The 144,179-nt window shown below is 42.9% G+C and overlaps 3 protein-coding genes across 4 annotated transcripts; 2 read left to right on the top strand and 1 right to left on the bottom strand.

The window, feature by feature from the left end:
• Positions 1-34,545: 34,545 nt before the first annotated feature.
• SPDEF (SAM pointed domain containing ETS transcription factor) lies at positions 34,546-41,620 on the top strand. Of its 2 annotated transcripts, XM_063118926.1 has the most exons (5): positions 34,546-35,116; positions 38,483-38,680; positions 39,483-39,530; positions 40,447-40,587; positions 41,429-41,620. In XM_063118926.1, the coding sequence occupies exons 1-5, from the start codon at positions 34,618-34,620 to the stop codon at positions 41,605-41,607; spliced, it is 1,065 nt and encodes a 354-aa protein (XP_062974996.1). In that variant the 5' UTR covers positions 34,546-34,617; the 3' UTR covers positions 41,608-41,620. The 2 variants fall into 2 exon arrangements, with proteins under 2 accessions (XP_062974996.1, XP_062974997.1); XM_063118927.1 differs by lacking the exon at positions 39,483-39,530.
• Positions 41,621-51,183: 9,563 nt separating this feature from the next.
• Positions 51,184-122,735, bottom strand: PACSIN1 (protein kinase C and casein kinase substrate in neurons 1). The gene is made up of 10 exons (XM_063141418.1): positions 122,567-122,735; positions 64,367-64,497; positions 61,734-61,890; positions 59,967-60,202; positions 58,933-59,088; positions 56,784-56,959; positions 54,572-54,692; positions 54,045-54,169; positions 53,659-53,852; positions 51,184-52,248 (listed from the first exon to the last, which is right to left on the bottom strand). The coding sequence occupies exons 2-10, from the start codon at positions 64,427-64,429 to the stop codon at positions 52,139-52,141; spliced, it is 1,338 nt and encodes a 445-aa protein (XP_062997488.1). The 5' UTR covers positions 64,430-64,497; positions 122,567-122,735; the 3' UTR covers positions 51,184-52,138.
• A 9,843-nt stretch (positions 122,736-132,578) lies between these two features.
• On the top strand, positions 132,579-139,625 carry RPS10 (ribosomal protein S10). The gene is made up of 6 exons (XM_063141441.1): positions 132,579-132,636; positions 133,659-133,808; positions 135,053-135,224; positions 137,180-137,257; positions 138,049-138,104; positions 139,530-139,625. The coding sequence occupies exons 2-6, from the start codon at positions 133,659-133,661 to the stop codon at positions 139,569-139,571; spliced, it is 498 nt and encodes a 165-aa protein (XP_062997511.1). The 5' UTR covers positions 132,579-132,636; the 3' UTR covers positions 139,572-139,625.
• The last annotated feature ends 4,554 nt before the right edge of the window (positions 139,626-144,179 follow it).

Here is a 144,179-nt window from a genome sequence, read left to right as displayed (position 1 = left end):
TAGCAAGTGGTTGATTTTGGGACACTTTTCCATGAAAAAGGTAAGTCTCACAGTTATTCAGTACAGCACTGGGAGGCTCACGATGGGGAGACCCCACATTTAAAATTCTGTCCTATATCAGCAAACTGTCAATGAGTTAGAGCCCCCACTCCCCTTTTGGTGCACACAGGTGGGGTAAGGGTACAGCTTAGAAAACCAGCAGCACAGAGGATGCTGGGATTTGGTTTCCAGTTCAAAGGAAGCTTGGATACCATCCTGGCTGGGGAGGAGGGCTGAGGGTGGAGAAAATAAGCTTTGCACAGTAGCTTATTCGTCCAATCATGTGGGGGATAACTGTAGCTTATTTCCAAGATAAGATATTGTGAGTAGCTTATTAACCCATAGTGGATTAAAGTGATGTTCGAAAGCAGCCAGTGTGCGATAGCATCCTCGTTCATTCACAGAAACTTGTGGTTTTTAAAAATCCTGGGGCTTTGAGATGTGCGAACTGGGCTTATAAATGTAAGAAATAAATATGTAACTTTAAAGCAACAGAACAGTGCTCTATGTGCATGAGCAAATGCAGGATGATGTAAATGCATATAGTGTGTGTGTGTGTGTGTGTGAGAGAGAGAGAGATTGGTTCAACCGTTATATGATTATTATTTATTTACCAAATGGTGGGAACGTAGCTATAGGTAGCCACATCTATTTCCGGGTGGCTTTGTCCTCCCCCTTTCCTGTGGCCCCTGCTTTCTCCTTCTTTCTAACCCTTGGGAGCTTTGCTACCTCATCCTTGCTTCAGCTCCCTACCTCCTTCTCTTCTTTCTTTCAGACCTCTTCTACTGTAGGTCATTCCTGTGGTTATATTAGCAAAAGATCCACTAAATGGTAGCAACAACCATGACAATGTGGCTGAGAAATGGCGGAGTCTTCAGATAATGAACAATTTGTTCTTTCCTTTTCCTCTTCTTCTGGACTCCAAAGCCTGGGGTTGTGTCCCTGCTGCCCTAAGAGTTGAACACCATTCACGTGTGTTTCTATACATTAGCTATGCTATTCATCCGTATATGACCATATTTATTCTTTACCCTTTGCTTCCAGGTCTGTTAAGCATTATGGTCTTTGCCGCTTGGTTGCTAGGCCACCCAAACAGTATAAAGTGTTAGTTATTACCTTTAAAGCCCTACATGGATTGGGTCCAAGTTACCTGCGGGATCACCTTCTCCCATACCATCCGCCTCACACACTCAGGTCCTCTGGGAAGGGTTTACTCCAGTCAGCCACAACTAGGCTGGCAACTATCACCCAGAGGACCTTTTCTTCTGCCGCCCCCAGACTGTGGAATGGCCTGTTGGAGGAGATTTGTCAGTTTAGAGTTCTCTCTGAGTTTAAGACAGCTGTAAAGACTAGTCTCTTCCAGCAGGCCTACCCAGATGAATTTTAAACCTAAGGATTTTAAGATGCTGTGATTGTTATTTTAATATTTATTGGTTTTATATGCTCTTTTAACTAATTTTATGTATTATATTTTGTTTGGTGTTGTTCCCCGCCTCGATCCAGAGGGAGAAGCAGGTAATAAATAAATTATTATTATTATTATTATTATTATTATTATTAGCAAAAAAAAAATCACATTTTTTTTTAAAGAGAAGTTAGCATCAGCACTGGTGGACCCACTGGAGCTTATGGGCCCCAGCATTTGCCCCACCATGCCAAGTGCTTTTAGCCCTAATACCTTAAAAAAGACAGATCTCATTCTAAGTACCAAGTTCCCCATTCAATACTGAATTCGCTCTTCAGCTAATGGGTACATGGGCCTGGTGAGCTTCTAATACAAAACTCCTGCATTCTAAAATGTATTTTATATTTACTGTTGTTCCCTGCCTCGATCAAAATGGAGAGGCGGGTTATTATTATTATTATTATTATTATTATTATTATTATTATTAAAATCAGCACATATTTATACTTTTTTGTATAAATTACATCATTTTATCAGCTCATATTATCTACTATTCCACAAACTAGTGCTCACAATCTTAATTATCTCATTGTTATTAAACATTCCTTAAAAATTAGAACATATAAAAAAGGCTTACACAATACACATACACTTTTCAGAATAAAATCAATTTTAAATTATACCTTTGAGAAGATAAGTCCTTATTCAAAATTTGTCAATTAAACTTCAGTGTATATTTTTTTCTAGAGATCTGTATATCAGTCTTTTTGAAGTGTATACCGTATTTACGCAATTACTATTGCTCATTAATTGATAAGCAGAAACTTTCAGTACACTTTCGACTTGGAATAATACACACTCACACCTGTTCATTACTCAAATAACTTTTTGGCCCAAGTGATAAGGCTTTAACTCAGCATTTTCTCTTTGGACACCATCCAGGTTAACTTGAACATTATTTTTTATGCTATGTTTATTGTGAACCTGCATCTTCCCTTTAATACAATTATTACTTATTTACATTTTTTAATTCTTACTCATCTATCATTGAACATTTGGCATTTGGATTTCATAATAAGACATCTCATATTGTTTTAAGACAGGTGGATTAGCAGTTTTTCAATAGTCTTCCCAGCAAGTCCAGTAGAGCAAAATCAGCTATTTCCTAAAATCCAGGACGATACGAGCCCTCCAAACCTCTGTCTCATGTTTGCTCCCTCCCACTCTCATTGATCCTTCCCCCGCTTGTCCTTGTGGCTAGGGTGACCATATGGATAGGCGGACAGGGCTCCTGTATCTTTCACAGTTGCACAGAAAATGGAATTTCAGCAGGAGCTATGGTAGCATGGCCAGATACAAAAGAGGGCAGGGCTCCTGCAGTTTTAAGAACATAAGAACATAAGACGTGCAATGCTGGATCAGACCAAGGGTCCGTCTAGACCAGCACTCTGTTCACACAGTGGCCAACCAGTCATTGGCCAGGGATGAACAAGCAGGACATGGTGCAAAAGCATTCTCCCACCCATGTTCTCTTGCAACTGGTGCACACAGGCTTACTGCCTCAAATACTGGAGATAGCATACAACCATCAGGGATAGTAGCCAACCCATCATAGGTTGTTCCAGAAAATAAATCGTCTTGGGATAGCATGTCATAAGAACATAAGCAGTGCAATGATAGATCAGACCTAGGGTCCATCTAGTCCAGCACTCTGTTCACACCATGACCAACCAGCTTTTGACCAGGGACCAACAAAGCAGGATATGGTGCAACAGCACCCTCCCACCCATGTTCTCTAGCAACTGATGCACATAGGCTTACTGCCTTAGATTCTGGAGGTAGCACATAACCATCAGGGCTAGTAGCCATTGATAGCCTTTGCCTCCAGGAATTTATCCAACCCCCTTTTAAATCCATCCAATTGGTGGCCATCACTACATCTTGTGGTAGTGAGTCCTATAATTTAACTATAGGCTGTGTGAAGAAGTACTTCCTTTGATTTGTCCTGGCTCTCTCTACAATATGCTTCATGGGATGATCCTGGATTCTAGTATTTTGAGAGAGGGAGAAAAATGCCTCCCTACCCACATTCTCCATACCATGCATAATTTTGTACACCTCTATCATGTCTCCCCTTAGCCTCCTTTTTTCCAAGCTAAATAATCCCAGTTGATGTAACCTTCCCTCATAGGGGAGATGCTTCAGCCCCTTAGTCATTTTAATTGCCCTTTTCTGCACTTTTTCCAGCTCTATAATTAATATCCTTTTTTTAGGTGTGGTGACCAGAATTGTACACAGTATTCCAAGTGTGGTCACACACCATAGATTTGTATAAGGGCAGTATGATACTGGCCATTTTATTCTCTTTTCTTATAATGCCTAATATGGAGTTTTAGGCATTATAAGCAGCCGCACATTGGGTGGAAATTTTCATGGAGCTGTCCACCACAATCCCAAGATCTCTTTCTTGTTCGGTCACTGCCAGCTCAGATCCGATTAGGTTATACAAAGTTAGGGTTTTTTGCCCCAACGTGCATCACCTTACACTTGCTTACATTGAACTGCATCTGCCATTTGGATGCCCACCCTCCCAGCTTGGAGAGATCCCTTTGGAGCTCATCCATACTGATCCCTGTGTGACCCCACTATTTACTTCTCTCCATTGGGAGAATTGACCATTTATTCCTACTCTCTGCTTTCTGTTCTTTAACCAGTTACTAATCCATAAGAGTACCTCTCCTCTTATTCCATGTCTATTAAGTTTATTCAGGGGTCTTTGGTGGGGGACTTTATCAAAAGCCTTTTGGAAGTCCAAGTAAACAATGTCCACTGGATCAATCTTGTCTACATGTTTATTGACACTCTCAAAGAATTCTAGTAGATTAGTGAGACAGGACTTCCCTTTGCAGGAGCCATGTTGATTCTTCTTCAGCAGGACCTGCCCTTCTATATGCTTACTAATTTTGTCTTTAATAATGCTTTCAACCAATTTACCTGGAACAGATGTCAAGCTAACCCTGGATCCCTTTTTGAAAAGTGGTGTTACCTTGGCCATCTTCCAGTCCTCTGGTACAGAGGCTGAGCTTAGGGACATGTTGCATATTTTTGTGAGAAGGCCCACAATTTCATATTTGAGTTCTTTGAGAACTCTAGGATGGATGCCATCTGGGCCTGCTTTAACTGTTGTGATGAAGAGGGAATTTCACCAGGTGCTGCATGCATACAAATCACGCCTGCTGAAATCCCCTTTTCTATACAACTATTAAAGACACAGGAGCCCTGTCCTCCTTTCCATATGGTCACCCTACAACTTGTGACTTCCACTCCACTTGTCCATGCCACTGTGTGTTTCCTTATGATGCTGTTCATTCAAATGTATACCTGTATGTGCAGTATTATGGTAACTGCAGTGGAGGCACCCTGGGTGGCAGGTAATGAGGCAGTTGGGCCTGCCCCACAGTTTCAGTAATACAGGACTAACGATTGTACAGGAACTTGTCATTGGTTTGATGTGGTATATATTTATTTTACTGTTATTTATGTATTTATTACATTTCTAACTACATCCTTATCTGGACAGCCCAACAGCTGAAGCTCTCTGGGTGGTTTAAAACCATAAAAACCATAAAAACCATAAAATACATCATCATAAAATACGATATAGTAGTTTAAAATGACAAAATCAAAATAAAACCTAGCAGTAGTGACAGATTTAAAACACTGTAACAGTTTTAAAACAACAGAATCTGAAAGACTAAAATGCCTGAGAAAATAAAAAGGCCTTCGTTAGATTTGTGAATGGATCTTCCACTTGCTTTGGAGGCTGGTTCTGAATCGGCCCCAATCCACCTCAGCCCAAATCTGACCTGCTCTGGATTATTATTATTTATTTATTTATTTATATAGCGCCATCAATGTACATGGTGCTGTACAGAGTAAAACAATAAAATAGCAAAACCCTGCCGCATAGGCTTACATTCTAATAAAATCATAATAAAACAATAAGAAGGGGAAGAGAATGCACCAAACAGGCACAGGGTAGAGTAAAACTAACAGTATAAAAGTCAGAACAAAATCAAGTTTTAAAAGCTTTAGGAAAAAGAAAAGTTTTTAGTTGAGCTTTAAAAGCTGCGATTGAACTTGTAGTTCTCAAATGTTCTGGAAGAGCGTTCCAGGCATAAGGGGCAGCAGAAGAAAATGGACGAAGCCGAGCAAGGGAAGTAGAGACCCTTGGGCAGGTGAGAAACATGACATCAGAGGAACGAAGAGCACGAGCGGGGCAATAGTGTGAGATGAGAGAGGAAAGATAGGAAGGAGCTAGACAGTGAAAAGCTTTGTAGGTCAACAGGAGAAGTTTATATTGGATTCTGAAGTGAATTGGAAGCCAATGAAGAGATATCAGAAGTGGAGTAACATGGTCAGAGCGGCGAGCCAAGAAGATGATCTTAGCGGCAGCATGGTGAACAGAAACCAATGAACTGATGCGAGAAGAAGGAAGGCCAGTGAGAAGAAGGTTGCAGTAGTCCAACCGAGAAATAACCAATGCATGAACAAGAGTCTTGGCATAAGAGACAGACAAAAATGATCGAATCCTGGCAATATTATACAGGAAAAAATGACAGGATTTAGCTACTGCCTCAATATGAGGAATAAAGGAGAGCGAGGAATCAAATATAAAGCCAAGACTACGAGCTTCCTTGGCTGGAGTAAGTGTAACATCATTGACAGTAAGCGAGAATGAGAGATGAGGAGAAGGTTTAGGAGGAAAAACAAGCAATTCAGTCTTTGCCATATTAAGTTTCAAACGACGATGAAGCAACCAAGCTGAGATATCTGAAAGACATGCCGAGATACGATCGTGAACATCTGGAGAAAGATCCGGAGATGAAAGATATAATTGTGTATCATCGGCATACAGATGATATTGGAGGCCATGAGATTGAATAAAATTACCCAAGGGCAACATGTATAAAGAAAACAACAACGGGCCAAGCACCGAGCCTTGCGGAACCCCTACTGAAAGGGGAAAAGAAGAAGACGAGCTGCCATTAGCCAACACGTTGAAAGAGCGACCCGCTAGATAGGAGGCAAACCAGTTACAGACGGAGCCACAAAATCCGAGGTCATGAAGGGAATCCAAAAGAAGATTGTGATCAACCGTGTCAAAGGCTGCAGTTAGATCAAGGAGAATAAGAACGGAATAAAGGCCTTTAGACTTGGCAATAAGAAGATCATTGGTAATCTCAGTAAGGGCTGTTTCAGTGGAATGCAAAGGACGGAATCCAGATTGAAAAGGATCCAGAGCAGAGTTACTAGAAAGAAAATCAAGACAACGAGAGTAGACCACACGCTCCAGGATCTTTGAAACAAAAGGCAACAAAGAGACAGGTCGGTAGTTAGACAGAGAAAGCACATCAAGAGTAGGTTTCTTGAGAATAGGAGAGACTGTAGCATATTTAAAAGCAGAAGGAAATGAACCAGAGGACAAAGAAAAATTAATAATATGAAGCAAGGAAGGGAGGATAGCAGGGATAAGATTAATAAAGACCCGAGAAGGAATCGGATCATGAGAACAAGTGGAAGGCTTCGAAGAGCGCAGTATTGTAGACAGTTCATCAGCTGAGACCGAAGGAAATGCAGAGAAATTTGTAGGAGGAACTGACAGATGAGGAACAGGAACTGGAAGAGGAGCAGAGCTGGCAAGATCAGAGCGAATAGTTTGGATTTTAGCATTGAAAAAAGAGGCAAAGTTATTAGCAGACAGAGAGGCGGGGAGAGATGGTGGATTAGGCTTCAGAAGAGAATTGAAGGACGCAAAGAGCCGCTGAGGATGCCTAGCATTTGACTGGATCAACATTGAGTAATACTTCTGTTTGGCCAATGAAATAGCAGAAGAGAAAGAGGAGAGAACAAATTTGTAATGGACAAAGTCCGCCCAGTCCCTGGTCCTACGCCAAAGGCGTTCAGCTGCCCGGGAACAAGAACGAAGGTAGCGGATGAAAGAGGTGAGCCACGGTTGTGGTTGAGAAGGACGAACTATCCGAGTTGTAGATGGAGCAAGATTATCAAGAGTTGAAGATAAGGAGGAATTAAAGAAGGAGACAGCTGAGTCCAAGGAGACAGCAGAAAAGACAGAAGGAAGAGAGGAGGCTAGAGACTGAGAAAAAGCCTCATAATTGATAGATTGCAAATCACGACAAGAGCGAGAAACAGGATGTGAAGGAGGAGGATTATGAGTAATCATGAAAGAAACTAGATGATGATCTGACAAAGGAAAGTCAGCAGTAGAAAAGTCCAGGACAGAGCAATTCCGAGTGAGAACAAGATCCAGACAGTATCCAAGGGAATGTGTGGGTGCATCAGACCAGAGCCTAAGATCATAAGAGGAAGATAATGAGTGAAATCGTAGAGCTGCAGCGTCTTGAGGGTCATCCACATGAATATTGAAATCACCCAAGATAAGAGTAGGACAGTTATCAGAGTGGAAAAAGGACAGCCATGAATCAAAATCAGAGATAAATTTTGAGGACGAGTCTGGGGGGCGGTACAGAACTGCAATCCGCAGTCGCAATGGAGCGAAAAGCCTCACCACATTTACCTCAAAGGAGGAAAAACAATGTGATGGTGGAATGGAAAGAGGCTGGAACTGGCACAAACTAGATAATAAAAGACCCACACACACACCCCGACCCTCTGGGCAACTAGTGTGAGAGAAAGAGAGTCCTCCAAGAGAGAGGGCAGCAGAGATGGCGGTATCATGGGCAGGAAGCCAGGTTTCAGTAAGAGCAAGGAGGTGGAGAGACCTAGAGATAAACAAGTCCTGAATGACAGGGGCCTTAGAAGCAACAGATCGACAGTTCCATAAGGAACACGAAAAAGGCAGCTGAGAAGAGGGGAGACACCGAATAGGAACTAAGTTAGGAGAAACAAAATTGGAACGAGCCATAAGGAACAGATATGAGGAGAAAAGAATTGAGAGAAGAAAATGAGGAGAGAGAAATAGCAAGAAGCCAGAGAAGTAAAACAAGCGAAGAACAGCATTAACCAGAACAAGCCCGGCCACGACCAGTAGCAAGTGGTCGCAAAACAAGAACAAGAAGGCAGGCACAGAAAAAAGCAAACAAGTAGGATATATAAAAGCAGTCACAGCGCTGAATAATAACCAAAAACTGTAGAAGATCATGTCCTGAATCAGAAAGTAGCAAAGACCGGTCCGAGGCTGGGGTTCTTCCTCCGAAGTAACAGTTCCGCTTGACCGGCTTCGCGCCCATGGCAGAGAGCCTCAGGCCGAGAGCCCTTTGGCTCTCGTCCTTCAGCTCGTGCCGTAGGCTTGCGCCTCCAGCACCAGAAGCCTTCTGTACCTGCAAGGGGGCGGGGCAGACAAACACTCAGCCACCAGGTTGTTTCAAGCAGCCTTTCCCCAGCAGCCCAGCACCCAGAAGCCTTCTGTACCTGCAAGGGGGCGGGGCAGACAAACATCTGGATCTGGGTCCGGAGTGAAATTCGGATATCCTAATTAATCAGACATCTGACAGGATGGATGGTTGATGCCCAGCTTTCCTTGGCATCCACCGAGCCCCTTTCCCCTGCTTCACAAACCACCACCACATGGGGTGAGGGGGTGCGAGCGGGGGCAGCTGCTTGCTGGGGCCTGAGTCATGTGAGCCCACTGGCCCTTATCTGGACTTACTGTGAGTGCCCACAACCGTACTGGCCTCTTTTGAAATGGTGACTCCCTTGAAGAGGCCCATATGGCTGCGGGCACTCATGGTGGGTCCAGGTGCACAGGAGGCTCATGCAGTGGGGGGAGGGGGCACAAGTGGGGGTAGCTGCTTGGGGGGGGCTCTTGTCCGTTACCTAGACTTGCTGTGAGCACCTGCAGCCATCCAGGCATCTTCAAAGGGCTGTCATTTTTAAATGGGTCTTGGTAAGGAGCAGGGCGATTGCGTGGGGCTGGTGGTGTCCAGATCGGTCTGAAAAGCCACAAATATAACACATTGCAGCAATCCAGATGCGAGGTTACCAGAGCTTGACTAACTGTAGCTAGGCTATCTCTGTTCAGATAAGGATGTAGTTAGTATATCAGCCCAAGCTGATAAAAGTTGCTCCATGCCACTGAGTCCACCTGCGCCTGGAGTAACAGTTCTGGATTCAAGAGCATCATCACACTACAAACCTGATCCTTTCCAGGGAGCGCAACTCACCCACCCCCAGGTTGAACACCACTTAGCCAGGCAGATGAATCACCCACTAAGAATATCGCCATCTTGTCTGGATTCTTAGTTTTTTGGCCCTCATCCAGTCCATTCTGTGCTCAGGGACTGATTGAGAACAGCCACTGCCTCATCTGGTTTTGATGAAAAGGAGAGACAGAGCTGGGTGTCTTCCACATATCGATTACCTCAGCCCACACCTCCAGATAACCTCCCCCTGCGGTTTCATGTCTATACAGTGAGGAGATTTCAAAAGCTGTCCTACCCAATCAGTTTATTCTTTGTGCCAGTGCTGGGCACAAAGAGCTGTTAGTCCAGCTGGGGTTCAGCATGAGTAAAAGGGAAAGAGAGAAATAGAGAGAGGGAGAGAGGGAGGGAATGAGAGAATAATTTGCAGGTTCATGAGGGCTTGTTTGAGTTGTATGTGGGATTACCACATACGAAAGGGTTAACTGTAGGCTGGGATATTTAAACACCTCCAACTGAGGTAAGCAGAGCTTGTTTGTTCAGGTAAATAAGGAAGGAATTAGATATAATGGGCCAAGGAGGCTTTTCCTGAGCACACTGCATTCCTAGTGTTCAGCTGCAGGGCTACCCCAGTGCATAACGAGAGTTAGATGCCTGTTAGCTGAATGCCTTTCTTCATATATTCATTCCCCGACACACAGCTCCTCTGAAAGCAGCGTCGTGGCCTGTATGCATTCCACAGCCTGTGGCAGACACGCGGGGTGGCATTTTTCCCTCCCAGGAGGCTCACCGTGTCTTTGAGCACCCTTGCAAACAGCGCTTCTGTTTCAGACGCAGGGATAACAGCCCCCTCACCCTAGTGAACTGACTGCCTTAACCAAATCTTGGCTGCCCCATCCTCTTGCCTTTGACCCTTCCATGCCCAGTGGAGGCGTTTAAGATTGGCAGGAGCATTTTCCTAACCACTTTGCTGGATTGATGCTGCTTCTGATAATCGACACATCTCTGAACACCTAAAGGGTAAGTGTGAATGTTTTTAACTGATACATTTAGGGAGCAGACCTCTCCACTCCTTTAATAACCCAGTGCCATCACTCTGGGAAGTAATGCATAGGTCCAGTGCTAGACGAGCAATGATGTCTAACATTTCCCAGTGATGTTGGCCTTTTTGTACTCTCCTTATATCTTCACCTGGTGCAGGAAAGAGCACCATCACCAGATGCCAGCTGTTTGAGTGCTTATGCTTTTTCCTCTTCTTTGCAATCAGAAAACAACTCACTGAAGTATCCCTGGGATTTTCAGCAACCTATACAAGTGAATAAAGTGAGTAGGTTAACCATAATTAATGCTTGGCTGATGCAGTATAACTATGTATTTTGAAAAGACTTCCCATTGGACTGAATTAGTACTAGCAGAAATCTGCAGGCCACTGGGTTTCTGCCAATGCACTACTGACTAGTGCAATCTGTGCTGTGATACACATATGCACTACATTGATCTAGCAGAATACAATCCTGATGTAGGTGCCTGTATTGTCAAAGAAGTAGTGTTGGTACCAATTCCTCCTGTGCCCCATTATTTCTTTTTAGGCAGGAGGGATCTGTCTTCCAACTCTGCTTTTGCTTCTTCCTATTTTGTACCTACAGGCAATGATGGCAGGGATATGCCCTTAGAGTAGGGAACTGGAACAGAGGGATGTTAGGTTCAATGCCCCATTTCGTAGCGATGTGGCCATTGGTGTAAACTTTTGTGAGCCTCAGTTTACTTATATTTGAAATTGGGTATTGTAATATATATATTGGGGGAAATGGATTAAAATATGAAAACAGTTAAGATTATTGACTTGGGAAGGAAACAGCTTGGTCTTCAAAGCGCTTTACTTCCCACCATCCCCACAAGTAGTGATCAGCTGTGTTCATGGAGTTCTTTGAGGATGAGAAGTCTGATTCTCATATATGTGTTCATCACTTGATATTTTGGGACTCAGAGATGAAAGAGTGACTTGCTTCCATTGAAAAGCATTGTGTTTGAGAAAATATGATGTGATATGAACATTTTGTATGTTGGATCTGGAATGAAAATTTCATCCTTAGAAACCATTGCTTGATGTTCAAGTCATCAAGTGATGCATGTGTGGACTCTCCCACGGAGCTTGCCCACACAGAAATGTCCATGAAGCTAGATGCCATACCTAGGTGGTGGAAATGTTATCTTGTTGTATGGAAGTTTTGCACATTTTCATCCATGAGGACTGTGCTATTGGCACTGATATCAGGATGTCCAGGGTCAAGTGTGTAGATTTCTGGGGATCAGCACAGACACTATGTAACTTGGGACTATATCAACACATGTGAAGCAAAGTTGTGTGGGCCTTGTAAATAATTGTCATGTAACTGTGATAATTAAAAAGGGACTCCTTGGGAGATATATCTAATAAAAGGCCATTCTTCTTTTGCCCCCAGATCAGTAGTTTCTCTAGGCTGGTCCCCATAGCTCCTCTGCTCCTGAGCCAATGGCAAATTGACATTATGCTTGGTGTGTGTGTGTGTGTGTGTGGTTATGCCTGGCTAGTGAAACACAAATAACACCTCTCCTGCCAAATCCCTTGGCGACCATTTCTCATGGGTGCAGGATGCCTTGCGGGGCGAGTGACTTCCCAGGAGAGGGAAGAGGATTTATAAATAGGGGCTTCTCACCAATGGAGGGGAACATCAAGCTCTGCTGCTCAGCTAGGACGTGCACAGGTTTGTGCTTGGCCGACACCTGGACCACTCCCTGCACTGTTCCCATCTCAGTGGGAATCAATAGAGTGCAGGTGGAGAGAGGGCAGTCTGACCCTGGGACATGGAGACTTGGGTGCAGAGGGATATGAACATCAAAGCCAGCCCAGAATAGGGGGCGCCATCCATGCATCTTAGCAGCAGTGATCCAGATAAATCCGTGGATGTTTGTTCTACATATTTCTCTGATCTAAAGGCAGAATTGAAGAACTGAGACAACCTGCAATTTTCTCCAAATTCATAGTGATCTCTTGTTGAAGATGGCTAATTTAAGGGATTTCCTTGGAGGGAAAGTGGGTGTCCAACTGAGGATTCAGGATGAAGTACTGGGGAGAAATGAAGGTGAGAACATGTGAAAGGATGATAACAGAATGGTTTGACTGGAACATCTCTGTGGATACATTTACAACAGAAAAAGAATGCTTGCTTCTTTCCAGATAATAATTTCATATATTTAGTAGGGTTTATATTGTGAACAAATTTGAGACAGTAAAAATGTTTCAGGCATCAAAGGATCCCTCTCTCTCTCTCTCTCATTGCTGATGAATTTGGAAAATCATCGCTTTAATCCCCGCTTGGCCACACTGGATAGCCTTAGGCAAATCACACAGTCTCTCAGGCCATTTCTACACCTGCCCTTTCCCCCAGGATCATCCCTGGATTGTTCCTGTGCATCCAAATGACACACAGGGGAACCTGGGAGCAAGCATTTTCCATTTTCTTGGGATAACCCTTAGGTGTAGAAAGGGCCTCAGTCTCAGTTCTTAATCTGTAAAGTGGGCATATGAATAAGGAGAGTATGAGACATATATTCTCCACATTAAAAGCTCTCTCTATATTGATGATGATGATGATGATGATGATGATGATGATGATGATGATGGTACATTTGGGGGAAGGCAGCTCTGATGAAGGGAACATACAAGTGTATCAGTGAATGACCTAATGTGTTAGCCCATGCAGACTTACTTTTGTAAATATAGCAGGTGGCATCTTCCTTTTATTTGCACAGTATGTAGGTTGTGCAGTATATAATACTGATAAACTGCAGTGAACAGTACAGTTCACACTGTACAGTTACTCAGGTTGAGTAACTGTTTGTTGCTGTCAGTATGAATGTGGCAAGTGTGTCCTAAATAAGTGAAATTTACACAGGGAGGATACTGTGCACAATGAGCAAGTCTCATGCTATGTGATGGTAGCAGCAATGATTCACCACGCATTGGGTCGCAGAGCTGAAGAGACATCAAGCCTGCGTTTTAAAAGCAAACAAAAACATGTGATTCTTTGGGGACTTGTAAAAACAAGAATTTGGAATCCCAGCTGCTCCATTTCTTCCCCTCCACCACCCTGGAAAGTTTGACTCCATCACTCACAGTTACCCATCTACAAAATGGGTGCAATGCTGCCACCTGTCTCAAAAAGGGGGATGTTGAGCTACAATGTTGCTATCAGGATGCCCTTGGTTGGTGAGACGCTGCAAGCATTCAGGGGTTCATTCTTAAAATTATTTTGGAAATTGTGAGCAAATTGAACCTGAATCTGAAGTAACGACAAGAAAGCTAGGTCAGCACAAGTAATTAATCTACTAATTATAACAGGCCCAGTGTTGGACGCTTAGCCACTTGTGCAGAGGATTAATGACAGCCCTGAGGTATAGTGTGCTTGCCATCTGGAAGAGGAAAAACAGGTCAGATGTGGGTGATTTCAAGTTTTTTATGACACCCATGAACATGCTAATTGATTTCTTGGTTCAGCCCAATTTCATAAGCCTAAAACTTGTCTTCCTTCCTCACTGGCATTTTTTTCAAGCAGAGTGGAGAATTATGCACTCTGCTTGATGAGGAGGAATAATGGATAAATGCAACTGATTTGGTTTGTTCTGAAAAGTTGTGGATCAATATCAGGGATAGTTCTCAAAGACTTCTGGGTCTTTGCCCTTGACAAATTGTGGGAGAGATTGGATCAGGCATACACCCACATAATGTTGTTAACCAATTGTTAGAGACTCTGATCTTAAGAGTGGCATATGTCATAAGTCATATGAATTCACAGTTACAATGAACCTTTCTACACAAGGCTTTTACTGTGTGCTCATGATTCCTCACTCACAATAGTTTGTGGGTCTTTTATTTATTTATTTATTTATTTAAGGATTTTTATGCCGCCATTCAGCCAAAAAAGGCTCTCACAGCGGCTTACAAAAGTATTTCTTGACAGTCCCTGCCCACAGGCTTACAATCTAAAAGACATGACACAAAACGAAAGGGGATTGGGAGGGAGGAGGAGGAGGGGGAAAAGGAAAAGGCTAGGACGTGCACAGGTTTGTATGATGTTTTTATATGATGTTGACACCCTCCAGAACCTCTCCTGTGGTTTGCATCCATTATTGTGTTGTTGTTGTTTATAATGAGAAAAGCCTGGTATTTTTCTGAATGGTGATGTAGAATCCTTGTGTGTTTGCACAATTTTGCTATATCACAGTGCCACTCAGTGGTTGTGGAATAGAACATCTAAAACGGCAGAGAAAGAAAGACCCTGAAAAAGATTGTGTACAGGAGCTGATCGTAATCCCGCAAAAAATCCGGAAGCAGATGCTTCTTTAAAGGTACTGCTTAAAAGCCTCATGTAGAAAAGCCCAATGACACAAAGCTTTCTCACAATGCTGTATTTTGATTGTGAGGGAAAGTGTTCAGCTTCTTAAAAGTGCACATCTATTGGCCTAAGCCAGACTTCCCCCAATCGGGTGCCCTCCATATGTTTTGAACTTCAAGTGCCATCACCCCCAGCCAGCATGGTCAATTGTCAAGAATGCTGGGAGGTGTATCCAAAACGTCTGGAGGGCACCAGGTTGGGGAATGCTGGCTGAGATGATCAATAGATCAGTGGGAGTATGTATGGATTTTTTTTTAAAAAAAACACCCTTCTCTCTAGTCTGCCATTGGTGCTCAGTAAGTAGTAAGAATTTTATTTTGGAGATGGTGATAACTTTGTCTTTGAAACTATCTGACAACCAAAATAATGTTCTCTTTTCTGACTTCGAGCCTGAGTTCAACACCATCCTAAAAGCACAGATGTGAGTGCCTTAAATGGTCTGGTGAATTAAGAGGCAAACACAACTTAATGACAATACAAAATACTCACTCTGGAAATCGAGTATCATTAAGATGTCCTCCGGAAACATGCCTTCTCCCCACTGGCAAAGCAAACAGGAGTTATTCTTTACCAAGTTTGCTGGACTTTGATAGGCTCTGTTTCCAAGGGCTTGCATGGGGAGCTGATTTATGTACTTAGCCTTTATTTTTATTTTTTGCTGTGAACAGCTGCTGAGGCAAAAGCATGAGAGGGTGCCTGAAGACAATATCTATCAGCTTCTTTTCCCACATTGGCAAAGGAAGCTAATGGTCACTTTTGACAATAGTAAGTCTAACCATGGACAGCGGAAACAGCCGTACCAGTTTCGTATAGTGTTCAGCTAATAAAACATGACTGCATGTTCTGGTCAAGTAGTGGGTTTTAATTACTGAAGAAAAATAGTCCAATCTAGCATTAGGATGTTAGGCCTCATGTGAGGTAAAATCTGTGACCTGTAGGAAAAGAGAGACTCAGAACTCTGGAAAAAATGTAATACATGTTTAAGGTGAGAGTTTTGCTGATTTGATGATCGACAGGGCTGCTATACTGATCTCAATATATTGTATAGCTGAATACAGTTGTATGCATTTGAGAATTGGTATGTGCTGCATACATATGTATATACCTTTTCATACGTTGAGACTATCACTTTGGGGGTAGGGAAGGAATATTATGTATAAAGAAGTCCTTAGAGTTTTGGAAACTGTGAGATGAGGACTATGGTAGGTACACTGAACCACCATCAACGGAAGTCATAGGAAAGGCCCAAACTATACTGCCACCTCCACCTCTGAATTAGTGGATCCATATTTTCTATCTTTCCTAGCTGTGTATAAAATCAGGACCAAATTCTTGGTTCCACAAGATGGACATTTCACAACCATTGAGAAGTTATTCCTTTACTTCTGTATTCAGGGCTCTCTGTGTTGTACAGCCTATAGTTGAAACCTATAGACAGAAGAAAGCAGAAGTCAAGCGATCACAATGACCCTGTTCAGATGACACGCTGCCATGGTGGTTGAGCTAAACATTATGGCTTAGTGTGTCATGTGAACCATGACTTAGTATGTTGTTTGAAGCATTATTTATTTATTTATTTATTTATTTATTACATTTTTATACCGCCCAATAGCTGAAGCTCTCTGGGCGGTTCCTAAACACTGTGGGTACATAACCACAGTTGAAGCATGCTGCAAAAGGGTTAGCAGCCTAATTATGGCTTAGCATGTTGTCTGAACAGGCCCAATGAAGTGCAAATTGTTATTAGCTGTTTCTGTGGTTTTCATTTATATACTTGGATCTGTATATTGTACTTGGCATTCTTATTCTGCTTTCACGGCTGGCCCTACTATTAGAGAAGTGATTTTCAGTGCCATGGAAGGGCAGCAAATTGTTAGTCATTTAATTTATTGTTACTATATGTTTACTGTCAGGGAGGGGGAAAGACGCTCATGGGACTTTCTGTCTCAGGTGCCAAAATAACTTGACTGACCGTAGGTACTGTACACCATGGCTTGTGGGGATGAGGCACCATTTGCTGCTACACCTTAGGTAGCAAAATGTCTTCATCTGTCCCTATTTGGGCCCGTTCAGAAGACACCTTAAACCACAGCTTTAACCATGGTGGTTAAGCCAGAAAACTGGGCCGTGTTGAGAAGACACCTTGAACCATGGCTTTAACAACAGTGAAAAAGGCTTTTGGCTTTATTCACCATGGTTAAAGCCATGGTTTAAGGTGTCTTCTGAATGGGACAATGTTTTATTCATTTGAAAGCATGGCTGGAGGGTGCTATATACATGTTAAACATTAAATAAACATAAATAGGCATACATTTCTTCAGGCTGGTATCTCCCTCTTGTCTTTGTGTCTTATGTTGTGCCATACAAAATTTGACAATCTGGCTTTGGAACATCACAGATTTCTGGGGTCAGACTGTATTGGCTTTGTACCCAGCATAGATCAAACGAATGTAAGAAATATCCCAGAAGATATTACCAGGTTTGATGTCACCAACAGACTGAGAACATGGGTGTATTCATACAAGCTTCCTTCTCCTTTGCTTTAAACAGTGCTATCTATTTGCATACGTTTACTTACAGAACTCTACCGTGTAATTCAGGCTAAACCAACCTATTTGCCTGTGGAATTAAGTTTAATTAATAGGCTCATTGTTTGGGGCCGGCTGTATTCTCTGCTTGCAACGTCACTGATCTAGGCTCTGCTGGAGACAGAAGGAAAAATGACAGATCACCAAAGACAGGTTTCATTGTGACATGTGAAAATCCTGCCTGGTGACTGGGCCTAAATCAGGCCAGTTACGCAATGTAAAATGGATTCATACTCCAGACAACCTGAATTCAATGAGAAAATGGAGGAGATGCTGATGAAAAATCCCAGCACCCCAGAAGGGTCTTTGTAATAGGTGGAGTAGCTATTTCCCCAGATTAAGCAGGTGGCTTGTGGTGGTGGTTGGTGGCGGCGGCAACAAGGGCTGCCTTTCATCCACAGTCTTTGCCGTGCATTTCTGCCCCTTCCTGGAGAGAAGAGACTTTGCTATGCTGATCCGGGTTTTCTAATCTCTATAAATGACTACTGTCAGGGCTGGCCCAAGATACTTTGCTGCCTGACGCGGAGAATTAAATGGTGCCCTCTCCCATGTCAAGTACAAAAACTGACTGGACAAGAATCCAAATCTTTCTTCAACAATGGTGTTGGGACAGCATCTACACCTGCATCTGAAGGCAACTCTCTAGCTTAGGGGCACAAAGCAGGCTGCTTGGCATACAGCTTTGCCCTCCAACACCTTGCTGCCGTCTCCCAGCATCTGCCGCTTGAGGCGACTGCCTCACTTTGCCTAATGGCTGGGCCAGTCCTGACTACCGTAATGTGCTTTATGTGGTGCTGCCCTTAAAGAAGACATGGAAATCTGAATGCTGCTTCTTGCCTCCCTGATGGATATAAGGAGGCAATAACACATCCATTCTTGCAGCAATTATATTGGCTGCTTCTCAGGTCCAATTTAACACACTGGGACTTAGCCCCAAAGGGGGAGCGGGGGTGAAATCACAGAATTTAAAATATTTCCTAAAAGTGAGCTAGGAGGGAGATGGGTGGAAGGGCAAAGGGAGGGAGTTACAGAGCCCCCAGACTGGAAAGGCCTGGTCTCTTGTTGCTTCTCACCTTTTCTGTTTCCTTCTGCTATGTGCAATGGAGGAAAGAGTGCACATCATACAGGAACCACAAAAAGATCCGTACCAGGCAGTTAGAGACAAAAGTGAAGTGAAATGAGAGAAGAGTACTCATCTGAACTATCATTCTCTTCTATTGCTTTCACTGCCAATTCTCCAGCCAGCTATTGTGAATAGCAAAGCGAGATTTCGTGTTAGCGTGCCAGAAGTTTTTTTTTAAAAAAACACACAATTTAAAATCAATAAAACATTAAAACATTAAAACTACTTAATTTAAAAAGCTAAATTTAAAAGATGTATCTTATTCACCTTCTAAAAGTGAAGAGAAAGTGTGTGTGTGTGTGTGGTGGCAATCATAGTTCCTGATGGAACGCATTCCACAGTTTGGGAGCAATGCAAGAGAAAGCCTTTTCATGCATGCCTGACATACAGGCCTCTGCGGGTAATGGTGCCCTCAAAGGGCCTCTCCTGCAGATTTTAATAACCAGATAGCTTCATAGTAAGACAAGAAATCCCTTTGATAGGCAGAGCCTAAGCTGTTTCGAGCTTTAAAGGTTAAAAATCAACACCTTGGGATGCACCCAGGAAGTAAGTGGCAACCAGAGCAGGTCTTTCAAGGGTGATCTAATAGGGTCCCAATACTCTGCACTGTCAGATTTTTCTTCCATTACTTGAGAAAAACCTAACCATTCTTTCATTTATATTGAGCCTGTTCAGACAACACACTAAACCATGGTTAGGCTGCTGCTAACCCTTTTGCAGCAAATAGTGTGTTTAAACCATGGTTATGTAGCCCCCATGGTTAGGAATGGTTCACACGACACACTACATCATGGTTCACATGACACACATTTAGCTCAAAATGCTTAACCATCCTGGTTTACTGTGTTGTTTGGACAGCGCCATTGAAAAGCATAATTATTTCCTCTTACACAGATAGCCATATCATTTATAAGGTTAAGGTTATGGACTGGAACTCATCTGTCACCTCTCTCAGTTGATAATTAAGTTCACCACTGACTCATTCCTCATGCTATTCCAAATCTCCTTCATGCCTCAAGGTGTGGCTCCAGATCACAAAGATCCAAACTACGCATTATACTTAATGTGCAGTTTGGTTTGAGTGTTTTTTCTTTTAAAAAAAATCAGGGGGAGAGAGGAACGGGGAGCCACAGTGAGGTCAGAGGGAGGAGAGCTGGCTGCCCCATTCCTCCCCCCTCTTCTGTGCTTGGTCCGCAGATGCTGGAAAGGAGCGCCAGTTCAGGAGCCCAGGGCCTCGCGTGCAGACCCATCTCCATCAAGATGAGGGCTTTGATATGGGTGTACTCCTCAGGATTTTTACTACTTCTTTAACAGTTAAGACGCTATCACAGCACACGAACACAAATGCAAACTGCTCCATTTCTTTCTTGGGTGTCCATTTTGCTCATTGCACTGCAACTATACCATACACAATCAAATTATCAGTCTCACAGCAGTGTGAAGAAAGTCAGTGAAAATGTTCTAGCAGTTGCTACCATACCCTAAAGTGTGGAATGAGCATATTGTTTGCTTTTAGGTAATTATAGGTACTCATCCTGTAATCACTTTTATTACTTGGCTGCTTTCACCAGTAGTGAAAAGGCTTTATTCTTCCTTTCTTGCTTCTTTTTTTTGGGGGGGGGGAGAGGGGGCTGAGTTAGGTAGGAGAATGCGTTAAGATGGGATATATTTTGTTCAGGCTTGTAATATTAACAAAACAACTTTCCTGGCCCCTGTCTTGATGGAGGTGCTTTGGCGCCACGAGGTACCTGACTCCCACACTTGCATCCCTTCTGCATGGGAAGGAATGCAAGTGCGAACTTTCCTCACTCTCTACTACTACTAATAAAAAACGGAGGGGGGGGGAGAGAACAGGGCTGTTCCTCACCCCTTTATTTTATTATCTGTATCTGCTCAGTTGCGCAGATATAGATAATTAAAAAAATGTGTGGGGAGGAATGAGGCAGACAGAGGAGGATGCGAGGAGAGGCACGCTGGGTGAACCCCTCTCCTCCTTCTGACCTCCCTCTGGCTGCCCATTCCTCCCCCCTTTTTATTTTTTTTATTATCTGTATCTGCCCAGATGCACAGATGCAGATAAAAATAATTAAAAGGGGGGGAGGAACAGCCCTGTTCCTCTCCTCCCCCCATTTTTCTTTTTTCCCCTTTTTACAGAGGTGCGGGGCCACCCCCTTCCCTGTCCAGCCCATGGTGTCCAATTAGGGGGCGTCATGGGCTATGACAAGCCTCTGCTGCCCAAAAAGTCAGGGTAAGTATCCAGCATTTTTTCAGTGGATTTTCCAGGGTTTGCCACCGGATGGCTTCGCAATGGCGGCTGCGTCATGTAGATGACTTGCTGCTACTGTGAATCCGCCCCGGGGCAAACCCTTCATGTAGACATGCCCCTGGTTGGGTCACTGTGATCTTCACAGAAAGAAGATGTTGGAGCTGGTTGTTAAAAGGCATAATTACAATTGTGTGTGCACGTTCCTGGGCCTTCCGACCAGCATGCTTGCAACTGAGCCTCAGCACCCATTTTATGCCTGGCATTCACAGATTATCCCTTTAAGGAAACAGCCAGGAGTGATTTCACAACATGCTTGCTTCTTCTATTGTGTCTTTTATCACAAATGTCAACAATAAGGTCTAATGTTGATAGTGAAATCCTACTCGCGTCTTTCTTATTAAGGCATGATCCAAAATCATGAATCAGTAAGAAGCTGCCTGTATGAATGAGGTTTTAATAATAATCAATCTTAATCTTGACATTGCATCAAGAATACAGATCAGGTCCTATTCCTAGGTAGCTGTTGGAGGGCTGTAGGTAATAATATACTGTATACTGTAGCGTCAAAATTATTTACTTGTGAGATTCAAGGGAATTTCTTACTGTTCAGTGACTTAGGGCGCAATGATATGCATGTTTAAACAGACAAAGTCCTACAACTCCTAGCATGCTATAGCCAGCCACACTGGAGTTGTAAGATTTTTTCCTGTCTAAACACGTATCACATTGCACCCTTAGGGTTTTTTGGTGTTTTTTTTTTTTAAAGAGAATGACAGTGAGCAGAACTAATAGCTAGGTGTTGTGGTATTAATAATAATTCCACACCAATAAAAGTAAAGTAATATGAGCTGCATAAACTATGGAAACTAAGAAAATGTCTATGCATTCCTTCATTTTTATTCATTTGTTATGCCTCTTCTAGCTGTTGGGAATGGTGAGTTGTTACATGAGGTTCTGAAGCATCATCATAACTTCATCCCTGGAATCTCAGCCAGCTCTTCCCATTATAGCTACTGAGATTTCAGCAGGCATTGCCCACATGCTTCAAGCCTATTTCTGCACTCATAAAGACTAGAAGTCTGCTTTCTCATAAAATGAAAGCTGAGATTTTCAGGATGTTGAATTCTGCATTCGGTACCAAACACCATGTACGCATGGTGCAGCCTTCCCTGACTTGTGCCCCTCCAGATATTTTGAACTACAATGCCCATCAGCCCCAGCCAATGTGTCCAATAGACAGGGATGCTGGGTGTTACGAGCCAAAACATCTGGCGGGCACCAGATTCAGGAAAGCTGGTGTATGGCAACTGTAAAATACACACATCCAAAGTTGAAGACTGGTTGTTGAATCCAATGTTAACCCTACTTAGAGTAGACTCATTGAAATGAATGGAATTTCAGTTAGTCATTATTAATTTAAGTTCCACTTATTTCAATAGGTCTACTCTAAGTGTAGGACTAACATTGGATTCAACCCTGGGTGTCTGCCAGGCAGCGCTCAATTGGTCCAAGACCACCTTAATCTGCACCATTTTTAGTGTGAGATAGTCCACTGCTTCACTGCAGTTGTGTTCCTTTGATTCACAAATCTGGCCAAATCTCTCAAACTGCCATTTGACACAAGAGTAAAGGGTTTGACTTTGGTCTCAAGCTCTCTCCAAGGTGCTGGGGTGGACAATGAGGAAGTAGCAATAAATAAATAAATAAATCCTACACCTGTTCCATGATTAACCGCTGTTTGCTTACGCCCCAAGCAATTAGACTGCCTCTGCAAGCTGCTGGCCTTTGAAACATTAATACGAGCACAGAGAAGAAGAAATAAAATCTCACTGCTCACCTGCAAATATGCATTGGCATTGCAGATTCCAAGCCAGCAAGCCCGTTGTTCCTCCTTAAATCATGAAAATTAACAGGATGTATGTTACCATCATGATTTATGGATCACGACCCCTAAAAGCACGAAAGAGAGAGATGACCAAGGGAAAAAAATATTTGAGGACAGCAGGGAGTATGTATGTATGTATGTATGTATGTATATATATATATATGTATGTGTGTGTGTGTGTGTGTGTATATATATATATATATATATATATATATATATATATGAATAAAAGGAGACCAATGGGATGAGGTCTTAATGGGGTTTGAGAAGAAAATAAAGGAGGGTTTACAAAAGAGAGTAAAGGTTCATAGGAAGAAAGAGGAGAGAAATGTACATAATGTCCCTGATGGACCTGGGGTCATCCATGGCTTATATGTGGGATCTCAGATTCCTACTTAGATGCAGAAGGAGGAATCTGGTGAGTTAATATGTTTACTGGAGTGACACATCAAGAGCTGAGGTTTGATGTCATCAATGCATGATGGGAATGTGGTAAAAAGGAGTTGTGAGAGAAAAGCTAGCTTTTCCTTTCTTTGCTTCAGACAATCACTCTCTCCTTGGCTCACTCTTCCAATGAATCTCCTCCTTGTTTGGAGCAGCTTCTTCAAGTAAACAGTTCTTTGCCTATCCCATAAAGGCAACAAGCAGTCTCAGTGCCAAAGCCAGAGAAAGCCAAACAAAGGTCCCCACCCTTAGAGTACAGCACATTTTGTCAGAAGATTACTCAAGCTTTTCACTCCCACAGCCTAGAGGTTCTCCTCTTGGCCAGGTTCTCTTTCCCAGGCATCTGGTTTCTCAGAATGGCATTAGCATGCATGTGAATGGTACGGAAAAAGAAAGGGCAGGTATGGTGGATTTCTATAACAATATGATCATTCCTTCACACACTTATTCTGGCTTCAAGAGCATGGATACTTACTGAGGTTATAATATGTGATGATATATCCCCCCCCCCTACACACATGGTCAATTTGATAGTGCCACTTTACTGCACACTAAAGAACTCTGCCCTGGGTCCCTTAGGACAGAAGCCAGAAGTACATAGGGAGCTGCCTTATGCTGAGTCACCATTGGTCCATCCTGCCCAGCACTGTCTAGCAGTAGCTCTCCAGGGTTTCAGGCAGGATTTTTTCCTAGCCCCATCTGGACATGTCAGGGATTGAGCCTAGGACTTACTGCATACAAAACATTTGCTCCACCACTGGGCTACAGCCTCTCCCTTGGTGTATTTTGCCTCTGATCGAGCAACCTGGGGAGCTGAGCAGTGAAATTCAAGGCAGGATCTATACTAATGCTTTATAACGGTTTATACAGTTTTGACAACTGTTCAGGTCCAGGGCACATTCCACATACTGTTTTCAAAGCATTTTCAAAGTGTTATATCCTGCTTGGTGTAGATCTGGCCCAGAAGAAGCAGGAAAGAGTGCAGTTGCAATTCCATGCTGCAATCAAGCTAGCAAGTCCTGTCCAGAAATGCCTCAGACTCCCTACTGTCTACTTGTGGTATTCACATGTGCAACACATTGGCTGCCATCACTTTAGAAAGAGGGGCTCACGCCTTTCTCCTGGCAACAGATAGTTTTCCGTCACCTGAAATATAAACATCATCCTTCCCTTTTCCAGTTGTGACTGGGGAAGTATAGCCAAATTCATAGCTAATGTGGTCGGAGCATAGCAAATGCAAACTTTATCTGGTGTATGAATTCAGACACAAAACCCTGCAGATTAGATTAGAATTGGGTTCCAATGCTGCAAAGTCTGCTATATTGTGAAAGTGGTTTGGCTGCCCCCAGTTGAAAGCCTTTGTAACCTTTATGTGTGGAATGTTTTATACGTCTGGTCTGTGTTGGTGTGCCCTGAAATCCTGATGTTGCAGATGGTGTTTTGTCCAGTGTTTTTCTGACCAGGACATAGGGGGGCTGAGCGTGGTGTGTGACAGGGAGAGGGCAACAGGCAGCTGCAGCCCTGTTGACGCCAGGCCCACAAAAACTCTGTCATCCTGTCTTCTTTGTTATCTCCTTTGCTTGTGGCCAAGGCAGGAGTACGATCTAATCCCACTTCCAAGCAACTCCCCACTGTCATAATTTGGCAAAGGGCTTTCTAGGGACTCAGACCTTGCAAGCTGTTACCAGATTCCCTTTTGTCCTCAAAGCCACAAGGGGGCCGGATTCAGGGCTGATTTGTTAAAGCCTTAATTTAATCCAGAGCAAATAAACTAGAGGTTTGGAGCTGGGTAACATCTCTCTGGGAAACCTAGAGACACAAGCACCACTTAGAGATTCCTACTATCTGAAGCATTACCAAAAAGAAAAAGAGAGCAGAGATGTTTTGAGCAGCTGCCACTGTCCCTGGCCCAGTCCCTGGCCTTTGGAGAGTCAATCTTCGCAGGTGTCTCACTGTAAAAGATGCCCAGCCTTTGCAGGACAAATGAATTACATGTTGATACAAACAGGCTTCCAAGTCCAAATCCACATTGCTAAATATGACCATCCCTAAATGGGCCTCTTCCTTGTGCAACCCCTGTGATCAACCCACAGAACGGGGTAGGTGTGAACATGTCAGAATGCTTGATGACTTCTATAGAAATATTTTCCTGGGTTATCCATTTAGTTTAGTACCATTCAGTCTCTGACAGTGGCTGCTTAAGGGGAAATGTTAACTGCCCAGAGCATTAATAGAGACTTCGACCTGGTTCATTATATAACACTAACCCATAGTGTATTTAACCAATGGGTTGTTGAATTCTGGGTTGTTGTAATGTGCGAACCAAGTTGCACTAACAAACCATGGTTTGTTAAACCATAAACAACCCAGAAAGAGAAACCATGGTTTGTTACAGGGGTGTGAACTTGGGGTTATTTAAATCATGGGGTTTTGTTACATGTGGACACAGTTTTGTAAGTTGTTTATGGGCTGTTTCACCAGGCTATAGAGGCAGCAGGCAAAAGTGGTAAAAACAACAACTCAGTTGCTCTGCATATCAGTATTACAGCACTGCAATGGAATTTGGTATACAGGGAGGAAGCCGGTGAAGGAAGAGGGAACAAAACAAGTGACAGAGAAAACAAGCCATGGTTTGTTCAATGGTCTGCCATAGGTTAACTATGGGTTAGCATTATGTGCAAACCCATCCTTGCTGATCACTTTCAACTTCTGACAGTCTGTTTTAAGATAGGGTGACCATATGAAAAGGAGGACAGGGCTCCTGTATCTTTAACTGTTGCATAGAAAAGGGAATTTCAGCAGGTGTCATTTGTATATATGGAGAACCTGGTTAAATTCCCTCTTTACCACAACAGTTAAAGCTGCAGGAGCTATACTAGAGTGACCATTTTAAAAGAGGGCAGGGCACCTGCAGCTTTAACTGTGGTGATGAAGAGGAAATTTCACCAGGTTCTTCATATATACAAATGACTCCTGCTGCAATTCCATTTTCAATACAACTGTTAAAGATACAGGAGCCCTGTCCTCCTTTTCACATAGTCACCCTATTTAAGACAGATGATGGCCTAGCCTTCTGTCTAGTGCTTGTTTGAAATCTATGCTTACTATGTCCCTATTGCATTCTCTGGCCCTGAGTTGCTAAAATATTGTATCTTATTGGGGGTGGGGAGGTTGTTCTCCCCCCAAGTCATTCCTCTTAACCTCGTTGGGTGTTTTCCCATGTGACACAAAAAAGAGTTTCTCTCTTGAGCCTCTCTTGCTATTCGTATCACACCGCAATGCAAAGCAAAACTAAATATTGAAACTAGCCTTTGTTTTGCACTGCTGTTATACACCACATAAACACAAAAGTCCCTTTATCTAGTTGCATGGAAAGCTGGTTTGTTTTTTTTAACTAGGTGAGACTGTTTGTCCACCAAACCCAGCATTTTCTGCCCCAACTGGCATTAGAGTCGATGGCTGATGTTTTACCTGATGTTTTAACTGGTGATGCCAGGTATTGACCGTGGGACCTTCTACAGGGAAAGCATGTGCTCTGTCACTGAACTACGGTTCCTTGCCTAAATTATTTCCAAGTGATTCACCATCAGCAAATGTTTTCCACCTTGACTTCCCTGCCAAAGAATGCCCCTCCCCAAGGTCTACCACAGAACCCCTGAGCATTGCTGAGGATTCTGGGCCATCATTTAGACTAGAACACATATAAAATTCCCTGGCCAGGCCTCGTGTACTTCATTATTGTCCCACATGAACTATGAATGTGCCCACATAAAACATTTCCATGAAGCTGTACCCAGAAAGGACCAATCAGTAGAAATGGGCAAGCCATCTTTCATAGAACTTTGTCCATCCTTACTGGGCTTCTCCTTGAGGAACCCCTCTGGTAAGCTTCTGAGGGATCCCAGCATCCCCTAGAACACAGTTTGGAAACATGCAAAATACAGCCATTCTCTGCTCACTTTCTCTTAAACATGCACAAGTCCATATTACTATCATTAATTTGCCTCTTAAGCTTCTGATTGTAGCCCATCCTTGTAAATAAGCCCACAAAAGTCACTATCCTGTAAAGAAAGAAAGAAAAGATTACTAGCCTGCTGAAGGCAGGCAAGGAGAGACCAAGAGCTCTGTCCCTTCCCCAGCTGATTACTGCATTTCCTCACTGGAGAAGAGGGTTTCCTTCTAAGGGCAGCCTGCTTGGTTTCTATTCTGGGCTCAGAAGGGGGATGGAGCACTCTGCCATTATGCTCACACACCTGCATGGAAGTCCATGTGCTCACCTGCATTCAATTTCTTTTCTCCTATGGTGACCAGACAAGGGCTTAAATACAAGGCTGCTATAGTCCTAATCTAATTTAGCCTCTGCTATTATGTAAGGTAATATGCATGAGCAGTAATGGTTGATGTCCCTTTCTGTACTTTATTCAGTATTTATTCCATTCCCTTTCCTTTCCTTTCCGAGTGAGAAGAACAGCATACTATACTCATGCTACGGGCATGGCATTGACATGCACATCACCATTATGATACAATATATTTATCACTTTCCTGACAAATGTCATCACACATTGCATAGTTAAAACTTCTTCGTCCCCATTCCTGGGCCCTGGTCCTATGACCACATTTTTCTTAGCAATGCATTGGATTGGTTATGAAAACTAACATGTATGCTAGCACTTTTCAGAAGCATTTGGTTGAAAGTATCTTTTTTCTTATAGTCGTGTTTTGATATTGTTCTCTATCTCTGACACGCTAGATCTAATAACTGTTAGAAGTAGAGGGACCTTAGCTCAGTGACAGAGCATATGGTTTGCATATGAAAGGGCCCCAGTTCAATTACTGGCATGTCAAGTGAAAGTAGGTATCATCAGGTAGCAGCTGATGACAAAGACTTCTGCTTGAGAACTGCTTGCAATCAGAGTAGAACTAAATGGATAAATAGTCTGATTTGGCATAGGGCAGCTTCCTATGTTCTCAAATATATATCAGCAGTTTGTATTTTCACTGGGAATTCTCCAAAGGTCACCGCCTTCAGTCCTAATGGAAGCCATAGAGTTGAACAATCCTTTGAGTAGCTATCTGTTCCTGATTTGTGGGTGATGCGTTTGAAATTCCTTGCTTGTCAAAATTACACAGTGTCATCAAGTCTGAGTTGAAGCCGGCTTGTACTGTTTGTGCAAAGAGGGAACGGAGTGCTTGCTTTGCAGAGGTTAAGTTGTTCTTGTAGAGCTTTTTGCAAGAAGAGCCAAACTTCCAAAGATCTATGGCAGTGATTTGAGTTTTAAAGTGACAGCATCTTAAATTGTGTTTTGATTAGTATTGATTTTCAGATTTACAAAACACAATTCCCTATTTTTTTTCTTTTTTTACCTTGAAATCTGTTGAATTTTAATTTGGCTGTAGATTTTAATTACAGCTATAAGGATTCATTCTTAATTAAAAATTTCAAGTTATAAAATGCTGTCATGAAAAAGATGGCATTGCACAGTGGTCAGTCAGAGGACATGACTGAAGTCTGGAACGCCTGCATTTTTAACAGCTCCACTGTTCATGTGTTTAAATCACCTCAGGCAAATCCGTTTACTTGCTCTGTGTCCCACTTTCTAAATCTGTACCATAAGAGAGCCATAACTTGACTTCAGTTCTAGCTGTGCAGATCTACATGAGTTTTTAATTTGTTTTAATTATCCCTCCCAGGGATAACTAGGAAACCTTTGTAAGAGCAAATTAGAGATGTCAGAAGAACACTCTGTGTGATAAGTGGCAGGGATGTGTGTTCCAACTTTGCACTAAGAACAAATCAAACCATAAGGTGCCCTCTTACCCTCTTTCATTGGCCAATCAGAGATAATGGGTCTCTGGCTTGCAGCAGCTAGTGAGGTTTAATTACATTGAGGAGCAAATATGGGTCCAGCCCTTGGGCAGAAACCTGTGGGGAACAGCAGCAAGGAAATGAATTTTTTTGGCACATTGGCGTGAGCGAAGGTATTAACGTACTGTGCAGAGCCCTTCTGCAAATAAAACCCCCTACACAAAAGGTATGTTTATTTGGCAAGAAGGGCTCTAGAAATTCCTTTGTTGCTGCTTTTAAATGAGAGCTACGATTCCCAGGAAACTGAGCAATGGTGCAGATGCTATACTGAAGGAGGCCAGATGCTGTCAGTCCTCATGACATGATTGCAGTGAGCCACGGACACTTCTAGTCACATTCTCAACACCTCTTTGATGATGGTGTGAATTTATCTCTATCTCGCCAAAGTGAAACTGAAGCCTCAAGAGAGTAAAAAGAGAGGTGGTGGTGGGGAGGCTCTTCTCAAGCTCACCATGTCGATTTTTCCTCAAGTGTGTCTACTGAGAGATTTCCAGATGTTTGGGGCTCTAACTCCCATCTTTCCTGGCTTTGGCCACGCTGGCTGGGTCTAATGGGAGCTGCAGTTCAAAGCAGCCAGCGGACACCATGTTGGGGAAGGCCATCTTGCCCTTGATCATCATGATCTGGAGATTATTTTGGGGTTAAGCCCAGATTTATGCTGGATCAATTGTGCTGGCAGAAGTAGACTTCCTCCACTCTCTCCTTCCCATGGCAGCCTCATTAGCCCACTGAAAATACTACACAGAGGCTTCTCAGGGGTTATCTGACCCATGATGAGCGATAGTAGTACATGCCAGGTGACATTTTCAATATGCAACCTCTGATTGGGGCAATTGGGGGTGGGCGGGTTGCTGTGTCATGCCAGATCTACACCAAGCAGTATATGACACTTTGAAAACGGTTTGAAACCTGTATCTGGAGTGTGTCCTGGGCCCCAACAGTTGTCACTAGTGTTATAAACCATTTTAAAGCAGTAGTGTAGATCCTGCCCTAGCTGCTGAGGGTTATTTGAGAGTAAAAGAACGCTAGGGAAAACAAATCCCTGTTGAATCCCAGGTCCTTTGCTATAAGTGGGTCTGTCTGGTGTGTGCTAGCTTTATGCTGGGGGTCGTCTACATGACAATGGAATGAGAAGCACTTCTGGGTCTTATCCAGATTTTCATGAAATCGGTTTTGGTTCATCAGGGGCACACGAAGCAAGAAATGCAGAGTATGCTATTTCTAAAACTCCGCTTTTGATGGGTCACACACAGTGCTTGAAACCCCCATACTTTGGGATTGGGTGGGTGGAGCAGGGCTGAACGTCAGTGAGAGAGGCTTGTTCCCCACTCCTATCCATGCTTTCTTGGTTTGGAAAGTTAATTGGAAGCGGTGAATTAAACCTCCATAATTTAACCCCACACCTCTCCCTTCTCCACCACTGGGATATGAAAGATCAAAGATTAACATTGTGCTTTTATGAATGGAGAAAACAGACTGTATTTCGTGAATGAGTCAAGCCCCTAGTGCAGTATTCTGTCTGATCGGAGTAGCAAAACTGTGCTTTTATGAATGAAGAAAATAGGCTTTATTATATGAATGAGTCAAGTGCCTAGTGCAGTATCCTGCCTGATTGGAGTAGTGGAACTGTGCTTTTATGAATGAAGAAAACAGGCTGCTTTATGTGAATAAGTCAAGCACTTACTGCGGTATCCTGCCTGACCGGAGTAGCGAAATTATGCTTCTTTGAATGGAGAAAATAGGTTGCATTCTGTGAATGAGTCAAACCCCTAGTGCAGTATCCTGCCTGATTGGAGGGAGCTGTTATTCTGTGAATGGGAAAGCAGTCCTTCTGGAGGGAAACAGCGCGGCTCCGATTTTCTCAATGGGAAAATGTCGCTACAGATTCTCAGTGGGTAAATGCTTGTGAATATAAAGTAGTAGTAGTAGTGCTAAGTGGGAAGAAGCTTCTGTCCAAAAAGAGGGAATGGAGGGAGGGGGCAACCCACCCCTTGACGAGGTCACTTCCAGCCAGGTCACAGAAATAGGCATGCCCAGGATTTAATGCAGGGGACGGGACACATGGCAGCAGAACCGCTCAGCAGCTGCTTTAAGCGGGGCGGGGAAATGCACTAAAAGGACTTTTCGAAAATGTGCCTTTTCCTGAGGGAACCTGCAGGATTGCTGCAGGTTGGCCCAACGTAATGTGTCAGAAACAACCCCAAAGTTATCTCCCTCCACATTAAATCTCCATTGTAGATTGTCTCCTGCTTTACTTTCAATGTGATTCTATGCATATCTATCAAGAAATATGTTTCACTGAATTAAACTAGGTTTACTGCAGGTAAATGTGTCTAGGATTGTGCCCTTAGATAGGTTTGTATTTCCCTCTTTCTGCACATTGATATGTGTATGTTGAATCTATTAATTAATTAATTAATTAATATTGCCTAATAGCTGAATGTATCCAGGTGATCTAAATAGCCAGAACCCATATTTTGATTTAAATGATGGAATATTGGAGAGTAGCCCCTGGTTGGTAGATGGTGGTTTGAGATTTCTGGCACATTTATGCTGCTTTTGCTATGGTCACTGCTGTGTGCTGGGTTTGGTTACTGCTGGACTTTGTGATAGCTCTGAATGCCAATTTCTAGAACTCCATATGAAAATTCTTCATTCGTTTGAGAAACAGAGAGAAAGAGAAGTGAATTATTGCTTTATTTGGGGCACAATAACCACAAAAAGAAGAGCGCTTGTGAGCAATAGACTCCAACCCTGCACGTTTTGGGCATCTTGGCCCCAATAGCAGCCTTTAATGGTTCTCTCATTTCAGAAGGATCCCCCCCCCCCACTTTAAAGCCTCAGGGAACAGCCAAGCTTTCTGCTTGGTTAGTGACAGTTCCAAAGGTTGCTATGGAAATCCAGCAGTTTCAATCCCTTCTCCATTGAATCTAGGCCTCTCTGTACCAAAGACAGATGGATGTTGTGTTTTAAAGCAGGGATTAAAAAAACCCACAAGCTGGAAGGTCCCTTCAAATCACGATTTCAGGGTTTTAAATGGTTATGAATGAAGAATCCATCAGAAGACACCTGTCTCCCTGGTTTCAAGCTGAACTTATGTATAGGGCTGTTCTTTGTGAGAACTTGTGCTATACAAAATATGGATCCTGCAACATTCTGGGATTCAAACGCTGTGGGTCCCATTCCCCCAGTTGCCACAGGATCCTGATCCATTTACCTAATCTCAGTTCTGCACTTCTAATATTCGAATCCCATGCCCCCAGAAGGATTGTGAAGGTATCTCCAATATTTGGTGGTATCTCAGATAGGGTACGACATCTTGCCATTTCACAAGAACCTTGGTACTGTAATCCTAACCATGTAGCAAAAGAGGGCAAACTGTGTTGGCAGCCCCTTGAATACACGCATAGCCATGTTCATGACTGCTTGAATCTTTTATGGAGGACTTTTGCTTTTACATCATCTTTACAGTTCAGTTTACATCTATTTTGGATATCTGTGATATGCAAATATGGATGCATAGATTTAAATGCTAGGATGCTATGGAGCAACCATTAAAATTATGCTGAGCAAATGAGCCTCGTGGTAGAAAATCTCCTTCATTTTGGATAATGTAGCCTGTTTTGTAAATGCAACAGTTCCAGGTTTATATTCTTCCCTATCAGTTACAAAAGAAACTGTATCAGGGGAAAGTTAAGGCTATGAAAAAATGACCATGCTGCTGCTGTAGCTTTCGAGCTCTTAAGTAGCTTGACTTGTGAACTCTGAAATAGCTTTCCTGAACTTATGTGCCTTCTTGGCCTAACATCCGCCCATAGAGAAATCCTAGTGGCTTTGATCTGCTAGGCTCAGCATATCTTCATAGCTCTTTCAAGTGAAATAGTTCTAATTAATTCATGCACATAACCACCCAGCACAGATTTTCATTACATGCATGTGGGAACTTACTCCATGGAGATGCACTCCACTCTCTTGCTTGAGTGGGACTACTTGGGTGATATTTTAAAGGGGGGAAATGGGATGGTTTGATATCTCACCAAACATTATGGAGTCAATGAGTCAAGCTTCTGAGATATGGAATTGTTCCACCCACACCCGGTCCCTTTAATTTTAGAAGGCAATGCAACATGCTAATATGAAGCAAGCTGGTTGTTGTCTAAAGCTCATGCTTATTAAAATGGTTTTCTTTTCAAATACAGCCCTAAACGTTGAAAGGGCCCTGTTTTGATATCTTGCCTAATATAGATAAGGGATTTTTTTTTCTGGAAACATTACTTCTACCATATGTGTTTGAAGGCACTTCTGTTATTGACTTCCACTGATATTCTGGGAAACTGGGAAAACCGTAGCTGGCCAGACGAAGGTAGCAAGGGGTGCTGGTCTCTGTAAACCATGTGAGCAGCCAACATTTGCTTGCAGGGTTGTCAACTGTGTGTTCCAACCCACTGACGTTTTAAAATGTTAGTTTAGCCACAGTTCTAGTCACTGGGCAATTTCACATGTGTAAATATTCACATAAGCAGGAGTTGCCCTACATTTGGGTAAGATGAGCAGCACAGCCTGCGAAGAATGCATTTTGAATCCTAAAAAGGAAAAGAAAAATAGGCACTCTCTCTGGCAGTTATATCACAGATGATATCAAAGAGGTACCTATAACATTTAACATAGTCACATTTGCTAAAAAGAAAATAACAGTGAATGATCACAGTGAATGATCACACTGTGGTTTGAGAACATAGAAAATGAACTGGCCCAGCAACAGAGGTGCTGCTGTGAGAGGCGATGTGCAGACTTCTCACAAGGAACAGGAACATTCATGCACATTTATTGCACCTCCCCCAAAATGAAAGCAGTTCCCCCAAATGTATCTGTACAAAGATCTTCAGCACTGGATGTTCAAAATTCAGCCCCAAATATATTTTGAGTCCATTTCTGATTTTCTGTCTACGTTGTGTTAAAGATGCCCTTTCCCCCCACATGGGTGGGAAAGATTAAAGATTTTGGTCCTTCCTTTTTCTTGGGAAACCAGAGAGATTTGCTCTCCCTCTCAGAAAGTTATCATCTGATCCTAACCATGGGCATCTCTCTCTCTCTTTTCTGCATTCGATTGTCCCCTCACGCTTACTGACAGGATTCCTTCCCCTGCCCTCTTATTGCCCAATGACCCAGAAGAGAAGAGTTGCCTGGGCCCATGAAGAGCTATTTAACCTATTTTCATCTCGAGGTCTCTTTGGCCAGAGTGACTCTTTGGTGGTTTCTTTTCCTTTAACAGGCTTAACTTTCCTTCATTGTGCCTGATCACTGGGCAGAAATTACTATCAAACCATCCCTCCTGACTGGTGCATGTGTTTCCACCCCCCTTCCTTCCTTCTCCCTTTCTTTGATGACAGATCTGGAGACAAACCTGTGCAGAGTGATGGGCAGTGCTAGCCAAGGCCTGACTGTTTTGCCGCACAGCCAGGTCGCCCTTCAGGATCCTGGGCTGTTTTCCGGCCTGGAGAAGCTACCCATTGCTCAAGATCCTGACAGCCAGAGCTGGAGGTCCCTTGACAGTCCTAGCCCCCCGGCCACCCCCGAACAAACCCTGCCCACCTTCTGCCTGCAGTACTTTGATATGCTCTATCCAGACGACAGCAACTGGGTCCCCAAAGGTCTGGGCGAAAGTCAACCACCCAACAGCCAAGAGGGCAGGACAGAAGTGCCTAAAGAACCTGAACAGTGCCCTATAATTGACAGCCAAGGGTTGAGCCTCACGCCTGGTATGGACTACCAAGCCAGCCTGCATCTGGAGGAGCACTCCCTGGAGCAGGTGCAGAGTATGGTGGTGGGCGAAGTGCTCAAGGACATTGAAACGGCTTGTAAGCTCCTCAACATTGCCGCAGGTGAGTACCTCCAGTGTGCTTTACTTTGATTCTTGGGGAGGCATATTTGGGAGAGTTTAGCCCACGAAAAGGAAATGTTTACATTGCAGGGTGAGGATATGGCTGCTGAGCTAATTTCTAGGCACTGATGGGAATTCATGGGCAGTAGACAAGTATAAGTCTATCTATCATTGGCTCAGCATTGTGTTGCCTGTGTAAAGTACCATGTCCACTGGCGATGCAGTATAATCCATAGAGTTGTCACAAAGGGCATTAGCCCAAACTGGAGTTAGTGTGAGAATGCATGGAATAAGCTCTTGCCTACCATCTTGCTTAAAGAGGTCTTCAAGTGAGTTGTATGAAGTGAGTTGTATGCTGACACAATGGCCTATGTGGTACCTGCTGTGTTTAATCATACATTTACCATCAACATTTAAAGTCTATTAAAACTGATGAAAGGTCAAGCCACTGTTGACTTCAGTAGTTCCTAGTCTTGACATTTGGCCCAGGGATCAGGGATCATCGGAATGCTGTGGGTGAAGCAAGAGACTGGGCACAATTAATCTAAAGACAATTAATCTAAAGACTAAGAATTGTGGTCTAAAATATTCTGAGACCAGGCTAGATGGACACCACTGCTTTATAGCAGCATTGAAGTGCACTGATAACTGTTGAGGCACAATCCACATTCAATATACTTCTTTCATAGTGTTATATCCTTTTTATTACACATTCATAATGATTTGACACAAGGTGTAGATCTGGCCCAGAAAACCCAAATCCTGCACATGATGCAAAATTTCAGAACTGCACTTGATTGACAGACTTGCACATGGCTGCAGTTTCTGTTTTCCTCACTTTTGCAGAACGGCAGAAGGGATGTTAGGCTTCAGTAAATGGATCTGTTGTGGTATGATATATGGTTGCATAAAACTTGTATGTTGCCTTTCTAAGAAATGCTAAATGTGGTAGAGGCAGGAAGCTAGAGAGGTCAAAATTTTAAGTCCCATTTGAGTGAATGGGAGCTGCACAAAAAGCACAGACAGACTTGATCATTTTGCAATCTCTGTACAGAGCTTTGCCTAGTCCTTGTAATAAGTCACACTACATCTATTAAACATTTATCTGCCATCATGAGCGATTTTTTTTTTTTGCATTTTTATAGCCGAAGCTGAGATTTTAGGATTTAAAGGAAGTTTTCAGCATGGGCTGGAGGAGAGATCCCACAATAAGAGTCAGTAATTGGGCTGCAAGAGCTTTCCAGCCCTGTCTCCCCCCTATAAAATTAATGTTGGAGTAATTTAAGCAAATTTAACCAAATACAGCCATGGCATTTCTTTAATGGGGGAAAAATTGAGAGAGAAAATAAACTTGGATTAGCCAGTGCTAGCATGTTTGTCGAAGAAACACACCCAGCCTTTGATGTTCATGTTTTAAAAAGGGGGAAGTTCCCGATTACATTCGGCAACAATGATTCCATGGCTGCAGAATGGAATGGAGTTTCACATTGTAAATCTCTGTATGCGTGGGCCAAGGGGAAAGACCCTGCTAGGCTGGTCCAGCAATTCTGTGTCTCCTGTGATCTGTGCAGTGTCCACCTCCTGTTGTAAACACATATTGACATGGTTGGGAATCCTGAAAGTTGTAGTTCAGAACATCTGGAGGGTTCCAGATTGTAGAAGGCTGCTCTACAAGACTGACATTATGAGAGCCACCTTGTTGCTAAAACAAGGGGATAGAAAAGTATGAAACTTAGAAAGAGAATTTGCTTTCATTAATAATAGTAGTAATAATAATAATAATAATAATAATAATAATAATAATGTTTATTTATTTATTACCTGCCTCTCCCTCCAGATCGAGACGGGGAACAACATAAAATATAAAACATTATAAAATACATAAAACTGATTAAAACATATAAAAACTAATACATTAGTAAAATAACAGCCGGCCAGACATCTTAAAATTTGACTAGGTAGGCCTGCCGGAAGAGATCAGTCTTTATTGCTTTTTTACATTAACTATTTGGGTAAGCCATCAAAGACTTTAAACCAGGCTTTCCCAAACTGGGGACCTCCAGTTGCTGTTGATCTCTCTCTCTCTCTCTCTCTCTCTCTCTCTCTCTCTCTCTCTCTCTCTCTCTCAGCTATCTTGAAGGGAGGGTGCTTCAGGATGGAAACAGTATTTCCTTCAAGGCTTTAGATAGCTACGATAGGCATACAATCTAAAAAGACACAACACACAAGGAAAAAGGGATGGGGAAGGAAGAGGAAAAGAACGAACTAGTTTTTCTGCAGATTTGCGGAATGAACTAGTTTTCAGTAGGTTTCCCCTTTCATCTCCGTTTGTTACAGCCTGCTGGAATTGCTGGTGGTGGTAACAATGGAAGGAAGAGGAGCCTTCACGAGGCAGGTCTGTCAGCAGGGCTGGTGGAATGATAAGCTAGACATGATGCCAACACAAATCTAAAATCAATATACAAAAGCCCCCATGGAGGAGCTTCATAGTCATTTGAGGAGTACCACAGAGGTTTCGGGGAATAGATCGGAGAATGCTGATCAAGGGCCCACTAACTGTTGCATGCACTATTCTAGTCAGTAGTGAATTGCTTCTGTTCCCAACTCCTTTTGAAACTATTTGTATTCAGCCCACAGAATGCCTAAGCTCAGAACGTCTAAGCAAGCACCTAAGCAATTTGCTTCCTTTTCTTGTGCTATCAAGGCAAGGCAGAACAGTAGCACATTAAGGAAAAAGCATTAAGGGAGGAAAAAAAACATTCCTACCAGGCTTTTTTTCCTTGGGTCTTTCCATATTCACTACAGGCTCCTTTAGATGGTGACAACAGTGCCCATGTGATTTGTAATTAAAAACTTCCCCTCTAGGCAATGCTTCATAAAGTTCAATGTAACAATGCCATCTAGAGGCAGAGGCCCTTGTAGGCCCCTTCCAACTCAGTTATTCTATGATTCTAAGTGCTATATACCAAGAACTTTGGTAACTTGGGTCACAACATAGTATCAAAGATAGTGAGTTGTATCCACCATTAGTCTGACTTAAGTCCCATTAATTTCAATGGGTTTGCTTTAAGTAGGGCTAACATTGGCTACAATTGGCTACAACCCAGTACCTGGTGCTGTAACCAATCAGATATCAAAAGCTATATCAGAAGGAGTTGGGAAAAGAGTTCTCACTAGCAATGTATAATGAATTTGGTTGATAAGGAGAAACCAGAAGATGGGGGAGTTCTCCTCCCCCAGTGCTGATCACTTGGAATGCTCCCTTAAAGTATTTGCTTTGAAGAGGAATGATAATTGAGGCACTGTATCTGGAACATCTGCACTGTACACTGTTTCTGGAATATATCTCCTGGTTTCTTTTTTATAGACCCAGCAGACTGGAGTCCAGGAAATGTCCAGAAGTGGATCTTGTGGACAGAACACCAGTACCGGTTGCCCCAGATTGGGAAATCATTTCAGGATCTGTCTGGAAAGGACCTGTGTGCCATGTCTGAGGAGCAGTTCCGTCAGCGGTCCCCAGCATGTGGTGACGTCTTGCATGCTCACCTGGACATTTGGAAGTCAGGTATCTAGTGGCAGGGCTGGGAAACTGATGGCACGGCCAAAAGACTGGTTTCTGAAGAGCTATCTGCACCCTGGGCAGCAGCCAGCAGAGTCTCCCTGCTGCCATTCTCCTATCCTTCCTGGGCACCTCTAAAATATTCCTGGGAACCAAGAATACAGAGAAAGAGAAACAATTTGTGCTGATGGATTTGCTTGTTCCCTTGGCTTACTGCCAGTGTTTGGTGACATTATGCCAACTTTCAACCTGATGGCATGGCAAGTCTTTGGGTTGAGTCAGTTCTTTTGTAACTCAATCTGTGGTGGAAAGGTTGGAGGGTAGATGGACTTATCATTCAGCAAGGAATTGGGGTTTTGCTTCCTTCCAGTTCTATGAGGGAGATTTCTTGAATGCATTTTATAAGTGGGAAACCTGGGTCTGTCGGAGGCTGCTAGACCATCGTCCATTTTCTTCTGCTGCCCCTTATGCCTGGAACGCTCTTCCAGAACATTTGAGAACTACAAGTTCAACCGCAGCTTTTAAAGCTCAGCTAAAAACTTTTCTTTTTCCTAAAGCTTTTAAAACTTGATTTTGTTCTGACTTTATACTGTTAGTTTTACCCTACCCAGTGCCTGTTTACCCTACCCTGTGCCTGTTTGCTTTCTCTTCCCCTCCTTATTGTTTTATTATGATTTTATTAGAATGTAAGCCTATGCGGCAGGGTCTTGCTATTTACTGTTTTACTCTGTACAGCACCATGTACATTGATGGTGCTATATATAAAAATAAATAAATAATAATAATAATAATTGTGCTTGCCTTCCAGCTGCCTGGATGAAAGAGAAAACTGCCCCTGGAGAGATGCTTTACTGTGGTGAGCTTACTCTTGTCATCAATAACCAAAGCACCCCCACCTCTGCTCTCCCAAAAAGTTGTGGGAAGAATGGAAACTGGAACTTTATTGGAATGTATAGAAAGTGTTTCAATAAATCTGACTTCCCTGACAGGGCGCCCTCCAGTTGTGTTGGACTACAACTCCCATTCCTCTAGCACTGGTAGGTGGGAATGATGTGACTTGTAGTCCAACACATCAAGAGGGTGCCGAGTTGGGGAAGGCTGTCATAAAATAAGTAGTGTTTCCTAGATATTATTCAAATGAATCCTGCTACTACTACCAATACTACTACTATGATAAAAATGGCTACTACTGCAAGGTGGAGTAGTTGTAGCAGGAGTTATGTTCAGCTGCACTTATTATTTTGTCTGATTGCAGTTGGGCAAAGAGAGGAAAATGTGCACTTGCAGTCTTTCAGAGATCAGAAGGATATTTATTAAAATATTTCTACTCCACCTCAAAGAAGCTACCTCAGGCAGTATGAATCACAGGGCTGTCTCTGTCTCAGGCAGCTGATTTGGGATGCCATGGAAGGGCAGCAAATGATTAGTGATTGAATTAATGTTGTTGTATTTTTACTGCCAAACAGAGGTGGTAAAATAACTTGGTTGGCCTTGACCTGGGTGGGTGCTCTTGTGCTCCATCTTGGACAGCAAAATGTCTCACGCCAGTTCTGATAAAACCCCAAGCTACAATATTCTCCCCACCAGCTGAGGTTTCTGGACAATTTTCAAGGTTAACCCTATGCAAAGTGCATTGCAGTAGTCCGATCCATCTTCTCTACCAATGAGTGCAGCTTGTGCATCAGTCTGAGATGGGCTAAAATGCCCCTCTCCTGGCCATGGAAATCTGGGTTATCTGATAATGAACCTGGTCTGGTGCTCTTTTGCTATAGGGAGTGAAGAGAACTGGACAGACAATGAGGTAGATTCATCTTGCTCAGGCCAACCCATTCACCTATGGCAGTTTCTGAAAGAGCTTCTGCTGAAGCCCCATAACTACGGACGCTTCATTCGTTGGCTTAACAAGGAGAAAGGTGAGTGTTGTTGATTCCTTCTTAGAAATGCAAAGTATCTTTCTGGTTTGGAGAATAAGCCTTCATCTCCAGGTTCTGTTTATGCAAGAAGGAGCTTCATTGCTCAAATGTTTGTTGGGAACATTATACTTTTATGCTATATGGTGGAGATTTATTCAACCTACATCACAACTGGACCTACAACAATATATGCCCGCTTCAGCTTTGAACATTTGAACAGTATAACAACAAATGAAGATCATACAGCACACTTATTAATTAGTTTATTTAATTATTATTATTATTATTATTATTATTATTATTATTATTATTATTATTATTTTGTCCTCCCTTTTTCTTCTTTTCTTTTTTTCTTTGTATCATTTCCCCCTAAAATTGTATTAATTAATTTTATATAACAGTTGCTTAGACATCAATTGTTAGGGGACTGATCACTTGTTGGTTACATTAAAATAAAAATTATTTTATTTTATTTTTAAAAAAATTGTTTGTTGGGTAATAGCTCCACTATTCTGGCATATACAAGCAGTGGGATGGGATCTCTGAACTCCTTTGCTGCCTGATGTGGCTCCTGATTCCAATATGTGCTGTTCCTATTGTGCCTGTCACTGCCCTAAGCACCCTTGCAGCATTTGAACCTTTATGGTTCTTTTTAAGCTCCCCCCCCCCCCCGCTTATTTATTTTATTTATTTGTTAAACAAGCGGCCCTTTCAATTAATCACTCTTTTGATTCAAGGTATTGTAATAGTACCTGGAGGAAGATTATGGGTAGATAGTAGGCAGATCTTGATTAAAGCAAATACATATTTGGTCTTGTTATTTCTTGTGTTTACTTTCTAGGTATATTTAAGATTGAAGATTCTGCCCAGGTGGCTCGTTTGTGGGGAATCCGGAAGAACCGGCCTGCCATGAACTACGACAAGCTGAGCCGCTCCATCCGGCAATATTATAAGAAAGGGATCATCAGGAAACCAGACATCTCCCAGCGGCTGGTGTACCAGTTTGTACACCCTGTCTGAAGAGCAGAGTAGATGGAACAAATTCAGAATCATTGACTACTTTGTGGCCTGGAGGATAGCTGAAGCATGGCATCCCTTATCCCCTGCAATATGATAACTTTATTAACAAAGATGAAGTCAAGGGATGGACAAAAAGCTGGGAGCCCATTGGATTTCTCTGATGAACTTCAAAGATTTGTGTGTGCCCTGATTGTGTATGGGGAACAGGGAAACATACAAACTTTTACTGTCAAAGTAAAATGGCAAAGAAGAATTGACTGCTGTGAAATGAAGTACAGGCTTTGTGTATAGGAAAATCTTTCATAAATATAATCTCCAGCTGTATGCTATGGGGAGCCAAGAGAAGGAGGGAAACTCGTAGGAAGGGAGGGAGAATAGTGGTGATGTTGAAGAGACTCAGAGTCTAACCAGGAGGTGTATCTTCATTTCCATTGATGTTATTAGAAGAATACTGTGGTTTAAGAAGCAATCTAAACTGTGGGACAAATCTCTTATAGAGCCAGTAATGGTCTCACATGAGCCAGGTCTTGCAATAAATGTGATTGGGAAGGACTTGGTGGCCAAAACTCCAGTACTGTATTGCTCCATATGTTGCATGGCAGTCTTATAAGCTGGGCCTGTTCAGATGACATACTAAGCCATGGTTAGGCCAAGAACTCTTTTTCAGCAAATGATTAGTGGTTATGTAGCCACCATGGTTAGGAATGGTTCACACAACATGCTAAGTCATGGTTCACATAATGTTTAGCGTGTCATCTGAACAGGCTCACTGTCTAAATGCACCAGCAACCCCTAACCTTCCTTTGCTTTCCACTTAACAAACAGGAAAAAAATTCTTAAATTCATATTATGAGACAAGAGAATAGCTTTGGTAAGTTTGCCATTGACGTGTATGTGTGTGTGCGCAATCTGAGTGACTGTCTAATTCCCCCAGTTTACTTTTCAAGTCTTGGTGCAATGGTTTGGGGCTTGATAGTGGATATATTTGGGGTTTGACATTGGGCATAAACTCGGAGTAATGCTTTGAGTTTGATATTGGGCATAAAGGACTGTAATGGTACAAGCCAGAGGTGCAGAACCCCAGGACTTGTGGCCAACCACTAATCATTTGGCTATTTCCCGACTTTCCTGCAGTTTTTTTCCGCATTCCAAAAGGTTAAGGCTTCGTTACTGGCTGTAGGAACTTTCAACTAAAATATGCTGATTATATATATATATATATTTATCCTGCCCAGTATTGGAATGCTTCTCTGAAATGGAATTTGGCCCTCCGACCTGAAGACGTTCTGCACCCCTAGTGTAAGCAATATTTTGAAATCTAGATGACATTAAGTGGGGTCCATGTTGATTAAGAGCTTGACTGTAGCTTATTTCCAGGGAGCAGCCTAGAAAGTCTATCCAGGCTTGGTGTTAGTGAACCAAACACTTTCTCATCAAGGCAATGAATGAGAGTAGTGACTGTTTCAAGGTATTGTTAGCAGAAGGACGGAGTCACCCCTTCTCAGTGTGTGAATGAGTGTTGCTTGAGAGGAAAGACAATAGGATCATGTACAGCAGCCTCCTGCCAGGGCTCACGTTGACCCAAGGCTAGAACACTGTGGCACCTGCATGCCTGCAGAGGCCAACTGGCTGAGCATCTGGGTACAGCTGAGAAAATCAGAGCCACGACTGGTTTGCAGGAATCATTATGCTGGCAACCATACAGTGATGTGCTTACAGTACCTGGACAGTGGGCTGATGTACTTGTCCCTGAGGGATGACAACCATGAACTACTTTCGCTGGTGGCTTTTTGAAAATGTGCTGCAGATTGTTGTCGTGGTGGTGTAGCTAAAGCTGGGAACCGGAGATCACCTCCCAGCCTGACAGGGTGACTTTACACGAATCTCTTTCTCTCTCTCTCTCTGTCACTCAGATGCTCTCACTGCCCCACCTGCAAAATGGTCTGCGCCAAGTTAAGCCGACTGTGTGTACTTTGTAAGGCAGTAACTCTGAATGATGGGCCAAAGGAAGTTAAACGTGGCTTTTTTCAGGCACACTATGCCTTTTGCACTGTCAATTGGAAGGAGAGGCGGAAAAAATAGCTGAATTGTGTATGGCCCTTCCTCAACCCCATGCAAATAATGTATTAACTTGCACCAGATCTCATTGAAAAATCTGTCAGGGCCACCAAAGGATAGGAGAAAGACTCTGGTTGTTCTCAACAACATGGAGAAAATGTAGTATAGATTCCAGGGAATTCTGAAATAACTAGAAGGGAATGTGTATAAGGGATTATTTACTACATAGCAAATTCATTCTCTCTCTCTCTCTCTCTCTCTCTCTGTGTGTGTGTGTATAGTACAATACAAATGATTAAACCTTGTGTAGACATTCTTTGGATCTGAAGTAAGTGCCTTCTCAAAGTATGAGACCAACTATTTGCCAAACATTATTTGGAATTGCTAGTTCTAACCAAATGGCTGGAGTTGTTAGTTTCTTTCCTGGAAGGGATCTTGTGCATTTTAGAGTTGCATGATAAGCAGAAATGGAAAATGTGAACCCTAACCCTAACCCTAACCCTAACCCTGGTCTAATTTTGTTTTTAGTAAAGCTAGACTCCTTGAATTCACAGATTGCCCAGTCCTTTTAATAACAGAACTGTCTTTGGAGACATCACATCATACGTATGAAACACAGCAAACATGCCTTAATTTCCTATGCTGTTGGGTGGAGGGTACAACCCTTTACTTTAGCAGATACCTCATATAGGCCTTTCAAATGTCTCAGATGTCACGTGTGCACGAGCGCTATTTGTATCTCCCACAATGCAAGAGGGCTGGCTTGTCATGACCCCTGAATGATGCCACCTGGCCTGCCAATTGCCAAGGCAGATGAGGGATATGGTTGAACAATGGGACTTGGCAGTGGGTCGTTTTGGAGTGTGCATAGGACTTCTTTGGTTTACCCAATCCCTCTGCCTTGTCAAAGAAACTCTCCAGCAAAACTAGGGCATTAGCTCATCTAAAGAAAAGCATATACTTAAAAACAAAATTCCAATAGCTGCCTATTTTGGTGACTGCCTTTTTCTTGGGTTGTGGACAAATTTGTATTTTAGAGTGGGTGGGGGGTCTCTTTTGTAGAAAAAAAAAATCAAACATGCTCCTTGGGGTCATTTTATTTCTGTATAATGGAGGTATACAAAATGGATATTGCTCATTTGTAAACTAGAGATGAACAGATCGGAGGATTACTCAGACTTTGCAGTATATAATGGGAGGCAAGCATCTGACAATAAAATAGCTGTTGGCGAGTATAATAAATGTTTAAACGAAACTGAAACTTGTGGCTATTGTGGGCCGTAACAAAAAGCAACTGCTTTTCCTTTTTTTCCTGTTGCAGTAAATAATACTTGCAGTAGAGGAGTCTGGTGATGGTGAGAGATTTGTTATCAGTGGCTAGTTGTCACTTCTTGGGCATGTATGCCTAATCCTATGTGCTCTATGGACTCTGTGGATGCACAGTAAGAGTTGGGAGTATAAATACCTGGTTGTAATACAGCTTTGACGATTGCTGCCTCAAAAGATGCTTGCTCAAAAAATAAAATGCCAAAGGAAACCCAGACAGTCTAATTTGCTCTCCTTCAGATAACACAGCTATGAAACTCTTTGGATGTCTTCCAACACACCATTCAACCTGTCCCAATACCCAGTGAACCACTAGCAGTTATTACTTGATCTTGTTCTTCTACTTTCGATAATATAGGTTTCACTGATGAGAAAAATGACATCTTCTGAAGCATGTGCACACAAAGATAATTGTGAATTGGGACATGCAAGATTCCTGCAATAACTCTGCTAATTTTAAGGGGGGGAAATGGTTGTTGCTTCTTGAAATTTCTAAGGACTTCTGCCTGATGCAGAACACCCTATTTTACCTCAGGTTTAGTTTTAGGTGAAATCTAGAGCCAAACTGTGTCTAAGCCCCTGAGAGGTGACACCAATTTTAATACAATTCCACTGGCTTACCTCAAATGTTTTGCTTTGAAATACTTTTCAGTTGACATTTTGGCAACTACTGTAAATATGAGCTTCTCTCTGTACAACTGGACCTTCTGCCTCAGAGTTAGTGTATGTTAGCCTTCCCCAAACTGCTGCCATCCAGATATGTTGGATTACAAGAGGCACAACACAGCTCTAGATCTTCTGGTAGATCTCTGGAAGATTTGCAGCAGACTGGGAAGGATTTCTGACTACCAATTGTTTCACAATAATAGCAACAACAGCTCTGAATTATGCTACAGAAATGAGGTAGACTTGATATAACCAGGAGTGGATTTTTGTGTGGAAGAACTGTGAGCGCCATTCAATTCTGGAACTCAAAACGAATTCTTGGGCTCATGATTCTGGAATTCGAAGCCCATGTCTTTTGCAACAGTCTCTGGTTGAATATCAGGGTTCTAGTAAAAAAAGAAGTATATCTCACAAGCTGCCCACCCTGTGACTACAGTTCCCACCATCCCCAGCCATCATGGGCTGGCTAATGATGGGAGTTATAGTCCAACACATTTGGAGGGCACCAGGTTGGGGGAGGCTGCTATATGCTCTGCCTGCTCTCTTGGAGCTGTATAACCTAATGCAATAGATCTCCTGTACTTAAAAGATGTGTAAAAGAAGAAATTTTGGCAGATGCAGGTTTTTTTATACCATTATTGCCCTTGAGATATCCAACTGCACCTGCTAAAATTCCCTCTTCTATACAGGTGTTAAAAGTATAGGAGTACTATTCTCTGCTGCATCTTGTCATCCCAAGCTGAGTTTGCATTTCCTGTGCTGTAATGAGAGCAGATCTCTCCCCATAATCTGCACCAACAGTAAGGCGGCTCAACACACTGTGCATGAATAAAATAATCATTTTATTATTGTATTTCTTAAGTATAGTTTTTGCTCTTTATGGAAGAAGAGGCAGACTGGCATGACACAGATACATTACTCTCCATCTGATAGTATGTAGCTTTGCTGACAATAACAACAGTCTTTCGCTTCACCCATTCTTCCCTAGTCCCACAGGGCTCAGAAGAATCAACAAAGGGGCCATAGATTTCCTTCCCCTTTTCTTTGGACCTGGCATTCACTCTCTGGCCCTTGGGTCACATGATGAATGTAGTAGCCCTGTCACGGATTCTCACAAACACTTCCACTATACATACTGCATTTCAGACCACTCATTTCATTCCATGGGGTAGCCATATGAAGGCTGAGGGTTTAACAAAGAATTTGTGGTGACTCTGAGCATCCTCTTGCATCCTCCTATGATCAGCATGCTAAAAGTCAATGCATACAGAGGTCTAAGTGGATCAGACTCTATATAACTGACTCCATGTGCATCGCCGTCAGCCTGGAAAACAGCACAACTACCATTCCAGAGATGGGTGTGAGAATCGACCCTTAGAGTGTCAGTAAGCAATACTTTTAATAAGCACAACTCTGCTTTCTTCTAGCCAAGGACTGTGGGCAGGGGGAGCCCACATTCCTGGGTCATGTTTTCATCTATGATACTTTGGTGGTGGTACATGTGTGGTGGAGGAGGCATATTTCAGTGGGAAATTCTTTCTGCCAGGATTATAGCTTTTTATTTATTTATTTAATTTATTTAAAACATTTATATCCCACCCTATATCATTAAGATCTCAGGGCCTCCTCCTCTATCAGTAACAAAAGCACATGTCATCAACTCCCCTTTTGCATCCTTATTCTTAGTTCTGCACCTTCTATCTTGTCCCCTAGCTACAGGGGAAGTCTGAATGCAGGGCATTCTAAGCAAAGCAAGACACCTGCCTAATGTGAAAACTGTGGTCATGCTACCCAAAGATTTACTTTCCATGTTAAGATCCTGAGTATGGTCCATTCAAAACATTCTGAGCATGGCAAAAAGAAAACAGAGCTTTGCCATACCTTGAGCCATATAATCCAACAGTCAGGTAGGCCAGAGATTGGTTCTTAGTATAAGATTTGGGCCAGAGTTCAAATCGAGTCTTGAGTTGGAACTTTGAGAGAAAGTGAATTTAGATAAGAAGTTCAACATCAGTCACCCCTCCAGAAGTCAGGACTAGCTTCTTGTTCACCCCTCGTTCACCCCAGTGGCCTGATCAATTCCAGCAACAAAGCTTATCTTGTAAACATGACGGCTACATCTACATCAGGAGATGTTAAGAGTACAAGAATCAAACAAGAATTAAAATCCATATAACATTTACATAGATCAGTCATCTTTTTTATACACAGTAATACAGTCAATCTCTTTTAGTTTTAAATTACACGATCAATGTACAAAAAACAGGTGCATTGTTGAGACAACAGCATTCCTCAACTTTTTTTTCTTAACCTAACTAAACAAACAAACAAAAATAGTCGAAGGTCAGAAAAATCTTGTCTACATTATCCAGTATGCAGCATGTTTGATTCATTCAGGAACAACACTTGGTCACTGGGTCCAATAATTCGTAAGATAAACAGTTTGTGGTGGTGGAGGCAGGAGAGCGGATATTTATAAAGGATCTGAGGGACTGTTGTGGAAGAGTCTGACTAGTGGCATCCAAGGAAACACTTTGGGACTCAGATCATGAGAAGAGAAACATCAACTAGATAAAAACTATACTAGCCATAAGCCCCTGTGGGTTCCCAGGAGGATGAATCAGATGTAAAAGAGCACTCTTAACAAAAGGAATGTTATTAAACATGTGCTGCAGCCTGCAACCAGACATCAAAAAGATGTCTGGAAAACAGAAGTGAATGTAGTGAGCTCTCGGAGGTGAGAGAAATGAAAAAAGCAGATTAGTCAAAGGGAGGTAGTTGGATGATGGAGTCATAGGATTCCATCAATTCAAAATATGTCAACCAAAAATAGGACAAGCCCAGCTGATGTGCAGCATTGTTGATATGCGCCATTTATACAAGGAATATTGTGCTATTGTGGAGAAAAGGGAATAGGAAAAGGGCTGCCAAGACTTCACCCTAAACTATTTCTGCATTGGCTGTTTTAGTTTCTCAGACAAGAAAATTCTTCAAGGGAATCATGTCTTTGAGCAAAGAGGAAGATTCCCCCCCCCCCCATAATAAGGAAGACTGAGAAGGTGGAGATGCTTGTGTGACTGGAGCTATTAAAAACAATAACCATATCAAACAATTCCTGAATAAGAAGCTTCAAAGGAATGTCTTTGCATTTGAGGTTTTTCTTGGGACATATTGATTTTCCCAAAGGTTATTTAAATCATTTCCCCCCCCCCCCTTAAGCAGGGGTTGGGAACCTATGGCCCTGCAGATGTTGTTGGACTCCAATTCCCATCAGACCAAGCTGGCATGGTCAATGTTCAGGGATGGATAAAATTGTTGCCAAACATCTGGAGGACCACAAGTGCATCACCCCTGCCTTAAAGTGACTGCATCTGATTCTGTTTCACTGGTAGTGTCACCAGCAACTATTTTACTTCACCTTTGGTCATATGATGTAATTATTTTAGATAGAATGATTCTCTATTTATATTGGGTTGGATCTAACTTAATCGCTTCATGAATGAAAGATGCTTCTGTTCACAGAAGGATCCTTTCAGTGGCTGCAATTCTCCTTTTCATTCATGGAGCATTGGATGCAACCTATTGGTTTCTGCTTCTCCATACTTTATGTGGGAATAGTTGACTCAGACCAGAATTCAGTGCATTACAAATATGAAGGGTATTGTAATTAACAAGAAGAAACTATCTAATGATTATTGTTGTCATTTTCATGTAATATGATAGTTGCTCTGACTGGAGACATTTGCACTGCCCCTGACATTTCTGAACAATGTATTCCTTAACTCTCCATGGATAACTTTGGATTTAAGATTAAATCCACCTCTAGAGAAGTGTTGGTCTTCTCTGGTAGTAGGGACACTTCCAAAGCTACTTATAGCTGGAAAGTGCTGGAACTTCTCATCTCAACAGTTTGGCAAATGCTTGATGCACAACAAGGAGATGAAACTTGCAAATGTCTCTGGGCACAACCCACTGGGAACTTCTCCTGCACAAACCCACTGAAACCAACAGAAGCTGTGTCCAATGAGGTTTGTGTGGCGCATCTCAATGGACTGTACTGTTGGTCAACATCTAGGTAGTAACCTGGTTCCACTTGTTCCTTTGTTCAGAGCTCATGCCTTGCTCTCAGTTAGAACAAGGGCTTTTTGGAAGGTCCAACTTATTAAGCACAGTGTGGGGACTTAAAAGCAGTGAAGGTTCCTCATTTACTAGCAAAAAAGATTTCTGAAGCTTAAAGCTCTTTGACTTCCAGTTTTAAAGTTCAAGGATATCTTTGGCCAAACATGGTGAAGACCAAGAGAAATTGTCATCCTTGCATCTGATTAAGGGGGCTGATTTAAGTCCATAAAAGCTTATGCTGTAATGAATTAGTCTTTAAGGTGCCACAAGACCCTTTGATGGTTTTGTCATCCTATGCTAATTTTTCTATGATAGCTTCTTCTACTGCAGAAAAAAAGTTTCTCTTGAGGCAATTGTCAGGGATCTGGATAGTGAAAGGTGGGAAAATGCAATTTCCATTTGGTCCAGGAACATGCCAACCCCTTACCCATTTCCTGCATCTGTCAAGTACAAGCTATGCCAAAGAACTCATTTCTGGTCTCCAGTATAAACACAGAATGATTCTGGAGACTGGAATAAGCCAAACTGAGTTCTATCTTTGACACGGATCTTTAGGAGTTTGGGTTTCCATTTAACTACCTAACCTCTAGGCATCCATAGATACTGTCATCATTTCAAAGAGTTTAAGTCTGCACTCCAAGGCCAGGAAAGTGCGAACTCAAGCAGAAAATCACTGGCTCTCAAGCTCATTTCTTACACGGCTGCTAGGATACCTGTTCAAATAGGAAGAAACTTCAGCATTGATTTTTTTTTTGCTTTATTCAGGATCCCATGATGAAAATGCCTCTTACCAATCTATTAATTCTATCTGGAAAAGATACCTAACATCTCACTCTATAAGCAGTGGTATCTATAGATTTCTGTTCTCTTTGTCACCTGGCTCTATTCCTGGTTCGAGTACTCTATTCAAAATCACTGCCCAAATTCAGCTGCCCATTTCTGTCCATAGCAAATCTGCACAGAAATGTAACTGGCCTCTTCTTTCCACTGCCTTTAGGATAACCTTTGTCTGGTGCTGGCACTGACATCTATTACAAGCCCATGTCATCTAGCCAATGCCTTCCATTTAATGATACCACATTGGCAACTGCATACTTCTTTTATCATGCAGTTCTCCTGCTCTAGATGATATGGAGATGCACCCTAAACAGCCCAGTTTGGGGCACTTAGCCCTGCTTTCTGCTCCAGTTCACTGTATGGTATTAAAAGTCAAGTTCTGGGAGGTTCATCAAATTCATTCCTTGGCTGGGATTCCATTCAAATACACGCTTCCAGCAGCATACCAACCAACCACAGCAACCTAACAGGCAATCTTGTTTAAGAACATAAAATTGATGCATCATCAAAGAGTTTCAAATAAGCTTTTGGAGACTGTAGTGCAATAGATGTCAAAGCCTGGTGGCCTGTCTGACTGACTGCTTTGCATCTCATCTGTCTCCTGCCTCAACAGACATCTCTCAGGCTTGAAATAGCTGAGACATCTGTGTTATGTTTGTGTATTAAAGAGATGCATCTGCCCCACCACCATCTGATCAAGTCCTGAGTATTGCAGCCCAATTCCTCAAGAGAAGCTGTGAGAAAGGAGCCATTGTGGTACACTTTTATGATTTGTAAGGGTATCCGTCTTGATCTCAGAGCCTCTGTATATCTCAAGTCAGTAGAATGAGAAGCCACAACGTGCTGCAGTCTCATAGGGGAAATGGAATCTCAGGGCTCTGTGGAGTGAATCCTTTAAATCATAGCATACACCTTCAGATGGATCAGCTGGAGGGAAGAATAGTACAGCACAAGAATATGATTGGGGCTTCTTAGAGAAGGCAAAGAGAATGTGCCTTTTGCTTTTCAAAATAGGAAAAGCTAAGAAAGAAAATACAGAAGGAGTAGAGATGAAGAACAAATCAATGAGGGTATATTTCATTTCCTCCTTAATTTTACTTGCTTCATTCTATTCAGAGGGTGAATTGGATTGGTCCCAGTAGCTTAAGTGCCAGAAGTTTCAAATAGTTCAAGCCAATTGGAAATTGGCTCATCAACACATTATCCTTAAAAACCAACCAATCAGAAGCCTCATTGGTTAGGCTTTAAAGGGTTGAGGTATTGGCTTTCATCAACATAACAATCCTTCCATAGACAGTGTCGACCTTTCATATCTCATTATCTCAAAAAAAGATTGAAGCAACCACAAAATACTCTTCAGAGATGGCTATTAAAAAAATAAAAGATTGATTGGAAAATATGTTTAGATCTCTAACTGTGCTGAGTGAGTGACTGGACGGCAAGATGGCTACTTGGCTGGCATAGAGAGACGGGAAATGACAGAGGGTTTGTTTGTTTTTCTGACAGCAGTGAGAACATGACAGAACTAGATAGATTCCACGTAGTTAGCTGGATAAAGACCAAGTTGCCCGTTGTCTAAGCGCCCTTTGCACCACCCTTGCTCATCTTCTTCACCTAATTTGGTTAATTCATCACCTAGAACAGTAACAACAAATTAGAAATTGAGATTTGTTGTTAACCAGCATGTGATACCATCCCTCTATCAACGTAAGGGCCAAATTTCACAAATGAGTGGGTGTATAACCATTTCCATGTTGGCCATTCTATTCAGAATCCCACACTTCAGGGATTTCCCCCCTGTAGAGTTGCAAATGCATATTATCCTTCTGACACATATGCAAACCTATATGGGGAAAAGCAATGGGGAGTATGATTCTGAGCAGGATAATGGTCAGGGAGAAAAGGGTTAATCACTCTCCCCTCTGCCACTCTTCAAATTCACAGATTCTCATGGCTGCTTTTCAATTAAAAAAAATAAAATCTGAGAGCTTTCTTACATGCATTTTTATTTAACATGCAGTTTACCACCAAATGATCCCTTTAAGTAAGGTGCTAAGTTTGGTGTGCTTGGCACAACTGAAATGTAGATGTCCATTTAGGCACAACTGTGACGTAGATGTCCATTTCATATATATATATCTGCACCTGATGTGCGGCCTTGCAGCTTGGCACAATGCTTTAGACAACTAACTTACAGAGGGCCAAACTAATCATTCTGCTAACTGGCTTGCTTACTTTAGTGTAAAAACACATGGGCTCAATTTGTATCAGGACTGTGGTGATCTGAGAGTGGGAGATGGGATTTAAGCTTTCCCCCATTTTGTTTTCAGCCCTCCCATTGGAGGTTAAAAAAAGAAAAGAAAAAAAACATCTCCATTGGAATCTGCTATTATGATTTGCAGAACATTTAGTTTGGCTCTAAGTGTTCACATGTACACTATGTTATTACTGGGCTACCTTCCTAGAGCATTTCTTCTTCACTTTTTTGCTGATCTGATTGGGGTTGCTGGGTAGGGAGGGGAAGGGACTTCAGCACCTCGGTGGAACAGATGCTTTTGCTGGAAGAGTAAGATCTTTTCTGCTGAGGTGACTGTGTGTGGTGTGAGACTGGTTTGAGAATGTGTGAGTGGTCTATGTATGTATGTGCATATGTGTATCCTTGGGGATGAAAAGGCTGTGCACCCCTGCTTTAAAGGGAGGGGCAGCTGAAAGAATAGGATATTGCAAGCATTCTAATTGATGTTAAGAGCTAGTTTGTTTAAGTGGTCTCTAACCAACCCAATATGCAGAAGGGACTTGGGCTTTGTAAACTGGTGTTAGGATTTTTAGAAGGAAAAAAAGGGAAGATTCCTGGATTGTGCTGTAGTCCCAAGTATTTTTAGAACTGGCAGTTGCTAGGACACATGTGAGCTGAAAGGCCAATAGCAATACATCCATTCTAGGAAGAAATCTCTGAAAGAGATTTTTCTGATCCTTGCTCTCCACAGGCACAGATGGCCTCGTTACCTTCTAAGTCCCCATCGCTTACCGTATTTTAAGCCATACCTGCTTTGAAACTCAGTTCATCCTGCTCCTGCCCATCGTAATCATACAGAGCTCGTACGCGCACGCCTTTCCCAGCCGGTTCTTCCTCAAAGGAGTTGGCACCGCCGTTGGCTTCACTGGAGTTGTAAGTGTTGCCGCCCTCATCGTCTGACCACTCTGCCGCGTAGGCTTGGCCACGTTCATAGCTGCTCACGCTGACAATGCAACATGGTACCGTGAGAATGGACACTGCAGCATAAAGTACTCAGACACGTCCAGCACTGGGAGGTGATAGCTTACAATGGCATTCTGCTGCCATTAGACATTGTGCCCAAAGCCTCTTCTTCCTTCTGCTGTAAATATTGCACGTTACAGGGCCCACACTGGAGGATGCCTGGCATACTCACCTGCCACGGTCCCCAGATTGTGCTGTAGCCTCCCCACCACCACTGGCATTGGATGTGTTGCCTCCTTCGTTCTTTTTAGGTTTCTCTCTCCTGGTTATCGTTTGCGCTGCATCTGGATTCCACTCCTGCAGGCCAAGAAACATGCCTCTGATCTTGAAATAGCAGCTCTGCACTGGTTTTCTTTTCATAAGCCCCATTTGCACTATGCTCCAGTTCCAGTCATAATAACTTCAGAGCCCTGCTGAATCAGACCAATGGGCCATATTGTCCAGCAGCATTCTCTTTCCTGCCATGAGCCAGCAGATGCCCCTGGGGAAACCCTAAGCAAGGCCTGAAGGCAAAAACTCTCTCTGGTCACTTTCCCCCAACAACTGGTATTTATTAATGACATACTGCCTCTCTAAACATTGAGGTTCCAGACAGCCATCATGACTAGCAACCGTTGATAGATAATCAGGAGTAGCAGCCTTCGAATCTACATGCTGCAGCCTGATAATGCAGCCATTCCTGCAGGAACTGCTTCTTACCTCTAGTTGTGGCCAGTTCATAGGCATCCCTGGGCCACTGGTGTTGCGGAACCAACGAAGGTCCTCCTGCGCATCGGCTGTGCGGATGGCCTGCTCCAGCTCACGGTAGACTTTAGAATAGCTGCATGTTATAGACAGACATATGAACAAGCACATTTCTCAAAACTAGACATGACAAGAGTGGGAAACCACCCGCCAGGGACGGGGAGGGCCACAGCTCAATGGCACAGCGCCTGCTTTGTATACAAAAGGTGCCAGGTTCAATTCCCAGCATCTCTAAGTAGGTTCAATTCCCAGCATCTCTAGGTAGAGAAAGATTCCTGTGTGGAACCCTGGAGAGTGGCTGCCAGCCAGAGTAGATAATACTGAGCTAGATGGACCAATGATCTGACTTGGTATAAAGCAGCTTCCTATGTTCCTAGAGAATCTGTGACCCTCCAAATGTTGCTTGACTCCAACTCCATTATTCCTGACCATGGGTCATGCGGGTTGGGCTGATGGAATCCAGCAACATCTGGAGGGCCACAGAGTCCCCATCCAAGTTTTTTATAAAACAGGAAAACTGAGCATTCAGACTGCTGTAATCAAACACAAGGGGGCACCAGCAGCACACATACATCTACCCGACAAATGTCACTCCCCTGCTTTTAAAGTACAAGAGCGCTTCAGGATGAGGCTTTTATTGTACAATTGCCTGCTGCCTCATTCACATAATTTTAAGAGAGGTTCCAGGCAATGTTACTGTCCTGTACTTATAACTCCCCGATATTTTCCCACCACAGCTTCTGTCTTTTTTTCTTACCACAGAAAAGCTGTTATGGAGGAAAAAAGACTAACTGCACAATGTCTTTAGATTGGTCCCTGTAGAAGCCCCCCAAAGAACATCTATGATTTATCATACTGACGTCTGAGCGTTTGGCTGTTAGCCAAGATCATAAAATCATATCTCTAAGACTAACCATTTCCTTCAGCAGTAATATTTAGAGAAATTAAGGTGCTGAAGTGAGAGTGGGGTAGCTCTCAAGGCATTCTTTGCTTGTAGCTCATTTATTATTTGCTTGGAGCTCAGGGAATGGAAAAAGACATTTGTTTGTAAAATGGCAGGCACACTGCAGGTATCAGGACTAAATTCTGCTATTACTAATACAATTTAATAGAACGCTTTAAGCGTTTCAGATAATTACTTCTTGACATACAGACTATTAAGGGTACTCTGTTTTGTGATCATGATTGAATTTCCATCTGTAGACGAATGGGAACACTGCTTCCTGCTGTCTTGTACAATGCACTGGAAACTTGTTAACACTGAGAATGCCAACACTTCTCTCTACAGTTTCCCTGTATGGCTGGATCTACCCACACAGCAGGATAACATGGGACTGAAATGGCAGAATGGACTGTACCACTACAGAACATAAGTGGGGATCACAAAATGGTCCCGTTGTTGTTTTCCTTTTCTCCTGCAAGTAGAAAATTAGCACAGGGAAGACTGGGTTAGAATGTTTCTCTCAGATGTGCTAGTTTTCTACTTCCAAGGAGGATCAGATATTACACCTGCAGACTGAGGCTGTGCAATCACCTACCATATAAGGGATTTTGCAATTTCATTCTGCTGCTTGTGTTGATTTGGCTAATGGCCAAAGGAATGATCCAGGTCTGAGCTGCTGGATCCTAGCATGTCTCGGAATGTGGTCAAGTTGTGTCTTTGACGACATCTTCTTGGGGCACTGTTGTTGTTTTTTAGCTCAAACTGAGTGCATCCGATCTCTGCAAGTCAAATATGGCCTAAGCAGAGTCCTTTGCCTGCCCGGACACATCATAGATCCACAGAGTTGGAAGAGGATTTGTAGGCCATTTTAGTCCAATCCCTCGCTTGACACAGGAAATCCAGGGCTAGAGTATTCTGAACAGATGGTGGCATGGCAGACAGAGATGAAAAGAGAGCTAGTGCAGCCTCCCCAGTCTGCATGATCTGAGGTGCAATGTCAGTTCTCCTGAACCACACATTATAGTTTTGGGGGGCACATTTTCCCCATAGCTATCATGTGATGTAGAGTAGGTGCAAGAGAGGCAGACATACCCAGGGACACCTCAATGGAAGGGAAGGAGACTAAGCTGGGAGATGGCTCCCAGTGCTCATGAAAGGACCATCCCTCTTAGGAGAGACGTTTCCACTCTGCTACTATAGAGTTTCAAGTGGAAGGTGATATACCTGCTGTTCTCTGCCAGGTTGAGGTGCCGTTTGATATCTAACAGCACCTCCTTCAGGAAGCTGAGCCTCTTCTCTTCAAATTGCTGGCATTGCTCAAAGACTTGCTCCATACTCTCCATGTACTGTGGGGTGCACTTACTCAGCTCCTCCACCACCTTCTCATACTTCTCCTGGGTCTGCAGGTGCAAAAGAAGACTAAGATTAAGATCCTCAGCCCAGTCTGATTCACTTAGATCAGGTGTGAGCAAAAGCTATATTTCCAGATGTTTTAGACTTCAGCTCCCATAAGCCAATGAAAGCATGGCCAAAGGTCAGAAATGCTGGGAGCTGAAGTCCAAAAAATCTGGAGATCTACCTCCTGCGAACCCCTGACCTGGATAGCTTTTCTGGGCCAGATATTCAGTGCGCTTCAACATGTCTAGCTCCACTGTTTCATTTACCTATATCATTTATGGAGCAATTCGATGCATGTTACTTTGACGGGTCCCACTGAAATATACTGTATAGTGATTACTCCCAAATAAATATGCATACGACTGTTGACCTTAAGGATGTGTCTGCATTATGGGTTTATTCCAGGACAGGGCTGAATTAAAATTAGTTTTACTGTCAGCTGTAGCCATCTATACTGAAAATGTCTCGCCATCAATGTAGTTATTGCTTTGAAGAGAGGTGAATGTTGCTGATGAAACTTGTTATAGAAATAAATGGGAATAGTAATCCCAAGTTAGCTCTGGACACCTCAGTTGTCATGTGTGATGCTGTGACCGTGTCAAGACCAGATAGAGGGGTTTGGATAGTAGTTTGACTTCAGACACATGTAGTTTGACTTCAGAAGCAGAAACAATTGATATCAAAGAACTGTGAATAATTATTGAAAAAATTATCAATAAACCTAATTAACCAATAATTTCATAACTTGTTAATAATAACAAATACTGAAAGCATTAACAATTGAAGAATTTCTATGGCTATGTCTTCCTTTTTATTTATCTCTCATTCTACTTTTATTAGCCTCCCTTCCTGAACTGCCTCCAACTGGCTGGTGGGTCCAACGTCAGTGGGGTGGTGAATCCGCTCCGGGCTTCAGTCTGAACTCCAAGGTGTGAAGCTGACCTGAAGCCATAAAACCAAAAGGGAGGCACTGTCTCCGGGATAGCAACTAGTAACTGATCTTGGCTGTTGCTATCTCTTTCAGCTATTGTTGTCCACTGATGGAACAGCAAGAGCTATGGTGTGGAGGTAAGCAAATGAAAACTGTTCCTGTAGGCCAAGAAGGAGTAGGCCCAGTTTGATTCCCCCACCCCCACCCCCCAGTGCTATTGAGGATGCCATTTCAACAACCACAGGGTATGTTTGTCACAAGGATAGGGGTGGGGCAGTTTAGGCATGCCTGATACTATACTGCTCTGCTAGATTATTTATTTATTTATTTATTTAAAACATTTGTATCCCGCCCTATATCATTAAGATCTCATATATATATATATATATATATATATATATATATATATCTCCAGATTATGAGACCGAGATAAAGGGTGCACTCCTGATGTGTGTATGGAAAGCTGAGAGCACAATGGTGCAAGTACAAATATGAGTAGAGTGTAACATAAGGATATGTAAGAATATACATAATGCCGTAGATGTATGTGTGTGTGTGTGTGTGTGTGTGTGTGTATAGGCAGAAGTGTGAGAAAGGGCTTTTTCTGTAAGGATGTGTAAGTGTATGAGCATGGTCATTTATCTTTGTGGCCAAGAGTGTACACACATATTGAGAATGTATGTGCATCTGTATTTATGTCTGCACCTATGTCTGCATGTGAAGATGGCACTACTATATGTGATGGCTGTCTGTGTGGAAGACTGGATTATTGCTTGTTTGCATGAAAGCATAGATGAGCTATGCATCAGTGTGCAGGGAGGGGCCGTAGCTCAGTGGCAACACACTGCTTTGCATGCAGAAGGTCTCGGGTGCAATCCCTGGCACCTGGTACAGCTGGAAAAACTCCTGCCTGAAACCCTGTAGAGCCTCTGCCAGTCAGTGTCAGCAATACTGGGCTAGATGGCCTGGCTCAGTATAAGGCAGCCTCCTGTGTTCCTATTTGTCTGTTGATTTGTCTGTTCTCTTGGTGGGAGTCAATCCTACCTTTTGCACATCCTGCTTGCACTTTTCCACTTTGTCTTGCAGCTTCTTCTGCTGGTCTGGGGTGATGGATGCCTCAGCCTTGCTGTTGGCTTCCCGAGTCATAGCAAGCTTCTCCTCTTTGCATGCCAGGTGATATGCTTTCTTGGCTGTTTCCAGCTGGTTTGAGTTGAGACAGAAGGAAAGGAAGCCAGGCTCAGTACAAGGTTCCAAACCCCTATTCACCTTTGAAGCCTTTGCATTAAGACTGCAACTAACAATCCACTCCATTGCCTTTGCCTCAAACAGAGAATCCCTCCCACTATGAATCCTTTGCCTTCTAATAAAGTGTCAGACCTATGCTTCAACAACAACAACCCCAAATATGTATTTAGAATCCTCAATTTGGCTACTGCAGTAAACTGCGCAAATGGCATAGCTTGCACATCTTAATTTATCCATATCTGCACATTTAAATATTTTCGCTGCAACAATGAAGGCTACAAACTTCTTTAAATAATGAAAGCTCTGGGTGTCAGGATTCTGAGAAGGTCACCAGGTACCACAAAGTCCAAATACGTGGCTCATAGGCACATGAGGACAGTCAGATTTATAGATTTATAATTATTATTTCACACCGATTTCCCTAAGACACATTAAGATCCAGCTAGGTTTCTGAAGGAATGACCTAAACTATGAAGGTGGGACTCCATATATACTGTGAGCACAATGCATAATATTCTCCTTTCCATGCTGCACCTGGTGACCTTCATATTATCCTACAGGTGTCATTTAATTCTCTTAAGAGGCAAGAGATCCCTGCCCATGTCCCATAGAAGAAGTGGTGGGAAACCACGGGATGGTTATAGAGCCCCTATAAAATTCCATGAATGAGGCAGGGCGACTGCAGAATAAATACCTTGTCTAGAAACACCCTGGAGGTGCAATGGGAGAATTATCTCAACCATTTCCCAAGCCGGGGCTTTTTTCCTCCCTAAAATTACACAAGTTGTATGAAGCACTCGGCCCTTCTCCTCTCCTCCTCCAGCCCTTCCTACCTCCTTCATCTTCTTGGCCCAGGGTTTCTGTGCTTTCCGAAAACCATCCTCTGCTTCCTTGGCCTCCTTGAAGCCTCCCATGATCTGTTTGTGGAAGGCATCCTTCTGCCAGTTCTTCATCTTCTCGAAGTCGTCATTCAACAAGCTATTCTTCACTTCCTGATGCAGCTCGCTCACCTTGTCCGCCTCTGTCATTATGGCCATCCACGCTTTCTCCAAGCTGCCGTACTGTGGGCCTATGCACCGAGAGCACCAGCAAGGCTGGGGTGACCATTGGGCATCCTGAAATAACAGCTTGTCCTTCCCTTACAGACTTTATACACGTGCATAAAGCAGCCACAAGAAGAGGCACTATCCTATTTCTCATGGTACTGGGGGGTGGGGAACGGTGGCAGAAAGCTGGGAAGCATGACATAGCAGAGCTTGGGGGAATATTAAGACACTCTAGTTCTAGACTTTGCCACTGTTATTTGTTGTTGCAGGGGATCCAGCCACATTATCGGCAAGGCTACCACTTTCCCAAACATGCCCTGCCATTTTGTGGACTTTTGTGGGGGTGGGGAAGTAGTTCTGTGCAAGCTGGGCAGCTGCCCACCCCCTCTCCTGCATCGAAGTACATGTCTCCCCACACTACCAGGCTTTATTTATTTATTTATTTATTTATTTAGCACCATCAATGTACATGGTGTTGTACAGATGCGAAAGATCAGGCTCTCCAGTGAGTTTGTTTAATCTACAACCCCATGTGGCTGCTTTGATGACTGGGGAAGTGGCACGGGGTAGGGTTAAGCACCCCCTCCCCCGGCACACCAATTCTTTAATTCTCAAAGCAGCTGGGCGGGGCTGCTCTTTACTTTTAAAAAATCCAAACACCCATGACAGATCCTAATCACAGACCTCCCTCTCTATGTTTAGTTTCGCCTATTGCATCTCAGCAAGATTACACTCCCTGCCTTCCATTTTATAGAACAGGATATCATGGTGTTGATACTGACCCTGCACTAGCGTGCAGACTTTATACTGTTAGTTTTACCCTACCCTGTGCCTGCTTACCCTACCCTGTGCCTGTTTGCATTCTCTTCCCCTCCTTATTGTTTTACTATGATTTTATTAGATTGTAAGCCTATGCGGCAGGGTCTTGCTATTTACTGTTTTACTCTGTACAGCACCATGTACATTGACGGTGCTATATAAATAAATAAATTAATAAATTAATAATAATAATAATAATAATAATAGCGAATGAATGCGGCCCTAAGTCCCATTGAACTTAGTGGAACTTGCTTCTTAGTAAACACGTGTTTGATCGAGTTATAAAAGAGAAGGGATCTTTTAAAACTCTTGCCAAGTTTATGAAGCCCATGAGATTTTACTGTTGCTCCAACTAATTTTTATGAATGGTTTAATATGTTCTTCTAATTTAGATTGTTGTTGATTGTAAACTCTTCAGTCAAATGTTTATCTGGAAATAATACATTTCAAAATAAACAAGTAATTGTCTGGGGAGGCCCAGATCCTGTCTTCCAGTATAGGGTAGCAAAAGCATGTTAATAAAGCCCCTAACTTTCCTTTTACTATAAATGAAAATAATTAATCTGAGGAAATTCCTGTGGAGATATTCTTCCTCCACAGTACACAGCTTGAATCAAGAAGAGAAAGCAGATACTATCTTGCAAACTGCAGTTCCCAACTCCTCCCCTCCCTCCCCAGTCCATGGCCCCATCCTCCATCCCAGTACTGGGAAACATGGTAAAGAGTGAGAAATACCTTTGTCTATTAGTTGTCTCCACCGCTTGGACCAATCTACCAGCTGCTGGCCATATGCCTTCTCTATCTTTGCCCGCTCATGGACACAGTTCATCAGGTCATTGCACAGCCGATATCCATCATCAATCCGTTTCACCGTCCGTTTGTAGTTCCCCACCTGCCAGACACACGGACAGCTGCCTGGGAACAGGGCCTAACTGTACACCCAGGAAGAATCCTGAAGGCCAGCTTAGCTCAGAGCAACCAGGGATGGGGAAAATAATGAATTGTTCATGGAGCATGGGGTGGGGGAGTGGGGCATTTCAATGTAAAAAGGAGATCGCTGGATGAAAATGTAGTGGTTTCAATGGGCATTTTTGTATCTCTTTGCCACTGATCAGCGCTTTGCCCTGAGGATTTCTAGGCATATTACAGTCAGTAGGAATAGCATCCACACAGGGCATGGATGGGCAACTTGTAGCCCTCCATCTGTTGTCAGCCTCAAACTCCCATCAGCCTAAGCCAGCATGGGCAGGGATGGTGGGACTTGTAGCCCAACAACATCTGGGTGATATAGCTTCCCCAGCCCTGCTCTAACACCAAATCCTGCTCTGCAAGAAGAACAATGGATATTTCGTGCATTACTTTGATTTGCTGTATTTGCACAAATACCAGGACAACATTTGTGCTGGAGCTCACCACCAAGACTAAGCTCCAGGACATGTTTCAGACTTATCTCAGGGACATGTGGAGATAGTATGAGGGCAGTGCCTTTGAGCATCAGCAAACAGGGCAGTGCCAAATGTTTGCCAATTTCAATTTTCAACATGAAAGGTATATTTGTTGGTGGGGAGGGGCGATGTCTCCTGAATTCCTGCTCTCCCCCGACTCCCATCTTTGGGAACAAGAGACTCCCGTCTCTTTTTGAGCCCATTCACAGCCAGTGTTGCCCACTCTTTTACTGGGATCTTTGAAGCAAATGGGAAAGAAACTGTAGCCAAGAGGTGGCGCCGAGTTTCTTTCCCATTTGCTACAATGATCCCAGTCAATCAGGGATCACCTAGTGAATGCGATGATTTCATAATCCTAACTAGCCAATCAGATTTGGCCACCTGACAGCAGCACTGATGACAAGTGAAGCTGACTGATCTCTTGTTTTAGAAATTCAGTACTGAAAGAAACCCATCTGAATTGTTGGACAGCACCTCCTGGTGAAGCAGTTCTCAAATTCCCTCCATCTCCTATCAACTACTTGGTGAACCATTTAATAAACTGCTTTTCGCTCTACAAATCAATACACATATATAACTCATGTTCTAATAACTGCAGCCTTATTTTAATGTGATGGATGCACCTGTTTTTATTAGCAAAGTTTGATGAAGCCGGGTGCAGTATCTGTCAGCTTTGGCCTCAAGTCATGCTCAGCATTCATCTGCTTTGCATGTTTTCACGGGCCTAAATGGACTATAGTTTGAGAACCTCTGTTCTAAAGGAGAAAGCTTTAGTACAGCAAACCCTGGATGGTTTTGGCCCTTTCTACACCATACAGGTGTAGAGGAAGGGAGGGGGGGCTATCCCGGACTTACCTTCTTCTGGGATCATCCCTCATGTCCAAATGGCCCACTGGGATGGGAGGAGGGATGTCGTGCAAGTGGAGGTGGCCATTTTTTTTAAAGCTGCAGGAGCTGGAGCGCACTTGCACTCCAGCAAAACTTAAGGTGAACAATTTTTTTTAAAAAAAAGCCCCGACCCTGCTCCCCAGCCCGCCCACGATGGCCCTGGACTCCCTCCGTCCCGGCTCCTTCCCTCTGATGACCCCCACTACTTGTGTGGAAGAGGGAAGAAGCCGGGACAGGCACCAACACCATCCGAGGTCCTTGGGATTGTCCTGGGACTGTGAGTAAAACCGGGATAAATGAGGTCTCAGTTATCCTGGGGAAATGGAGGGATCATCCCTCCCTGATCCTGGGATCCCTTGTGCATCATCTGGACGCACAGGAATGATCCCTGGAAAAATCCTAGGTGTAGAAAGGGCCTAAGTCCACTTGGTTCCAGAAGGCTCTTCTCGTCTTCTCTCCTGCCAAATCCACAGCACTGCTATTGAGAGCCCTTCATAAGGCAACATGCAGCAACTTCCCTTCTCTAGAACCATGGGGTTTCTTGCACCACCAATCAGAAAGCTCATTTGCATGACGCTAACAGGGAGGCTTTGGCTGGGCCTCCAAAGGGGCTGTGTTAGGCTGCCTCCCTCCTTAGCCAGTATTTCTTCAAAAGGTGTGGCATGCTGTACAGCAGGGCTGCAGAACCAGAATGGGAGTGGGGAGATGACTCCCCCATCAAGCCCTCTGTGGGCCATATGACATCACAGGATGATGCCACTGGAGGAGCGAAAGGGACCTGGCTTCACTGCACATGGGCTTTCCAGGTCAGGGAAGCCCTGCGTACAGTGAAGCATCAGCAGGGGAAAATCTCCATGGGGATTCTTCTCCATACTCCCCCCACAACCCTTGGCATGGGTGGGGCTTATGGGGTGGGCTCCATGGAGGTGGTTCAAGCTTCTGTGGGCTGAATGCAGAGCCTCTGTGGGTCAGATTCAGCCCATGAGCTGGAGGTTTTGTGCCCCCTGCTGTACAGAGAGGAGGCAGGGCTCTCACCTCCCAGAAGCTGTCAGTTATTTCTTCAGCAGATGCCGCAGACTCATCGTAGGAGCCTGACATGGTTTGTGGCCCTTGTTGTTGATTGCCAAATGTTCAGCCACTCTGCAGGTAGTGCCAGACCTCATGCACTGCAAGGAAAGAAGAAGAAAAGAGAAAGGTCAAACTGTGGATGGAGGTGGGCAGAGGACTCCTCAGCTGTAAAGCTCATCCTTTGCCACTTTGCTTCTGCTTATCTGAAGAACCCACCCTGCATATTCAAGCCTTGAGCTTCTACTCTCAATACATTTAAAGTGGCCTCTAGGTTTAACCTCCTAATTTGGATCAGTGTCTTGCTACCTCTATGAGCTGCACAAATGGAACTTTAGACTTCATGAGTAGTTGGGAAATAAGCTATTTCCCCTAATAAGCTGCTAAATTGTTCCCAATGTGAATACATGGGGTTCAACCCAGACTTGGTGACACTTAAAATAGATTCATTGATCCCAATGGGTCTACTCAAAGCATGACTAGGTCTGGATCCAACCCATTGCCTATTACCATAGAACAGGGAAGGTAGATTAAAGTACAGTTGGGAGAAGATGCTCCACTTTAATCTATCATGTCCCTCCTTTTCATTAATTTGTCACATATTGGGAAGATTTCCTGAAATCTGAACTTTTATTGTGATTTATGGCTAGCTGCCTCGGTTTATCTCCCCCCACCCTTCTCCTTCCTCTAGAAAAAAATCTATCAGGACATAACAGGACAGTTGTATGAGCCTGCATACTCTCTTCCTGGAACAAGCACTTCTGGGGAAGAAGGCCTGTTTTCAGGAAGGGAGTCTGAGGAACGGAGGCAAATAGAAGATCAACAACTTCTAGGCATAAAAGGAGATAAATGCCAGCATGTCATATTTTAAAGTGATACCTGAAGCTTAAAATGAATACCAAAGAATTTGTTCTCATTTTCTGCAGCTAACTGCTGAAGAATAAACATTTCATTAAGAAACCTTAGAAATATTATTTTGATACCCACAGAAAAGAATTGTACATGGGCAGAATGTGACATACATTTTCTCATATGCAGGTTGTTGATGCAAACACAGTGTAAGCCAGATCCTCATCCCATCCTCCATTGCCACCTGGTGGTGGTGGTGGCGGCCTTCAGCGCATCGTACATGCTCCCCATGGGATCTTGTTTGATGTGTACACCAGTAGTGTTTCAAACAATACATTCTAGATATTTACTGAGAAAAGCTGGTGCAACTGGCACCTCTTCTCAGGTGTCCTCCTTGACCTGAGCTATATTTCAGAGTTTCTTTGCAGGAAAATCAGTTAATTGTAAGAGAAAGACTAACATTTCCACAGCGTCTCACATCCTTTAAGGCAGAAATAGGCAACCTTTTTTGGGTCCAGGGCATGTTTGGCAATTTGAGAAACTCTCCTGGGCACTACCACAAAATGGCTGCCATGGGAGCCATGGCAAAGGAGAAGTAACCTGTCCAAAAGACTGAGTACAAAGCAGAGGAGGTGGGGAGGGTTGAGCCCCAACACACTAAACAACTCCTTTGAATCTACAGTTTTCAGCTCCAACCAAAACCTATTTCACAGCAATCCCAGCTGCCAGTGAGATAATGTGTTAATTTAAACAAAAATGTGGGAGGGCATCAAGAAAGGTGTCTGGGGATGCATTAGAGCCTACAGGTACCACATTGCCTATCCTTGTTTTAAGGAATCTTGCCTTGAATCCCTAATCATATTGCGAAATCATGAGGCAACAAACCCTGATCCATTATATACAGTAATGCAGCCGCTGGTCATGCTTGCTGGAGATGATGGTAATTGTCTTCCAACATATCTGGAGGGCATCAGATTTGGGAAAGTTGGTGCTGGGGGTAAAGGAGATCTCCCACTCTTTACCTGCACCAGTGAGACCTCAGAATTCTAGATAAAGAGAGGGTATTGCAGAATACGTTCCAGTTAACTAAGCTGATTGGGTTTCTGTCCCATGCAGTGGATGTAGGGAAAGGTGAAACCCATTCCCTCTGCCCAGGAAAGGGGGAATCAGGGTTAAACCCTTGCAAAATGCATGAAGCTTACTCAAAAGCACAATAATAGAAGCTCAACTACAATGTATTCCACAGGTTAGGAAAGGCAGCATCAAGTCCAAGAGGTCACCAGCATGGTTAAGAAGCAGTATCAAGGAAGCTATTGTAGAAAAGAGGGCTTCCCTCAGAAAATGGAAGTCTTGCCCAAGTGAGGAAAATAAAAGGGAGCACAAGCTTGCAGAAAGGAGATGCAAAAAAGCATTTTGAAGAGCAAATTGCTAATAATATCAAGTCCAACAATAAAAATTCTTTAAATATATTAGAAGCAGGAAACCAGCTAAGGAAGCAGTTGGACCGTTGGATGACAATGAAGTTAAGGGAATACTAAGGAGGGCAGAGAAATTGCAGAGAAGCTGAATGAATTCTTTGCATCAGTGTTCACTGCAGAGGATACAGGACAGAAGCTTGTGTCTGAACTGATGTTTTCAGGAAGGGAGTCTGAGTAACTGAGGCAAATAGTAGTGACAAAATATGAAGTTCTCAACCTTATTGACAAATTGAAAGCAAATAAATCACCAGGACCAGATGGTATCCATCCCAGAGTTCTCAAAGAATTCAAATATGAAATTGCAGACCTCCTCAGAAAAATATGCAACATGTCCCTAAGCTCAGCCTCTGTACCAGAGGACTGGAAGATGGCCAATGTAACACCAATTTTAAAAAAGGGATCCGGGGGGGATCTGGGAAATTACAGGCTGGTTAGCTTGACATCTGTTCCAGGTAAATTGGTTGAAAGCATTATTAAAGACAAAATTAGTAAGTGTGTAGAAGGTCATGTCCTGCTGAAGAAGAATCAACATGTGCTTCCGTAAAGGCAAGTCCTGTCTCACTAATCTTCTAGAATTCTTTTAGAATGTCAACAAACAAGGTTAATCCAGTGAACATTGTTTACTTGGACTTCCAAAAGCTTTGATAAAGTCTCTCACCAAGGACTCTTGAACTAACTTAGCAGTCATGGAATAAAAGGAGAGGTCCTCTTATGGATCAGTAACTGGTTAAAGAACAGAAAGCAGAGAGTAGGAATAAATGGTCAATTCTTTGAATAGAGATAAGTAAGTAGTGGGGTCCCATAGGGATCAGTATTGGACCAATTCTTTTCAGCTTGTTCATAAATTATCTGGTATAAGAAGTGAACAGTGAAGTGGCCAAGTTTGCAGATGACACCAAAGTATTTACAGTTGTTAAAACACAAAGGGATTGTGAAGAGCTCCAAAGGGATCTTTCCAAGCTGGGAGGGTGGGCATCCAAATGGCAGATGTGGTTCAATGTAAGCAAGTGTAAGGTGATGCACATTTGGGCAAAAAACAAAACAATTTCAAGTATAACCTAATGGGATCTGAGCTGGAGGTGACTGAAGAAGAAAGAGATCTTGGGGTTGTGTTGGACAGCTCGATGAAAATGTCAACTCAGTGTGCGGCAGCTGTAAAGAACGCAAACTCCATGTTAGGCATTATAAGAAAAGGAATTGAGAATAAAATTGCCAGTATCATACTGCCTTTATACAAATCTATAATGTTACCACACTTAGAATACTGTGTACAGTTCTGGTCACCACACCCCAAAAATGGTACTATAGAGCTGGAAAAAATGCAGAAAAGGGCAACTAAAACAATTAAGGGGCTGGAGCATCTCCCCTTTGAGGGAAGGTTACAACAGCTGGGATTGTTTAGCTGGGGGGAAAAGGAGGCTAAGGAGGACATGATACAAAACTATGCATGGTGTGGAGAATGTGAACAAGGAGACATTTTTCTCCTTCTCTCAAAATACTAGAACCAAATAAGGTGATTGGTGGGAGATTCAGGACAAATAAAAGGAAGTACTTCCTCACACAGTCATAGTTAAATTATGGTATTCACTACCACAAGATGTAGTGATGGCCACCAATTTGGATGGCTTTAAGAGGGAGTTGGATAAATTCCTGGAGGAGAAGGCTATCAATGGCTACTAGCCCTGATGGTTTTGTACTACCTCCAGTATCCGAGGCAATAAGCCTGTGTGCACCAGTTGCTAGGAAATATGGGTGGGAGGGTGCAGTTGCACCATGTCCTGCTTTGTTGGTCCCTGGTCGATAGTTGGTTGGCCACTGTGTGAAAAGTGTTGGACTAGATGGACCCTCAGACTGATCTAGCATGGCACTTAAGTTTTTATGCTCACCTTTCCCTTCCTCCCAGGATACCAATCACTCAGCCTTTTTCGAGAAGGCACAAGCAAGGAAATCAAAGAGCCCTTAATGATTTTGTCACTTGTTACTTTTAACCTTGAATATACATTAATGGAGGCTGACACATGTTAAAACACTGTCATCTCAGGCTAGGCCAATGATTCTGTGAAGACGCTCTTTGAGGCGGCTGTCGTGTAAGGCAGTCACATCCAGGTCAGTTGCTGGTGGTTGCCATCAACAGTGTTGTGGTGGAGCCAAGTGTCACAGGACTGAAGCAGTGAGACTTTTTGATGTCATCTGCCACCCCCACCCCCAGGTTTCCCTGTTCCTTCTGAGCTTAGCTCTAATCCTCCCAGTAGCAGGGAGAAAAGGATTTCCCCATCAAGAGCATTTCTATGTTAGCCATCCTTGTTGTAATGCGAAGTATTTTGTGGCTGGCTGGTCATAGAATCATAGAATCATAGAATAGCAGAGTTGGAAGGGGCCTACAAGGCCATCGAGTCCAACCCCCTGCTCAATGCAGGAATCCACCCTAAAGCATTGGTCTTGAATTGGTAATTAAAACCCATTAGCTTTACAGAAGACTGGCTCCTAATAGAGATGAAAACTGCTAGAAATGGCTAGTTGAAATTGATCAAAATAGCAGCCTGCATTTCTTGCCTCTCCTTGGAGGTGTGGCTATGGGGACTGTCATGATGAATGTCTGCACTGGCTGTCAACATATAGGCTCACAAGAGCACCAACCCAGCAATATCAAGCAAAAAGAAGCAAATGATGGGTGCCAGTTCTAGAAATATCCTTAGCAATGATGCATGGGTGGGAAAGTAGGAGAGGGAATGAAGAAAGGTAGGAATACAAGTAAACAACACTACTCCCATTTCTCTCTTAGGAAACCAAAGCATGCCTTCCTCCCTGCTGTGTCTGAGCTCTGTCTGCCTTTCCCTCTGCAGTCTCAGCCTGCCTTCTCCAGTATCTGTCTAAAGTAAATCCAGAGACAAATTAAATTCAGGCAGCATAAAGTGTTTGGAATTGGAAAGCACATTCTCCAGTCTTCAGGAAGGAGAGAGAGAAAGAGAGAGAGAAGATAATGTGCACAGCAGTTCAGACAGATTTAACCCTCGCCCCACATTCCCATACCACTAGGATACATCTATTCCTGGCTGTTCTATAATCACCGATCCTTAAAGTCCTACTCAACTCTAGGGGTTCATTATGTAACACCTGGAATAATATGCCTGCTGTCAGTCTGGGATGCAGCCCAACTACCCAAGCTGTAAGAAGGGGGTGGTGGTGCAATGGTTAGCATGGAGATCATGCTCGAATGGATGTTTATTTATGCCGTGGTGTATGTCTCTTGCCGTCCCTAAAGAAGGGTGGCTAGTCCCTAGCTCCCGCTCTGGGATGAGAACCATGAGGATCATGCTGTAAGCATTTCAACCTAATCTGTTCTGATATTCAGAAGAACAGGATCCCCAGAGAATCACATGAGAAAGCCACACTGCTTAAGCCTTCAGCAGCAGCATCCAAAGGAATAGATAGCTGGAGGCAGGGCTGGCAAAGAAGACTCAGGAAGGGAGAGGAGGTAGACAGCTTGTGTCTGGTGAGAATAAAGGGAAAGGCTCCTGTCCTGTTCTTTTAACAGTTAGGCAGAATTAGGAATTTTGGTGGATGCAGCTTTTCTTACTCTTGCAGCCTTGTGACAGGGCAAATTGTAATCGCCAAAATTCCTTCTAGAACTATTAAAGGTACAGAACCCCCGACCTCTATTGAGTCTACTCACTCTATTTATTTGTACCTTTTTGCATATTTTTAAATAAAATGTAGAATCAGGGTAGCTTTTTTTGGACATACTAAAGACATCTTTTTAGGTGAATTTTGCTCATGGAACTGGTCTAATAAGAAATAAAAGAAAAATTAAAAGGGGGAAATATATCATGGTTCAATTGTATCCAAATGGAACAATGGACCAAAAAATAGCTAAAGGATAATATAGATTGCAGAAAGAATACTAAATTTGAGGATTTGATTTTACAAAAAGAGAAAGAAAAAGAAGAAAATAAATTGATTAATGAGTGAAATATATAAGATATTATTGGAAACGGAAACTCAAGAAGATTCTGTTACGATGGTATGGGAAACAGATTTGAATGAGAAAATAGAGAAACAGGACTGGGGAAGGATATGGAAACAAAGAGTGATGAAAAATATGTCTGTAAGGATAAAAGAAAATTATTATAAGATAATTTGGAGGTGGTATCTAACTCCAATAAAATTAAACTTAATAAATAAAGAGAACTCGATACTTTGTTGGAGAGGATGTCAGGAGAAAGGAACGTATATACATATGTGGTGGAATTGTGAACATGTACAAAAATTATGGGAAATGGTGTATAGAGAAATAAATGAAATAACTGGAACGGATTTAGAAGAAACACCAAGTGTAGCATTATTATCAATGTATGGAAATCTCAAATGTAATCAGATGGAAAAAGAATTAATAATGAACCTGTTAACAGCTGCAAAGTTAATGATATCCAGAAATTGGAAGGTTCAAGGAGATTATGATATAGAAGATTGGTATAAAGAAATATTTGATATTGCTATAAATGATAAATTAACATGTAATATTAGATTTAGAAGGGGAATCACAAAATACAATGATTTTGAAGAGATATGGAAATTGTTCCTAGAACATGTATTGTTAAAAGGGAGAGGAATAACACCTCCAGAAGATTCAATGCAATTTTGGAAACTAGAATAAGATCCCAAGGGTGGGGGGCACTTATTAATGTAAGTTAAGAAGAATGTATAGCTAAGAAATAAGAGGAATGTTATGTTATTATGTATGTATATGATTTATTATGTGTTGTTAAATAATATTTTTTTTTTAAAAAAATGAACTGGTCTAATAAATGCTGTAACATTCCAGATCAGAACTTACTATGTCTAAATGAAAGCCCATTTCTAGGAAAATGCATCATGCTAAAGGAGGCCATATGATCTATTAGTTGAAACAATGGTTCTCTCTCCGACAAATCAACTCCACGTCCCATGCTTCATTTATTTTATCTTTGAAATGGGCAGGGAATTTTGTGGTACCTTTTTAAAGGCAAGTGAAGCCTCCATGAGCCTTTTAGTAGGGGAGGGGGAGGAAGAGAACCTAAGGTGAGCAAACGAGGTCTGCGTTGCATAAAAGCATCACTTAGTCTTGGGACAGTCCTTGGGTATTATGCAATTCAGCTTGGAGGTGATCTTATATAAGGGCCTTATACTGAATCAGGGGCCTTATACTGAAGTCTTATAGGGGAGCCTTATATATATTGGTCCATCTAGCCCAGTATTATCAATACTGACTGGCAGCAATGCCTCTCCTGGGTTTCAGGCAGGATTCTTTCCTAGCCCTACCTGGAAAAGCCAGGGGTTGAACCTGGGTCCTTCTGCATCTAAGCATGTGCTCTACCCCTGAGCTATGGCCCTTCACTTATGGAGCCAATCCTTCTGGACCCAAAAGAAGAACAGCATCTCTCAGTCCAAGCAGAAGTCATGGAATGCTTGCTCTGAGCAAGCGTGGAATATTATCTATTAATGCACAGCATTTTTAATATTCTAGCTTTGGGGCAGGAGCTCTGACTTTCTGCTAGCGTATGTGTGTGTTGGGGGTGGGGGAAGGGGCCTTTAGTTAGGCAGGCCTAACTGACAGCCACATGGCTCCAGCCTTCTGGATTCTGTGCTGAAATGGTTACTGAGCTTGTTGCGAAGGCCGACTTCGAGAGCTCACTGCAGTGGAACTAATAGTGCCTCGAAGGGATTTAGTGATATAACTCAGGAACCTCGCAATCCAAGCCAGTCTTATAAATAAACGCCTGACTGTGTCCCTCACATGTTGACACAGGGACCCAGCTGTGTGCAGGCGCGCACCTGCTCACAGGGTATGCATATTCACTTGGCAATGTGCATGTGCGCACACAAGCACAGCAGCCCACATCGCTCCACATGCACAACACAGAACATATACAGGCAGCTGTAGCAACATTGCCGGGATCAACGTAAGAAGCAAACAACTGCAACATGAACAGCTGGAGCAGACACCCAGCAATCCCTGTAATGCCCAACAAACTCATAGACTTTGTAATCTTTGTAAGCCGCTCTGGGAGCCTTTTGACTGAAGAGTAGGGTAGAAATGCTGTAAATAAATGAATAAAATAGACCTGTAAACAACAATGTGTGCATTCAAATATACATCAGTCACATAGAGAAATATACAAAGAATACAGAGCAGTGAAGCCTGAATAATGAAGTTCCTACATACAACCAGGTCAGCACATGATGGTATTACTCACATTTTATTTATTTATTTATTGCATTTCTATACCGCCCAACAGCTGAAGCTCTCTGGGCGGTTCACATGATGAGTCGTGGGGATAAGCATAGAACTACATGCTTTCTTATTTGCACCAAGCAGAAGCAGAATTCAGAAGGCATGTGTGTGATAAGTGGTGAAAGGTATTAACAATACTGCTGCAAAACCTGCAGACTTATGTCACCATCACGCACTATTGCATTGTGTGCTGTTATGCATACATATGTAAGCATGCACAGGACACACATACCAGCACATGATAAGGCAACATTCCTCATTTCCCCTCCCAAATTCCTCACCTTATACACTTCTCTTTAGCATGTTTCTCCTGTTTAAAAAAATAGTTTAATTTCCCAGCTCCTCTGCAATTCCTGGGTGCCACGGCCCATGTGTATTTCAGCCATCTGCAACTAAGTCTTTACTACGACTGGTTGTGCAGCTAGATAACTTTAGTCTTTGGACTTAATGGTCTTACAGGGGGGAGGCACTTTAGATGGCTGTGAGTATTATTTCTGTTGTGAAGCACGCAATTAACATTTCTCTTCTCCCCCTGACCCCCATTCAGTGCTTAACAACTGCTACTACATTCCTGATACATTCAAGAAAAGAAAAGGAAAAAAAAATGTTTGCCAACCCTGGTTTTTAAAAAGCTCATAGCTTCGCACGTTAAACTCACTTAAATCATAGCACCACCTTGATAACAGGGATAAAACTGCTGTGCAATGCAGCTTGCTTCTGCAGACATTATTTCCAAGTAAACACATTTACTTGGGTATAAACACCATTTTGTTGTAGTCTCATCTGGATTGTGGGAGGGAGAAATAACCCAATTGACTTGGCAATATATCCCTCTTTTCCCTGCAATCTTGCAAAGTTTCCCTGCAATCTTGCAATCTTTTTCATAATGTGGTGTGAAAATAATTGAAAAGTGTCAGGGTTAGGTGTCAGGGTACCCTTGTGGGGCCACAATTACAGACTTGGGGGCACATGTGGTCCTGAGGCCATGGGTTGTGCACCCCTGATTCATCTGGACCCATCACACACAACTTGTAACATGGGTCCACCCCCAAGATGCTATCACATAAGTACAATCTCATGAGTCATGGAATCAATTTTTAAATTTTTATTTCTGGAATGATATAAATAGACACTAACACTTAACAGCTTGTAGCTTTTGTTTATCTAGTTTCCAAGTAAGTACACTGCCTGAGTCAAGACTATATAGAAAAGCTTTGCCCGTTTTTGAAAAACTGGAAGAATGCCATGCCAGGACCAAGATTTAGGGGTCCTTGGGCAAAATGCCTTCTGGTGGATTCCCTCCATCACTGGTGGCCCTTGGTGGGAGACAGACATCTGCTCCGACCAGCATTGAGCTTCTGGGTCTAGCTGCAATTTGTTTCCTGCAATGTCCGCAACGCAGTGTTGATCTGGGGTTTTGTAGGAAATTAAAATGGCAGCTAGACTCATCTGCTTGACCCTAAACAGAACACCAGAAAAATAAATAATGAGGTGGGGGCTAACTAGGCATTAATGGGTAGGTGTTAGTTGGCCCTGCTGTGAGGTAAGACCCTAGCAGCTGCTGAAGGAATGATTGATATCCTTTACTTAATTTTAATTCCTTCTATTTAAGTGGCTTGATTTGTATTTAAATCCAAATGAGGGTGTGGTGTGTATGTGTATTAATTAGGCACAAGTGTCAAATGCCCTTTAGAAACTCTTCCTGGGATCAGTTGTACTCTGGATGCCAGAGGCCTAAAGCATTTACTTGCATGTGTTCCAAGGTCTGTAAATCCTGTTAGCTGCATTGGCTCATGCTATCCCTGGGATCTCAATGCCCTTATTATAGGGCTTGTCCCTCTCTCCTTCTGCCATTCATTTGCCATAGTCTGCTGGCTTCTCCTAACTGTGTAAAAGGAATGACAAAAGGATTCAAGGAATTTCTGACCCTACATGTTTCTCATCTGGCTGCCAGCATAGCTAGCAATCCCAGGGAACTCCTTTTTTTGTTTAGAGCCAAAAGCATGCAACCATCTCTAAATAACAAACCATAATGGACATGTCTGAGATATTCCTATTACACTGGTTCTTGGCTTGTCCAGGGGATTGAGCAACATAAGAAAGGACTTGAACAGTACCCTTCCCACTTTACACTGTAGTTTGGGGGATTAACAAGCCTTTTCCATCTAGGAGTAAATTGGCATTGCCTATATTACTAGCCGCATCCAGTTCTTACTCAATTCAAAATATATCATTTGTTAAAACTCTTGCCCAGCTTCTGGCAGCCATGATTAAACTAGAACTGGGATTAATGGAATTTTATCTTTCTTTTTTTAAAAACAAAATCTTGGTGGTGTATTATTTAGAACTGATTTCATGTTTTTGGCTATAAATATTTTCAAGGACCTTGGGAATGGGCAAGACAGAACTAAAATGGCATTGCATTTTAGGATTATGGATTATTTGCTAGCATTTTTTCTTTTCATTTTTGATCTAACTGTGGAAACAGCAATGTCATTCTTGCTGGGTTTTAGCATTCAGTTGGTTGCTTGATTTGACTCGTAGAACGTGTGCAAATTAAATGCATGTATACATAAACTGTGACTCAATGCTTTAATTATTTGCATAAATTAATCCACACTTGAAAGCATTGGTTGGTTTCCTTCTCCTGAGACAGCTATCAGCTCTTCTGTTAAGCCAGGAAATACTGCATTAGGGTCAGGCTGGCTCTGATTACAGGCATTGCTTCTTCTGCTCATGATGCCAGGCGATGCTTCCATGCCTTTTGTGTTTTGGGGGTTATTGTTTTTTCTTTTCTTTTTTGCAATGCACAGCCCCCAAAATTAAAACAAACAAACAGGGAGCTAAGGTCTTCCTGGATCTTAGCCCAAGGAGCCAACCTTGTCCAGCAGCAAGGCAAGGGGAGGCTGCTCCTGGCGAAGAAATGCCAGCAGCAGTCCACTAATCAATAAACAGTTGCTGAGACAGCAAACAGTTTGCAGAGGATAGATAGCATTTCAGAAACCCACGGAGAATGTGGCTTTATCATTGTCAGCAGAGTCGGAGAAGGCAAGGTGAACTGGTATAGCCACAAAGCGATACAGCTGAAGGGCAGAAAGGCTGAGTATAGTACTGTCACAGTTTCTAACTGCTTGGTACTCTCCTTACATTGGACATCTTGTAACTGGAAATCTCGTATCTCTGTGTGTATTAACTTCAATCACATTTGCAGCCTTCCCCATGATGGTGCCCTCCAGATGCATTGGACTATAGGCTCCATCATCCCCAGCCAGCATGGCTATTTGGACAGCTCAAGCTTGGGGAAGGCCCTGAAAAATACTTTGGGGGGGGGGAACCCACGGTGTTGTAAAAGGGTTGTTTTTCCCCTCTGTGTCACCGTCTCTGATGCAAACACCCATTCTCTTATGAACCAGTGGCCCACCCCAAACAGATTTCTATTTATTCTGGAGAGAGGCAAGAGCATCTCGCCACTTGCCTTCATCATGCTCTGAGAATAGAGAATGATCTGTTTCTGATAAGGCAACAACCTCCATTTGAATATAGACGAAGAAAGGAAGTATATGCGCACCTAAAGATAATGATACAGGTCTTAGCTAGACATAAGGTTTATCCCGGGATTGTCCCGGGGTCATCCCTGTTCATATAAATGACACACAGGTTATCCCGGGAGCAGGCAGGGATGATCCCAGGATAAACCTTAGGTCTAGCTAAGCCCACAGTCTCAGATTACAACGGATGGTGGTTTTAAACATTATGGCTGCAATCCTATGGTATCTGGGAGTTAGTCCCATCAAACTCAATGAGCCTTACTTCTGAGTAGACATGTATAGGATTGCACTATATAGAAAGCAGGAAGAGCTAGATGTGTCAAGTCCAGGTCTCATGCATCCATTGTGGTATCTGAAAGGGAATTTTCCCAGTGCCTGGAGCTCTTGCTTCCCCCACTGCCAGTCTGGAGAGATGTGCAAGTAGCACCTACTTTGCCTGTTTCCATTAGAATGTTCAAAGGCAGAACTTCCACATCTGGCAACTGCCATTTCCTACAATATATTAAGCCATCTTAATTGGCATGCTAAATTCTCTACACATACAGTCCTTTGTGCACATGTGCTCACTCACGGCCACTCAGCTGTTTATGTTCTTTGGCTGGGCTAACAAGCTATTTTGACAAGTTGGCAGCAGGAAAGTCTCAATAGAAGCACCGAACCCTTCGCTTCTTATCTAAACAGCAACACAATTTCCACCAAAATAAAGATGGCAATCATGCCTCCATTTAATTTGATCATTATTGCCATTGCTAATAAACTAAATGAGAAATAAAATGCAAATGTTTAGTTAGAGTAAAGCAGAGGACCGACCTGTCTGGTGGGACTTCAGTCCAGTTCATAGTGTTGCATGCTTTATTTACTTGAAAGACTCCTGTATGTCACTTTTCTCTTTAGAAATATGTAAAGCAAAATACAACAATAAAATCCACTATATAATAATTTAAACCTGTTAAACAATAACTAAACAGCAATAATTAATCTATTTAAAATCTCTCTTGTTGAAATCAATTCCAGAAAAGTAGCTGGTTGTAGGAAACACAACAAAGAACAATCCTTTATTGATATTGATGCTACCTATTTGTGTGTGAACAAGAATGCTGCAACCTAGGTCCCTTCCTTTGAGAGTTTAAATTGGGACAATCTGCTTTTCTACTCAACGTGTTTGGGGTTTGCAAGAAACCTCTAGGCTTGAAGCAAGAAAAAACCAAATGCCACAGATACTCTTGTATTTCAAACTGCTTCTCAGAATACCTGTGTAATGCCTTCCTTCCTTTCTTTCTTCCTTTCTTTCTTCAAATGCCTCCTCAAAACCCATCTTTCTGTGAAGACTCTGGCACAACCCCATAGTTCCCCTGCCCTACTGTGACCAAGCCTGTAGTAACTAAACTGTAGTGAGTTCGACACTGGAAGAAGAATAAGGTTAAGTACTGAATAGACACAGTGTCCTATATGCTGTTTATTAAATCTACAAAGGCCCATGAAGTATTGAATAAAGAGCAGTTTTCTTTAGTGGGTGGTTTCTCATAGGGAGAGGTTGGTATCATGCAAGCACCAATCTACATTTTAACAAATGTTAGCTGTCTGATACTGAGAAAGGTGTAACCCTCATGTCAATAATTATGTAGCTGCCTAATTTCTTCTGTTTGCTTTATTTTACTATTTCACTGAGGAGATGGAGACATACCCCAACCCCAGTGTTGGAATGTCATAGTCATAGGGAGAGGTAAATTATTTCCCTGACTGTGATGTTTCAAGTAGGGTGACAATATGGAAAGGAGGACAGGACTCCTGCATCTTTAACAATTGTATTAAAAAAGGAATTTCAGCTGTTAAAGATACAGGAGTCCTGTCCTCCTTTCTATATTGTCACCCTATTTCAAGTGCATCCTAAAATATCAGAAAAGGTATAAAACACTGGCCTGAGGCCCAACCAATTTGGTGTTGCTCCATGGGGGAAATGTGCACCGGCAGCCTGGAGAACCTTTGGTCATAGGAACGATGTCTAGTATGCTGTTGATTCCCTGCCCCCAACATACATTCAGCTGTGAAGATGCCAGTTTTATCGGATGAAGAGATGAGTGAGTTTTCTTTGTATTTTTATTCTGCATCTATTACCTATTAATAAACTGTCATTTCTTTCACAGGTGGCATAGTTTCATTTTTGCAATCCAAAGAATCTATTTTGACTGGGCCCTGAGTAGATCAGGCCTCCAGATGAATACATAAGCCAAAGCCAAACTAAAATAATGGCACATTCTTCCCCTGTTTATGCTTGCCTCTGTTTTTCTTCTGTCCTCTGTTGTTTCCTCTGGTTGAGGTTTAGGCAGTATACTCCTTGGGGCAGGGACCCTTGTACTCAGTAAAGTGTTATATGTGTTGATAACTCTAAATAAATAAACAACATGCCAGTGTGGCTGGCAACATACACACAGAAAGTAACAAAATCGAAAATTTAGAAGAGGTATTGCAATAAAACTGGGTTGAGATTTTTGTTTCTTGGTAAATTTGTAACATATTGAAAAGCAGCCATTATGGAGTAAAATACAAATGGAATCTCTTTTGCTATCATCACCGCTCTCTGCAAACTGGCTGCTGAGTAGCCTGCTCCAGGCTCCCACTTTACTCTTTTCTTCCTCTGACATGGCTCCTTCAGCTGGGTATAGATGGATTAAAAATGCTCACTTTTGGGGGCTTTTCAGTAGGCAGCCACCTCTTCTATGCTGTCAGGGGGTGTACTGAATCCCTTTCATTGTTTTTAGCAATCTGGATGCTAAGGCAGTGAAAGAGCACTCTAATGACTTACTGCACTTTACACTGCATGTGTGCTTGCCTGCAGTTGCAAACACTCACATCATATAAAGCAGCAAGGATGATCACACTCTTAATGCAATCATGAAGTATGGGGTGCTTTACTGTGCAAATCTATGAGAACCATCTACACATGATGAATGGTATCCAAGCATTTGTAAAAGTAGTAATATGTCAAAGGATGGTTTCATTTGTCTACTAGAAAATGTAGCTTCCATAGGCAAAGTGTAATAGAAGATTGGGTTGTATAGGTTTGAAACGAGATCCCATGCTAATAGAGAGGATTGCATTAAAGGCCATACATGCTCTCTGATCATGAACATACTGAGAAGTTCTTTACTCCAAACTTTATCATGTACCTGGGGATTTTTCCCCTCCATTGCAAAACTTGCTCACTATCTTCCTAGCACACATTTCTCTTAGGAAACAGCTAGACGGGTGATATTCCGGGGATCGCCCTGGGATCATCCCTGTGCATCCACATAATGCACAGGGTGTCCCGGGAGCAAGGAGGGATGATCCCTCCCTTGCCCCAGGATATCGCCCTACCCTTTAATCCTGCTTTTTCCAAGGTCTCGGGATGATCCTGAGACCACGGAACGTGTGCGCGGGTGTCGTGGGTTGTCCAGGCTCCTCACGAGTAACCACGAGGAGCTGGGCATGGGGCACAGAGCTCCTCAGGAGCTCTGTGCCCATTGGGGGTGGGGTGGGGTGGGGAGAGGGGAAATTAATTTTATTTTTTAAAAACTGACCTTTTGTGCACGAGCGCTCCATCTCCTTTTTTTAAAGAACGGCAGCCGCAATGCCGTGTGCCGCATGTAAACCAGCGCGACAATCTCACAATCATAAAATCGCGAGATTGTCGCCCTCCAACCCCCTTGTCTAGCCATGGCCTTAGAAGAGTCAACATGGAGAGGTTTCAAGCTATTTTCTTTTTGATGTACAATGACAAAGTTTGGATAGGATTGGGAAAAGGCTATCTGAGGATGCAGACCTATACACATGTACCTGAGAGTAAGCACTACTGAACACAGTGGCACTTAATTCTCAGGAAACATGCTAAGCTTGCAATGCACACATTTCCACACATAAGAGCTAACTAAAGGGGTTTGTGTTAACTAAAATGGGTGGGCAGAAAGTAAATTTCCAGATTTTTTCGACTTCAGCTCCCAGAAGCCCCTGCCAACAATGATCAGGAATGTTGGAAACATTCAGTAACCTGGAAATCTGCTTTCTGCCCACATCTACAAGATGTCAACCATAGCACATTATCCCCTGTAGACTTTGGGATTACTTCCTGTTGATTTAACAAGCCTGTTGACTATATCTTGGAGTTAAGAATCTGATATTTTATCAAAAGCCCAAATATAATCATCTGGCACCATAGTTCACATAGTTCACCATAGTTCACATAGTTCACCTGAAAGTCCAATGGAGTTCTACAGCACTGAAACATTGGGTGCAAAGTCATTTTCAGAGTGACCATCATCTGATTTTTGTAGTCCTAATCTTTCTCCTCCATTGACCTCAAGACATACTCCCCAGACAAACTGAAAACACTGGCAAAGTGGAGTGCAAATGCCATCTGCTTATAAAAGGAGCTTGTTTTTTTATTTTATTTTATATATTTACCATATTCTTAATCTGCCCAATAATCAATGTCCTCCAAACCCACAAATGCATGATTTTGTCTTTCCAAAACAAGGCATTTGTGTAAAACAAGAAATGGCACATGGTCAAAAGTTAGTAATTGATGAAAGATATTTATTCTGTGGGCTCCTGCTTATGAACACAATGAGACATTCCACTGGGAGAGAGATAAGCTTAAGATGTTGCAAGGATAAGACTGTATGTGTCTCATAGACAGAACTCAGAAGCTACATGTGTTTTGCTGTTTTTATGACACATAAAAGCTTGAGTTGAGATCCCATCAATTCCTCTTACTACCGATGTTGTTGAGACGCTGAGTGGAGTAGGGTGAAGAAGTCAACAATTTGTTCTCATCATTGTTCTTCTATCTAGGCCTTTCCTCCTTTTTTGAAGAACAATCTGGAGAAGCTATTCATCTCATGTGAAGCTCTTTGACACTTTTATGACACATAGAAGTGTCATAAAACACTTTGCACAGTTCTTTCAAACCACTCTACATCAGCTTACTGTTGCAGTGAAAAGAGGCAACACAACTGATTGATAATAAGAGGGCATGGGCGCGTGTGCGTGTCTGTATGCAATCTGGTCATTTCCACATGCCACATGAGGAAGAAATTGAGGTGGTGGAGGCTATGGTGGATGAGGAGGGGGAAGGCAGAGAGCATTAGGCACTGGGTAGGATATTCTCAGATCAGTGAACACCTGCTTTCCTGGGCTGTTTTGAAAACTAGAAAACAGAATGATAAGTTTTTCCTGGCTATATAGATCATCAGAGTCCTGCTTTAATAGGCAGAGAGTAAAATAAAGCAAGACTTTCTGACACTAATAGAGCCAGTGTGCTGTAGCGGCTGTACTGTTGGACCAGGATTGGGAAGACTCATGTTCAGATTAGTAAACTATCTGACTTTATTGTTCTCTATCCGAAGGGCTGTCCAATCCAACTCCTGTTCTGAACATGTTTTATGTAGGAATGTAATATAAGAAAGGCTTGCTAGATTAGGCCAAAGGCTGACTCAGCACCCTGTCTTCCACAGTGGTCAACCAGATGTCTCTGGGAAGCCCACAAGTACAACATGAGTGCAATAGCTCTCTCCTGCTGTTGGTCCCCATTAATTGGTAGTCAGAGGTACATTGCCTCTGAATCCGAGTGTCGCGCATCACCACTGCGACTTATAGCCACTGATAACCCTATCCTCCATAAATTTAACTACCCCATTTTAAAGCTGCTTAAGCTAATGATGAATCACTGTTAGTGGCAATAATTCCATAGGTGAACTATGCACTGTGTGAAGAAGTACTTCCTTTTGTCTGTGCTGAATCTCCTGCATACTCTCTAAAAAGTTATATATGCCTTTTCAAGAATAGTGCGGTGATGGGAGACTGTTAATCCTGTGTGACACAATACAGTTGCCCTGACATTTTCTTAGTCTGAATTCTATTATTTGTTGCCTTGTTGTAAACATTTTTGGAAGCCTTCAATAGCTTCTAAAATGGAGGAATATTTGTATAACTTGTATATGAGGAGCACTATTATTAGTAATGTGTCTCTCCTCCCCCCACCACACATGTGGACATGGGGAGACTCCTGACTCGCTTAAAATAATGTTAATGATTATTTTTTAAAAAATAGTTTCCTGAAGAAGGGGAGCATAATCCAAAATATGTTAGGACTGTGGACATTTTTGAGGATTTATCAATCTTCCCTGAAACTCTAAGAGTCTACTTTGTATCAGTGTTTGTTGCCATCCTCTCTTTTGCAGCATTACATACACTCTTTACATCAGCCTTCCACAACCTGGTGCCCCCCAAGTGTTTAGGACTACAACTCCCAGGATTCCTTGCCACTGGCATCAGTTTGCGGAAGGCTAGTTTAGAGAAAAAGGCAACATTGCAAGGAGGAGGGAGGTTTGTAAAGAAATGGAAGCAAAAACAGTAAATGAGTCTTCTTTCTCCACACAAATCACACTGCTTCATTGGCAGAGAATAGAAATTTGTCTTTGATACTGTAACTCTGTGTGTGTGCGCGCGTACACACACATGCACACACACAAAGATGCCCTTTAAGATGGTTCTCAAGAAAGATCTACATCTAAGTGTAAACCCTTGTAGGAGAGATTTGCCTGTTGAGTTGTTGTTGCGGGGGGGGGGGGGGCAACCTGCTATTTATCGATACTCCGTTTCTCTTTCCCCTGAACTATTTATCCACAGAAATAAACTATTTATCCAAATGCAGTGGATTTTGTATTTGAATTTATGGCCTATGTCTCTGAGGTTGATGACACATTGTAAGCAGTGTTCTTTGCCAACTTATCCTCCAAGGGGAATATGACCCAGGCTCTATCAAGTCTCAGCGTGGAAGCAGATACTGCTGGAGGAGAACAGTCAGAGAGGCAGAAGCCACAATTGTTTCCAAAGACAATTTTTGAAAGAGCCTACATGGAGAAAAGGGACCATTGTGGGTGGGAGATGCATAGCATATATGCATTCATGAGTGAGGTTATCCAAAAGTGGGGTTCAATCTGTTCTGGACCTTGTTGTACTCCTAAAGAGTCATGTTTATAGTATGGAGGTGCTGTTATATACCTTCCTTAAGTTGGATGCCTAGGCATTTTCAGTGGTACAAATCACCTTTCTCAAGCTTAGGTTGGTGCACCACCTATGGCCCCTCCTAGACAGAGACTGTTTTCACACCAGTCACCAATGCCCATGTGACATCCAGGCCCTTTCTACACCTAAGGATTATCCCAGGCAAATGGAGGGATTGTCCCTGCCTGCTCCTGGGATCCCCTGTGCATCATTTGGATGCTCAGGAATGATCCTGGGGGGTGGGGGGAAGCAGGTGTAGAAATGGCCCCAGTCTTCAGTGCTGCAATGTGTTGTATGTGGGACTAACCTTGAAGCCTCAGTAATTGCATTTAGTCCAAAATGTAGTAGCTGGGATGTCCAGCACAGGTTATACAGTTCACATCTTGCCAGTGTCGAGACACATCCATTGCCCTCCCACGCACTTTTGAGCATAATTCAAGGAGCTGGTCTTAATCCTGTTTAAAGGCCCTTAGAGTTATCCCAGGAAAATGGAGGGATTTCCCTGCCTGCTCCCAGGATCCCCTGTGTGTCATTTGGATGCACAGGAACGATCCCAGAATGATCCCGGGGGAAAAGGCAGGTGTAGAAACAGCCAAAGTCCTACATGACTTTGGACCAGGTGTTATTATGGTCTGCCTATGCTCATATGAAACTGCCTCTGCACTAAGATTCTCCTGGGTTACCCCACCTGCTTTGACTAGGTGGATGGTGACCAGGGATGGGCTTCCCCTATGGTCACACCCTATTGGCAGAATACTCTCCCTTAGTTTTATTTATCTAGCATCCACACTCTTGTCCTTTTGACACCAGGTAAAAAATAATAATCAAGACCTGTTAATTCAGTATTTTATCTTGACATATTGTGTTCTATTGCTACTGCTTTGAATTCCTTGATTTTTGTATTTTTGTTGTGGATTTATGGAATTGTTACCTGCTGCTGGAAGTTCTTGTTTTCAGTCATTATTTTTTATTATGTATTTGTTCTTTTATGTTTTTGTAACCCGCCTCAATCAACTTGGTAGGCGGGGGGGGGGGTTATAAATGTATTACGCAAACAAAGAAAAGATTGCACACTTGGTGAAACCAGCTAACTCAAGAACAGCATTTATGCCCACTGATTCCTGAAATACAGATCTGGACTTTGTAAATGGGTAGATCATGTGAAAAGCTGTAAGGAGAAGGTACATCTTAACCTAATTCAAAGTCTACAAGAAGAGTAATGGGAGAAACTTGGCTGCTCTGTCTACTGCAATGCTGTGGCAGTTCCAAGGAGCTGGTTCAGCTCAGGTGTGTAGCTGTGTGACCATCTGCTCTTATCTTTTGCCACCAACTGGCCTCTCCCAGGACTTCTAAATGTCTTCCTTTGCTCTTTTGCATCATCTTCACAGACTGAACAGATCATTTCTAACAAAACAATTCTTATTTTCAAACATTTATCAAAACAGGATCCTTTCCTTTAATGCCTGTCTGTATATTTAGCACAGCTCAAAACCAGAGGGCTGTTCACAGATGCTTGTTCATCACTCAAAGAGCATAACATCACATGACGATTTGCTTGTGTAGAAACTGCCATCACAGATCAAACATAAGACCAAGCACAACAGACAGAGCTTTTGTACTGCTTGAGAATGTCTTAAGCACAATAATTTTCAATTAGTTGTTTACACATTCAGCTGAACCATCAAATAATATGTCAAACACTGTGTATCTGACAATAGCTTTTTAGAGAAATGGAAGCAGAATTGTAGATAGAACTGTTATTCTTGATACACACGTTTTCTCCCTGACCCACCATGGTCTCCACTGAAACATGTCTTGCATTTTTATGAGCCATGCTGGATCAGACCACAGGCCTATCTAGTCCAGCATTCTGTTCAATCAGCTGCCTGTAGGAAGCCTACATGTAGGACATGAGTGCAACAGCACCCTATCACTTCTGTTCCCCAGGAACTGGTATATAAAGGCATACTACTTCCCCCGTTACTGGAGGTAATAGATTGCCTTCATAACTAATAGGTATTGATAGCCTTATCCTCCATGAAGTTGTGTAATCTCTTTTTAAAGTTAGTAGCCATCATTACATCTTCTGGTAGCAAATTCCAACAATGCAGTGACTTGGTTCACACAATCATGGGAGTTGAAACAAGCCATGATGGCTTGTTGCAGCAGTCATGCGTACTGGCCGAATTTCCCAAATTACCCACACTGGGATGGCTGTTGTTAGGTTATTTGAAGGTTGCTGCCCAGCTGAAACAAGCTATTCTGCCTGGGTTCGGATGACATGGCAACCTGCACTTGTGTGGGTAATTAGGGAAATCCAGCCGGCATGCACAGCAGCTACAACATGATTGTGCAAATCAGGCCGCCTTGTCGAGACATTCTTCCTTTTATCTGTCCTGAATCTCCCACCATTCAGCTTCATGGGATGACCCTGGGGTTCAGCATTATGGGAGAGGGAAAAAAACTCCTTATATACATATGGGAGGGAAACTAAATTATTCTAGCTCTGCTTAAATAATAAATAAACATCAGAAATACATTTAAGTATATGAATGGATCCATGGATATAACCTTTAAAAGAAAAAAACAACAGAGCAAGGCTCCCTTTCTCTCAGCAATGCTCCTCCATTTAAGAATGTTTTATTTCATTTTAAAATTTCCCTTCGGAATGACACTGACTAATTTTACCACTCCATAGATTTGTACATGCCTAGGAAAAATGCGAACAATTAGGACAGGAATTTACCCACACAATGAGATTTCCATTTCCCCCCATTACATTTATTACCAAGCTACTATTGCTGTATTGGAATTAATATATCTAGGGAGACTGTTCCCATTGCTCTTAAGTTATCAAGTGATTTACATGCATGTATGAACCAGCTTTAACTTTCCCTGGAAGAATCCTTAGTCACCAATGCTTTTAGACACATTCTTGAATTTCTATTCACAACCTGTTTCTAGTTTTCCATTAGATGTGTCAAGAATGCATATACAGATACACCAGTTTCCTCACCTGGCTGTCTGATGCCTCAGAACTTGGTGGAAGTGAATTGTTCATGTCTCCTTTCTAAAGAGGGAAACACAGGCGCCTGGTGTTCTCAGATCATCAGCATGGGTATTATATGGGTGACAGAGCATAGTAGGAAGCTGCAATGTGGAGATGGAGGGAAGTTCTCAGGCTGCTGTGAAGGGTGCAGTAGTAAGTTCCATGGAAACTGAAATCTCTAAATGGGAAATAGTGATGCAAATGGGAAACTCTTGGCCTACAGAGAGCTAAAGATACAGGGTTAGTCGCCCTCTCCTGAATGATGAATGTGCACCATATGTGCAATATATGCTTCCATGCCTGCTCTCTCATCAATTCCCAAAGTAGGTAAGATGCCACTGCCTCCTTACTGTATCCTGCTGTGCATAGCCTAGCAGACAAGATAATAAAGTCCATTAAAATAGACTGCCCTAGAGAAAGGTTATTAATCACAGATAAAGTGTCCAATGCTGACGGAGTGCTTCAGAAGTGCTCTAATCAGAGATAAAGCTGATAGAACACTCTCTGGCAGGAGCAGGAAGAACTAAAAGCAAAACAAGCCCTTTTAATTGCAGTAAAAAACTGTATCAGCCAATCAACATCCTGTAGAATGGAGGCCAAGTAACCTGGAGGGGTACATGACCCTCCCCATCCCAAACAGGCTTGCATGCATAAAAGAAATATCAGCCATGCCAAAGCCACATCCTGTAGTTCCTAGTAGCATAGAGGACATTTTACGTCATACATTTAATGGCATATCTGCACAACAGGATTCTGTGCCAGGAGAAGAAACACTTCCCCTCCTGGAACATTCTTATTTGTAGGTGTGCCATCAAAATGCAGCAACAGAATTACCTGCAGTGTGACATGTTAGGCTGGATTGCTCACTCATGAGTAGGTCTGGCGGTGGTAGAGGAAAGAGGGCGCACTCAAAATGTACCTCTTTAAATGGCAGCCTGAGGCCTTCCCATGTGCTTCTTCACACAATATAAAATTACATTTATGGAATTCACTTCCACAAGATGTGGCGATCGCCACTAGCTTAAATAGCCATGAAAGGGTATTAGATAAATTCATGGAGGATAGGTCTATCAATGGAGGATAATGATTGTTGTATGGCAGTCTTCCCAAAGCTGGTCCCTTCTAGGTGGGTTGGACTACAATTCCCATCATTCCAAGCCAGCATGGCAGGTTGGGAGAAAGCTGTTATATGGGACCTCCAGGTCTGCAGACAGTATGTTACTGAATAGCATTTCTTGGGTAGCAACAGTGAGAGAGGGCTTTCCCCATTTTTCCCTACTGCTTGTGGGCTTCCTAGAAGCATCAAGCTGGCTACTGTGGGAAGTGGGGTGCTGGACTACATGTTCTTTCCAGCCAGTGGAATTATGCCTATGAGGAAGTGGGCATATTCTGCAGTATGTTTACCTAGACACTGCCCAAAACATTGCAGGGAAGGTATTTCCTTTTCAATGGCGCAATGGTCAGCAAACAGTAATTCTATATGGAATGTGGAACAGAGTACACTAGCCGTTCATTAGATATATCTCAGGGAGAAAAGACTGGTATGACTATTCCCTTTTAGCTTACCTGGAATGCATACTACAGGTCACGAAAAGTGGCACAAGGTCCAAAAAGACATTTAAATGGTTAATGTGCAGTGTCAAGGAAGCTATTAGAGAAGAGAAAGCTTCCTTCAGAAACTGAAGGTCTTCTCCAAATGAAGAGAACATAAACCTGCACAAAGGAAATCAAGAGGACAATGACTCTATTCAGATGGTCGTTTTCCATTTGTAAACCTCCTGTGTGTGTTTTTTTACCACGTCCTCCAGCATTTTTCTTACCACAGAAAATCTGTTAAGAAGGAAAAGATGAAATAACTGCGTAATGTGTTTTGACTGTGAGCGCTAGGAACCATCCATCTGGAAGCATCTTTTATTGATCTTTTAAGTAGCACTAAACACCTTTATGACTATTGTTTTAAAAATAGAAAAATAGAAAAATACCAGTTAAATGAAACTGTGGCCCTTTCTACACCCAAGGATTATCCCAGGAAAATGGAGGGATCATTCCTGTCTGCTCCAGGGAACCCGTGTGTGTCATTTGGGCTGTTTCTACACCTGCCTTTTTCCCCTGGATCATCCCAGGATCATCCCTGTGCATCCAAATGACACACAGGGGATCCTGGGAGCAGGCAGGGATGATCCCTCCATTTGCCTGGGATAATCCTTAGGTGTAGAAAGGGCCTTGGATGCATAGGGATGATCCCGGGACGATCCTGGGATAAATGGCTGGTGTAGACATGCCCAGTGTTGTATCACTAAGAAGATCCTTTCCAACATGGTTAGTGATGGTGACCAGAAAGGTACATAGGATCATGGAAAGCTGCCATATAATAAGTCAAATGATCGGTCCATTTAGCCTGGTACTGTCAATGTTGAATGGCAGCAACTCTCCAGGGTTTCAGACAGGAATTTTAGCAGCCCTACCTGAAGATGACAGGGTTTGAACCTGGGATCTTCTGCATGCAAAGCATATGCTCTTCCACTGAGCCACAATCTCTCTTCCCTACAAAGTATTTTAGGATGAATTCCTATGCATGTTTAGACAAAAAATAAAAATAAAAAATCTTATAATTCCCAGCATTCCCCAGCCAGCCGTTCTGTCTAAACATGCATAAGATTGTAGCTTTAATGATCCATTAAATTAGAAATATAGTGATATGCCACAATAATGCTATTCTTTTTTTGATTAAGTAACATTATAGCATTATGAGGGAATAGTACTAAAAAAATAAAAAATAAAATAAAAATAAAATCCCTTTCTGGTCACTACCATTAACAACCTTGCTAAAATGGTGGTGAATGAAAAGGTGTCCACGCCACCTCATCATATAAAATATCTCCCTATCTCATAGGGAGATAGTGCTATAACACTGTTTAAGTGATATTTTGCCATTATTTAAATATTTTTATACCCAGAAAGGGCACTACTTAAAATACTTTTTTAAAAAGGGGTGATAAAAATATCACCCATTGCAAAGGCTTTATTAAACATGCTATGGTAGTTTCACATGCCTAATAGGTCACTCTCCATATCATAGGCACATCTCTTTAAAAAGTAGTTCCAGGAGTATCTACCTCTCAAAGGAAGTCAGACTTTCTGCTGTCAGGAAAAAGTTGGAAGCAGGACTAGGAAAACGTGAGAGGACTACAAATAGATGATGATGTGGGTGGACCTCCCATCAAATGTGAGTGAACCATCCATGGTGATCCCATAATAAATGCTCATCTAGAAGCAGCACAGGCAATGGGGAGAACTGTTGGTTTAATTAATCCAACTTTGTTATGCACCGAAAATAGCATCTAGTGTTCAAGACTTTGCAAGACCTATCACACCATAAACAGGTGATTGGTGTTTAGATTACAAAAAATAATCGGGCACTGTGGATGATCCCTATGAAAAATTCAAGAATAAATGATATTCTTGGCAATATTCACATATTGTCCTATTATGAGGCTTTGAGGGCTGCCATAGCCCATTACGAGAAAAATAAAAACACCATTGGGCTGTGAACAGATGTACATAATTTCATCAACAAGCCCACTGTAGAAGTGCTGTTCTGATGCATGTGCTTTGCGTCTTGCCTCAGTCAGGCTGGGTGTGTGTGGCTTTTTTCTTATTTGAGCAGTAGCCAAATTTGCACAGGGATGATTGGCTAGTACTTGTGTAAACCATAAAGCAACTTCTCCCTTTCTGGCAGCAAGGCAGCAGCACACAATGCCAATTGGATGGCCCTTTGGGTAAGTTGCAAAGCCAGCTACCCCCTCTCCCTCTGCCACCAATGGAGCAGATTTCAAAATGTAAAAAATAACCAAACACTTTTAAAAGTGTCAATCAAATGTTTGATTAGATAAATGTGTAGGTATTTGACAAAAAGATAACAACAGAAGCATGGTAGGACATTCAGCTTTCAGTCTGGAGCCAGGTATATGTGCCATGACTAAAGGTGGCAGGAAGTAAATTTGTCCCTCAACATATAAGCACCACCATCAGCAGCACCACGCACTTACTCCTATTTTCCATGTACATCCATGCACACCCTCAATCTGACCTTCTTGTTTATCAATTGTATTGGAATGGCCGTTGCCTATGACCAGTGGGGGGCTGGTGGCTCCAATTTTGGTGTGGCTGTAAATTCATTCTGAGGCCTTAGCTAGACCTAAGGATTATCCCAGGCAAATGGAGGGGTTGTCCCTGCCTGCTCCCGGGATCCCCTAAGTGTCATTTGGATGCACAGGGACGATCCCGGGATATAGGCCTGGTCTAGCCATGGCCTGAGTTTCAGTCAGAAGTAGCCAGAACTCTATAGGAGCTATCCAAGGTGCTGAAGCTTGTCCCCCAAATAGGCAAGATTTTGGGGACAGAACTTCAGAGTTCTGGCTGAAATCTGGAATGGATTTACAGCCCCACTGAAATCGGAACCACCAGCCTCCACTGTCTATGCTGATGCTAGATCTGCCCCTCCTGCATTCTCCCTCTTAATACAGTTAACAAAGTCTACTTAAAGAAAGTTCATAAGCCCCCATGCTCTCTGCATCGATTTTTTTCCTTCAGCTTCCAGCACTGGAGGAAGGGAGGAACAATAATGCAGCTGTGCTGGAATGGTGCAATTATCTCCACTGCCCATGCCTCCTCTCTCCCATTATAGATCAGAAGCATTTAATCAAGCACAAATCCATCTGCCATTAAGGAAATGACCCCTGGGGCCTCTGTTATATATAGGATTGGAACCCTGCTTCTCCTGAAAGGGTTGATGAACTCAGAGAAGATGTATGGGCAATCTCAGCTGCCCTGAAGGCAGAGGGCTTTCCCCTTATTAGCTCCGGAAAAGGACATGGGCAGTAACAGAAAGAGCATCTCCACCATGTGCACAGCCTAGTAAACACAATACTTTCCTCTCAAAAAGGGTTTGGGTTGAACTGCATTTAAGCAAAGGTGGCACATTTTGTCTTCTTTCAATGGTTACTCTGTTGCAGCAGACATTCTTGTGTCAGGACAAAATAATTATGGTGGATGCTGCATTCAAAGAAAGCCTGTGGCTTATCCAATGGAAGGAAGAAGACCAGGGAGAAGGAAGGTGTTTGCTCCTTCTGCAATGGTTACTCAGCAGAAGAGTGGAGTCAGGAAGGGGCCATGAGGACCATAACTGAGGGCGGCTTGCATGCCTCTTATCTACATGTTACCTTTAAGGATGCTGCGGAGTGGAACAGGATTGCTTCTCCCCAGAATGTACTGTACGTTATAAGCAACTCTTCCGTGGTCTCTAGCAGCCAAACTGGTTGTGAGGGGGAAGCCACATGTATTTATGCATGTATATGCCCTGTTCACATATAAAGGGGTGGTGGTATTTATTTATTTTTACCTGCAAAGGAGAACGCAGGCGCGAGGAGTGAAGCCCTCCCCTGGCCATGCCTCACTGCGCTCTATTGCTGGGAGCACTTGTTTCACAGCCTGGTTTTTCTGACAGTGGAAGTGAGCTGGGGAGAAAAGAGCTTGAAGCAATGGATGGCAGAGTGGCATGCTCCTTTTTGTGTAAAAACAAAACACTCCAGGGAACACTTCTTCCTGCCCCATCCCCTTTGCTTTAGACTTGACTACAGAAGACACTTGCCTCTGTTGGGGAGGAACCATTGCTCTGTGATGGAGCATATGCTTTGCATGCAGGCCTCTGGTTCAGTCCTTACCATCTCCAGTTAAAAAGGCCCCAGGTAGGAGGAGATGTGAAAGACCTCTGTCTGAAACCCAAGAGAGCCACTGCCTGCCAGAGCAGACAATACTGGGTCAAACAGTCTGACCTTGTATAAAGCAGCTTCCTAAAACATGTTGCTACCCCCCTTCACATTTAGTTCAGCCCTTAGAATGTATCTACTCTGCCCACTTTTGCATTCCTGAGTCACAACTGCACTGCAGGTCATGCAGCCAAATGACCTTTTAGCAAGAGAAGGCACAATTTAGTCAAGCCTGGTTCATCATGTGCAAAGTAGGATGGCTTCAAAGTTCCCTTTGAAGGAGAATGAGTGGAAGTGAGAGGTTTCTGAGCAGTGAGAAGAAAAGCACTTGCTCCATTGCTGCTTCTCCTTCAATTCCCAACTCTTTTAGATATAACTGTGCCTCTGACTTTGGTTCAGTACAAAGGAGGCAAAGCCCCCATTCAGGTATGTTCTGACTGCAGGACCTTTGTGTTGCCTGTATTGTACATAGTATGAGTCACTGGCTCTGGGGGTATTGGGACTGGTGAGAGATGTGTTTTGCAAGAGGGAAGCCAGGAAAGGGGAAATGTCTGGCTCTTAGTCATACCAGACCCCAGTTTGATGTCCCTAAGGCAGTTGCAAAGGGTACGCTGGGAGATGGCATTGCTGTCATAATGTGACATTTGTCTCCTCTTGTGCAGGCTTTTGTCTCAAATCAAAGGAATTCAACAGCAGTAAAGCTTCTGGCAGACTTAAGGCTTTGCTAAGGGCAAAAGTACAGGTCGTTACAGCAGAGCTTAAAAAAATGTAAAGAGACTAGTTCTTACTTTAAGGAAGCACAGCCAGAGCTGGAAAAGGAACAGTCTAGAACCACTGGGCTGGCTCAAGGGAAAAAATATACATTCTCAGGAAGGAGATACGTGTGTTGTTGTACGGCTAAATATGTCAGCCTGACACTTTTTAAAAATGAAATTTGAGATTCTCAGGACTTTGCATCACAGAACCAATTTCTGTGCTTTGTAGAGCGGTTGCAAATATGACTATTTCTAGGTTCCATGAAGACAGTCTGACCTGGCACTCTATTTCACTTATTAACTCTCTGGAAGAATAATAATAAAAAACTATGCATGGCTGAGAACAAAAACTGATTGAAAGGAGCTGGGAAGGGAAACCTCCCCTCCCCAGCCCAGGCTAGTGCCCCTTGACTGGATCATGCCACTGAATGGGAAGATTGAGAGTAGCCATTAAGTAGCAATGCTTTCCCTGTCTTGATGAAAGCTCAACTTTGATGCTATGCAGCTGCTTCCCCAATTGGAGGAGAGTAGCTGGGAGAAAAGAAACAGGGTGGTTTTGACCAGGGTTTATTGTCATTAATGTTAACCGTATCAGAACAAAGTTCGTAATGCCTGAAAGTCAAGTTGTACTTTGGAGCTGGGGTTCAGGTCTTGTGCTTTTATTCCACAAAGTATAGAACATTTACTACCCCTGTGGGACTGTCCCATGGAATTATTTCAGATATGTCTTGTCTATGGTCAGGTTGTTGAACATTCCACTTGGGTGTGGGATGCTCACCAGTGTCTGATTTTGGCTTTTAGTGCCTCGTAAGTGATATGACTGCAGCATCCATTGGCAGCTACAGAAGCTGATAGTGAATTTTGCTGAGAGCTCTTTTCTCTCATATCAGTGGGATTCTAAAGCCATTAACCTTTTAGCTATCCTGGGGTTAGCTAAGGGCAACAAAAACTAAAAAGCCAAGGGACTGGCTCCTTGATTTGAGGAGGCACAACCAGAGCTGCAAAACAAACACTCTGGATCCAAATATCTGGCTTGAAAGATACCAATTTCTAGGAAAGAAATATGTATATTGCTGTATGGCTAGAAGGAAAACAAGAAGGGATTCCCTATTCTAGGGAGAGTATTCATAATGAATCTCTAATGCCATCTTTATTTTTTAAACAGAGGAAAGTGAATATAGCATGAACTAATGTGTCTGACACTGCAGTGCTTAAGAGTCATATTCTTTGTAAGGAAGATGTTTCTAAATTTCATTTGATATCTGGTGAACCAACAGTGTAATGTGGCAGAAAAAAAATTTCTATTTTGGGCTGCTTTAATAGAAGTATAGCTTCCAAATCACGTGAGGTACTGGTTCCCCTCTATTCAGCTTTGGTTAGGTTTCATCTTGAAAACGGCGTCCAGTTCTGGGCATCACACTTCAAGAAGGATGCAGACAAGCTGGAGCATGTTCAGAGGAGGGCAACGAGGATGATCTGGAAACAAACCCTATGAAGACAGACTGAAAGAACTGGGTATGTTTAGCCTGGAGAAGAGAAGATTGAGGGGAGACATGATAGCACTCTTCAAATACTTGAAAGGTTGTCACACAGAGAAGGGCCAGGATCTCTTCTCAATCATTCCACAGTGCAGGACACGGACTAATGGGCTCAAGTTACAGGAAGCCCGATTCCGGCTGGACATCAGGAAAAACTTCCTGACTGTTAGAGCAGTACGACAATGGAACCAATTACCTAGGGAGGTTGTGGGCTCTCCTACACTAGAGGCATTCAAGAAGCTGGTGGACAACCATCTGTCAGGGATACTCTGAGGTGGATTCTTGCATTGAACAGGGGGTTGGACTCGATGGCCTTTTAGGCCCCTTCCAACTCTACTATTCTATGATTCTAAGAAAACCTCATTAATTTAAGAACTTACATCAGCCTTCTCCAACCTGGTGCCATACATATGTTTTAGACCTCAACTCCTATCTGCTGCAGCCAGCATGGCCAATGGCCAGGAATGCTGGGAGCTGTAATCCAAAACATCTGGAGGGCACCAGGTTGGGAAAAACTGACATATATGATATTTAATGAACCACCTATTAGAGAATGAAAACTCTCACATTCCAATATGTTCGCTGATCTCAGTGTAACAGTCCATCCAAAGCCCAAGAATGGTCTCCACCAAGGTGTCGTTAAATTGTCACAATAGAGTAGCAGATTTTCATAGGGAAGCAGGTTTTAAATTAACCCAAATATCAACAAAACTAAATTCCATCTTAAAATCCAGCTCTGTTCCCACTGGGCCTGTTCAGACAACACTTCAGGCTCTGGGGTTCTCTGGGGTTAGCACTAACCACAAGCCATGCTCTCGCACATAACAGTTTAAGCCATGGTTAGAGCTGCTAACCCTGCTGCAGATGGTTTGACTGTGTTTAGTGAGTGAGCAGGGTTTAGCAAATCCTATCACACAAGACACCTTAAACCCTGCTGCTTAAACCAAAGCCTTAACCAGCAGGGTTTAAGGTGTCTTCTGAACAGGGCCACTGTTGACATCTGGAACTTTATGAGACAAAATTGCTCAATACAGACATCAAACCAAAATATGGTTTGAGTTTCCAAACTTGCAGATAAACCATAGTTAAGAATGGCTTGCCTGCATTCATTTTTTGTCTTCTCAGAATTACAGTTTCTAAGTATAGTGGCTTCTGAATGAGAAACATATATGGTTTGTCAAAGATCATGCCAAATCATAGTTTGCAAACTAACTTACGAAACCATGGTTTCTAATTCTAGTGTGCTGGCCAATCACAAACCAAGGTTTGTCATATCAAACACCACACCAAACCATAGTTGAGCTTCTCCAGCATATGGTTTGACATGATCTCTGAACTGAGAAAATATTTAGAGACTGTTCTGATTATATATAGAAGTCCACGTAACTGGAGAACATGTTTTTTCCTAATCCTACATGTTTTAGCCATGGGACCAGAGCTAGAGGTGGCACAAGGCAAAATAATAACTGAGTTACAAAACCATAGATTATGCTTCTTGCATGTGGTGCATTTTCTCTTGGTTTAATGTGACAGAGCTAAATCACATTGGGGGGAAGCTTTCATTTGAAGACACCTTTAGAGCAGAACTGGCTATTTTGAAAATGTGTGGTTCCAATGCTGAAATAACAGGAATGTGGGGGATGAGGAGTACATGCAGTGAAGGATTGGTGGGAGAGAGTGATGCTTAATCGTTCCTGTGCTTGCTGACTCACATCTATAAAATGTGTTTCATCTTGTTTCCCACCTCCACCCACCAAAGCTGTTTTCCCCCACAGTCTGGTTCACTTCTGGTTTCAGAGTTATGTGCAAATGACTATTTGTGTGTGTCCTTGTCAGAGGCGGCACAAGCTCTTCGCTGCCTGAGGTGGCACAGAATGTCACACTGCTGAGCCCACTCTGTGCACCCCATTCCTTCCTGCATGGACCCATCCCATCCCTTCCCCCAGATGCAAACTCTTCACCCTTTACCATTGTTGCAGCTGCTGCTCCTGGCACTGAACACCCATCTCACCTACCTACCTACCTTGCTTTTGCATCATGTGTGCCTCACCCGTGTTGCCATCCCAAATTCCTGCCTCTGAGAAAGGTTCTTCCTCTCAGAGCCAGCCACTGCCTCGAGAGGTATCCAAGGAGACTGCCTGTGCTGCAGATGATCTCCCAGAACACTTCTCCTTTGGAGCAGCTGCCCATTTTCTGTTAGCTCTGACTAAAGATAGGACTAGGTGATTGCTCCAGAGGAGGTATCCCAGGAGATCACCTGCAGCAAAGGCAATCTGCTAGAACACCTAGGCATGACTCTGACCTCAGAGCCAGACATTTAGGCCTGGCCAGCTCTTTGAAAAGCCATGCCCTCTGGCTTGTACTGAGAGGATTCTCAGTGTGAGACAGAGAATGGCTGGCTGAGAGCAGCCCCCATCCCATCCTCTGTTTGCTCTTTGGATTGCCTCAGAGCAAAACAGAGGACAGGTGAGAGCAGCTGGTGGGTCTCACTGGAGCACCAGCTGGAAGTGGCTGTGCCTCCTGGCAGGCTCGGGAACATGTGCAATTCGCTGCTCCTCTTGTTCTGCTGCTTGGCTCGAGAATTACTCCCCGCCTCTTTAGAGCGCTGGCTCTGGTTCTTATATGCATGGCAGCAAAGAGAAAGTTTGCAAATCACCTGGAATGTTGTGGAAAAAGAAGGATCATATAGCATGAAATAGAAAATAAAAATTATGCGGCCTCCTTAATAGCACTGCTATTAAAAACAACAACAACAACAACAACCCAGCACTAGAAATTAACTATTTTGTCTAAATGGATATGTTAGGAGGGTTGTCCTATTGGTTTGTCCTAAAATTCAGCATTCCCCCCCCCCAAAAAAAAATTAAGACTGATGACCATGTGTTCCTCACAATAATCCTTTGAGGTTAATGAAATTTCCATTTTCTAGAAGAACTCCAACCTGGCTTTGCACGGGTTGGAATTGCCTTTAGGTTGATAGAGAAGCCTTCAAGCAACTGTACACAGCTGTCACAGTTAGACACATTGTGCTCACCCCGCCTGAGTGAAGGCATGCCTGCTGGCACCTAGGCATGGCCCCTGCCCTAGTCCACCTCTATAACTCCCTGAGGGTGGAGTCTTTCCACTCCATCTCCCTTAGATGGAGCTGACCCACAGCAGAGGGGAGGGTGGGAAGCCTATAATTCAGCCTACTAATCTCCCCTGGCTTCCAACTATGCTTGTTCTTTTTTTCATACTTTAATATGGTCCCCCCCCCTTACCCAATAATTATGGCTTGGTGGATTATTTTTTTCTGTGTCTAAAAATCATGAATGTTGTATGGCTAAAATCTGCTCGCTGCAGTGCTGAATCATGATGCGAAGTTTGGCTGAAATCAATCAAACAGTATTGAAGGCGTATATCTTTTTTAAAAAATTATTTGCCGCCTTTTTGATTCAAGACAGCAGATGAAATTTTCACTATGCCGAAAACCATCCCAGACAGAGGTAGAACAAATCCTAAAAGTTTCATAACAATTGGATGTTAGTGTGGTATAGTGGCTAAAGTGTGGTGTAGTAGCTAAGGTGTTGGACTGGGAGTCTGGAGATCTGGGTTCTAGTCCCCACTCAGCCATGGAAACCCACTGGGAGACTTTGGGCCAGTCACAGACTCTCAGCCCAACCTTCCTCACAGGGTTGTTGTTGTGAGGATAAAATGGAGAGGAGGAGGATTATGTACGCCGCCTTGGGTTCCTTAACAGTATAAAAGGTGGGATATAAATGCAACAATAAAATAAATAAATAAATAAATAAATAAATAAATGTACAGTTTTCGAGTTTATTGAGGACTTCCAACAACACTTCCTTATATTTATATAGAAGAAAGAAATCTGAAACTGAAGAATCTTAGTTGTGATGGATCAGACCAATGGCCTACCTAGCCCAGCAGTCTGTTCCCACAGTGGCCAACCAGATGCCTATGTCAATCTCAAAAGCAAGACGGGAAGGCAATAGCACCTTCCTGCTCATGCTCCCTGGAAGCTGACATAAAAAGGCCTATTGCCTGTGATTACAGAGATAATCTTGTCCACTGATTTCAAGTCTTTTCTCTTCTATTCAACTGAAGTAAACTAAATGTATTAAACAGAAATGTTGCTAATAATATAGAAAAAGAGCACAAAAATTAGCTTTACAGAGCTATTGTTCAGATCTGCCTCATGCAATTTGGATGGCCTGGACCAGGTTAACACAGACCCTGTTCAGATGACACGTGAAGCCACGGTGGTTAAGCAGTTTGAGCTAAACATTATGGCGTAGCATGCCATGTGAACCATGATTTAGTGTGTTGTGTGAACCATTCCTAACCATGGTGGCTATATGGTTTAAACACATTCATTAACCTTTTGCTGCAAACCCCCCCCCCCCCCGGCTTAGAGTGTTGTCTGAACAGTCCCACAGAGATGCTTGGGTAGACTATTCTGCTGCAGCACCAATTGCTTAGCAGCCACTATTTTACTTCGTATTTCTTCAGGCTCTGGAAAAAAATACTTGCCAAAACTGGGCCTAAACAGCCACACGGTCCCCTAAGATCACAAGGCAAAGGGGCAACTCAGCTGCTTAGCACTTTCTGCAGGTCGCTCTTATTCATCCAACAGAGATTTTAATTTTAGGTTCTCCCAGATTTGAGCCTGCTGGAAACTGAGTAGTTAGCAATTCGCTCATCAGTATTTTGGTGCAAATGTTCTGACTGATACTGAGCAAATGGTCTGACATCAGACATGGCCAATGATTTTCATGTTCTATACTGACTATTTGAATTCCTGACCTTCAATCTCTAGTCGGAATCTTCTCCTATTAACTAGAGTACTTTTCCTCCACCTCTACTGTAGCACTTTAAGACAGAGATTCTTACTAGCACATATGAATATTATATGGCATACCAGGAGCTCTAGGGACTCATTTTTAAACAAATAACTCTTACTGATTAACTTTATTTTGTTAACTGCTAAGTTTGAAATGCAATAATATTTTAAGCATTCAAATACTTCTGAAATGTGGCTAGATTTTTGTTTGTTTATATCTTGTGTAACACAGCTTCTTACATTAACAAGATAACCTTTTATGGGCTTGTTCAGACAACATGCTAAGCCATGGTTGGGCCAAGAATCTTTTTGCAGCAAATGGTTAGTGAGTGTGTTTAAACTGTGTGTTTAAACATATGCAGAGAGCATCCACCCCCATAGACCCATGTTATTTTCTCTCTAGGTAAACAGTCAACTTGAAAAGGGCATAGGAAATGGTATAGAAGGGGGAAACCCTTCACATTTAATCAGAGAGCTCCGGCTATTGGGCGGTATAGAAATGTAATAAATAAATAAATAAATAAAATTCAAGTTTGCTAGGTACAATAATTAATTTCCTCTTAAAAGTCTCCCCATTGCCTGAACAAACCCACATTTATCTTCTACTGCTAAATCTTCAGATTTTCACTGAATTTTTAGAGATAACAGATTGACTCTAACGCCATGTTCTCATTTTGTTCCACCTATTCTCTCACAAGAATTGTTGGGGTAGTTTTGGTTGGCTATATAACGGTCCAGCTGAACCAAAACGATTTATGGTTCTCTAATTACCAGCGGCATCTAGATGAATTGTAGGAAGAAACTATTACCAAAGGAGTGGGGGAATGTTCAGATAAGGAATATGAGCTCGCGTGTGTGCGTGTTTTAACTGCAAAAAAGGGTTATTGGGGAGATTTGTAAAGACCTGTCTACTCTTAATGAGAAGTCCAATCATTTCTCCCCAACCAAACAGCCCTAGAAAAATAGCCTATAATACAGAGAAATGGACTGACATAATAGACTACACTAGAAAGGATGGTACTAGCAGGTTAACTGAGAACAACTCCACACTCTATACAGGTTTTATACTTGCTCTGGATTGTGCACTTTGAGTTATGCTCCTCTTACAACACAGTAACCATTGTTATGTGCAACTTCATCAAACAGCTGCACATACAATTCCTTGTATTGGAATCCTCACAGTGTTAAGAATATATACTAAAAATATTACAGGTCCTAAACACTTAAAATTGGTCAAACTTTGGTGGATAAGCACACTATTTTTAACAGGTACATAAGTCATATGAACATAGGAAACTGCATTATACAGTCTGAACATTGGAACATCTGATACAGTATTGTTGACACAAACTGGTAGCAGCTCTCCAGGGTTTGAGGCAGGAGTCTTTCCAGTCCTATCTGGAACTGCTGGCAACTGAACCTGAGACCTTCTGCATGCAAAGCATGTACTCTACTACTGACCTACTACTCCCACTAGATTTTTCAGTCAAAGTTGAGTTAACCAGTCTGACCGAACCAGGAGTCTCCCAATTATGTTGGACTACAACTCCTATCGCTCATAGCTAGCATGGACAATGGTCAGGGATGATGGGAGTTGTAGTCCAATAACATCCATGAATCCGAGGTTTCAAAAGGCTGATTTACAATATCTCTGGCTTTTTTTGTGAATACAGATAGACTGCTACTAACATTTCAAGCTGGAATTAGCACTTGTTCGTGCTCACTGGTATCAGAAACATAATATGAACCCTGCTGGATCAGGCCAAAGTTCTATCTAGTTCAGCATCCATTCTCCAAAATTTTCAAGAAAAACAGAAATGGGACATGAAGGCAACAACCTTCACCAGGTGTTTCCCTCCAAGCAGCTGGTACTTTTCAGGAGGCAGATACCTCCATTTAGCCATCATGGACAACAATCACTGATAGACCTATCCTCAAATTCATAGATAGATCTGTCAAGATGATGGATAAGTTTAGTTCCTTTTGAATCTAGAATTGTCTTCAGATCCTACACATTTATTTATTATGACATTTGAATCCCATTATCTCTTCCTTTTTTATCCTCATAACAATTCTGTGGAGTAGATTAGGCTAAGAGAAAGTGATCGGCCTAAGATCAATCAATTTTGTATCTTAGAATCATAGAATCATAGAATAGCAGAGTTGGAAGGGGCCTACAAGGCCATCGAGTCCAACCCCCTGCTCAATGCAGGAATCCACCCTAAAGCACCCCTGACAGATGGTTGTCCAGCTGCCTCTTGAATGACTCTAGTGTGGGAGAGCCCACAACCTCCCTAGGTAACTGATTCCATTGTCGTACTGCTCTAACAGTCAGGAAGTTTTTCCTGATGTCCAGCTGGAATCTGGCTTCCTTTAACTTGAGCCCTTTATTCTGTGTCCTGCACTCGGGGAGGATCGAGAAGAGATCCTGGCCCTCCTCTGTGTGACAACCTTTTAAGTATTTGAAGAGTGCTATCATGTCTCCCCTCCATCTTCTCTTCTCCAGGCTAAACATGCCCAGTTCTTTCAGTCTCTCTTCATAGGGCTTTGTTTCCAGACCCCTGATCATCCTGGTTGCCCTCCTCTGAACATGCTCCAGCTTGTCTGCGTCCTTCTTGAATTGTGGAGCCCAGAACTGGACGCAATACTCTTGATGAGGCCTAACCAGGGCCGAATAGAGAGGAACCAGTACCTCACGTGATTTGGAAGATATACTTCTATTAATGCAGCCCAAAATAGCATTGGCCTTTCTTGCAGCCATATCACACTGTTGGCTCATATTCAGCTTGCGATCTGAAACTGGTTTTAGTTTCTTGTCTGAAATTGGTTCTCCCTAGTCCAAACCTCTATCAGCTACAGCGTTCCCCAAACCCTGTATTAAGAAAAACCAATTTCTGAAATCTTCATCAAGAATACATACCAAGCATATTTGGCTTATACATGCTTGCTTTGCAGAAGTTTGGGCAGGTCAAAGAGGACAAAATGTTATGCAGGGCAGTGAAGTCAGGACTCCCTCCCTGATGCTTCAAAATCCTGATTCCCCTTATGCATCTGAGAAGTCATCAGTCCTTGCCGATAAAGTTTCAAGTTTCTTTTTTAAACTTAGCGGCCAAAGGCTCAAGAATTTGCTTTATAAAATGGAAGTTCTCAAAGTGCTGAAGTATACAGCAATACGAAGTTCTGCACTTGTTTAGTATTGCAGAATTTGCACAACTCTTCTTATATGTTTGTTTGTCTTTATTTCATTTGCATTCCTGAGCTATGAATTAGGAAGCTCTCAGTTCAAATCTCACCTCTGCTGTAAACTCACTAGGTGGTCTTAGGCAAGCCACTCTCTCAGCCTCAGTTCTCCCATCTGCAATACGGGGGATAATAATACTGACTTCCTTTACAGGGTTATTGTAGGGATTACAACCAGATTATGCATATGAAGTGCTCTGAGCACTTCAAAATACTCTATAATTGCCTCACTGTAGGTAACAGAAGTCATCAGCCCACAATGGCAGGATGTCCAACTGTCATAATTGTGTGTTGTCTCTTTTGGTACTTGGCAGGTTTGCCATGTTCTTAGAGAAACATCAACAATTTCCAACAGTGAAGAGAGTAAATTTTAAAAACCTACAATTTTGGGAGAAAATGCTGATTTGTTTTTTTGTTTCTTAAGCTAATCTTTTGTTTTTCAGTACCTGTGATACTGAGTGGGGACACGGAATAATGGGCTCAAGTTACAGGAAGCCAGATTCCGGCTGGACATCAGGAAAAACTTCCTGACTGTTAGAGTAGTACGACAAGGGGGCCAATGACCTAGGGAGGTCATGGGCTCTCCCACACAAGAGGCCTTCAAGAGACAGCTGGACAGCAATCTGTCAGGAATGCTTTAAGATGGATTCCTGCACTGAGCAGGGGGTTGGACTCGATGGCATTATAGGCCCCTTCCAACTCTACTATTCTGTGATTCTGTAAGCATAGTGCAACACCTTCTGCTTTCCATTAAACCCTCTTTAGCTGCATCTCTCGTCTTTTCTGGGATATCGAATGGAGAGAAAAATTCTGTTGAAATGCTGCAAACAGCTTTAAGCTGCAAGATTCTGAGCACATATTCTGATTTATTTTTGTTTTATAATCTTATGTGGAAGCATAAGATTACCTATTGCAGGGGTAGACAACCTGGTGCCTTCCAGATATTTTAGACTAAAACTCCCATAAGGCTGGCCAATGGTCAGGGATTATGGGAGTTGCAGTCCAGAACATCTGAAGGAGACCAGGTTGCCTATCCTTGGCCTATGTTATACATTTCATTCTACGAGACTAGTTATGTTGCTGAAAGATGTAAGCAAGTGCCTTCCACACACTTCTATCATCTAGTGAACCATGGGACTATCAGGGCTTCACAAGCAAGTGTAGTCATTGTAGCCATGTTCCAGGTGAGTGCTTCTGTGATGACAGGTCTTGTTTAGTACATACAAGACCTCAGGCTGAAGCTTGTTCTAAAAACACTTCAGCCTTAAAATCAAAATGCCATAAATGCAGGTGAGAACACTGTGATCTCATTGGAGCCTGTATTTGCACATACATTTGCTGCAGCATTTCGAAGGAATGCTGTCTGTATGCATGCAATCCCCTCTGTGAACCTACTTTGGAGATGAGGAGAGCATTAGCTATATACTCAGAGAAACTAGAATGATTTCTGAACTTTTATAGTCTCCATATTCTGTCCTATTATCCAAACGTACATGATGCTTTATAGATATATCTGGTCTCTGCCTAGGAAAGCTTATAATCATGTCTGAATGCGGTATTTAAGATATTTGGATATTTCTAGGCAAATGTAAAGAGATAGTGACAAGACAGATGGGGATACAATGCACTGTGACGGTCACGTTTATTCAAACATAGGCTAGGAAAAGACTTAGGGTCTTTGTGATGCAAAGAGGTCTTGAGGCTGCCACCTGTGCCAATGAAATCCTACTCACCAGTTCTAATTTGCACCTAATGTCAGTTAGTCTTGACTATTTTATAAAATCTTATAGACTGGGGCAGAATGGGGGACTTTACCACAACAGTTCATGTAAAAGATTGTTGAGAAAACACGTAATATAGAGCGGATTTTGTTAGCTAGAGTAAGAAGACAAGGAGCAAATAATTTGGATTTGATGCAGAAGAGAGCCACAGAACGATAGGATACTGGGTAGAATGCAGCCAGAGCTGCAGGCAAAGTCAGATGACATTATGCTCAAAATGGTGTATTAGGCAAGACAATGAAGCTGACAAAACAACCGATCTTCAGTAAGTTCATGTAAGTTTTTATAAAAGGGTGGGGGGGAGAAATGATAGATCTTAGTGACGAAAAGATCCAAGAGGATTCTATTATTAGAGAAGGTTTGGGGCAACCAGGGGTCAATTCACCAGACCATCAGGGCATATAATGGCAACTGGATATTGCTGCTGTATTGACTCCCATCCCATGGTGACCAAGGTCATGCACCAATGCCACCACTTGCAGGTTCACACTTTTAAAGAGGTCACTAACAAATCCCTGATCCTGTTTGTGATTAGGTTGACAGGTAGATCATGCCCAAATTATTTCAAACCATTTCTAGCAATAGTTGATGGCTGTGTGAATTAGCGCTACAAGACGCCACAGGGCCCATTCAGAAGACACCTTAAACCATGGCTTTAACCATGGTGAATAAGGATTTTTGCTTTATTCACTGTGTCTTCAGAACACAGCCTGGCTTTCTGGCATACCCACCATGGTTCTGGCTTACCCACCATGGTTAAAGCCATGGTTTAAGCCAATGGTTTAAGGCCATTGGCATACCTTTGGTCTCAAGTTAGATATCTGACTCCCACTCCATTGGATCACCATTGACTCTTATTCTAAAGCTGTGAACAAGCCTCATCTACCTGCTTACTCTTCAGCCTCAGCTGTCCTGTAGGAGTGAGGTGAAGGTCATTCGTTCACATTGATCATATAGCTCTCCCTACACCCCAACAACTTGTTATACTAGGAGGAGGAGGAGGTACATGGCTTAGCTGTAGAAAGATGGACATAGATGAAAGGATGAATTTATGAAGCATTCACCACACTTGCACTTCTTTCCAGACCTATCTTCCCTCTTCCTGAATTAATGAGGGATGGTCTTGCATCGCAGCCACATACAGTAACATTGCGGACTCTAGACAGAGGCCTTGGCCTACCCCCTGCTAGCTGCTGCTAATTCCTATTGGCTGGTCTGGTGATGGCAAATTTCAAAAGGCTGGCTACATCTGATAGGTCTGAAGGCGTATCAGATGAGGGATCTTCCTTCCCCCAAAATGGTTCCAGCATTCCTTCTTTGAATTACAAAAGACGCCAAAGAATACCCTTCCCCTCTTTGAGAACCTTTGGCACCACTGTTTGAGGAGGCATATAAAGGAATCCTGCAACCCCTCAATTTAAAAACAAAACAAAAACAAGAAGGAGCAGTGCAATTCCTCCATAAAAGAGGATGGTGCAGACAGTCCACGCCTGAAAGGTTGGTAACCCTGCAGAGTGCAGGGGGGTTATGCAGCTCACCCTTTTGCCCCAAGTCAGGCTATCCTGCAGCAATGTCATCAATCACGGTGGGGGCTGCCAGCCAGTTCAGCCCAGAGTCCTAAACAAATCCGCCTACCATTTCCTGTGACCAGCTCAGCAGGTGCCAGCCGCTTGCCCCCCAACTCAACTCCATCCCAGGCTCGGTCACCTCCCCACTGCATGCAATGCAACGCACATCGCGCCAGGTGCAATGCCAGTCAGGAACGGGGCGGCGAGGGTGAGGGGGGGAGGAGAGGCAGGGAAGCACAAGACCAAAGCACCCCCAGGGCGACGAAGAGCAGCAGCGGCCCCTCGGAGCCCCCAGTTCCACCTTGTGGGGAGGGGGGGCATCGAGCGGCTCTCCGCTGTGGCCGCGTATTCCCCCCACTTCTGTTCCAGCCACAGCCAGAAATAGGAGGGCTGCAGCAGGGTCGGACAAGGAAGGAAGGAAGGAAGGGGGTGTGCAGAAGACGGTCCCCGAGCTATTTATTTTTGTATATAATATTTATTTATTTTGCACCTTCGGAAGAAGGAGGGCTTACCTGCGGAGCTCCGGCGGGGGCTTCTCGCAGGACCGTCCCCGAAGACCCCTCGAGGAGGTACGAGGAGCCAGACCGGCAGCAGGAATCCCGCGGCTCCCGTCCCGCCCGAAGCGCGCCAAGCGGGCTGGAGATGCCGTTCGCCTTCCTCTGGCGAAGCCGCTGCGACTAAACCAGCCGCTTCGCGAGGACTGCGGGCAAATCGCTCCCCCTCCCCTTCTTCTCCTCCTCCTCCTCCTCCCGCCCACCTCCTTCTGCTGGTTTCTATGGCAACTGGGTAATGCTCAGCGCATCCTGCCCGCCGGCACCGATTCCCCCCCTTCTCCTCCTCCCTTCCAGACCCGCGCTCCGGCTCTTCGCGCCCCCGCCCGCCAACTCCGGGTGCGCGCGCACCCCCAGGTCTGGTCGCTGTACCGCCGGGCCGACCGAATCCGCGCGCGCTCTAAAGCGGCCCTCTCCCCCGCTTCCTCCCGCTCCTGAGACACGCGCGTGCGCGCGTGACTACAGGCAAGTGTGGGACACGTGTGACGATGCTCCCTCGAGTGACATGTAAGGACACGAGCTGGGCAGGGAGTGTGCGCGCCGCGCAGGTCTCAGCAAGACTTCGAAACGGCTTGACCGGCCAGGGAGGCATTTTGCCGCCTGGACCCTCCAACTCCTCCTCCAACTCCTCCTCCTTCCCACAATCCCATCCCAGGATTTAGGGTGAAGCCCCCCCAGGGAGCTCAACTTTCCGATGCTGTTTTCTCTGCAAGATTAGAGAGGATCTCAGCCAAGTTGTTGTTGCTGCTGCTCTCTGGATGACCCTAACAACATTGGCCTCTCTGAGGGGTTCGCTTGTGCAACCTGAGTAAACGAACAAGAACTGGGCTGGTGCTTGCCACAACGGAACTGGTGCTTGCTACAAAATAAATTCCCCGAAAATCAAGCTGGTGAAGGCTAAATGGTCTGACTGATCCAGTGGGCTCCATCGCACCAGCGTTTTATCACACTCTTGTCATGCCTGTTTTGCAGCGCAGTACTCATATGACTCATTCTGCCTCTTCCCCTCCATTTTTTTGTGTTTTCCTAGAGCGTGGAAAGTCCAGTTTACTTCCTCCACACGGGATTAAAGCGCTCTTCCACCCCTGGTGTATTGCCGTTCTTGCACCATGTCCTTTGTTGGGGGCATGTGCTTTGAAGGGAGGTCTTGCTGATGAAATAGGAGGGTGGGGTGGTTCTCTATCATGCCGGCTTGTGCTGAGTTGTTTGAATGGACTTTCGCTGCTCCAACCACATTCTCATTGCCAGCAGAAATGGCACCCAGCCGATGAAACATTGTAAAACTAGACAATAGGGGTGTGCAGAGCAGGTCTTCTTCCCCATGAAATTATAGTCAATGGGAATTAACCAAAGTGCTTACAACTCCCCCATTTTTAAAGATAAAGAGATGAAACTTGGTACCGTGGTAGCTCTTAAGTAGGGCTTTAGCCAAGCCAAGCTTGAAACAGATTATTCATCCCTTAATATTTAGGATTTTTAAAAAAGTTTGAGGGTTAGGGTTAAAAAACAAACAAACCTGTCATTTTTAATGATAAAGAGATGAAACTTGAATGGGAACTGGTTTGCAGAGGAAACTCCATGTCCGCTGTATGAGAAAAAAATCTGTAAGGTGCCCCTTAAAGTGCTCTCCAGAGCGAGACAAGATGAAGCAATGTGCCAGGTGGATCTACTGCAGCTTCTTCACAGCAATAATGTCAATTCATTAACATTCATGTATGCTAACCAATTCAATAAACAGCAAGTCCTCTTGTGAAGGGGAGAATCTTGCATGTGTGAGAGGATATGACAGTAGCTCTGTCCCTGGAGGACCTGAGTGGCTGAAAAGACGTAATACACTAGAGAACATTTAATCCCCCCTGTTGTACATTATGGCATCAAGTAAACTAATTTGCATAAGGGGGAAATCTGGGGGGGAAATCCAATTCAAAATTCACTAGTCCCAAATTATTTGCTCATGATTAAACAAGTCTGGTGCAGAAAGGCTGTTTGCACAGCATCCATCCCAAGCCTAGTGCCACAAGTACCAGATCATCCTGCCCTCTTTGCATTGGGTGGGAGGACCAGTGTAGGATTCCATAGCTGGGATCCGTAGAGGAATGATGCTTTCCTAAAGATTAGAACTAGAGCAATTACATTTTTATTCTAAGGGAAGCTTTAACAAATTCTCCCATGCGTCTCTACAGTTAGCTAATCAGAGAGGAGAGGAAATCTAAAGCCACTAACAGTCCTGACCAATTGGACTTGCCTTTAGAAGAAGCAGTTGCAATAATGAGGTTTGCCTAAGGAAGGCTGTTTTGTTGTTCAGGAGGACAAAGATCAAGTTACCCTGAGAAGGTAAACCAGGTCCCTTTCGTCTCTCTCCTGGTCTCAGGCACAATCTCATCTTTCTTCTAAAGAGCACATTTGACTCCCTAATGAAGCACAGTGGGGCACTCTGTCTTCAGCGCCCTTCATCTGCCTTCTTGTTTCCCAGATTCCCTATTTCAGCAGGAGAGGCAGTGTAGATGCAGAAAGATAATAATTCACTCCCAAGCTGGGAACAGAAGAGAAAAATGGCTTTGCCCATGATTTCCTGTCTCCTTCCACAATTATTTCTGTACCTTGTTAAACTAAAGAAAAAAAAAAATTTTTTACTTCTCACTTCTAATAGGTGGGATTATTCCCCCTTTGCTTCATTCTTTTAGCATCTCTTCCCTTTTTTCATCAAAACCCTTGCTGCAGATCTCAAAGAGAGGCTTTCTCACTGGATTTCCCATTTTGAGATCGGCCACTAGTGCCAGCTACAGGTGTTTTTTTTTTTTTAATCCAGTCTGCTTCTATCAACAGCAACTGGGACCAGGTAGGAAATCAGAAGATATCCCATGAAAGGATTATTACTGAATATTCTACCTCTCAGGGGATTTGTGATTGGGGAAAAACACTCTCCTTTGATATGATAGAGAATTGTGTAATGCAGGCCTTGGTATAACTGCTGTGTGTGTGCATACGCTAGACTGAATCTTTTGTACCAGTTTAACTTACAGATGGATTCATCAGTATGTGAGAGCTGGGCCTCTCCATGCTGATTGCTTGTCGTTATTTGCTACCTGACTTTTCCTAGACAAGCTTTCCATTTGAGCATGCTGGTTTGGGTTTCAACAATTGTCTGGATAATTTCTACATCTGTAAAATCAGTATAAACCCAGTATCTTTGGGGCAGGAGGATCTGACATTACTATTTGGGCAAATGGAACCTCTAAACTCCTAGCTTAAATAAGCGCCCCATTATTCAGGTGCTATAGAGATGTGATAACGAAAGCAGTCTTCTCTGTTAAGAGCCATTAATGAGAAATGACTGCAAATCTAACAGCATGTGGCTACACGCTCATTCACACTTGGAACTTTCAGGTCCAAGTGCTACTGAGTGTGAAACAGGGTTTAAAAATAGCTGTGTTGTGCTTGGTAGCCACCCCACTCCCAGCATCATAAATGATTCTAACTGTAATGTTTCCATATGTTTTTTTGGTGTGAAAGGCTCTTTTTTGTGCAGGTCTGTAGAAGGCATTGGCTAGCTAGTTAAAGTGAATGGGAGAGGGAAATGAACTCCCAAAGTGCAATTCTATGCATGTCTACTCAGAAATTGATCCCAGTGAATGTAATAGGACTTCCTCCCAGGTAAGTGTGCCTAGGAGTGCAACCTCAAGAACAAGACCTAACTCCTACAGTACAATTTTATACATGTCTACTTAAATGTAGATTCCACTCAATTCAATGGGACTTACTCCCAACTGCTGGGGAACATGGGTGAAATGTTGCACCATGTTCTGCTTGTGGGTCCCTGGTCGACAGCTGCTTAGACACTGTGTGAACAGAGTGCTGGACTAAATAGACCCTTGGTCTGATCCAACAGGGCTCTTCTTCTGTTCTTACACCAAGTAAGTGTGCTCAGGATTGCAGCCTGAGTGTATCTTTTCCCCAACATGTTCTTTTAAAACAAAAGCAGTCACAGGAGGCTGTGAGTTTGAGCAGAGCAATGGACAGATGGCTGACCCTTTTCCCTCTGGCCATTTTATTCCTGTTCAAAATCACTGCCCAAGCTGCTTTTCCACCCAAAGGGGGGGAGATACCCGGGGGGGGGGGATTCTAAATGGAAAAATTGCTAGAGGGGAAAAGGGTAAGTAGTTTCTCCGCTCAGCCTCACAGACTTTTGGTTACTATTTTTTTCTAAGGTCAAGAGAAATATACACATGATTGTGTGCCAGGTTTAGTTTGGACCTTGGGCTTCTTTGCAGAAGAGTTGGGGTTTGGGTTGTTTTTTCTTTCCATATAGACAGGTTTTGCACTGGCTTCATGTTCATGTGCATCTGTCTTATGATGGGATGAGCCAAAGCATGGGATTTATATGGTAGACTGACACGCACAGTCACTGGTGCAGCTGTAGCACTGCCATTTGCCCAGGGGCCAAAGCAATATCAAAGTGCTAACCCAACACATTTTGCTGCGTGAAAAAGAGCCCAAATGGTGTACGCATGCATGTACACACCAACAATTAAACAAGTTTTGTTGTACTATTCAGACTTCGATTCCTGCCTTCATCTATTTTCGCTCTTGGTGCTGCCTGAAGCAGGTCACTTTACCCTGCTGCATGGGATGGCCAGTCCTGGCAGAGTTATTATGGGTCCCTCTAGTACCACACATTCCTGCTTTCCAAAGTCACCTGTGGCTGCACTTTGTGCCATGTAGAAACAGCTGGGAGCTCTTCACCGTTGCCTCTATGCTTCCCTCCACCTTTTCCAATGTGTTCAGCAAGCTGCCAGTACCAGAAACCCTTTCCCGCCACTTCCTGGGAGAATGCAGACGCTAGGCTATTTATGTCCTTAATTAGAAGCGCAGAATAATTGGGCCCTCTGCAGTTGCTTGCTCAGAAAGCAAATCATTGTGAAAAGCTGTAGCATTATGCAGGTGCCACCAGAAACCCAGCTTAGTTCCATGAAAACAACTTGCCTTTTGTTTGCTAATTTCCAGCCCTTCAGGCATCCTCCGGAACTCTTTCCAGGGAAGGGACATGGTCCCTGACATGAAGGGCTCAGTTTTCTGGCAAGCTGCACGGAGCTTTGTGGAAGATGCTGTTTGTGAGGCCGGGAAAAAGGACGTGCTGCTTTCCCAAGATCCCAGCCCTGTTGTTAATTCAGACAGGGCTTCAGTTCTGGGGAGCTGTGGTATGTACAGTCGTTTGTGTCACTGAGCGCAAAACCCTGCCAGACTTGCATGCTTGCATTTTGCATCCACTTGGAATTACTGAGACAGACCAAAGCTCTGTTCTGCAAGTCTCTCTCCTTTTAAAAGTATGTATTTCACTGGAGGATGCATTTTCCTTTATGAGCTGATGAGAAAATTGCAGCTCACATGCCATATCTTCATAGTAAAACTAATAGTTTTAATTAATTAACATTATAGCTTCTCTGCACTGTTCATATATTACATGTTATAGCTTATAGTAACATTTGTGATTCTGATTCTTAGCTCTTTGGTGTTTTTTTAAATGGTTATAACTCTTAAATGGAAAGAGGGAAAACTAATTTCTGTAACATATAAATATGCCAATACATTGTTAGACACTATATCATTTGGAATTAGGCTGAATAGATGCAAATGAAGAGATAGATCCTGTATTCCAGAGTTGTCTGGAAGAACTGCACCTGCTTAATTTCTCTCTTATATATACATTCCAAATTCCTTCCCTAAAAGAACTGGTGCCTGGGTCTGCTTGTTTTCCTCTTCCCTCCTCTCCCCTTTAATTTTTTTGTGTCATGTTTTTTAGATTGTAAACCTGCTGATAGGGACTGTCTTGTTTTTATTGTAAACTGCTCTGGAACCCTTTTTGGCTGAAGATGGGTAAAAATGCTTTCCAACAAACATCTAATAAAAGTACAGAAGCCTTCTCCTCCTTTCCATCTGCTCATCTTAAACACAACCCACTTTTTCACATGGACTTCACTTAATCCTTGTTTTCACCATATCCTCCACACATAGACTGAACACTATGGCTGGGTTTACACAGCATGCTAATCCACCCAGTGTGGTTTGTTGTTGAAGCGTGGGTTATCGTGTTGTATGAACCCAGTGCTTTTCCTACAGGGTGGGTTATTATTTTGTCTAAATGCAATGCATTTCAGACAACATAATAACCACCCTGAACAACTCAGTAACAAGCCATGGGTTTTCAAGGTAGTTTGTTCAAGAAAAGTAAACCACACTGCATGGTTAACAAGCCACCCTGTGGAAAATGTGCTGCATCCTGGTGGTTAGCATGTTGTGTGAACCCAGCCATAGAGGGGTAGCAGGATCATGATGGCAGGATGCATTCTAACCTCTGCATGTCTGTTGGCTCTATCCTTTGATCAGTGCACATTAATCAAAGGGTGAGAATGGAGTCTAAACCTGTATGTGTATAGGGCCTGTACCCATGGCACAACCATAGTACTCACACATGTACATTTTTGTGCCCTTACATTTTCTATTGATTTATTTTTTAAATGTTTTCCCAGTCTTTTATATTCTTGTAAGGGACTTTGTTTTTGTGTAGCTGAAAATGTTCTTATTGGTAATGGGGTACGTATTTTCTACAATTTTAACAATGCATATGGAGAGCTCCAACACTTTTTAATCTTTATCTTTTTGTCTCTATACTGAAAAAGAATACAATCCTCCTAACAATACTCACATTGCTAACATTTATCAAATAATCTGTGTAAATTCTATAATGTATGGTTTATATATTTGTTGTTGTTTTTAAGTAACATTGGCCTTGGAAAGTTTGCAATTATTTTCAAATTGAAGGTAATTATGGGGCTGTATGTATATGCCCAGAGTTATATATTCCAAGTAAAAAATGGAGTGAATTACATCTCTCTTTCTCTCCTCTCCCATAACACTTGTCTAGATCACTGGGAAAGCATTAAGTCAGCAATGCTATACACAATCACTTGGGAGTAAGCTCCATTGAACCCAATCAGGCTTATTTTTAAGTAGATAAGGCATACAAATGTGCTGTTAGTGAGAATTGTCTTCAGCTTTGGTTCTGATGTAATTAGTATGTCTATGAAATGTTTCTCTTTGTATACCAGCAAACAGTGCTATTGGTTTACAACAACCAAAATTGTAACTCCACCTCAAGCTTCAGAGTATAAATCATGAGAATCAAATATCAGGTTTTCCTGTCTCAAATGGTTTGTTTATTTTCCTTATAGTTTTGAACCTTTAAAGGGATTCTGAGTCATGATTTTAGAACTTCCTTGGCTATCAGAGTTCCCGATCAGGTGGACATGGAACTGGATTGCTGAGAACAGTGAGCTAAAGTGGTTCAAGGGTCTGGTATCACTTTAATGGGACACACACACACTATTTGTTACAAGTTGGAATCAGTTCTCACTTTAGATACAGTTCTACTGTCTCTCAATCTGTCTACATCTGTCTCTTTAAAATAAAATTTTAAAAAATCCTCCTTTGCCATCTGCTCCCACATGTAGTAAAATCAATCGCTTCCCATAACACACAACAGGATCCAAGTGCCAGCAATTCAGAATCTTTTTACATTTAAATCTATCCTGGCTTTCTGAGCAATTTCATCAGTACTAGCAGCCTATTAATCACCATTTTATTCTGGAGGAAGAAGGCCAAGGGGAAAGTTGCTGAAGAGGTCATGCCTTGGTTAGTGGGGACAGGTGTTTCTCCACTGAAGAGAGGAGAGCCCAGTCCTGAGAAAGGAAGGCACCATCACGGTAGAGTGCGCCATTACCTTTACAGTTAGCAGATGATCCACACACACACAAAACTGGCATTGTGCATTTCATGCATTATTCATATAATTTCTAAATCAGCTTGCAAATTGGTGCTGTGTTGTTTGCTATAGTTCTTGAAAAGAAAAGCATTGGGACAGGAAGATAAATATACCCATCCACTGTGCTATAATGCTCTAGAGCTGGCTCTAACATTAGACAGCTTCAAGCAGCTGATTTTGGGTATCATGAAAGGGCAGCAAATTTAGTTATTGGATTTATTAATATTCTATTTCTACTCCCAAGAAGAGGTGTTTGTGGGTTTGTCTGCCAAAATAACTTGGCCAGCCTTGGCTGCCATGTGCCTTAACCCAGGGGCAGGGGACAAAAGGATGACAATGCACACATCATTTCCTATTCTGCTTCCATCAGCAAAATGCCTTGGGCCAAGCCTGCTATTAACGATCAACCTCTATATCAGAGCTCGGTAGAAGATAGATCTCCAGTTCTTTGGGCATGGGCAATTGTCAGGAATGCTGGGAGCTAAAGCCCCAAATATCTGTACTTTCTGCCCACCCCTGCTCTATAGGATTGTAAACAATCCAGATTGATGAAACTCTGAACTAAGACTAGGCTACACAGTTGTGACCCACCAAGCCAAATGCAGCCTACCTTGCAACTATGTCTGTGCCCTATGTGGTGCTTGTTTTTGTAGCCCCAGCAGTAACAGAAGGCTTATTAAGCCTCTTGTTGGGCTATGTTCAACTTGGTGGGTCACAAGTAGTACAAGCCAGGTGTAAATATTGTGGTTTGACTCAGTCAATGCATGTGTGTTCTTAACACCGAAGAGCTCATGGTCAGTCAACAGCAGCAGGAATCTCTTATGCTAGCTGGGCAAGAAATATGTGCTAACCCCCAAGTTCCCTTGGCTCTAAATTGTCACATGTTCTCCCTAAAGAACCCATTTCTGGAGGAACAAGAGAGGAGGGCTGACACGTTGCAGTGTTTTAGTGCATCCAAATTGTTTTTCTGTTATTAAATGGGGTGAGGGAGTGAAGGGGGAAGAAGGAGAGTCTCCTGGCATCGGTTTGCTCTCAGAGACTTTGGGAGAACTGCTGTAGAAATGTTTGAATTAGCATTTTCACAGAGGACACAAAAGCAATCCAGAGAAGAGGAGCCAGGAGCTGCAGTGTGGGCAGGCAAGGCTCTCCTTAATCCAGTTATCGAAGTACTCGCAGCTACAATTTGCAAGGGAAGTGTGACGGCAGCAGATTCTGAGTGAAAGAGTTCATCTGTGGCTGGCTGGTGCCGAAGGAATGAATATATCTAGTACCATTTTTATATGACGTTATATAAGAAACATGTGTGCTTCTTAACTGGAGATAGCTAAAACCTACAGGGGGAGTTCTAATAACTGCATGGATAGAAGTATATGAAGCACTAATACAGAACTGTAAATCAAATATTTTGTTGGATGCGGCATACATGGGTGCAGTGAAAGCAGAACTTTGGGGCAGGGGTCCAGAGCACTATTCAGCAGAAGGAGGAGGACAGCCATCAAATGCCGCAGGGCTGGCTCACCGCATTTTCAAGCAAGGACACAATCCTATTCATGGTTAGACCTCAGCCTCTAGCACTCCCCAGCCAGCATGGGAGTTGTAGGACCTTACTCTTCTAAACATCCATAGAATTGCGCTGTGAGTGAAGTAATGCACATTATTATCTAAAGAGCCCTCCTCAACCTGTAAGGCCATTAAATCCAGAGTCTAAAATCACATACAATAACTTCCCTAGTGCTGGCATAAACACAGATCATCCAGATTTGGGGAACTCAAGGGAATTTGTGGAACAGCTGCTCTCTGAGGTGAACAGGAACCAGTCTTGGAAATTGCCCACTTTAGCCTGCCACAACCTGGTGCCTTCCAGATGTTTTCAACGTTATGTCTCTTTAGCCCCAGGCAGCATGGCCAATGATCAGGGATGGTGGGAACTGTAGTCCAAAACATATGGAGGGCACCAGGTTTGGGTAGGCTGTTCTATGAACTTATCAGTCACCACAGTTTTGACTTTTCAGTTCAAGTTTGTACAGTCTTTTCCGCTATGATTATGTATAGGCCAAATATTACTGTCACAGTTAAGGCTTAGCAGCAGTCTCTGTTTAGTAGAATGTGAGCATGGCAGCTCACTTTAAGTGATAAAAAACCTCTCACAAAAGTATTAACCCTGACCTACAATGCAGTTAGAATCACTGCCACACTGTGATTATTTTGCTCTCCTATAGGTCTCTGGGTCCTCTATAGTTTATGTAGCCAGAACCTGAGCCTACACTGGTCTGCCAATTGAGGCCTAACTACACAGGGACCTGGCATGACACAGCCCTTCTCATGCCTACACAGGGACCTAGCAAGACATTTACCTTCAAGGAGCTGTGGTGCTTGCCAGACACCATTATGAATATGCAACCCCTGAACCTGGCTAAACAACTCATAACCCACAGGGTTGTTTAACTCTCAAATAACCCCCGCTGGCCAGGTTCACTTGACACAACAACTCCCATTCAGGGATTGCCTACTCATAGCAGCTAGCACACGCCACAGGTCCTTGAGGGTAAGTTAACCCATAACGGGCTGTTGTGTCATGCAAACTGGCCTATAACGTTAACAGCATGGCTTGTAGCCATGTCAGTTTTTTAAACATCTGGAGGGCACCAGGTTGGGGAAGGCTGGCCTAGCCCGTCATTCCTTTTGCCAAACCTAGCACACAATGGCACCAATCTTTTATTGAAGTTCCAACTATGGCAAATCAAATCAAATTTGATTTGCACCATGCCAATGGCCATTGCAATTTATAACACTCTTCATACAGGTATACATCATACACCTAAAACAGACAATAAACTGCCCAGTATCCAAAGGAATCCTTAACACAGATATACTCAATACGTTGCTACAGGTGATACATTTCAGGCTTTTTTTCAAGCTGCCTGGGTGCTGCTCTGTTTTTTGGCTTTTGAGGCTTTGAATTCTCTCACACCATCTTCTATGTGCCACTGCCAGCCCTTCAGATGTTTGAAGAATGCTATTATACCTATGTCCCTCTTCTCCAGGCTAAACGTGCCCAGTTCCTTCACTTGGATTATAAGATCTCGATCCCAAAGAGGATCTTCTGCTCCCCACTTTCCTCTTCTGAGAAACAATCTGTATTCCTTCGACAGCGCAGAGCCAAGCCAATGTAGTTAGGTCCCAATGACAGTAACAAGAAAAGAACCATTCTTTTCCAATAGGTACTGAAAAGAAACGTTTGAGCCCTCTATGTCGCCAGCAGGATGGAAGGATCCTACCCTCCCTACTGTTCTCCCCTTCTGAGAGATGATGTGAAAGGTATATGAAGAAGCAGAATGATGGTGCTGAAACCATAGCAGGATCTTGCACTCTGCCTCATGCATAAGAAAACAAGCAACTTTAAAAAAGGTAAATAGGAGGTTCATCAGGTGAGGGTTTTATCGCACACTCACTACTGCCCAGTTACGGATGTGCTTTAGATGGTAACCTCCACCTCCTGCTCGTTTTTCCATCACAAAACAGACCCCTTTTAATCTGACTTTTTTAAAAAACAAAAAATTGAATGTGCTGCTATCGCCTGCTGTGTGCAGGAAAAGTGGTGTTTTGAATGGCCACGCGGCCTTTGTTTACTTCCTCTTTCCCCTCCGGGGAAGAATGAGAAGCGATGGTAAGGAAACACAATTTCCCCCCATGTGATGATGCTCTAGGAGTCATGATAGCAATGATCCTTTCATGCCACAGATACTCCTTGCAATTTGAATTATCTATGTTTTAACTAATGTCAAAAATGGTTATTAAGTAATAGGAAACAATGCCCACAGACTGGAGGGCTGTCTTGATGTTGTCTTTGCCACGGGGTGGCTCTGAATCCGTGCTGCATCAATTTGATGATGCAGCCACAGATTCGAAGCCACTCTGGAACAAAGAGGCAAAGATGTGTGGCTGAAAAGTCAGGGACTTACCCTGACTTTTCCAGCCAGAGCAAGGTCAGGCCGGCTCTTCAGCCAGTCTTTCATCATTTGGAGCCACTCTGGGGCCATCCCTAGACCTTCTATTTGTTGCAGGAAGCCACAGGAGGTGGAGGAGCAGGGGCGGCAAGCCTAATGGCCGCTTGAAACCCCGCACTGCTTCACCTCATTAGAACAAGTTGCCGCCACCATGCACCAGCAGAAAGGCTGCTGCCTGATGTGGAATGTTAATGGGGAATAGAATTTCTGATACAAGTGAGAAGCAGATCCTTGGCCAATTTAGGTATGTTTACAGGGTGCGCCAAGGCAACACATGAGAATGAATGTTAGTGCTAAAAAGCTAGCTTGCAATCTCTCATCAAATTTGTTTGCCCCTAGGAGGTCCGTCCCCCCCTTTACAATTGTTCAGCAACATCTAGAACCATTTGGGATAAATGCATTTTTTAGAGGTTTGCTTAATGTTTTGTTCATATCTGACTCAATCAGGCAGACAGTTGGGAATCACCATATGGGATCAAAGAATTAATGCTGTAACAAACCTGTCTGGATAAAGATAAAGCAAAGCGTTCAGTCACCAGGTCTGGCCTGCACATCTATGCCTTTCCTTGGTGCACAAAAAAGTCCTCAACAACTCCCCTTAAGCTTTTGCTGCACATAGCCAGCAGCCCAGGTAAAATGCTGTAGCACTGCTGATGTGAAAAAGGGTAGTTACCCTCCAGGCATAGGTGCTAATGGTTTCCTGCGAGTTTTCTCCCAGTAGACAGTATGGATGGATGCTAATAAAAGCTGCAAGGAAAACCTGGGAGTGTGCTATCAATTTGTGATACATTAGCAGGTGACAGGCCTAGAGACACCCTGGGGGTATTAAATATCAGGAAGCAATGCCCCCAGGATGAGGCTGTGATAAAAGCTGCTGACGCCTTGGAGCTAAACAATAATGAACAACGGAGTGCCCTACTATAGCCTTGGCCAAGCAGGGATGTTCAGAAGGGGCATAGAGGCAGGGATGTCTAGACAACAGATGCTTGTGGATGGGGAGGGGGGGGCTGATGTAATGCTAAACTCCAATTAGAGATATCAGTTAACACCCAGTGCCTGATGGGAACCTAAACTGACCATGACTGTTAATCTCCTTGCCTCCAGGGGTAACATAGTAATGCTTGCTGATCTTTTCTGAATACTTCTGACTAGAAACAGGTCAAGAACAACACCATCTTTGCCCAGTGATTGTCAAGCTATTTGAAGAGCAGAACACAGAGAGCATATTGTCCCATGATTCCAAAACATTTAATTACATCCATCTTACCAAGTCCTGTTTTATCTCTTGGAGTAGTTTATTATGAAAGGACTGCACTAAACCGTCCAAGTTTGCGGTGATCCAGATATCCAAATATCTAATTGGAACTCCCTATCATGAGGCTTTTGTTCATTTATGCTTAACATTCTTCTCCATCAAGATACTAGAGTCAGCTAGAAAAGGTTAAGTAACTATGCTTCTTCTGCTCTAGCACAGGCTGAGTTTGACCTACAGCAAATCTGGCTAGGTTCATCAGTGTTCATGTTGACACCTGAACCCCAAAACATAAAACCACCAGCAACCACAGTTTCTTGACCTGTGGACATTTGAACCATTTATACCCAAGAGTAATTGGCCACTGATGTTTGTCCCCAAACACAGCAAATGTCCAGTTTCGGAAGACTGATGGCAGAGTCAAGTATGGCTAAACAGCTAGGCACAAGAACACTTCAAATTACCATAGCAAAACAAAGTATTTTTTCTTAATCATCATTATCATGTATAGTTTGGAAATAAATCAAGGATTCACATTTGGTTGTTGCTTTTTAGTGCAGAATACACAGGGCATGTTCATACATCAGAACAGCCCACCTTGGCTCAATTATTTCATCATGCTGGGCACTTTCAGGCACCATTTTTGCATGGTGCAATGGGCACCAGCTTGCCAGGGCACATCATGCCATGCAAACCCAGGTGGTAGAGGTTGTCTGAGGGTTAGGCAACCTTCAAACAGCCCTAAAACAAGCCATGGGTTATTTGAGGGTGGTCTAACCCTCAAAGTACCCCTTCCTTCTGGGTTTGCATGACACAAAAAGCCATGGCAAGCCGGGTGCCTGTGGGTGCTGGCATGATGCCACATCCCCTTCAGGTAAATTAAGCCATGGTGCGCTGTCACATGTGAACCCGTTTTAGTGGGTGCAGAAAGAATGCACACAGACCTATAGCATGCACCTGTTAACATTGTAGCATTTGAATAAAAACAAGGAAAAGGAAAGGAAAGGAACCTCTCGTGCAAGCATTTGAGTCATTGCTGACTCCTAGAGGGACGTCTGCTTTTGCTGACATTTCCTTGGCAGACTTTGTAGCGGGATGGTTTACCATTGCTTTCCCCATTCGCAGTTACCTTTCCCCCAGCTAGCTGGGTACTCATTTTACCGACCTCGGAAGGATGGAAGGCTGAGTCGACCTGAGCTGGCTGCCTGAGAACCAGCTTCTGCTGGGATCAAACTCAGGCAGTGGGGAGAGTTTCGGCTGCAGTAACTGCCACTTACCACTCTGCACCACACGAGGCTATTTTATATAAAAACAAACTTGGTAAAAATTTAGAACTTAATTTTATGGTTACTTATAGAGTAGTTTAGTTACACTATAAAATTGGTTCAGATTTTATTTTGATTTTGTGTTCTGGGATTGAAGCACGTTACAAGAGGGGCTTCTCTATGCCTTTTCAAATTGCTGATATTCAGGAGGAAGACCTTATAATATTCCAGCAAAGATTTAGAAGACCTAATATAGGAATGCAGTGATAGCAACACAACCCTCCTGGGAAGACTGCTAGTGGAGATTGGGGAAAACACTCTACCATGCTAACCCCTCTAAACCAGAGGTGCAGAACCTCCATCGTTCAGGGCCCCCCAAAAAGGCTACACACCTTTTTCCCCTTTTGGTAGTTTTCCAGCTTTTGCACCCTTTCCCCCATTCAAAAAGATTGAAATGACTCTCCCAAGGCTTAGTTAAGAGCTTTAAACTAAAATATGCTGGTATTTTGCCCCCGAAGAGTCGGAAGCGACTGAACGAATAAACAACAACACTAATGGAACATGGTCCCTGAGAGCTACTCCAGAATGGAACCCCAGGCTGAAAAGGGTCCTGTCCCTCTACTCTCATCTGCTTCCTCTCCTTTCTGTGGCTGCCTTAGAAACAGCTGGCAGTGTAAATAGGTCTAAAGCTCAAACCAAGAAGACCCAGATAGATTCCGTAAAGCTTATGGGTCAGCGATTTTCAGCTACAGAAATACTGAACTTAGGACGGCGCCAGTTTTCTGTTTCTATTTCCAGCTGGAGAGAGCAAATCCCAGTTGCATCCAAAATGGTACCCCAAAGACCATGTGGTAACTGGGTACTACACTGGTAAAGCTTCAAGATCATACCTCTATATCCTGTGTCAAATATATTCTGTTATAACTTTTTTTTATCTATGGGCCATCAATGTATTATTGCCCACATTGCAGTCTACACACAAAATATATGACATGTTACATTGATAACAACTTTATATATGAACTAAGCTGAAGACTACCCAGTGCCTCCCAAACACAACACATCCATCAACCTCATTCCCAGCTCGCAAGCTTTTAGATAAATGATGCTTCTCCGTTCACCCGGGTAGCATCGAATGATTTTTTTGCTCACACTAGGAGGGAGGCACTGAAACTCAACTGGTGAAATACGAGCCATTCTGAAAAGAACGAAAAACAAAACCTGTGCCATAGAAACGCAAGCAAGATCCTTACTTGAAGTGGCAGTATGGATGCCCCACAGTTAGAGTGACAGCACTTAGAAACAGGATTGTATGCGATGTTATGATTCTCAGCGGTCACCTGATGACAGCTTGTCCCATGGGGGCATGAGAGGCCTAACACCCATACCTTGAGATCAGCATAGCAGCCTGGCAGTGTACAAAAAGCTGCGCAGATGCCTGCCAAGGCTGGCACCATCTCAACAAATGCCTTGAACCACCTGGCTGAGTGAACAGCTTGCCGAAATCTGATAACAAAATAAGGAGAAGAGAATCACCCACAACCTACCTTTCTGGAGGGGTTGTAGGGACCATCGGGCGCTGCCAGAAAAGCCAAGTCCCAGTACCCGTCAGGTGGATAGCCACCTGGCCTGCCTGGCTTACTTTATAGGATGCTAGCTGCCTGGCAAGGAGCTATACTGGATTCTTCTCTTTCTTTCTCAGCCTGGGCACGTTGGAAGGAAGGTCATAGCAGATGGCGAGGAGGGAGGGGGTAAAGATCAGCCCAGAGATTAGAGAGGCATTTTTAGCCAGCCAATCGCTGGCCAGGCTCTGAGTAATGACTCGCTGACAGCACAAGGTGAAAACATTACTGCAGAGAAAGCAGAAAATAAACTCAGGAGTTGCTTGTGCTCTCTCTTTCCTGGGATCCCCCACCCTATGTCTCATGCCTTGCACCTTTGCACATGCCATTATGTCCTTTTCTCTATCCTTTTGCATGATGACTTCAATATGCCCCTTTCTTCCCCCTTCCCCTCCCCCTCTCCTCTTTTTCCTCCCCTTCCTCATTCCATTCTCAGTTTTCTCTCTCCTCTGCCATCAGACTCTCCCAGCCAAACTAACTGGGGCAAAGGGATAAAGCTCCATTGTCACAGGACCAAGGGTGGACAACTTGTGGTCCTTCAGATGTTTTGGCCTACAACTCCCATCATCCTTTACCGTTGGCTATGATGGCTAGAGCTGATGGGAATTGCAGCCAACACACCTAGATGGCCACAAGTTGCCCACCCTGGTCCAGATCATGGTCCAGCTCTCCTCTCCACACACTGGCTATGGTTTTTTTTTTAAAAAAAAAAATCAACCATGCAAGGGATAAAGACATGAATAACACCATTAGGTCACTTGTTGCTCTGCTGATTAAAGCAAAAACAAAGAGCTCTTGATCTGGTCTACAAAAGGATAGGAGAGAAAGAAGATGGTCTGTGTTCTGCCACAGACTCCTAGTGTCATCTTGGTCAAGCCACCTTACGTTTGGGCTCTTTGCTTAGAAAGATCACCGCTAGATGACATAAACATGTTGTGATGAGGAGAGGTATGCACACCTTTGAAGATGCCTTCGATAAACGGATGGGCTGCTATATGAGTAGTGCAGGAGGCCGGAAATCATGCTTGGGTTACCTGGTCTCTCTTCACAATCTGGGTGGTGGCATGCACCCAGGGATGGGTTCCATAGGAAACAAGTCCGAGGGAGAACACTGTTATTAGTGAACAAAAGGAACGGGGCTCCAATGACGAAAACTTGCTCTGAAAGAATCAGGCCACGAGTACGCCCTCTTGTGGTCGTTCATTGGCACAGGAAATGCTTCCTTTGACACAATCCAAACTGGGACAATATTATAGCACTTTTTATTAGGACCAACTAAAAAATGACAAAGCAGCGCTGAATCATGATTTGCAATAGGCCCCTAGCAAAGGTAGTACGATATTGTTCGTGTGTGGATTTCTTCTTCTTCTAACGGTCGACATGGCTGCCTGCATTTTTCTTTCTTTCTTGTCACAGTCAGCCCAGGATCATCCTGAACTCCTGGAAATACATCTCAAGCTTTGACTGGATGACATTTTCCTCTCATGTACGCGGCTTTAAATGTAGAATAATCGCACTGCAGTCAGAGGAATTTGTTTCATTATGTAACTGAAAAACAACATCTAACCTCTCAATGAAGAGAAGATGAATCCCTAAATCCAGGACAAATGGACTGAATAGTGCTATAGACCTCACAGAGACAGTTACTTACGGGTCCCCAAGGCCGCAGCACCTCACACATCTATGCCTCGGCTGCCTTTTCATTGTACCTTGGAATGAAAAGGTTCAAGTTGTAATTCAAGCCTTTTCCCTTTGGGGGATGATTGAACATTAGCTTGGCAAGTAAAGAAATTGTTGTGATTGTTTACACAGTCCAGTGTTTATATTTGTTCATTGTATATATTGTGAAATTGTATTATTAAGTTCATCAGAATGTGTGTGTGTATAGAAAAAAGCCTCTGACTTGGTTCCCTTTCATGACTTGCAGAAGGTCCCAGGTTCAATCATTGGCATCTCCAGGTAGGACTAAGAAAGAATCCTGCCTGAAACTCTGGAGAGCTGTTTAATATTTCCTGGGGCAAGCCAAAATATTGAATGGGAGGCAGTGGAGGCTGGTAGGTCTGATGCCAATGGGATGGTGAATCCACTCTGGGTTTCAGTCAGAGCCAGGCAGGAGCTATCCAGGGTGTGGAATTTCAGAGTTCTGTCTGAAGCCTGGAGCGAATTCACCGCCCCAGTGGCACCAGACCTATCAGCCTCCACTGGTGGGGATGGGCAGGTGGCTTGATCCTTCTTGAGTCAAAGGTGGGAAAGATGTCTGTGCTATTTACAGTGGAGCCTGTAAGTTCCAGAAGAGACCAAACCCACTTAACCCTCTGGAAAACCCTCCCTCGTGTGTTTCCGGAGGTGGAAAATGTAGTATCTTTTAAACACCTCCTAAAAACATATCACTTTAGACAAGCTTTCCCTGGACTGTAACTTATTCTGGTTTTATGTGATTTTAAAGTTTTAAATTGGATCATCATATCACGGTTTTAGCTGTAAACTGCCCAGAGAGCCCTAGACTGTTGGCAGTATGAATATGTAATAAATAAAAAATAAATTACTTGTGAGATGTGGCTGCAGCTCTTGACAGAAATGTCTTGCCTATTCAGCAGGGAACGTCTTCCCATGGCATCCACTTATTACCGTACCGTAGCCCATCTGTGTGACAGCAGATGCCCCACTTGCAGCTGAAGTGAATGATGTTTCATTTCTTCCATGCTTGCCTCCCATTCTGATGTTTTGTATCTGATCAGTCCCATTTATTTATTTATTTATTTATTTATTGCATTTTTATACCGCCCAATAGCTGAAGCTCTCTAAATGTGGTGGGATTCTGTCTGTCTTTGTGGGTTGTATGTAGAGAAGTCCTCTTCTTCCATACCAATTTGCATTTGGGCTGAAAATGAGCTTCGTGGGCTGTCCTGCCATTGTCTGTAATCCAGAATAAGGTGTCTTGCAGATGTGGCTCCCAGCAGCAATGGTAGCGCTGAATCAGAAAGCGCAACAGGAAAGTACCACCGAAAACAAAAACAGAGTACTTCCAACTGCTATGGCAGGAGCGGAAAACTTGCAGCCCTCCAGGGGTTTTGGCCTACAACTCCCATCATCCCTCTCCATTGGCTATGCTAGCTAGGGCTCAAGGGAGTCGTAGACCCAAACATCTGGAGAACAACAAGATCCCCATCCCTGTGCTACAGCGTTTTGCAGGGATCAGCATTCTGAATTAGACCACACAATCCACTCTTAGGGTGGCAGTCCTGGTGCTAATTGCTTTTAGCTGAGATGGACTGCCAGGATCAGTGCATGCAGCAATGGTAATGGGTTATGCCAGCTCTAAGCCCCCCACAATAAGTACCTATACTGTATATCACAGCTGAAATTCCTAGAGTGTTTTCCATTGTGGAAGCCTACAGGTACCATTATGTGGAGCATGGTAGTCGCTATGCCACCATGCTGATCCTACTTATCTGTCTGGACTTTGCTCAGGGGTGGGGTGGGGTGGGGTATCAACACCCTGAATGTGCTGATTGTTCATGACTAGTACTCTGATTTAGAACACTTTTCACCCACCAAACACTGGGCATGTCTACACCTAAGAGTGTAGCGGGAGGGAGGAGGAGCATTGCGCACACTTGCTTCCACGATCCTCCCCCAGTGTCCACATGGCCGTGTGATGTCCCAGAAGGGAAGGAAGACGGCACAGGTGCCACTTCCCCCCCTTTTTTAAAGAGGAGTGGCGCATGTGGGGCAAACTCCATGCCCAAACCCCTCACCACTATCCCAGGGATGGCAAAATTGCTGCCATCCCACCCCCATGGGCATGGAGCCGCCTCACACAGCTCCCTACCCATTTGAGGACCAGAGAGGCTGCATCACACCAGCCACGGTCCTTGGGGTTTTCCCGGGAATGCAGAAAAACCAGGAAATCCCAATTATACTGGGGAAAGTCTGTGGTCGTCCCTGGTTGACCCCAGGATCCCCTGTGTGTCATTTGGATGCACACGGATGACCTAGAGATGATCCCAGGATAAATGAATTGTGCAGACATGGCCACTATGTCTGGAGGCACCCTAAATGTGCGCTTCTGGGAAGATTTGATGCAAGTTTGGGAAGGGATGATAGCTCAGTGGCAGATGATATAATTTGCATGTAAGTCCCGGGTTCCTGGCATTTTCAGTTTAAAAGGATTGGGTAGTAGGGGATGGGAAAGACCTCTGCCTGTAAAGCTGCTGCCCGTCAAAGTAGACCAGGGATAGGGAACCTTTTTGGGCAGTGGCAATTTGATAAACTCCCAGGCACTACCACCAAAAAGGCTATGGGAGGTGTGGCAAAAGACAAGTAACCAGCCCAAAAGACTGAATAAAAGGAAGAGGTGGGGTCTGAGCCCCATCCCAACTAAACAACTTCTTTGAACCCAGAGTTCTCAGCACCAAGAGAAACCCAGTTCATATCAATTCCATCTGCTTGTAAGAAAATATGTTCATTTCTTTTTAAAAGTTGGGGGGCAGGGCACCACAGAGGGCACCACAAAAAGCGGCTCATTGATGCCTGCGGGCACCATGTTGCCTAGCTCTGGAGTAGGGACAAATAATTTAATCTAATATAAAACAGCTTCCTGTGTCCTAAGAATGCAGAAGATGGACTCTAGAACAATGGTAGACATGGAACATAGGATTTGAAGTAAATAAATGATACATTGGATGATGGAGATCCGCTCAAAGAAGAACATGCCTGCAGGGAAAGGGGCACATATATGGGACACATATATTTACTGGAAGGGATAGCAAAGGAGGAGGGAGGAGGATTCATAGTAATATTTCTTCTGCCCATTGCTCTTGACAGCACAGCAGCTAGGTGATTTTATACCCTGGATTTAATGGTCTTGTGTGTGTATATGTGTGCGTGTTGCCGGGGGGGGGGGGGAGGGGGCAGTTTTAAAGCTTCATCCCACGTACCTGTTTCCCTCGAATTATCCCCTACAGTGCTAAGCTGTCGCTGTTGTTGTTGTTACTAGCTAAATCACACCCCGGGCAGCAGCGCTCCTAAAATCCTTTGGAGACCAGGAAATGGGATTAAGGAGGGAAATGTAAAAAATCATTAAAAAAATCAATGGATGACCCAATCCGATTCAAATTTGGTATGCTTAAAGCTCTCCTTAATATCTATTACTGTGCCAATTTTGATGTCTTTATCTTTAAAACTTACACAGATGTAAGCATTTGTTTAATTTTTCAGTGGCTGCTCGGAAAACAACAAATTATTCTCTTGAAAACTAGTAGATAAATACCTTGATTCTTTTCCTTTTATAGCACAATTAAAGCAGGATGCAAGGGAGTACTTCACAGTCAAAGCAGATTATAAACTGGAAAACTTCAGAGTACTTCACAATAAAAACAGATTATAAGCTGGAAAACTTCGGAGTCCTTTGCACGCAATTCACAGTGATTGTACAGTATAGCGCTGGTGTGATAAAGCTACATGATGACCATGTGTATTACTTTATTTGGGAAGCACACAATCAATATTTCACTTTTCACCCCCTCTGCAACATTCCATGCTTTCCACTGCTTCTACATTTCTAACATCTTAGAGCCAAAATTTCAAAACCCTTTTGCCAACCCTGATGAGAAATACTCGGAGCAAGTGCAGTTTTGCATTTTAAACATGGTGAAATCAAAGCAACATCATGACTAGATGAATAAAATGGAGATTTACTTGTGCTGCCCTGATGCAAAACACATTTCCTTGGGAATAAGCACCATTTTGTTGTAGAGAAGGATAATATATTTGGAAAATAAAAGTAATAAAAAGAGCGTCTGTACACATGAACATGCCTGGCTCCCTGGCTCGTCTTTAAAATAAAATGGGGGGGGGGATGAAGAAAGGTTTTTGTGGCAACCAATGTCACCCCCCATGGGTTCTTGCAGGCTGATGCTGGCCCAGGTGCTGACATCAGGACTGTCTGCTGCTGTCCACATCACCTGCCATTCTCTGGGTGGTCATTTGTGGGAGATGGGCTGCAGCCTGGAGCTCAAGTTCTTGCTACAACATCATGTGATTACAGGAAAGAAGGCAAAGTACTATTGTGAGCACCCACCTCGGCTGCAAGTGAGGTATGCTGACTGTGATGTTCATGGTTTTCCTTTGTAATTTGCCATGGAGCTTATAAATGTGGGTTCTCTGATCTGCCCTCAGCACCGATTTGAAAGGTTACACACATTTCTTCCTTCAGTCCTGGCATCTAGTAAGTGACTCTGTGTTGGTCAGGAGTATGTGTACATCCCAGAAACAAGAGCATTGTTAATTGAGCTGGGGCAGCATTGACAGTCCTGTGGGGAAACTGTCTCCATCTGCCTACTCAAGCAAATCGGACTGCTTCCTGTATTATTCATTCTCCTTTACACAGGCCTTGGCTGGTGGGATGGAAATGGCCTCTAGGAAGCAATGTGATATGTTAAACTGGTGCATGGTTGTGATGACACCAGGCTGATACAGGGGGAGTTTCCTTTCTCCTCCACTCAGGCCTAGATCTTTAGCAGGAGTTGCTTTTAAAAGGACAGAAGCATTTAAATCAATATTAGCTCAACCCTGAATTTGTCCCTTCAAGAATCTCAGACTGGCTTGATGGATTATTTTGCTCATGTTGTATTTTGAGTAGAACAAGTATGCTTGTTTTCCCAAATAAAAATGTAGCTACCTTTGGTGACCAAACAGCTGAGTATTTCTAAATTAAAACTTTATTTCATATTCAAAAGCAGAACAACTTTGTTTTCCCCCTTTCATTTTAAGGAAGCTTTCTGAAGTTCTATCTTGAGACCATGTACATCTAGACTTTGATCCAGACAAAGATCCACCAGGCAGGCTCCACTTCAGTTGAAAGACCTAATTAGATTGATTGACAATTAAACAGCTATACAAATTAGTAAAATAAAACTTGCCTGCAGGTTTATAATCTAAAACATAGTCTGTGTGTGGATTCATTAACACTCACTGATTTTGACTTTCCATTGAAATGAACAAACCATTGCATGCGGCCAAGATGATGGTGAAAAAATAAGTACTGGATCTTGTTTTTGCAAAATAAGTGTTGGATCTTGTTTTTGCAAAATAAGTGTTGGATCTTGTTTTTGCAAAATGGCTCAGGAACATTTAAGCTCAAAATGTTATGTACATGTTAAGTTCACTCACACTCTCAAACGCAGCCTCCCTAACCTGGTGCTTTCCACACGTCTTGTCCTGCTGGCTGTGCATGACGAGAGTTGTACTACATATGGCACATCTAGGAGGCACCAAGTTGGGGAAAGCTGATCTAACATTTGCCAGTTGAAAACTGCTACACTTATTTCATATTAAGCAGAACAGTAGGAGTTGGCAGAGTGGGAGCAGGCAAATGGTAGAGGCCCCTGCTTCAATGAAGTCCAGAGGCGGACATTCCATTAATTTTTTTTTGAAATCTTAACTTTTCATCTACAACACAGTTGTGTGTTTTTTTACATTTAGATGCCAGAAATCTATATATTTTTAAAGTGTCAAGCAAACCTAACATTAAATGCTACAACTTCATGAGAACAGAATAGTGTTTGGTTTATTATAAAGGCAGTCAAACAGATGAATTTGGATGGCATGCTCTACAACTTCCACTTGTTTGGGCCTACATTTCCCATCATTCCCAATAAGTATAACCAGTTGTGAATTTATACACTTATCCTAAGCATGCAGAGTTCAATTTATCTTATTTTCAACAAATATACTTAGGGTTAGGGACAGCCAGAAGTCGCTTTAAAACAAAAGAAAAAACTACCACCTTAGCCCCAAACTGAAAATGCTTCTAAATGGAAAGATAACAGGGTTCTTAAGCGAAGACTTTTGTGACTAACCCAGCTTCTGTGACTAACACAGTCACAGTGGAGGGTTCTTCAAATTTGTGGCTTTAGTTCTGAGCTATAATGACATGCTATATTATTTTATCTTAGCTTACATAAGAAGGTGGAGGATGCAGAGAGAACAGTGAAATGTCCCAGGAGGAACAGAACTACCTGGCTATTTATTTACTTGCTTTATTTACAAATACGCAAGTAAAGAATAAGTGAAAACAAAGACACAGCAAATTTGAAATGCCTTATTATATCCCCAGAAAAGGGCCCTGCACCCCTCAGATGCCTTCAGCAAACTTCATTCATTCATCTCTCTCTTTCTATCTCTAATTCATATATACACAAACACACCCACACACCATTTTGGACTATTAATAAGCCATCTACAAAAGAAAAGTGTCACCCAGCAGCCCTCAACAGTAAAATGTATTTACTATATTTGAAATTGAAGTTGAAAGAGAGGGGATATTTTATTTCTACATTACTTCATTAAACTCATTTGAGGCCCCTTTGGTGAGAAGTGCAGATGAAACTAGATCCTTAACGATTATTACATTGCCCCCTAGTGGTCTTCTCTGTGCAGGACCATGGTTTATAAGAAGAAAGGGGACAATCGTTGATTATTTACATATTGGAAAGCATGTTCATCTATTTCCTTAGGGTGCAATCCTGTGCATGTTTAGACAAGAAGTCCTAGAACTCCCAGCATCGCTGTTTGGGGCATTGTAGGACTTTTTTCTGTCTAAACATGCATAGGATTGCACCATTAGTAGCCAAATATTAATAATCATACTAAACAGTCCTAATTGAACAATATCTCAGTAAGAACTTATTCCACCAAGCTGCAGCCGAGGGAGATAAAGGAAGCAGGGCCACTCCACTGGCTCGGCTGAGATGTCAGCTCCTTTTGCCTTCGCTCTCCTTTAACTATTTCCTGCTCTGTTACAATGACTTCGTAACTTAAAGAACTAGTGCTTGAGTTTGGTCGTCCCCACCTCCACCCTGCTCCAAATTCCTTTTCCTTCTGTGTTGTGCCTTTTAGATTGCAAGCCTGAGGGAAATGGCTATCTTAGGCGATAGCTAGACCAGGCCTATATTCTGGGATCATCCTTGTGCATCCAAATGACACACAGGGGATCCTGGGAACAGGCAGGGATGACCCCTCCATTTGCCTGGGATAATCCTTAGGTCTAGCTAAGGCCTCACTGTGGATCTTTGTAAGCCACTCTGGGAGACCTTACAGCTGAAAATCCTGTAAATAAATAAATAAATCAGATATTTGCAAAGAGGTACGTAGGCCTAAGATTAACTGCTGACAAGCCTATCCTTGATTACAGTTGAATAGCTACCCCCCAGCAACAACCGGTCACAAAACAGGCACAAACACAGAGACCAGACTCTGCAATAAACCTAGATGTTAAGTGTCCTCATAACTACTCAGGCAATACTATTACAGGATCTAGTAACACGAGCCCATCCGGGGCTAATTCACCTGCTCATCCAGCAACCTGATATATGTTCTCAACTACCAACTATGTACTTTAGCTGTCTACATAAAACAAGCACTTCAGTCTCCGTCCAAAACAATTAAGACACAAATGTGACACAAAAATTGTAGCATGTAGAAACCACATGGTGAACATTTCCATCATCTGAGACATTCTGCAGATGATGAAAATTGCCATTCTGCACTAAAGAAACTTTAAAGGCAGACTTGAGTGTAAAATTGCCAGATTAAAACTTAACAAGAAATTTGATTTTGCGGATTCATGTAAATGAATTAAAGAAAGAAAGATATGGTGGAGAAAGAAAGAGAAGATGGCCAGAATTTGTTAAAAGGGCCTCCCTCAGTCAGGCTCCTGGTCTTTCCCTTAAAACAAATGAACAGGCTAATAATTCATTTTCCCAAGAAAATGAAGCAACACCAATCTGAGATAGCTGGAGCAATTAAATATCGATTTGAACAGTAGGTCTCATCAGACCTTTTTCGTAGGACGCAGCCAGGAGCCCAGAAAACAAGCTTTCAGGCACTCGGAAAGTCGCCTCCTGAAGTGCAAGGGTCCTTGTGAGGGAGGAAGTGATCGTACTGCGCATGCTCTTTCCTTTCCAGCGTTCGAGCCTGCCGCTGCCGCCACGGTAAGGCCTGGCTCTGGCCGACTTATCTCCCCCTCATCGCCGCCATCCTACGGCTGGCTGATCCGGTTCCCCTCCTTGCCCCCCCTGGGCACTCCGCTCTTCATTTTGGCTGGGCTCGTTTTGGCTTGCGGGCATGGGGGGGGCGAATAATAGGGGGGGATTGGGATTGGGCAGCCGGTTGGAAGGCGCCAATTTATTAAGCCAGGCCGTGGTTTCTGTAATGTGAGTTTCGGTGATTGGGTTTGAACGGTGGCGCGTGAATCGCCCCTTCCTCCGGGAAGCACCGTGCGTGGTATATTACAGCCTGTCTGAAAAACCGAAGTTGTGCCTCCTTGATTGTGTTTTGCAAAGAGGCGAACGAAGGCAAAGTCAGGCCAACTGCACAGACGGGTACTTCACATTGAGACTTACACCCTGAAACTACCGTATATCCTGATCCGCATGTTTACTCAGAAGCAAGTCCCATTGGGTTAAGTGGAACTTACTTCCAAATAAGTTGTATATAGGATTGGGTAAAAGGCTCATCTTATCAGTTACTTTGCTGTAATAGTGAACAGGGCCTGCATTAAAAATTCCTTGTTTATATCGAACTTGTATGCCTCTTCCTTTATTTGTTATGTGCTGATGTTTCCAGAGGTAGGAACCATACCTTCTCAAACCATACCTTCTCAAACCATACCTTCTCAAAGTAGAAGATTCCAGGTTTAGTCTCTGCCATCTCCAATTAAAAAGATCAAGTAGAAGGTGTTGGGAAAGACCTCTGCCCCGAATGTTAACCAGTCACTCAGGCAGTACTGGGCTAAGTGCACAACTAGTCTGACCTAAGTCAGCTTCCCACAATGGGACTTATTCAGCTTCACCTGAGGCTGAGAAATCTGTGCCTTCTGCTTTGCTCATGTTGCTCAGCTTCTCGGCAAAGCAATAAGCTAATGTGTAGTTTTTCTTGACACACTTGGGAGTTTGGGGTATTTTGAACAGGAGAAGAGGCTGCTGTTTACAATTTAATCTATGTTTTTCTGCAGATGTTGATGCCTAAAAAAAACCGCATTGCCATCTACGAACTCCTTTTTAAGGAGGGAGTGATGGTAGCCAAAAAGGACGTTCACATGCCTAAGCACCCAGAACTGGCAGACAAAAATGTGCCCAACCTCCATGTCATGAAAGCAATGCAGGTAAGGCACTTGGTCTTTATCTGGCAGGTTGCACCCTGACCTTAAGCGTGTTGCATCAGTGGTAGCATTGTCACCATTTGGGGCCTGTTAAGACAACACACTAAGCCATGGTTAGGCTGCTAACCCTGACACCCTTTTGCAGCAAATGGTTAGTGAGCATGTTTAAACCTTGGTTATGTAGCCACCATGGTTAGGAATAGTGCACACAGTGCGCTAAATCATGCTTCACATGACATGCTAAGCCATAATGTTTAGCTCGAAGTGCTTAACCACTGTGGCTTAGTGTGTCATCTGAACAGATCTTTCTTTTTGTTTAGTTTATATTTAAGTAGAGGGAAGAGTGGGTGGGGGGAAAATTACCAGAACCAAAGTAGGACATAGCTTTTGTGCTCTTAATAGTTGTACATCCTGAAATCATTTCTGCTACATAACATTTTTCTCTCCTCCCCGCCATGGTAAGCTGTATCTGATGAAATTCTCTCCTAGATATTTATTGACCCTGTTCAGATGACATGCTAAGCCACTGTGGTTAAGCATTTTGAGCTAAACGTTATGGCTTAGCATGTCATATGAAGCATGACTTAACATGTGTGAACCATTCCTAACCATGGATATGTAACCACGGTTTAAAAGATGCTCACTAACCATTTGCTGCAAAAGGGTTAGCGGCCTAATCATGTGTTGTCTGAACAGGCCCATTGACTGAAAATAATTATTAAGTTGCTTTTAAGGGTAGAATTCTCTCAAGGCAGTGTACATATTGTTTGAAAGGTGCAGGGATTTGTATGTGTGTCATTGCATCTTGTTATCTTGCAGAGAAAAGAAAGATACATAGAGTAAATAATTTTAAATTGGGTCACATGTTGTGGGTTGGGGTTAAGAGTGGATCCTAGGTCTGAAAAGTTTGAAGTTTGTGTGATATTTGTAGGTCCCTAATGGAAGGAAGAGCAAGGAGGAAGGAAGGAAGAGCAATGCCAACTAGTCATTTTGCAGGATACTTCCAAACATCTGTAATCTTGTTATGCAACATATTTCTCCATTTGGAATCTTGCCTTTCCCTGTCCTCATCTTCTCCCTATCTGTGGGGGTTTCATTATCATTAGCGTGTAGTTACATGGCAAAAGAGTTCAGGGTATCAATTTAGCTTTGTTAGTGTTAATTGCAATTTCTAAGCTTTGCTGTGGATAAATAAGTCATAATGATCATATTTATCTGCAAGGGGATTAACTTGAGTATGTTCTTAGTCGCTGAAATCCCGCGGTTACGTGAAGGAGCAGTTCGCATGGAGGCATTTCTACTGGTATTTGACCAATGAAGGCATCCAATACCTGCGGGACTATCTTCATCTGCCACCTGAAATTGTGCCTGCCACTTTGCGCCGCAGCCGTCCTGAGACAGGCAGACCCCGACCCAAAGGTAAGCTTTGGCTAGGAGAAATACTATTTATCTTCTATGGTTTGATGTAAAAATGGAATTCAAATTACTTGTCTGGATTTGCCTAGTCTCCAGGTCGGATTTTATTGCTAAAGGAAGAGAATATAAATTTTATTCATTTAAAATGTTTATATCTTGCCTTTCCTCAGAAGAACTCAGGGTAGCTAACAACAAAGCTAAAACCATAAATTAGCATTTTAGAACATCACTTAACATAAGTAACATGGTGTTAGATTGAGGGTTAATTCATAGGCTAGGAAATCAAGGTATTTTATTAACTTTGTAGGTGTGAAACTAACTATTGGAGACATGGTATATATGTTTAAATAGAAAATTGGATTCATCTTTAAAGTGTTCCTAAATTTACGTACCAGTGTATTGCTTGTCTAGGTTCATCAGTCCTAAAAAGTCCCTTTGGTTACAAACAGGTTGATGCTGGTGAGATAACATTTGCTTTGCCTTGGAAGGAAATTAATTTACATTTATTATACCAAGACATGTACATTTTGAACTGTGACATGTTCAGCACAGCCTTTCCTGAATTGGTTCCCAATGATGTTTACATATGCTTGGCATGCTTGTGTCACCTTGGTTCAAATGAATAAGTGTACAAGCGAAGTTAGGTGACGTGGTTCTTGAATATTTAATAGTGCATTTAATTATAAGAATAAGTGGAGTGTTGCTACGCCTATGCATTCTTGTATCATTGTTGCAGAGGACTGTACCAGATCTGACTTGAGAATTATCCATCTGAGCATCCAGCCATGAGCAGGATTTTATGAACATAAATAATTTCAAATAGATGAATGTCCAGTCTGCTTTTAAACTTTCAGGGGCGGCAGCCCCTCAGGATACAACTGCCATGTGGGGGTTGTTTCACACTGAGTGTGGTGAATGCTTATTATAACAAGTTTCATTGGTCAGGTCCCATGCAGCTGGTCAGATGATCATGGTGAAGATTGTTTCTCTCAGGTTTTGTGTGTAGAACTTTACCCATCCTGTTCCTAGTACATCTCATTTTATCTTCAATTGTAGCTTTAAAATAGGTGTGGGTGGGTGGTGGCTGTTGTTCAGGACTACCCAAAGGGTTGCTTGTCTCAGTCTGAGGCATAGACCTCTTCTGAACTGAAAGCGGAATTCTTTATTACAACTGTCATATTGACCTGGTTCGCATGTAACAACAATGTGATAGTTAATGTGATGCTTTGTTGTTGGGTTAATTGCTGTGTTGTTTAGCCCCTAAACAACCCAGTGGTCTGGGTTCAAACATTCTGCACAGCCTATGAAGGAAACCATCATGGGTTGTGTGGTAAAGTGGAAATGGCAAGCGCACTGCACGCAATGTACACCCACTCATGCATGACAGTTCATTATTTTTTAAACTAGTAGGTTGGCATTACATGCAAACCGAGCCAGTGAAAGTTTTGAAATAGGTAAGGGTGGTCTTCCTACATGAATTATGACTGATAACTTTCAGTTGACCTCTTAAAACGTCAATAATTATTTTCAAAGGAGAGGCATGTGTGGTATGTTTTAAAGTCATTCACCTTGAAATAAAATGTTTAATCAGCTCACTGTTATGAAATGTGACTTTTGTAGAAGTTGTGGATTCTGGTACTCTCAAGCTACAGTCGGCAGTGTGGGGTGGTCCTGGCTTTTGAGCAGCTGGGTCACAGTGAGAAGTCAGTTTAGAGTGGAGAAAAAGGATCCTGGATGAACAGACTTGGGGCAGCATAAAAAAGTTGCAATTTAAGCGTTAACTAAACATTTGGTTTAGGAAGAAATTTGGTTTAGGAAGAATTAGGAAGAAATTCTGTTGTGGCCCAGTTGCACTAATACCAACTTCATTTTAAATATTTGTTGAAGCATAATTGCATACCTAGTACTGTTTAGCTGGAGCCTTTTGGATTGATTTATGCTGTTTTGATCTTTTTCAGGATTGGAGGGTGAGCGTCCTGCTCGCCTAACACGGGGAGAGGCTGACAGGGACACCTACAGACGTAGTGCTGCTCCTCGTAAGTATTAACTTTATGGTCAACGCCAGGTGTTAATCATCCTCTGTCATTGGTCATCTGTAACTGCTTAGCTTTTTACTGATTAAAAATAAAAGCATTGAAGATGAAGGAATCTCCTCAAGTCTTGTTTGGCCTTGTTTGCTAGCCAAAAATTGGTTGCCAGGGCTCTGCCCATATCCCAAGGGGAGGGAAGGGGTTAAAGGAAGCCAGATTCCAGCTGGACATCAGGAAAAACTTCCTGATTGTTAGAGCAGTACGACAATGGAATCAGTTACCTAGGGAGGTTGTGGGCTCTCCCACACTAGAGGCATTCAAGAGGCAGCTGGACAACCATCTGTCAGGGATGCTTTAGGGTGGATTCTTGCATTGAGCAGGGGGTTGGACTCGATGGCCTTGTAGGCCCCTTCCAACTCTGGTATTCTATGATTCTTATGTCATTGTGCGCTTTAGAAATGTAGTGCAACCCTAGCTATTAAGCTTTTGTGGGGTGTGGGGTATTATCCCCATAATTGTCCTGTGTTATGGAAGTGCTCTGAGCTCAGACATACAGTATGACCATGGAAACAGTGTTCCTCCAAAGCACCAGACTGGGGTTGGTGGCTCTTGTCATACTTGCCAGAGTGGGAGGGCCTGCTTGCCAAGATGAGATCATCTGTAGATTGCATGAATTACATGTATAAGCAATGTCTGGACTACAAGTGACTGAATACTTCTAAAATGCACATAAAAATCATAGAAATACCCTTACAAGGGGCTCTTTACCTTGAATAATACCATTTTTTTCTTTCCAGCTGGTGCAGACAAAAAGGCAGAAGCTGGTGCTGGGGCAGCTACTGAATTTCAGTTTGTAAGTATCATGCAGAATATTTGGTTTAAACAAATGCTTTAATAGAGCAAATGCAAATGTTTCTGGAGGAAATGGGAAATTTTCTGAGTTTGATTTTTGTCTAACTGATAGGAGCAATTATGCATTCTAGGCTTCTGTTTATACTGCTTGGTAATATTATAGATAGTGCATGCTAATAAAGTTATTGTTTTGACGCAGTCTAGTATAAACTTCCAGAACAGAGGGACATGATAATTAGACAATACGGACTCCAGGCAAGCTGGAAACAAGAACAACTATTCAAATAACAATTGTTGGTCCAAGATACACATTCCTGTTGCATCAAAAGATGTGCCTGGTTAGTTTAATAAGGCTTAGATGAGCATTGCCAATGCAGATGATTTGATTTGTACCCTGCCTTTCTACCAAGAAAAAATGGCACTAAAGGCGGCTTTACAATAATAAATAAAATCTGATTAAAATAATAAAACAAATGCATTTAAGTACAATTAAAATACAATAGCAGAATAAAAACAGCATTCAGTCCAGCAGATCCACTTATTATTATTATTATTATTATTTATTTATATAGCACCATCACAAAAGGCCTGCTTGGGGGGAAAAAAAGGTCTTTGCTTGCTGGCGGAAGGACAGCAGAAAGGGAAGGAGTCTTCCTTGGCTGGGAGTTCCACAGCTGGGAAGCGGCCACTGAGAAAGCCCTCTTTCACTTTACCAAATATACATAAATATGCTTACACAATGTGCAGAAGCTGCTTACATGTGAGGATAACACTCTGGATCAGGCAATAAGAGTACAGGGTCCCCATGGAGCTGCTTTCCATTTGCAAGTAACAGAAATTGAATTAATAGTGGAAATAACAACTTTTAAATCTTAAGGTTTAGCCAGTGTAGATCCGCTTCTTAAAAATGTGCAGCTGTTCTAATTTCTTAGAGGTTTTTGTTTGTTTGTTTTTGCATCCTAGCATGATCACTGCAAATCTTAAAGGCTATTTCCTGACCTCGGTTTTTTAAATTTATGGCAAATTGATCCCTATGCAGTATGCCTGCCCTTGCCAAATAAATGCCGAAAAGGCTGGCATTTTTGAATCACTTAATTGTTGGAAATGCATGGTTGCACCTTGGTTGGGAGTTGTACTTACAAATGTTTGAACTATGGTTGCTGCCTTTCACTTTCATCCTGAAGCCTTTTTTAAAAAAATAGTGCATTAGAATGCCCTTTTTGCCGTTGACAAAAGTTTACACTTTGTTGAACTACGGTCTAGCTGTTCTGCAACATTAGCATCCCCAATTGGCCTGCCATAGATTTCGGGCAACTCTGCTGTTTCTCTTACAACTCTACCAGTTAAGAGCCAAAAGTGAGCCAGAAATTTGATGTGGTAGTTGTGGATGCACTTAAAATATATTTTCTTTCTTTTTAATTTGCAGAGAGGTGGATTCGGGCGTGGACGTGGTCAGCCACCTCAGTAGAAATCTGTTGCTGTTTGGTTGCATCTTGTGTATAATAAATAGGTGAAAATTTCACTGTTTGTATCTTTGAATCATTTAATTATGTTACGTAAAGCGTTTGTTCACCGCTAGCTTCCAGTTCTTGCTTTAAATTCTGGACGATAAACAGAAACACATAACAGCGAGGAGTAAGTTGGCTTAATGGGACGTCTTGGTTGCTTGTTCTGGAAGGCAAGTATCAAATCCTTTAGACTGCAGCAGATAAGGCTCCCAACTACATGAGGTTTGAGAAGGACTTCTATTTGTCAGGGAGCTGTAGATTAGTTGCCAGCACATTTTTCTCCCTATCCTATGGCCATTTCCCCCTAATCCTACTGCCCATCCAACACCAGTCTATGACCTGTTATTGTCATCCTGTTTACTGAAAACATAATGTGAACTTGGCTCCTAAAAGTGGAGTAACTTGTGCAAAATGAATATTTATGTACAGTTTACTTAGATTTCAAATTTGGTGTTTCCTTGGCTCATAATTTTGGGGGCTGGGGAACCATTATCAGTAGGTCTAATAGTTGAGGTTCCGCTCGGCTGAAAAGTCATTCCATCCGTCAATCAGGTTGTTTCGCCTCTCTGCTTGGCACGGAGCTTCAGTCCACCATTGCTTCTTCACCCATTAATTTTCATAAGAACTGTCACACGTCACAACTCCACATTGATGATGGAGAAGTGAAACTGAGGTAGTGACATGCACAAAGCCACCCAATGCACCACACCTTTGCTGGAAACTGAATCTCAGTTACAGTCGGTCTGTGGTTATGCCTTTGGAGAGAACTGGAGGAATAAGTGAGTAGCAAATAAACACTTTAACATTGATGAAATCAACAATGTAGGGTACTAAAATGTACAGTTCTTCAATAAGTGAACTTGCCATGGATCTAAATGCAATACATAGGTTTGCCACCAGATGTTGCACTAATACGAAAGTAGGATTTGAATCCTTTATTAATGTGCTTGTCTGGGTTACAGTATATTAAAAGCCTAAGCATGCTGGACTTGGGCTGGTAATATTTATTCTAGAGGGGAGACTTACCTTTCCTAAAGTTAAAGAAAACTGTCTAGTGTTCTAATATTGGACAGTCCTTTGCCTGTTTCTCAGCCTACCACATATATCTTGACAGCTGAGAGGCGATCTCTGCTAATGGATCTGGAGGCAAGCATTGCTTTTGATATGGGTGGTGGTGGTGTCTCTACAACAGGCACTGCTGTGCCCACTGAGTCCTTCAAAATCCGGGGGCATTTCTAGGACTTCATTCCTATTTGGTGTAGCTTGACCCTAAACTGAGAACAGGTGCTATGCTAGCAGTACTAGATGGGTGAAGGTCACATTTTTAGCCTCTATAGTTGTGCAGGTCAATGGCCATGACAGTTGGATAGTAGTACATTATGTCTGCACAGAATTGGCAGTAGTTTCTAGCCCTAATCTCTAAAGCCTGTGGCCAGAGAATAGGGTTTTGTTGCTCTATAAACTTTGTCCTTTCTCAAGACTTGCAGAAACAGAATAAATCATGTAAATGTGCATAATATATACAGGTCACAGAATTCAGTTTTTCATCATCCCCCACCCTCCCCTGTTGCATAGAGCAGGCTTCCCCAATCTGGTACCCTCCAGATATTTTGGACTACAACACCCAGCATTCCTGACTTGACCATGCTGGGAGGGCTTGATAGAGGATTTGTAGTTCAAAACATATGGAAGCTACTAGGTTGGGGAAGACTAGCATATAGCAGAAGTTAACTGTGAGTTAACTTTTCCTGAGTTGTTAACTGATGCTATGCAACAGTTATACAACCTTTGTTTCTTTTCAAATACAGCTTTGCATTGCAATTCAAAACAACATTAACAATGTGAGGCCATAGTGGGAAGTGCAAATGTATTGGCCGGTAAACATGATTTAATGTTTGCACTTCTCTGTGCATTTCATAATTGGGTTATTCAGGCCTGTAACCTAGCTGGTAAAGATGCACATTGAGCTGCAACTGCTTTTTAGATTGCTTTGTATTGCCAGGTTTTTTACATTTCCACTGCTTAAATTGGGCAAGCTGGCATGTTTTTCTGGCTCTTGCTAATGAGATGGATGTCTGGAGGGCATTTCTTCTTTGCTGCTGTGTCAGTGACAGTCTTGTGCTTTTAAGAGATAAAAAAGGTCTCAATAGACTCTGCAGTTAAGCTTTTTTTCTGCTTGTGGAATATTTCTACTGAATCAATATTGACAAAGCACAATATGCTAGTGATGGCTGACCTTGAAGTTCAGTTGTGAGAAACTGCCAGTTCAATGCAGCTGAAAAGAAGCTTTTTGGTGCAGAGCTGGCACCTTTCAGACACAAAACCAGTATCATTTCTGCTAGCAATGGTGACCTTTTTTTGTGTTCTGGTACACAACTAGGATTTGAAGCTCAGCTGAACAACTGCCTGTGATTCTCTGCGAAAGAACAGGTTACCTTGTTGATTGTCAAATTAAGGAGTTTCTCTTCCCAATCCTAATTTGGGTTGGTCAACTTAAGCCTAGGTGCTGTGTGTGTTCCCATCTAGTGCTTGGTGGTGCACTATATTCACTGTGGGTGTCTATTAGAGGGTCAGGGAGGATTGTTGCTTAAAGAGGAAGGAACAAATTAGGAATGGGGGTTGAGAAATGGTGGTAGAATTCCGTTCTGAATTCCAGAGAAATGTGGTGCTGGTCTGTTACTTGAGCTATGTCACCAAAAAGAGTGAATTTGTACCATATGTGATGAATAATGCTGAACATGATTTCTGGCAAGGTCTGTAAATAAGGAGTTGGAAAATAGGTGATAGACCTGCAGCAATTGCATTTTTTTTAGTGTAATCACATTGTCCAGTATGTTCAACAGTGTCTTCTGGCAAGAGGAAATGTGAGGCAGATGTAATGCCATGGCAGCTCGAGGGGAGGTGTGTGATCATCTGAGTGTGTGTGTAGCTTAAAGCTTATTGTGGGGGTGCAAATGCTTCATTTCTGCATCCATTGAATAGTTTTGGCACAGGGGCACAATACTTGATAATTTCTTGAGCAGAAGCGAAGCACTGGGTCAGATTTAATAATGTCGTGTTTCATGGACACTTTGGAGGTGTGAGTATATGACTTGGGGTGACACAAAACTTAGTTTGAAGTGCACAATCCCAGTTCCTTATTCACTTATACATATTTTGACTATTAGCATGGCCCTGCATGCCTGATAGTGTCTTGCAGCAAAATGAAATGTTGGGCTAGACATTTTTCATAAAGGCTGCTTTCCTAGAGGTTTGACTGGTCAAAGCTTTATTTGAGATGCACCCACCCACAGATTCTCATTGGTTTATACATATTTTGGCTATTATTGGCATGGCAGTAGTATATTTCAGTGTCTGGCACACTAATGAAGTATTGCACCAGAAGCGATGCCATGGCAACCTTTAGAGGACACTGTACTGGAGGTACCATGAAAAGCACTTTGGGTCTTGTGTTCCCTCCCTGCTGATGCTATATTAAGTAGATTGCTTCCCCTTGCTGCATGGCAGGATCAGCCCTAAGTTAAGATTTATATAAAAATATCATTGCATAAAAGATTGCTATAGGTCTACCAAATGTTTTTCATATCGTGTAGACTTTGACAAAGATCACATTCACCATTATTCATCACATAGATTTTGGTCCTGACTCATGGACTAAAGATCTCTAGAGTCAAAATAAAACATCTCTGCTATCTTATTGGCTCTTAGTTGGCTAGGGCTTTTGAATCTCAGATTGTGTGCATCCTTTGTATTTTAAAGAGAATAGGATGGAAGTTTTGCATATCTTCCAATCGTGCAAGTCTTCAGAGACCTGAGCAACTGGAAACAAAGTGCTATGTGTTAAACTGATCATGCTTTTAAAAACTTCCCTGCATAACACTGGCCCTAAGATATTCACACACACACACACGCCAACAAATACCAGCTGTCTTGCTCAGGGCTGGGTTTTAATAAAAACCCACAGAAGAATTCCATAGCTGAACAAGCAGCTGCAATCTATTTGACTACTTCTTTTCCTGTGGACCTATTGCACTTATATTTGAGGCCATCCTTTGTTTATTTTAGGAAAAATGCCACCTCTAATATATAGGTCACAAGTTTTTCTTTTTAAAAAAGTAGATTACTGGCTTTTAGATAAAAATTCAATATATGGTTAACAATGAAGACTGCTTCGAAGGCTACAGATTTCCTATACTGAAAATATTCTGTGTTAGAAAATCTATGCATAGTACTATGTATGTTATTTTGTACAAAATAACAAAAAGCATTGTGGCACCTTAAAGGTGAACAAATGTCTTATGGAATAAGCTTTCATAGAGTAGAGCATGATGAAGCAAATGCAGTAATACATTTATTCGTCTTTAAGATGCCACAAGACCGTTGGTTTTTTGGTAGGTACTTGCTCTGGGGAAATGCAACTGGCCACATTTCCCAACACATATATAATGCATATACACAAAATAAAACACATGTTAATCGAGATACATTTTTCTATATAGAAGCTCTCATTGCATGGTACTTGCAGAATCAGCTTTGTGCTTAGGAACTGCTAGTCATAATTCACATCA

Source organism: Elgaria multicarinata, chromosome 1 (genome assembly GCF_023053635.1).
Source record: "Elgaria multicarinata webbii isolate HBS135686 ecotype San Diego chromosome 1, rElgMul1.1.pri, whole genome shotgun sequence".
Classification (NCBI taxonomy): domain Eukaryota; kingdom Metazoa; phylum Chordata; class Lepidosauria; order Squamata; family Anguidae; genus Elgaria; species Elgaria multicarinata.
Note: the sequence above shows the minus strand (reverse complement) of the source record. Positions and strands in the feature narration are given on the sequence as shown.

Coding starts and splice junctions, on each gene's coding strand:
- SPDEF (XM_063118926.1), top strand. CDS start 34,618: ATGACAGATCTGGAGACAAACCTGTGCAGAGTGATGGGCAGTGCTAGC. Junction 35,117..38,482: donor GCTCCTCAACATTGCCGCAG/GTGAGTACCTCC, acceptor TCTTTTTTATAG/ACCCAGCAGACTGGAGTCCA. Junction 39,531..40,446: donor TGGAGAGATGCTTTACTGTG/GTGAGCTTACTC, acceptor CTTTTGCTATAG/GGAGTGAAGAGAACTGGACA.
- RPS10 (XM_063141441.1), top strand. CDS start 133,659: ATGTTGATGCCTAAAAAAAACCGCATTGCCATCTACGAACTCCTTTTT. Junction 135,225..137,179: donor AGGCAGACCCCGACCCAAAG/GTAAGCTTTGGC, acceptor GATCTTTTTCAG/GATTGGAGGGTGAGCGTCCT. Junction 138,105..139,529: donor CAGCTACTGAATTTCAGTTT/GTAAGTATCATG, acceptor TTTAATTTGCAG/AGAGGTGGATTCGGGCGTGG.
- PACSIN1 (XM_063141418.1), bottom strand. CDS start 64,429: ATGTCAGGCTCCTACGATGAGTCTGCGGCATCTGCTGAAGAAATAACT. Junction 61,891..64,366: donor TAACTGACAGCTTCTGGGAG/GTGAGAGCCCTG, acceptor TGTGTCTGGCAG/GTGGGGAACTACAAACGGAC. Junction 54,170..54,571: donor TGAACTGGCCACAACTAGAG/GTAAGAAGCAGT, acceptor CTTGGCCTGCAG/GAGTGGAATCCAGATGCAGC.